We start from the raw sequence: 128,506 nt of genomic DNA on the forward strand, positions 1-128,506 counted from the left end.
ATTATTTCTACACATAGGGGAACTGGGGGTAAGACGGACATGTTAAGGTTATACTCAAATAAAACATAGTAAAAGCATGTTTTTGTCAACATGAAATACTCTATGTTGTAGCTGCATATGCTGGCTTTCGAGTGCCCAGAGGGATTATGTTACAAAAATCAACAAGTATCTTTTTTGAAGGAAATAGAAAACAAAGAAATATCTGCACTTTTTCCAGACTGCGGGTGAAACGGACATATGGTGGGGGTAAGACGGACATGTCGCCGAAAGGATGATCACAATACAAAATAATTAAATTTACTGTTTCTAACGGATGTTTTGGATAGTTTGTGGTTCTTCTTAATATATATATGTTCAATTCGAGGTGAAAAATAACGTTTTGGGGTTCAATTTAAAGTTGAAGCAAATGATGTATTTTCTAATATCGTTTTTTTCGTTGTCATAAAGAGAGCTATACAATCAGTTCCAATGATCAGTCAAATCATTTATACAAAACTGGAAAGTTACATATTAAATACGCAATTGGTAGCATCAGTTCCTCGATTACACATAGCCAGAATATGCGACCTGCACAAAGTCTTCTACCTTTTCCAGGTCCTAGGAATTCCGTATTCAGCCTCGGTCACATTAACGTGCATCTTGCGGTCTACTACATGTGAGACTTCAGCTAACTGGATGGTTCTCCACGTTTGACTGCTAGAATTTCGTTTCTACACGCGAGACATTCATATAAGTATGAATCAATAGAATTAATCAAGACTGGCCGTCTTTCCCCACCAGCACACATATGTTTTAAACGCTTGCACTTATTTACTCGTATAAGAACTTACCTGTTATTTTCCACGAAGAGGAAAAAAATGATTTTTTTTTCGATAAACCTTAAAATCAGAGACGTAAAAATTACATCCGCACGAAGATGCACTACTAATTATCAATGTTTACTTACATTTTTCGCCTTTAACAATATTAAAGGCCCACTGAGTGCTTCATAATTCAAGGATATCCATTAAGAGGGAGTACTCATATAATGCAATTGAACTTTATATGCTATATGCCTAAAATAACCATGTGTCCGTCTTACCCAACCTGTCCGTCTTACCCACAGTTCCCCTACCCAACAACTGAGGCCGGCCGTTTTTGGATTTAATAACCACCAATAACGCAAACTTGTCAAACTGGGAAGATTAAGTAATTTGTATTGTTTCGTTTCATATGGATATTTAGTGGACCTCCGGAGCCGGTAGTCAGATAATAATTTCATGATTACCCAGGATCTACCCTTGCAAATCTAAGATGTGGGATATCCATGACAATGACATGAAAAAATAAGGAAGAGGGAGAAACTTTTACGTTTCTACATACGAAGGTAACGCGAAATTTAATTTTGAGATGTTGAAAAAAATCCGGGAATCACGATTTTTTGCTGAAATTATACCGGTCATTTTGGAATCGAAGATTTCTTAGAGTGGTATGTTTGACAAACCACGCAAATGATACATACCAAACTTCAAAAAATTGCATTTGGAGAATCTCTATTAGAGAATGTTATTGAAGATGCATCCATGTTTTTCTAGAGTCTAACAATAGCACTAAACCTAATACCTGTGAAGAAATAATACCACAGAGAACATACAGAAAAATAAATATTTGTAAAATAATAAACCAGACCAACTCTAGTAACCGTTCTGGAAATAGGCGGCTATGCCAGGGGATATTTTGCACTAATTCTTTATAATTTAAATGTTTCGGGTTTGGTTTTCTTTCACTTACAACTATTATCAAAAATAATATTGTATTTTTAATCTTTTGTTGGGATCTTTCATGTACTAGTGTGACAAGCAAAACATGATAGTCGAGAGATTATAAAAGATACAAGTAACGTCATTGTCCATAGCAATTATCGTAGATTTCTTTAAGCAATCTGTAATGTCACAGTTTCAAATACTATCACTTTCTCGGACTAGTATAGTGCTATTTCGAACTGAAGCTAAATTACGCTTTTATTAGAACTATCCAAGTCCAGTTCGTACATACTACTTATATTGCACATAAACTTGATTCAACAAACATTATTGCTGTCTATTCTTACTAGAACCGAATCTTGTTAAAGCGTCCAGATCAGGCATTGTAATTCTCTCTCACTCACGCGAAAAGAAGCTTATCCGATGTCCAACTTTTCCGAGATAAGATGAGTCGCAAAATTCTCCGGCTCCACAAATAGCATGAGAATGATTTTCCGGATAAAATTTATTTGACTTTTTCCTTCTCACCGGAGAAGGTGATAAACTTTTAATTTCGTGGAAATCAATAGAAACATAAAAAATACACTTAATTACAAAGAAAAGCGGCAAAGAAAAATGATAGACTTGTTTTTTCATGTTTTGGAATAACGACAGGAAAGCAGCGAGCGAAGAAAAGATACCGTGAAAAACTCATTCACTCATTCTCCGGCTGTTTTATTTATCCGGAGAAATAACACGTTGTATTTATCCGGAGAAGTTGTGTGAGTGCCAATAACTTTTCGTGTGAAAATGTGAGTTTTTATTGTCGCAGTAGCAAACTATCCGGGCGCATTTACTCATATGAGCGATAAATGCCATGCCTGGTCCAGATCAGGGTTGCAAAAAGTCATGAGTATCAATAAATTTTCAAACTGTGCGTAAAAGTTCAGTCACGAACCAAAACGATCGTAATTTTAAGTTGATACAACTCAAACAACCAAAACTGAAGTCCGTGAGTGGCAACAACGTATATGTGTGAAGTGAGATAAAATTTGACAGCACTGCCACTGATGCGAATGTAACTCACTTTTCATACTCTCTGCTGTGTGTGCTTCGCGCTATTTTATTTGGCTTGTACACTTCTTACCGTGAAGATTGTTCGATTTCGAGGTTTTAAAATGGAAAAGGCGAAAAAGGCAACAAAGCGTTCGTTTGCATCGATCACTCGGGAATGTGTTAAAATTTCGGAAGGAGTTTTCAAATGCTATATAGACGAGAATGGGAATTGTGGTTATTTTCAGAATAACTACGATGCCGGTAACTTTACTCGACATTTTCGACTAAAGCATCCGGAAGCAGCAAAAGTTCGAGGACTTCTCAACGACTCTGATGGCGTAGCAAAAATGAAGCGTCCAGTTGCAAAACGACCGGTGGCGATTGATGCTCACAATTTTATTGAAGCTTGTTTGAAGCTAGTCATTTGCCATAATCTACCAATGCGATGCTTCGAATGGGAAGGGCTTCGAATGCTACTGGACCCGATTTCAGAAGCGGTCAATGTGAAAGTAAATAGACAAAACATCAAAACCCACGCACATGCAGTATCAGTTAAAATAATCGATAGACTAAAAGAAGAAATGGCAAACCGATTGGTATCTCTTAAAATCGATTCGGCATCGAAACACAATCGGCATATTCTTGGTATCAACGCTCAATACCAAATGGCAGACCAGGTAGTTATTCGAACCTTGTGTAAGTACCAATAAAAATGTACTTGAAACCGAAATTTAATCGCATTTTCTTGTTAGGTATGGTTGAGGTACGCGAGAGCCAAACAGCGAAGTTTCTGAAAAGGAAAGTTCTCGACGTTCTTAGCCGATATGACGTGTCGATTGACCAGATTTTTTCCATTACCTCCGACAACGGTGCAAACATGCTATCTGCTGCAAAACAACTTCAGGAACATTTCACGTATACGATACAATCCAATGGTAACATGCAGTCGGACGGAATGGAAGACGACTCTAGGCGAGATGATCTAGTAGAGGCTTTAACGACGGAACTCAGTACACATTTCAATATCGTTCGATGTGCTGCTCACACGTTACAGCTAGCGTTAAATGATGTTGTCAGAAACACAGACCCTAACGTGAAATGCATCACTGACTTCGTAAAAAGTGTAAAAAAGATCAAATACAAAAGTTCCTTCGACGTCAACAAAGCATCGTATCCTCCGTTGTGGTCACCCACCAGATGGAGTGGTAAATACGTTATGATAAGGAGCATCATTCAGCAGGAATCATTCTTCACTAGTCTAGTCGAGCAATTTCCTGAACTTTGTAAGTGCCACTGTCTTTTGCATATCTAGATTAAAACATTTTTGCAACGTACACTTATATATACTTGTTATGCAAATTTCAGCCCTGAATGAAGAAGATTGGGAGTACATGAAAGAGTATGAAGCTGCCTTTAAACCGTTGTACGTTACTACTAAACTTATGCAGCTCAACCATCAAACATTTTCGGATTTTTACTTGCAATGGCTATTAGCTATCAAGGACATCAAAACACTCGCGAATAACAGATTTTCTGAACCGTTACTGGAATCCCTGAATCGACGTATTGCCGTTTTGAAAGAAAATATGGCCTTCAAATCAGCTCTCTACTTAGACCCCCGGTTTAATTTTCTACACTCAACAGTCTTTACACCAGACGAAAACAATAACGTGCAGGTAAATACTAATCGTTCTAATAGAAACAACGTGTTCAAATATATATAATTTTCATTTTTAGAATTATATAATTGGTATCTGGGACCGGATACAATCTTTAAAACCATCAGAGTCCTCACCAGTCGCTACAAGCAGTGACTCTAAGTGTACGGATTTCGACGATACAACCAATTTTTTAACCGAAATGTTCGGCGGATCGTTGGGTGCGTCTTCCTCAAAAATTTCATCGCCTTTACTACAGCAACTAAAAATGCTAGAAATAGAACCACGCCAGCCGCATGATTACAACGTTTGGAATCATTGGACCGCTCGCAAAACTTCTCATCCTCAACTTTATGCTGTAGCAATAGTGGTACTTGCTACTCCCGCGAGCCAAGTATCGGTAGAACGAGCTTTCAGTGCTTTAGGCTTACTTTTGTCTGATCTACGAACAGGAATCTCTGATGAGGTATTAGAAGACGTATTACTCATCAAACTCAACAAAGATTTGTTTGAAAAGGTACTACCAACACTGTACGACTGGAAAAGTTACAATGCAAAATAAAAATTTTAAGACATATCCATAGTTCAACCAAAGTTATCGCAGACTGACTACGCTATTTTTGAATGTATAATATGTATATAGTTATCCTAGTTATAAGCTTCAAAATCCGTTTTTTTTTTTAATTTTGAATTATCATTGCGCTGTAATTTATATGTACAAAATAAACCAAATGGATTCGAAACCAGCACGCTATTCATTGAACTAAAAAAAGATTCAGCAGTCAAACTATCAGCAGCCAACATACCGGCGGGCTTTTTTCATTATTTCCGTGAGCTATACTACAACTGATGGCACTGATAGACAGAAATAAACAAAAATGTACATTTTCCATTGGTTTCTCTCTTACTTCTTTATTCGTCTGGACAACAGCACGAGTTACTTGGCCGGAATGCTGAATAGCTGATAATTTACTCAGATGAAGAACAGTAATCCACGAACACAGCCTAGAAACGGTAGAGATAGTTATGCGAATTATGTTTAAAATATATTTACTCAGCGAAGCTAATACATCCACACGGGACTGAATGCTGAATCAATTTGTTGTTTTGCTTTTCGTCACTTTTTCTTGCACTGCCTGTGCCTACTGCGATTCAAAATTTTCTAGAACCGTTGACATGCTTGCGCGGAGAACAATGCACTAACGAAACGAATCGTCGGCGAACGCAGCAAAACACCATGCAGACGCTTTGCTTTCCGCGTCAGCATGTCAGCAGGTTAGATGTAGAAACGTGAGCTCTGTTCCAGTATGAGATGAATTGGTCTTTCGTTACAGAACCCGATGAAACAGGAAGTAATCCGACACAAGCTTGGAAAGATTTGATTATACTCTTCTGCTATGTGTTTCATCAATCAGTAAGCAGTAGTATATATTAGGAACAATTTGTTTTGTGCGAAGTATTACATTGGTACAGTTGGTGTTACACTCATTTAACCTTTGGTGTAGCTTTTTGCACTATAACGGTGTAGCACCAGGAAAAACGAAAACGCTTCAACATCGTGGAACGTCTTGCAATTGCACTAACAGTTCTATAGGAGCTGGAACTCACGGTGTTTCAGCATTCACATTTACTTTCATTCTAGCACACTGCATAGTACATTGGCGAAAGAAGGCTTCTTATGATTTAGAAATTCGATGGAGTCGCTTTGGTTCCAAACACAATGCACAAAATAATTTTTTATTTAGAACCGTTGTATATGTTGTACCTTCTATTATGTTTCATTCATACGGAATGATTTACAATATGATATATTTCTACTTAGTGGAGAAAAAGTTAGGTAAAAATTACGTTTATCTGCTGAGGAAAAACTTGTTTTAAACCACATTTGGAAGGGGCACAAAATCTAAAACTAAATAAGTTATGGAGATGCGATTCGAGGTCCTCACATGAGAATCCGACATTAACTTAGTGACGATTCCGGATTCCGTCGCTAGCTTAGTCCTGTCATTAAGTTGGTGTCGGATTCTGATGAGAGGAGCTCGAAATGCATTTCTATAACTAGTTTATGATTTGCTATGCTATGAGCAATGGTATTTCATTATCATTTAATTTGGAAAGAAAAAATCAATAAATGGCAATCACGCTGAGAAAATAAACTGTAAACAGATAATATCAAAAAGGTGATCAGGTAACGTATTTAGAAAACCTAATATTGCTTGATAAAAAAAGCCAACCTTGATTAGCAAACATGCTTCTGAATGAAAAATTGACGATAACGACGATCATTTTTGTAACTGACTGTCTCAGTGAGATTTTCATCGAATTGAACCGAAGAAATATGAGAAAAAGTGCGAAATGAGAGAACAAATTTCGCAGTGGCACTCACATTGTGTCAATAACAGTGTGTGTTGTCATCACAGTGAGGGAACATGCATCGAAAGGAAGTCGATGGTGAGTGCTTGCGTCCGTCTATGAGTGTTTTCTGTTTACAGTTACAGAAAGCAACCCTGGTGAAAGTTAACAAAACTGAAACTCGTCTGAAATAAAGTGTTATTTGGTGAACCTTTTTGTGTAGAGAAGCCGCTGATCTGTTTAGAATCCAGATGAGTATAATATGTTCTGTCGCTTGTTACTATTTTTCTCTCGACCTGTACATATTCGTCAGTTGCAGTAAGGGGGTGTTCAGTTTATTTTTTTTTTGCTTTATCGGTCCTCCAGCTGTGCTTTATATTCGTCTATGATGGATGATATTCCAAAATATAGGAGCACGATGTCAATAGCAGATAAACCGGTCTTGTGTTCGATTTACAGCAATCGATGTATAGATTTCACGTACACAATGGCAAATTAGGGTTTTGCACCACCCCCCCCCCTCGTAGATTTAACTACACCTTTTTTGCAGAGTTGCGCCGGCTCAACGCGTAAACGGATGGACGTTTAACCGTTATGTATCCGACGCGGTACCCAGGTACCTTTTTAGGTTTCAATTAATGAAATTCCTATGTTTTATCCATAGCTGGAAATTGAAACTTTGTGACATCTTAGAACTTCACTAAGTCAAGCTTTTGGGTTAATAATATTGTTGATATAGTAAGGGGAAGTTAGGAGGGGTTCCTAAATTTTTTTACTACGTAACAGGCCGACGTGGGTACCCGGGTACTAACAAAACTGAAATACCAATAACTAAGGTAATTTCCAACCGATTTTGATGATTTTGGGTGTTTTGGATTCAGAAACTCATCTGCTTTTGGACTTGGTAAAAACGAATCGGGTTACTTCATTCGGTTCCCGGGAATACGAATTTCTGGAAGCAGGTTCCAGTACTAGGATACTATTTGTGAACTTCAATGGAATACTAGCAATATGGGTATCAAAATTGTTGGAATTGCATCAGTAGGCTGTATCTCGTGGTTTTGGAACCATTTGGTGATTTGACCCCAGAACGGACATTCCAGAGCAGGTTCCGTGAGTGGCCATTCCATTCCATTTCCATTTTTTAAATTTTCATAGGGTCCCGTAACAATAAACAACAGATTTCCGAGACAATTTGAAGAGTTTTGATACTCGTATTGCTGGGACAATATCAAAAATTACAAATCATACCCTAGTACTGGAACATTACCCCGGAAAATCCGGATTACCAAGCACCAGATACATTCAACCGGTTCAATTAGACAAATCAAAAAGTGTAGTTCCCGAATCCAAAAAATCTAAAAGTGTCCAAATCGGATAAAGGAAGCCATAGTTATGAGCATTTCAATTTGTGGGTACCCGGGTACCCACGTTGGCCTGTTAAAGGTGTATTTTTTGTTGGACACATAACAGTTAAACATTTTGAAATCAGTATAAATGATTGATAAGATAACGGCGCCGGTGGTTAGGTGGTAAGTGTAACCGCAACTCACTCCAGCGAGGTCTGGGTTCAATCACAGCCGAGGCCGTTGAGATCTGTGGTCACGTCTTGCTTCGGAAGGGTAGTAAAGCCGTTGGTTCATATGTTGATAGGACGATATCTAGGATCAAGATGGTGGAGTTTATCTCTCTGGCGTGGGTGAAAGGCACTCAGTGTGGACAAAGACCGATGGATAGTAATAAGAACATGATTATAAGAGGAATTTCAAACTGACTAACTCAAGTAAACACATTGTTGTACAAGTTTAACTTGAGCCACCAAGATTAATAAATAAAACAATTTTTTAAAAAATCCAACCGCTTATACTTACAAATCGGGCCTTTTCGTTACCATGCCGCTTATAAAGCTATAATTTGTCAATCTTTGAACTTTTAATGGTTCATGCATTTTATGGTTCATGCATAATTGCTAAGAATGAACTATTTCTCAATGGTGTCTTTTATGACATTTCGCAACCGCAGAATTTTCAGCGTCAAAATCTTGCGTCGGAAGGAATTTGGGCATATCGTCTTTACAACCGCCATTTTGTATTTTTCCTACCAAATTTTTCACAAGATCAAACATGTATCTAAATATTGGCAAGAAAAAATAACGATATATTGTTTTGGCGAAAAAAATCACCGGGACTCTGGATAGAGTGGGTCCCTCAAGAGTAGGTACCTCAATAGTGTACTAGTTTCAAAATAATCAAAGTCTATGTAGAATTTTGCCTCACCTCTCGTAGACAAATGTAAAGTTTTGCTAGACCCCCAGTCCAATCCATGTGTCTAAGTGATCTATGAACGGCTCCTAACGGATAACACTTGGTATCAAATGCTTTCTAGTGTTCACAAGTTCCTATCTCATGGCATAGGTCCGCACTAGTTTAGTCTAGATCAGGAGCAGTTTCCGGACCTGGTCCATTCCCATTTCCCTTATCAGGTCCTCACCTGAGTAAAGTTTAGATCTAGGAAAGTAACTGGATCCGGGCCCTCGATTCGAACACGTAGATCCAAACCTTAGGTCTTGCTTTCCGTACAGGACGGGAAGGACTGCTTATATTTAGTTCACCTTGTTGTTGATGTCCGAATAGAAAAGTTATGTCAACTCAACACGGCACGAAACACCCCACCACTATTTTGAATCGGTTTTTCATTTGACTGTGTTTTAATGCTGTGCCGTAATGCTGTAATGCCGATCTGCAAATACAAAAACGCGTCGTGTAATGAAAAACAAAAGCCATCGTTCTCCACATTATGTTCGCTTTGCATGATGCCCCGCTATACACTGACAAGCGAAATGCTACACACTTTAAGAAAATCCGAAGCGTTTACATGAATTGTATAAGTGCGACTCAGAAAGGGTTTAAATGTGTTGATATTGCTGTTTAGTGAATTTTATCGAGTACCTTTTGAGAGGGCTTGTTGCTATTAGAGCATTTTTTTTATTACCATAAGGGTATTACGACCTAGTAGATTATCAATTGTTTCCAGATTATCTGAAATATTTACACAGAACGTGTGCGGCTTGTTTTTACCAACACAGATAAAATATCGTTTGACCTGAAGCACATAAACCACTGTGACTAAATGTACAGTAGAACAGAATAATTGGATGGAAACAATTTTACAATGATACGCATTTTGATTCAGTTGATATTTTAAGAACGGCAGAAGAATTTTCTCCAGACACTCCTCCTGGAACACTTGTTGATTGATGGCCAGATCGGTTGGCTTGCACCACGGCTTTGAAATCCCTCTGTCCGATATGGCGATGTACAGCATAACTTTTATTTTTCAAATTTATGCTTAAGCTTATATTTTACTTCGAGGGGTGTGGCCGACTTGTCGATGGAACAGTTGCTTCCATTTCCTGGAATGTGGGTCTTCGAGAGCAGAAAGTCACTTTCGTCGTCCCGCGGTAGTTTTTCGTCATCCACCGGCACTGCAATTTCACGATCGCTATCTGCTCGTCCGTGCACTCGGGGGACCGTGTCTTTTTCCAACAGATGATGTCTTCCATCTTGAGGGTTCGGTGAATCAAGGTATGGAAGCAGTGATATTTTCGGCCAGCGTCACGCAAACTTGTTCCGTTCTTGTTGTCGAACAGCTTTTTCAACGCTTCCTTATTATTTCTTCGCCATTATCTGCGCCGGACGGCCGCTACCGGCCTTCTGCTCAACGCTCAGAGGTGCCAAGATCCGGTAAACTGTACTCACGGGTAGTTTTCGTCTCGAAAGTGGTCTACCGTAATCTTTTTTCCATGATAACCGTGCGTTTCGTAACACCGTACAACACGCTCACGGAGTGCTTGCTGTTTCGACGCCATCTTCGATTGAACTTACAGCACCCGAGTGAAAAGAACATGTCACCCATTTCTAGGGAACCAAGAAAGCAAAAAGAGAAAAAAATTACGCTTTTAATTACAGAAAGGTATTGAAATCATTCTCATTTTTTATTGAACACCCGTTATGTCTTGTGATTCGGGTCGCGTATTCTGTGGAACTCATTGAACCTTGCCGGTACGGTTCATACGCACGGTATGAAAACCGATTCAGACGATGCGTCAGCTTCCATCAACGGAACAGAACGTCAACGTCACGTCACCATTCCGTCAGAATAAGTTGAATACGTTTCTTGTGTCCCCTTTCACCCGTTCCGTAGTCAAAACGTTTCGTGTCGTTGATGTTGTGTGTGAATACCTGCATGTAACTCACTTTGACGTTCCAATGTCGTGCTGTACTGGTAGCGGAAGCCTGACGTATCGTGTAAGTCGTACTTAAACCAGAACCATCTCACTTCTATTGTGCCATCACCGCTTATATAAATCCTTGCAGTACACACAGACGAACGGGCTGACTCGAAGAGTAGTATCGGAGTCAGATAGAAAAGAGAGCATAGCGGCGTTTCAGGAAGCTAGGGTCGCTATAAAAAGGGAGATCAAGCTTAGCAAGGCAGATTGCAACAAGGAGCTATGGCGACAAGTAGATGTCAATCCCTGGGGGCGTACCGTGTCGTGATGGTGAAGATAACGTGCCCATCGATTGCCGAAATGTGCCCAGGAAAGCTAAAGATAGCCATTGAGGGTTTCCAACTATCCAACTACCTGGCCACCGACACCGTACGGCGAAGAAGATGGAACACGGACACGGACGATTAGCAAGTGACACACAACGAGCTCGCAGAAGCGTCGATGCAACTGAAATCAAAGACATCCACCGGTCCAGATGGTATACAAAACGTGGCACTGAAAGCTGCGATCCTGGCATATCTGGATATGTTCAGAATTGTGCTGCAGAAGTGTTTAGATGAAGGTTACTTCCCCGAATAAGGAAGGTACAGTAGCTGGTATTGCTGCCAAAGTCAGGGAGGTCACCGAGCGGTTCGGCCTAATATAGGCCTATATGTCTGCTGGATAAACTCGGAAATATTCCTAGAAAAATTCATCCTTAAAAGGCTGACGAAAAACACGGGGGAGGGTGAGCGCAGACTGGCCAAGATACAGTGCTCGAGAGTGCCGAGAAGCGAAGAGGAAATCGATACTGCACTGTGATTACGATAGATGTGAAGAATGCATTTAACAGCGCCAGCTGGAAAGCCATCACCACAGCGCTGCACAGAATCAGGGTCCCCGACAATTTATGTCAGATCTTGAAGAGCTACGGAGATTATAGACGCGACCTGGACCTAGATTAACGGGGTCAAGCTGCAAATAGCTCACCACAAGACGGAAGTGTTGTTGGTCAGCAACTGTAAAGTGGTCCAGCGGATGCCGATGGACGTCGGAAGGCACGTAATTGCATCGAAGCGTACGCGCACGGTGTGTCTAAAACCATTATTAACTAAAAAATGACCATAAATTTGACATCCGGCATTCGAAAGATACAGTATCCAAGCATCTTCTAAGTGAATTTCAAAATGATCCATCGACAGATTCGTGAGAAATGGCGATTTAAAGTTTTATGACACGTTTCATAAGGCTACCAGCAAACACCCACGGGTTTGGTCCTATCTTTATAAACAAAAAAATGATTGTCTACTTATTTGGTACCTGGCATTCGAAAGATATAGTAATCAAGTATATCCGCTGCAAGTTTGAAAATATTTCATTGATGGAATCGAAAGTTATAACGATTTGAATGCGGTATGCGGTCAAAGATGGGTTTTCTACCAGACTTCAACCATGAAGCCCATTGTCCATTGACTATTTAAATCGTTTATACGTGTCCTTGTTTTAAAGAAAAACCTTACCATTTAATTGCACAAATATAATGCCCAAAAGGTGTTATTTATATGCTGCGGTGAAAAAATATGAAAATAGGGTTGTCTACCTAACGTTAACGTTAACGTTTAAATTAAAAAAGTTGAGTAAAAGTTGGAATGTTTTCTTAAAAAGGCCATATATCAGTGGTTTGCTGACTGACTCTAATTGTTTTTTTCATTACTTAACTGGCAGACGTTTATCAACAATTTTCCGACAGAAGAATATAAAATAGAGTAATAATAGACAATATAATTGAACTATATATATTATCATTATTTATTATCCTGCTGCCACCTCGCCATCGAATCAATCCTCACCATCGCAATAGGTGGACCTACCGGCTCATCCTAAACCTGTCGACGTCGGTCAATAGAAAGCACGGAGAGGTGATCTTCCACCTGATACAGCTCCTGTCCGGCGTCTGCTGCTTCAGGAAATATCTTCATCGGTTCAGGCATGCAACGTCACCGTTGTGCCCGGAGTGTGAGAACGTCGAAGAGACACCTGAGCACGTGGGCTTCGATAATCCGGGATTCGAAACGACATGTAGGGATGTGCTTGAAACCAGAGGGCTGGATATCAACCAAGATAATGTCTTCTATATATTGAAAAGTAAGTAAACACGCGGAAAGCGGTTAACAGAGTGGTAACGCCGATCATGACCGCTTTACCCCTCCGGAAGTCGCGCTTATGGTCCACTGAACGATCAGCCGCTGGTGCTCTAAGACGATTTCGCTAGATTTTCAGAGCAGCGTGCACTCAGTGCACTAGCGCGACTTCCGGAGGGTAATGAAAATGGCGCGATGAAGAGCGAAAAATGCTTTCGAGAAAGTAATAACCGCTGGGAAACTCTCTGCGGAATATACTAGATCCACCGGCGGGGATTAGTTAAGTAGACCGCAAAAGAGCACCTGGTATGGGTCTTCGGGGCACCAGCGAACCGGACGCCATGCTCTACCCGAAATCGTCAAATCGCCAACTGAGTTCTTGTCGGCCAGTCTCACGAACACCAATGCAGTTTACTGGTTGAAAACAATCCCATTTACTTTTGCCGTCTTTGTTTATTATTTTCCACCAGCTAGTGAAGTAGTATTTGTGTCATGTGACGTGTACGTACATGAGCCGTAGAAAAGTCTACGGCACCCTTTCGGTTGATTCGAGAGAAATATTGTAAAAACAAAGAAGAATCGATCTCAGGAGAACTTCTCTCGCCGGACAATCCTCCCTCAGAGTAGGCTAGGTCCATCGTCGGACTTTAGATCAAGTAGATCGGGAACAGGTCGAGAGCCGAATGGCTGAACGGGAAAGTGGTGCTAAATGGCACGAGCAAGGAGCCAAAGGGCTTAAAGAGGTTGTGGTGCTGAATTGCACAGGGGAGCCGGAGGGCTTAGTAAATTAGATAATCTGGAGTTTGCTTCCTAGATTACCCTCGTAGTAGAAGAGCGTTAATTCTCGACCCACAGCTAGCTTTCATAGTGCCATACAGAGAGGGCCACTTTGTGGGGATGGTCGAGGAGTGGTGCTCTAAGCCTATTGAAGAAACAAACTACACACTAAATTTTGATTGCCGAATATTAGCTGAATTTTACTGAATTTTGCCTTGCTGAAATATCAGCAATACTTCCAGCAAAAAAAATTCGCTAAAATTAAAGCAATTCAAAACTGTCAACATTCGCTGAACTGTCAGTTTGATTTGCTGAAACTCAGCAAAATTGCCATTCTTTCACTGATTGTTTCAGCAATCAAATTCTATAGATTTGCTGATTTTCGTCAAAATAATGGGCTTTACTAAAAAATCAACGAAACGAAAATTGCAAAGCTGAAATCTTAGCAAATCTAGTTTTGCTGAAAAGTTTCAGCAAAATATTTTGCTGAAACAAAATACAAAAAATTGGTGTGTACTTAATAGTTAATGGGTGTAATGCACACAAAAACCCCTCCCCGAAGTAATACCGTAAGAGGCGGCTAGAGTAGTTGTTTTAGCGGGTCGGATGGCTGCCCAAACCCGTTCCCCGAGTGAGTTTTATAACATTTGACATTCAGTTGATAAAAAAAAAATTTAGCCGATTTTTTCGTTTGTACGAATAAGTGTCGCGTCCTGTGTCGCGTCGCGTTTTCGTCTATGACTTTCATCAAAAGTCTTATTCGGCAGCAGTTCCAACATCAATGTAATGAATAACATTTCAAAGTCGCCTATGTTTTTTCTGGTCTTCAAAATTAAAATTTAAAAGTTCTAGTTTCAAAATAAAACATAAAGCCTCAAAATTTATTCATTAGATACATTGTAATTTTGTATTCCAAAAACAGCTCGTTTTCGAACATCGAGGGTAGAGGACCTCTTAATCATTAAAATTTTAAAATTGAAAATAATGATAAATATCATCTATTATAATTGAAGATATTCCTTACGGAAACAATCGCTCGAAGTCATCGTTTTAAAAACATATATAACAGGCATCTCGATCCTGGGTCATACTCAGTTTAGCGAAGTGATTGGTTTTGAAGGGTCTGTTATTTGCTAAATTCTTCGCCACTTCAAAAGAGAGTCAAGAGTTTCAAACCGTTATAATTCTTAACCTGAAACTTTGGACGTTAAAACTATTGCATTTTACTAACACCATGATTGTGTTTGACATGCAATCCTTTTTTCCTTTTTATCTGCTCGTCTCTCAAACTGGAGTCAAACATTAACGTCATGAAATAGCAGAGGATACACAGAACTGCCATTAGAATATTATCGCTTTTCAATTAAATTTGAATACAAGTGATCAATAAGACAATTAGATGATTTTCTTAATGGTCACCCGCCTCCTTTGTCATTCTAAGAAGCACCTCAACAGGCTATCGTTTTCATCATCATCATCATTATCATCATAACAATAACCTCCATCATCATCCGTCATTGGCATCACACTATGCCTGAAACTGGCAGCCGACGTTCCCCTGTCGAGGGGGGTTCCAGTGGGTGGATAAAATTCTTTTGCTTTTCCAGTCGGGCGCTTAGTGTGGTTTCGAAAGCGCGCGAGTTCGGTTCGGTTTGGTTGGACGTGGCGAAAGAGATCCCTTTTTGATCCCTTCTCCTGTTTGGAGGCGCAGAAGGACACCCGCACGGTGTTGTCTATCGCAGTCCATTTTAGCGGAACGGGCACCAAAGGATTACATATTGATTCGCAAGCTAATGGGATGTGATTGTTGTGACCAAGATATGAAATAAGTGTATCGCTTAAGGTTGTTTCGTTGGATATGTAAACAACCGTGCCCACTGGCACAGCAGGTTCAAGTTCATATCTAAGATTAGTGTCAATTATCCTCAATTGAAGTACAAACGGGGTTCTTCGGGTTAGAAGAATCTTGATAATTTGTGTGCTTTTCAGTGATATTACTGGTGAAAATGTCCGACCTACCACTGAACAACTCAATGCTGGACTTCTTGGCAGGACCGGAAGATTCGAACGACAGTGTCAGCCTCCTAACGGATTCCGGCTTCGGAAACCTCACCACAGCAGTGCCTCAAGCGAGACCCTGTCACCTCATAATCGGCCTGTCCTACCTTTTTGGTTGCGCAGGAAGTTTGATTGCACTGATATATCTCTGGCAGAGGAAGAACGTGCGGAACACCAAACATTCCCTAATGTTAAAGTGAGTCTAAGAGAGTTGTTGGGGAATACAAAGATTTTTTCCATGTCAAAACAGCAGCTGGTTTCGACTCAATTAGGACTTAGACATGGCTTTACTTTAATTTATGTTTAGATTTATTTTTATTATCATTATTAATTTATGGATTACAGTCGGGTCTCCTACAACGCGAAAAAGAAATACGCGGGGCGTGAAAAGGGAATCCGCGTAGTACGAATCCCATAGCTTATGAGATTTCGACTAATTGGGACTGTGGCCAAATATTTCGTTTGTGTTAACATTTAGCGCCATATTTTCTTTGGCAAAGTTGTTGTGCTTACATAGACCTAAAATTTAGAGTAATTGGATATCTAATTAGGTGAAAAATATGCCGCCAGGGATGCTCTGAAAGATAGTAAATAAATCGAACCTTACGTCGTGAATGTGAATATCATTGAATTAGTTTAGAAGAAAATATATCGAAACACTAATTATTTTGAAAGATGATGTCTCTGGAAGGGTTGTCCAGAAATTCAAGAGCTTGTGGATGGTGGAAATAATAACTCGAAATTTTCCCACCAGGCGGCTAATGTTCACATCATTCTTTATCTCAATAAGGCGATTATATAGAGGGATACTGTCTTCAGCAAAGTTGCTCGAGAAATCAAAGAGTACCAGATGGTGACACAGTAGTTTAAAATACTCTCACTATAAGGCGCTAGTGGGCACTAGGGTGGGACATAAATTAGATTCCAGCTTCGAGCAACTTTTAGGTACAATTTGGGTCCTAGAAAAAGTTCGCAAAATCTTAGCTCGATCCCTGAAACTATATGTTTGCGCCCACTGTTTAAAGTTTACATGGGAAAATTTACTTTCACAAAATAATTCCTCCAGGAGTCACCCATTACTTCCTAAAAATTAATCGTTATGTGGCTTTCATAGGAAATTTAACAAAGAAACAAAGTTTCGAAAACCACGAAACGATCTGACGCTTGAGAAAAAAGTTATTAAACATAAACCGATCGATGCTCTGACGATTGATAAAATATTCATTTTTTCTAGCACAACTGCTATTGGTTGTCAAATTCTACGCAATTTTTTTAATCTTCTCTTAATGTGTCTAAATCATTTATCTATGCTGTTTGGCCACTTCGCAAGAGTTTTGAGGGATAAATTGAGGCTTCTTTTGTACATAATAAGCGAAAGTTAAAAATGTTGTATATAATTCGACCGTCAGAAGCAGTGATGCTATGAAAAGTGAAATTTTCATCAATCTTCAGGGCATCAATCGGTTTTGGCTTAATAACTTTTTCCACAAGCATCAGATCGTTTCGCGGTCTTCTAGACTTTGTTTTCTTGACAAATTTCCTATAAAATGACATGTGTTTATTTTTAGGAGGTAACGGGCGACTCTTGGAAGAATTAATTTGCAAAATACAATTTCCCCATATGAAATCCCATGTAAACTTTAAACCGTGGGCGCAAAAATATAGTTCCACCGATCGAGCTAAAAGTTGTTCTGGGAGCTAAATGGGACCCAAAAGTTACTCGGAGCAAAATTTTATTTTTTTCATATACCCATGTCCCACTCTAGTGAGCACCTTATAGAATATGATACAACTTAAAAGACTAATAACGTATAAAGAGGGTGTTTCGGCAAAGTCTAGAAGTGGTCAAGGGCTAGGCGATTTTGGACAAAAAAACCAAACATATCCGTCAGGCGGCGCTGATGAGCATGTACTATTTTTCAATTTCTATATCTCGAGATCTTGATAATTTAGAAGTATAGAGTCTGCGGCAATGCTCATCAGTGAGTCGAGTGTTGCCCGGCGGCGAATAGATGATTTCAGAATTCAGCCACTAGGTGGCGCTAGGGAAATGTTTACTAGCTCACTAGTATCGGGTAGCTCTATACCTCCTGAAGAATTTTGGGATATAATATAATGTACCATGTATTGAAAGCTTGTGCGATCATTTGTGCCGCATAGTGAGAGTATCCCAAACTAATCTGTCACCATCGTGCGGTCTTTGCCATCTCGAGCAACTTTGCTGAAGACATCACCTTCTAAATTGCGGTAATTTGGAGATACTGAAATAAAAAAGTATGCTCACTGGCGCCGCCTAGCGGGTGATATCCAGCTTAATTATTACATTATCAAACAACCATTGTCGTCCTAACAAACTTTACAGAAAACGTAATTTTCCTCATCACCTAAAATGTACTGCCCTCCCCAAGGTTGAGGGGTTTGACGGTATTGCAAACATCATCAGGCATATTGCGTGCATCAGCGCTAAAGAACAACGGCTTTAAGATGATTGCATTACGCCTCGATAGTGATGCATCGAGGAGACCGAGAGGGCTGCAGGTACAGAGTATGAAGAAACTCATATATACTCATATAGGTACAAACGCTCGGGGCCTTCGCGATAACACAAACCTGGCCACAAACGCGACCATGCAATTGCAATAATCCACACATACTTACGCCCGCAACTTCGCCTACTTGAAAAAACCCGGTAGTTAAGTAAACGTAGCATCTTTAAACTTCCAAACGCGCTCTCAAACATTAACCCACTAGTCGCACGATCATGAAACGGAAGTCTTACCTCGGTGCTACCAGTCTGGACTAATGTCTTCAGTTGAACCAATCAAAAAAGTGACGCTCATATTCACTAAACGACACGTTCCATGATGACATGACCTGGAACTCTAGTGATATGGGGAAACGAACTCTCTTCTACCATCTGTACTATACACTAAAAATTAAGCATCAGACTCAAGGTACGCGCGCGATCAAACAAGAATCCCGAGTAAACGGAAAGTGCATAATACCCCCATGCTCATGGGGCTTGACTGTTTGAAATAGGTTCAACCCATGAAAACAGCATTACCATGGTCCGGTAAAACCCATATAAAATACCATATGTTGGTGTATTTATGGGTTATTGAGACCATTTTATGGTGTATTGATGGTTGGGAATTTTGGCATGGACCATGTTTAAGGTCTTTTCAAGGGGCTGTGTGGTGTTTGACCCATGAGTATTTGCTCTGGATACACACTACATCATTAAAAAATCGAAATTATACACACGAAGTCACATACACGTTAATATACCAATGCTTGAGCCCTTCGCGAACATCCCTGGCACCTACACTCGCGATCTCGTAAATATGATAACATCCCGGTGATAAGCGTGGTCTCAAGCGTGGACCTGACAACTCCCGTTATAAAATAGAATCTATACACGCGAAGTTACATACACGTTAGCACAGGCGAAATACAAACGCACACGCGATCGAACACATTAACGTACAAATGCTCGAGCTCTTCGCGATGATACACGCGATCACGATCCCTACGCCCGCACATACCTGAACCGTACAATGAATATCACATTCAGAATCGCTGCCCGCTACAATTGGCCTAAAGCAGTGTTTTAGTGGGCGACATTGCCTGTCTCGTCTGCAAATTGTAGTATGTGATTCTGACGGGGAGCCCTTCCGAGAACAGCTCCAGTAGGACAACTCCCGCAAAAAAAAAATCCTCCATATCGGAGCACTAGATTTTAAATTACAGCCGGTTGCAGCGCACTGGTTCTTCCACGAATTAAGTTAACACAAAACTTTAAACGCAATTATCTCGGGATGAAGTACCGTTGCGGTGAACGTGATATCTCAAAAACTATTCATCCAATTTTCATAATAATTTTGTTTATAAACATGTTTTTACATTTTCGTGTACTTGAACGGTTCTTTTTTCATCAAAAAATTTTTGGATTCTTTGCAATGAATTTTTGTTTAAAATTTTGAACACCAAAAAACTCAATTTTTTGGTCAACGTGTTTTTATTGTAAGAAAAAAATTTTTTGGGAAACCGATCCGTTCAAATACAGTCGTGATTCGCTGGTTGGGCCATAGCCTTGTCCAACTAACGAATTTGATTCGCTAGTTGGACCGACTGACAAATGTCAAAAACTCTCCAAAGGAGATGTTGGCAGTGTAAATGCATCTGTTCATGTCTCTAAATATTGTCAGATTGATTGTCAAAGTAAATTTGACACGAGATTTTGACGTTCAGATGCTTTTAGTTGGACAATGGTCCAACTAGCGGAGGTCCAACTAAAAAGCGGTCCAGTTAAAAAGTGTCCAACCAGCGAATCACGACTGTACATCACAATTCATTTTTCTTCAATAATCTTTTTAGTTTTTGGATTTCAGTTGAGCGGCTCGCCTTGGAGACGTATATAATATATCTAACATAGACGAAAAAATGGAAGTGGTTAAACGATATATTTATAAACGGATAGAAACCACAAACGATATTTGCAAAGATCAGGAAAATGCCTGAAATTCATTGATTTTGAATAATATACCGTTCAACCAGACTGTAACACTAAAGCCAAAACTAACCTTTTCTATGTCGGTAGAAAATTTCCTATTTGTGTGTTGGGCCCACCCTAATCAAACCAAAATCATTTTTATGAAATCGCATATGCCGAAATAGAATGCAGAGTACTAAAATAACCTAGTTTAGTGATTTCGACAGATTTAGAGATTTTGGCCAACTTTTGTTCTGAGTGGCATCACTGTGCGAGGTAAACGGGTGCTTCGGCACCGGCACGCTTTGCGTAGTGACCCTTTCTCAGCTAACGTCGGAATAGGCCGACAGGAAACTGGAGACCGGCACGAACTGAGCGGGATTTTGACGTTTCCTTCATATTTCTTCCTTAATCGTGTCCAGACATAGCGAGCATAGGTGTGGTGTAGTCAGAACGAGTGTAACACCACACACGAATGGTACCTGTTAGATTTTTCGTAATCTGCTTTCTGGCAAGACTCGAACTGTAATTTATTAATATATTTAATTTCAAGTACATGGTTATATATTCCAATTACTTACAGTTAGTATCTAACCAAGTTTTAGATGATCGAATTCTTTAAACAATTCCTGTGCTTTTCGTACTCCAGTACTATTAAATTATAATTCACGTTGATTAATTTAGGTTAGGTTAAGAATGATTCTAGAATGTAATCCTACCTCGCTAATAATGTTATTTTCCTTGGCCAATAGTTACTGAGGCACTGCGGTTTCAACTGTCCAAGAGGTATGCTTATGAAATTTGCACCAAACTATTTAATTACCAATTTCCACGCTCCACGTTTTACTCTAGTTGCTTGATTGATGTAGATGTCTTCACTCTGAGCCACGTATTTGACGTTCGTCTACCGTGCAACAGTGTGTACACTAAACAGCGGCGATGCTTAAGGCGAACAAGGGGCTAGTTTCATACGTGACATAACACCCCGACCCGTAATGCCTATCATTTGTGGGCTTTGCTAACATCTAGCACGTCTAAAAGAGCTACCTTGATCGCCTGCAGGACGCCCGAATCGGTTTGTACGTCCACCTTTCGTACCTGGCCGTCTATTGCTGTATAGGTCTTAATTATGCGACCTCGTAGCCACCCGTTCCTAACAGATTCATCGACCACGATGACTAAGTCGCCTTCCTGCAATGGTTGTAGCTTGGAAAACCATTTGGTCCTTCGAGCAATGGTCGGTAGATATGCCTGAATCCAACGCTTCCAGAATTGGTTCAGAAGATGTTGCATTAGTTTCCAGTTCGTTCTTAAAGATGTTGCTTCATCGATTGGAATTCTGTTAAAGTTATTAGGTCCACTTGAGCTTATTAATAGGAAACTGTTTGGCGTTATGACCTCTTGTTCCGGTCGTTCCAACGGAACGAATGTTAGAGGATGAGAGTTGACGATCATCTCGGCCTCTGATAATAGCGTTACTAATCCTTCATCGCCTAGTTTTTCGTGGTGCGATAAAACTTTGAACGCCTCCTTCACTGATCGCACCTTCCTTTCCCACACGCCTCCCATGTGAGGTGCAGACGGGGGATTGAAATGCCACTCAGTCTCGGCGTTAGTAAAAGTAGCTGACACTGATTGGTTGATTGCTTTGATTTCTTCGGCCAAGATCCGTGCGGCACCGCGAAAGTTTGTGCCGTTGTCGCTATAGATCTGCTGCGGTGCACCGCGTTTGGCAACGAACCGTCGAATAGCCATTTTACAGGATTCCGTCGAAAGAGAATGGACAACCTCTAAGTGCACGGCGCGAATCGTAAGACATGTAAAGAGTGCCACCCAGCGTTTGATATTACTTCTACCTCTCTTCACAATCAGTGGTCCAAAGTAGTCAATTCCTGTGAACGTGAATGGGCGGACATACGGCTGAACTCGTACTTGTGGCAGGGGTGCCATTCTAGGTTCACCAGGCTTAACTCGATAGACGCGACACCACATGCACTTTTTGATCGTTTTTTTCACCACCGATCTCATCTTTGGGATGTGAAACTTCTGCTGCATTTCGTTTATCACAGTTTCCGTATTGGCATGACTATACCGCTGATGGAATCGAAGAATGAGCAAGTCTGTCACGTGACTTTCCCTGGGAAGAATTACTGGGTTGCGAAAGTCAAAGCAATAGTAAGCGGCCTTGGCATCGATTCTACTCTCCGATCGAATAATACCATCATCGTCTAGGAATGGCGACAACCGTTTCAGAGGACTCGTCTTCCCGAAGCACTGACGTTGGGTTTTAGGTAGTACCGAATTTGCTTTCAGTATCGCGATCTCTTCAGAATACGAATTGGCTTGGACTATCCGCCACAAATACTTTTCTGCAACCATGTATGCCGTTTGACTCAAGAATACCGTTCGTGATTTTGTTAGGACTCTATCGGATGAGCGACATTGGTTTCCGAAATGGTAGAGATAAGCAAGAATCTTCACTAGATCTTCAAAGCGGGAGAACTTTGAGATATCGAGCAACGTTGTGTTTGAAACTTCTCGATGTGCATGTACAAGCCGTAGTTCATCTGTAGGCTCATTTAACGTAGGCTCATTCGCTGGCCATAGATGTGCGAGCAAATTCAAAAATTCTGGTCCCCGGAACCAGCAGTCATTTGGATCAAAATTCGGTCCACCACCCCACTTTGTTGCTTTATCAGCTATATTCAATTTTGTCGGTACCCAGTACCACTCATCAAGACTAGTTTCGGTGAGAATTTCCGCAACTCTGAACGCAACATACGGCCGATACTTACGGGGGTCAGCTCTAATCCACGATAAAACAGTGGTTGAATCCGTCCAAAAAAACCTTTTTTTATAGGCAGGGAATGGCGCTCTACAATACTTTTCATGAGTCGAACGCCAAGCACAGCAGCGTTTAACTCGTTTTTGGGAATAGTCTGTGGTCGGAGAGGAGTAACTTTTGCCTAGGAAGCTACAAGTGCACATCTTGGGATTCCATCTTCGACAATGCGAAAATAAGCCACACTACAATACGCCATCTCACTCGCAACTACAAATACGTGTAACTCAAGTGATTTGTAGCTATGAGGTGAGTAGTTAGGAAAATAACATCTGGGGATCCTGACACGTTCCAGTTCTGGCACCAGCATCACCCAACGTCGCCAATTGTCGAAATCTTTATCAGTCACGGAATCATCCCAATCAATTCCCGATCGCCACACATCCTGTATGAGTATTCTCCCATTAATGGTGTAGTTAGAGATGAACCCGAGTGGGTCGAACAAACTCATGACGACTTGTAGAACTTGTCGTTTTGTAGGAACAATATCTCCGGTCAGCAAAGGTTGCAGGTCTGCGCGGATCTGTGCAGTGAACATGAAGATATCCTTATCCAGGACCCACATCATTCCCAGAACACGCTCCGCGATCGTTGTCTCTTCCGCAAAAAAATTCTTAATGGCATTGGAATACTCACCCCCGACCCGTGTGAGGACCAGTTCAGAGTTTGACTGCCAATTGCGAATTTCGAAGCCCGCCTTGCTGTGAATCATCCGAACTTCTGTAGCAATCTGTACTACTTCGTCGACAGTATCTCTGCTATCCAGGTAATCATCGACATACGTATTTTCTACAATAGCTGCAGCCGCCACGGGGTAGTAGGGCTCAAACTTCTTCGCGTTCAGATTCTTTACGTACTGGGCAGAGCACGGAGAACATGTTGCTCCAAACGTCGCCACATTCATGATGTACACGTCCGGGGTCGATGTTGAATCAGTACGCCACAAAAATCGTTGAGACTGGCGATCTTGTTCTCGTATTAGTATCTGATGAAACATCTGTCGGATGTCCCCGGTTATAGCGTACTGCCGTTGGCGGAAATGACTTAGCACCTTCAGAAAGGGAGCAAGTAAGTATGGCCCTTTCAATAGATTCGAATTCAACGACATTCCTGCGACACACGCTGCAGCATCCCAGACAACACGGATCTTATTCGGCTTTCTTGGGTTGCGAACAACTCCCAGTGGCAAGTACCATACTCGACGAGGATTACAGCCACGCAGGTCTTTCGCTGACGCTTTATGGACATAGCCTCGTTCTTGGTACTCAGCAATCTGTTCATGAACTGCCTTCTTCAATTCCGGATCTACTTCAAGTCGCCGCTCTAAGCATTTTAACCGACGTTCTGCCATCGAATAGTTGCTGGGAAACTCAATTTTATCAGTCTTCCAGAGCAAGCCTGTCTCAAATCTGTCGGTTTCCGTCCGCCTTGTGGTTTCAATTAGTATTCCTCGAGCACGTATATCTTCCTCCGACTCGGGTATAGCACATGCACTGACACCAAGATTATCTAACATGAAAAACTCTCTCACAATTTCGTTTAATTTTTGATCTCCGGTACAGCTGCATGCGTGAATCATAACACGTTTATTCTCTCCGGACTCACGTTGACCTCCAAAGATAGTCCATCCCAACCGTGTCTTTATAGCTACAGGTTCATTGTCTCGTCTTTCACGTTGATTTAGAGGTAGCTTTAAACGGGCATTATCTACTCCAATCAAAATACCAGGAGTTGCTTCGGTATAGCTTTGAACCGGAAGCCCTTGCAGGTGCGGAAATCGTTGCTTTAGTTCCTGGTAATCTAAGGTTTGCTTCGGTAAGCCAAGACTCTGCACCGTGTGCACATCTTGCAGAGCGTATTCACCTTTATCGTCGACTCCAGAGACGCTCAACTGTACCTTCTTCGAACGGGGTTCTTTCCTGGTAACATTGTTAGTCCATTGAAGACAGAGTGGACTTTCAATTCCTTGTAGGCCGAGTTCATCCGCAAGTCCCTTTTCCAAAAGTGTCAAGTCAGAACCATCATCGAAGAATGCAAAGGTTGCCACTGACTTTCCATTGCTATGCAGTACAACGGGTACTATTTTGAACAGCGATGACGTGCGCTGGCAATGTGTAGATACTAGCGCTGGAGAATCAGATCGCGTAATTTCTGTTGACGGTTGCAGTTTGACTGCATGCAACAATTTATGATGCGACTCCTTGCAGCCATCTACACCGTATGGCTGTTTTGTTCTACAAGGCCATCTTCCATGACCGGTATGACATCGCTTACATAATTCGTTCTGCTCCACGAACTTAAGGCGTTCTGGGACAGTGTACTTTAAAAACTTGTCGCAGGAGCGAATTTTATGTTCGAGGCGCTGACATGCATGGCATGGTTTCGTATTTTTATTCGGATGAAACGACACTGCATCTATATCTGACTCCGGTTCTAAATCACGTTCTTCGTTCATGGAATGTGAATTCAAGAAACCATCCTTCTCCCTTTTTGATCCACGTCGCGTACTGGTATCTGGTAAACCAGAGTCCATTGGAAAACTTACTTGGCACGCGGCCATTTTAATAGATGATGCATAATCGCTGAATGCTTTTAACGATGCATCAGGAATCCGCTGAGTGTACAACCCCCAATCCAGACGTAGACTCGGTGGCAACTTGCCTACTAGCTCTGTTAATAGCATTGGATTCGAGAGGTGCGCGTGGAGATTTGCCGCTTCAATGTAAGTTACGAGATTTCTCACCTCTCTGCCGAACGTGACTAAGGTTTCTAACTTGTTAACATTCGGAGGTGTAGCGTTTCTTATCGTTGAAAGTAGACAATAAACCAATTGTTCTAGACGACCGCACTCGTCCCGAAGTGTGCGGAGTATCTCCGGAATCGCTGATGGTAGAGTGAGAATGCTATGAACTTTTTCTCTGGCGTTCCCCACCAGACTTTTTTGCAATCTTGCAAGATTTTCATCCGGTTGAATACCACACATTGCCGTAGTCGACTCGAAGGCACTTATAAACATCGGCCATTCCAATGGATCTCCAGAGAATTTGGGTAATTCTTTGCAGACAACATATCGCTGCAAGCTGTTCTGGACTGATAACTCCGTCTGTAGGACGTGTGAACTGTGGTTGTGGAAAACAAGTCGTTGATTGCTCAGGTGACGGTCCGTAGGCTAAACCGCTCGGCAAAAATGTTGGCTGTTGCATTGCGTATTGTATCCTACGTGCTTGCTGTTCAACCGGCTGTTGTTGCGTCGTCGGTATCGTTTCATCCTCTAACTGATCTTGCGCTGTGCGGCTGATGCCAGTATCGGGAACAGGTGGTATAAGAAAGTGTCGCTCAGCGTTTACATTAGAATTGACTGGAAGTCTTGAACCCAGCAGGTGCGGCGTTAGGTACGCCTGTGCTGACCGCTGGATTCCCGAATAAGACGGCGGAGGATTCGGCATTGGTTGCTGCGCTGTAGAAGGCGCAAATAGAGTTACAGGTTGCAAACAAGTCTTTTCAGGATGTTCTATAATTCTCCCAGTTCTAATATCAGCCACGCGTGAAACAGGATAGTACCGATTACTGTACGCTTCAGAATTCACTGGAAGTTTTGTTGGGGGAATCGTAGGCTTAGGTAAACCATACGGCATATTCAGTGTGTATTGCTGTTGTAATTGCTCTCGAACTGGGACAATAGATTGCTGTGGTCCGGAAACATGATTCATTTGAGAGCCTGGAAACAGGATCTGCTGTGGCATCATTACCTGAGGAGGATGAGCCATGCCGGCGAAAGTGTAAGCAGGTTGCGGCATAGACGACATATTACCTAGCGAATGTTTTGTGTTAGGTAAATTAAGTGGCGGCACCTGCCCAATTAAACCCGCCGACGAAGTGATGGGAGTTGACGTGGTGGCTATAGGGTGGCTAGTTCCACCAAGCGCTATATTTTGCTGTTCCACCCAACTCCGTATATCAGCATTGCTTTGACGACTGCTAAAATTAGTAGTACTACTTCCATCACTGTCAGCCTCTACTTCCAGCTGGTGCTTTTGGGCCAAGTACTCTCGCTCTTTTTGGGCCTGCAGTGTCAACAGTTTGTCTTCCAGTGCCTTCTTCTCAGCTAATTGTTTCAAACGCAGTCGAGCACTCTTAGACGTTTTTCCAGATGCAACAGATCCGCATACTATGGAGCAGTTGCTACATATCCATGATCGGTCAGCAATTGAGTTCGCTACTCCAGCGCAACTGAAATGCCACCAAGTGTTGCATTTATCACAGGCCACCATGTCCTCGTCGTGATCTGGACGGTCGCACCTCTTGTAATTGTAAGCAACTGATGGATGCATCGTAACATGACTGGGATGCGCCGTATTGTCAGCTCCCGGGGCACTCATCTCTCGTAACTTTCGAGTTTGTTAGATTTTTCGTAGTCTGCTTTCTGGCAAGACTCGAACTGTAATTTATTAATATATTTAATTTCAAGTACATGGTTATATATTCCAATTACTTACAGTTAGTATCTAACCAAGTTTTAGATGATCGAATTCTTTAAACAATTCCTGTGCTTTTCGTACTCCAGTACTATTAAATTATAATTCACGTTGATTAATTTAGGTTAGGTTAAGAATGATTCTAGAATGTAATCCTACCTCGCTAACCATGGTAGTTTCTTTGGCCAATAGTTACTGAGGCACTGCGGTTTCAACTGTCTAAGAGGTATGCTTATGAAATTTGCACCAAACTATTTAATTACCAATTTCCACGCTCCACGTTTTACTCTAGTTCCTTGATTGATGTAGATGTCTTCACTCTGAGCCACGTATTTGACGTTCGTCTACCGTGCAACAGTGTGTACACTAAACAGCGGCGATGCTTAAGGCGAACGAGGGGCTAGTTTCATACGTGACATAACAGTACCACTCTTGCATACGACCACACTACCCCTTGCTTTTCTGTGCTCGATTCAGTTTACGCTCAACGCAAAAGGGCCTGTCATCAAAATACAGTTTACTTCCATTGTCAAAGAGTCACCAGCTTCGAACAAAAACTAGTATGGCTCCCTTGGTCCATTGATCGATTTGACGCAGCAAAAAGCTGCTTTAACAAAATCCATTATTTCAGTTATTTTTAGCAATTATACGTTCCAATTTGCTCATTCAGTACAACGGCAAATAGTCATGTTCAAAACGGTGGTTGAAATTCCGGGCGAAAATGTTGAAACGTTAGAAATAATCTACTTCAAAAAATTCACACGCTACTGCCACAGCCGATATTTTGTATTCTACATTAAAAAAAATAAAAGAAAAGTTGTAAAATACAAATCGTTCCAAGATTTTCGTTATGCTTTTTCTAGTTAGAGGAGAATGGAAAAAGTCGATGAGAAGGAAATTGTTTCTTGTATTTCGATACGTTCTTAAAACCAATTCAATGAACATTTTTCTAGCTGATTTGGCAAACATGATTGATTAGTTGATGGTGTCGTGAGAATACGAATACGAGGTAGGATTTCTGAACCGTTTAGGTTACGCGTACATTCGTGTGTGCTCCAAAGAGTGTTCATCGATGTTAACTTGTCAACGAACCGGCGCCAATAGGTGAATTTTATAGTTTCATTAAGTTCTTCATTGTCTTTTCTAACGTCGCTTACTTCCTGAAGCTGTCGGATGTTCCACCCTTCAGGAAGGTTTTATGCGTAGGGGACATTTCGACGTACACGTCTGAACGCTCTTTGATTCGCGGCATCGAGTATCAAACCAGTTAAAAAGCTGTACTCTTCCTCCGGAGGAAGATCTTGAGTTAATTCGATTTTTTCGGATATCCTGGTCGCGTAACTCTTCCAATCAATGTTTCATGTGAAGTCATACATGGCATTGATTGTTTCCGATAGTCTTAACACAAACAACAGACAAACTAGAATAAACTTTCCCGAAAAACCTGTATAAACATTTAAATGAAAATACATTGGAAATCATCATCGCGTACAGGTTTGCATGAATCACCATTGGATCAAAGTTTGCACGCAAGGCCCGTATAAGGTTTGCTGTCCGATCGCAGCGCTGACTAGTGGCAAGTTGCTACTTGTTGGTGGCATTTCAAAACAACAATTTTATTTCTTACACAAATTGAAAACATTACTTGTATATCAGTTCTCAGTGATCTTAAACCGTTTGCAATCACGATTGACAAAAAATTACTACCGTGGGGATCAAGAATCACCTTCCTCATTTAATCAAACACAGCTCTGTCGTACATAGCGATAAATTTTACGCTCTAGTGCGATTTGGTATTATTGGATTTCATGTCAAAAAGAGAACAACTAAAGTAAAATACTAGCATAAACCAAAAAACAATACTATCCAAGACGATTTCAAAATTGCCAAAAAATTTCAACTATTATTCTGTTAATTTCGAATATAGAGGTTTTAACACGCAAGGCCCGTATAAGCTTTGCTGTCCGATAGCAGCGCCGACTAGTGGCAAGTTGCTACTTGTTGGTGGCATTTCAAAACAACAATTTTATTTCTTACACAAATTGAAAACTTTACTTGTATATCAGTTTTCAGTGATCTTAAACCGTTTGCAATTTAAATCACGATTGACAAAAAATTACTACCGTGGGGATCAAGAATCACCTTCCTCATTTAATCAAACAACAGCTCTGTCGTACATAGCGATAAATTTAACGCTCTAGTGCGATTTGGTATTATTGGATTTCATGTCAAAAAGAGAACAACTAAAGTAAAATACTAGCATAAACCAAAAAACAATACTATCCAAGACGATTTCAAAATTGCCAAAAAATTTCAACTATTATTCTGTTAATTTCGAATATAGAGGTTTTAACATTCATTCATTGATCATCCGCCTCTTTTCGAGTTAGAAAAATCTCTAACCCTCTGTGTGGGATTGGGAATCGAACCCAGGTAAGCTGCGTACAAGGCAATCGATTTACCAACTATACTAAGATCGCCCCCCGCAAGTACAATGATGAGAATTATTTTAGATTAAGTTGAGATACGCTATGGAACGAAGAAGGCATAACTGTATCATTAGGTACATTAAGACAAAAGCTTAGATTTTAGCTAGGATATGGGTGGGCCTTCAAACTGTTATTGTTATAATCATAATGAAAAAGAAAAATGTTATCGAAATTGGTTAGGTACCGCCTTGAATTCATAATGCGATTGCTATCGTTTTTGGAAGTCAATCAGATACTCTTTTATACAGTCATTTTCAACATGTTCCAGATCCTAACTTGTGAAGCTAAAAATAATGTACAAAACGTGACTAGATGGCAGAATGGAAACGTGAATACTGTGATATATTATCAGCCATATCATCATGTAAGCAAATAGCATTTTTTTCCTTTGAATGATATAGCATTACTGTAGTGGCAAAAACGCATCTTGCTTATATCTAAGATTAGATGGGTTGAGTTATCTACATGCAGCGTTCAAACCAACTGCTGACCTACTGAGAAATTCCATGAGAAAACGGCCAACCACAAAATATGACCATCGTCGATTCGAACGCAACTTTTCACTTGTGTTTGGTTTATGAATCTCCATGATTTTCTCTGGCAATTGCACTATTTTGATACAAGAGCAATTTTTCAAAAAGGCGTAGACGTTTGTTCCTGCATGTACTTTCATTTTTTTTTGGTTCGATTACTGTATTTTAAACAACAAAACTATCTGTGAACGAGTTGTAGTGAATGAATATTTCTACACGAAAAAATATACACTGAAAAAATGTGTCATTTTTCACAAAAACAAAAATTGATGTTGAAAATTTAAACTACAAAAGCCCATTTCTTCATTTTTTTTTGGAAAAAGCCCAGTAACTTGCATTTTCGCATCGCTACATCAGTTAATCACTGTAAGTGAAAATAAGGAAGATAACTTTTTTGCCTACAACTTTGTCGAATACTACAAATCTCTCCAACGTCCTCAGGAAAAGTTATTAAACTTTTAATGAAGTGTTGTCTGAGTCAGTTTTGCATACTACCTAACAGCACAGGGTGAATCAGTAGTCGATTCCCACGAACTTCATTTTTTTGCGTAATAACCATCGTGTTTAGCTGAATAGTATGTTTGAAAGAATTTTTGTACATGATATTAGTAATCTTTGAACTAGAAAATTTTAATGCTACATTTCACCGCATAGAAGGTGCCTAATAAAACGACAAAAATAAAATTAAGATTCTATTCTTAGTATAATAATATGGTCAAACACTTAAAAAGAGGTTTTGAGAAGTCAATTAGGGATTTCTCGTCTACATTTTTTTGTAGATTCACAATCATCTTAGAAGGCGTTAACATACCTTATTTTTCTATGTGTTAATCGCACATTGTTGACATAAAACATTATTATGGTTTCTATAAAAAAAGGTTCGATTTTATTCACAATTGCTTTTTGGTAAATTTCCGGAACCGAAAATATGTGTATACCTAACTTGTGTTGATCAGCTTTCTATACAATGTATCTAACCAACCTTATCCGCGTATTTCGATTGTGTTGTTATTATAATTATTAATTCAGTACAGACCAAACAGAATCAAACTAGATATTCAATCCGGCCAGATTCTAAATTCCTTGTTGATTGCTGCTCTCGACTCATTTCGCTTGCTAAATTGTAAAATATACTAATCCACTGCCATTCCGATGCCGATCACGTTCACTGGGAAGCTCGTGGATGCGATTTGGGCGGTAAACTGACCGAAGCAAAAATGGATTTGGACGAAGAATCTTGCCATACAGAATAATATGCTTCGAATGGTAGGCAACAGACAGCCAAGCTGTCAGCAAGTGAGGCGAATAATAATGCCCCTTCACATGGCACCAGCGCGCCGCATCTTGTATAGCGGACATAACTGACAGTCCGTTTTGGATACGTCTGGTCAAACGTTTTTAGTAGTTTAACCTATTGTTTGTTGGTCCTTAAACGAATCGTCAACGCGAATGGTGATCGCTGGGTGGAGCCGAAAGCAACTATTGTTGCAGTTTATTTATATGTTTATTTATATTACTCTCACTGAATATAGCGGATATTGCCTAAAATTTGATAAAGTGTAAACAAGTTCCTATAAATAAAACACTAGAGCATGTTCAGAAGTGTTTTCAACATGCATAATTTTAGTAGTTCTATAATATAAAACTGAAAACTTTAATACTAGAAATTGGTGTCCCAAGCAGCAGTTTTAGCGGGTGTTCTAGTTGGTTTAAAATTCCTGTATCAACATGTCTTCAGTGTTACCTAAGACAAGACGTGACAATCGGCTTCTTATATTTCCTTCGACATTCTTCTTTTCGCACATTTTCACCCTGCCGAAATCTTCCGAATAGTGTTGCTATTTTTATTAATGAAAATGAAGTCTTGTTAATTTGTTTTATGCCGGAAATATTTTGTATCTTGAATCCACTATATTGATAAAGGACATCGTGTTTCCATGTCATGGGTGCCAAAAATCAAATAAAAAAGTCATAGCAAAAAACTGTTTTAAGGGAGTATGCCGGTATGTACATCTGTTTCGCTTTGTAACTTTTTTCTCTGAAGAGATAGACTTTTCTCCAAAACTTCCCTCTACAAACTATTCGTAGATACCTTACCATATAAATAATAAATTAAAAAGTTATTTTTTTCATCTTAGTATATACCTCCTTAAATTAAAGCTATTGTGTTTTCAGCAAAGTTTATCTATAAAATATTTCCCATCTTATTAAAGTATTAGTTTGGAGATTAATCCTCCTAAAACTGAGAAGAAATTGTTTAGTCATGTGTGGAAATAATACAAAATTGCATTGTAGGGAGTACAATAAGAAACACCTTTGCTGAAGAGACTATCTTTTGATTTTAATACACATTTGTGGAGTTTTCTATGCTACACCCTTGAAAATCACTTTTTTCAAAATAACTTTTCAGGGTGATTTTGTAGAATTTTAAAATAGGGAATATTTTAATAACAAACTTTGCTGAAGGCACTATAGCTCGGAAATCGTTTTTTCGTGGTCAACACAATTTCAACCACGTTTTTGCCTATTTGGAAACACTGTGCGACGTCAACATTAAGCATATTATTGAGCATTGCATGAAAATGTATAACCTCACTTTTCTGACAGCTCAGAGAGCTTGTTTACATGGACTTAGAAAAATTTTAGTTTCACCCAGTACAAGAAACTCGGTTCGAATTCTAACACCATGTAAACAAGCTTGCTGAACTGTCAATTTTTCGAGCATTTTTTCTCATATGACGTCATCTTGCAATGTCCCATAGCATTAAAGCCTATTGTTATTCTGTTTTGCCTTTTTTGGTTTCAAGAGGCAATATCAAATTGGATAAAAAAGTGTGCAATAATAAAATCAGATTTTTTTATTTATAAATTGTTGACATATTTGTTCAGAATTTAACGCAAACCTATTATTCGTACTGGAGAATTCATTATAAGTTTATTCAAAATTTAATTACTTGTTAAATACTAAGACAGACTCGGTGTTACGAAGAAATTTAATTTGTATCTGCCATAAAATTCGGCTCGAAACAATGCCATATTTGATGTGAAAATAGTCATTGCCAGTTGCTAGCGTTCGCGAGGCAATTTACTGATGAGATGCTGTCATATGTGTAATGTTTTTACAGATAGTCAACTTTGATTTTCCTTGATTATATCTGGGTACTATATACATTGGAATAATCCGAGAGATGTTTTTTGAAGTAAATTGTTTAAGTAATTTTGAAAAAGAATTTTTTAACGGCAGTGCTGCCAAATTTGCAACTTTTTCCAGCTAAAAACTAAAAATGCATTATCATGTTCCTCAAACATCTTTACATAAAAACATTTGTAATCTCAATACATATACTTCAATTGGAAAAATTGCATATTTAGTTGCACTGGCGATTACAAATAGTATTTTTTCTAGATTTCTTTAAACTTTATTAGTTTGTTGGGAACACTCTAGTCCATCCAACACCATTTTTCTTAAATTTATTATATCCGAATTGAAACCAGAGTATTAGTATTACCTTGTCATGTCTTCTCGCATCAGGTCTAGCAATTGTTGTATAAACACACTGAATGTACTTGGGTTTGAGCCCACAAGATTTGTCGAAAACTCGTACACATTGACCGAAGGCCATACAAGCTCTCTTGATTCTAAAATCGATGTGAGCTGACCAATTTAATTTTTAATCAAGAATTACCGCAACGAGTTTTACTTGATCTGCGACAATGATTTCAGAGTCAAAGAACTGCAACGGACGAACTCTGATTGAAATCCTTCCTGAAAAGCACCGTTGATGTTTTATTTGGATTAACTGATAGTACAACATGAATGCACCTTTGCTCAACAACACATAAGGCTTGCTGCATCAAATAAAAAATGTGTTAATGCGAATACCTATGATCATTATATGATAATCATCAGCGAAACTATATGTCGGAAACCCATTATTAAGCTTCCTCAACAAACCATCGGCGACAAAGTTCCATAGAAGTGGTGATAGCACTCTTCTTTGAGGACGTCCGCCGACACTCATCCGTATAAATAAATACTATTCCAGAAACGTTTCGCATAATACTCACCATTTTGCGAATACTACTGATATATTTCATCTTTATAATTCCACTATTAAACTACCAGATCCATTTTAGTTACCATTTCCTATACAATCCGTGTAACCTATATCAAAGATTTGTATACTACATTAAACTTTTGTGTCAGATGTTTATATTGCACTGGTGGTTTTTTGTTATTCGTATGTCTGTGTAATATACTCCAAAACCTGTAGATTGACATGTTGAAAAATCCTCATTTTACATATTACAGCGATATCTCAATTGGATAAGGTGTCAGCCCATTTAGTGTCAACAAAGCCTTATTCAGAAGGTGGCGCGTAACAAAATAAAACTTTATCAATCGATAGAATTGAAATGTGAAAGGGAAGAGATTTTTTCTACTCCTAATATTTTATGCATCGCTAACTCTAAAATATGCATATTACCATAAACTATATGGTTCATGAATGATATGTTGTCAAAAGGTATATGGAAAAAGCATATTTTGGTAAGGTGACCGTTCTTAACAACCTGTTGTTTATGCGGTCCAGTATGGAAATCGATAATGGTTATGTTCGATATTATACCAGGTAATGGGTAATCTATTGTTGAATGAAAATTGAAAATGGTTTTTAAACGTTTGATGCAATGGTTGACATATGGTACACATTTATACGGGTTGCCAGAATTCTGTACCAATCTATTCTTTTCAATAAATTCTGACAGGGTACATACCGTCGCAAGTGGCATCCAGTGGGTTGAAGTATTTCAATCAAGAATTGATCCACCGGGTTTCTGCTGTCATGCTGTAAGAGATGACTGAAAACAGGTGTACTCAAGTCAAGGTGCTTCTTCGTGCCGAGAACTGAACGATTGGCAGCACTAAAATGTGACAGCGCTACTGTCATATTTTAGTGCTGCCAACCGTTCCATTTTCGGCATGGCTCTCGCAGGGTCGTGGGTCTTACCCTTACTGTGTTAAGCGAATCTCATGCTCGATTTGAAACTTTGTACATATGTACACGAACGATTGTACCTTCCGGACGAAATAGTCGTCATGCTGCTCGTTTGGCAATCGTGCGATGAGTTCTTGAAAAGGACACGCGGCAGCTCTATTTATAAACTACCCGTTTTTGTTTTGTTTACTTAGGTGTGTTCGAATGCCAACGTAACCGAAAGTCCATAGCGTCTACCGCTTATTGTACCGTCCGGACATTATAGTTTTTTTTTATTTCGATTATAGAGGTTTTAACTTTAAGGTCATTCACCTCTTCGAGTTAGAAAAATCTATTATGAAAAATTTCAAACCCTATGTGCGGGGTTATGACTCGAACCCAGGTGCGCTGCGTACAAGGCAATCGATTACCAACTACGCTACGCCCAACTCCGGGACATTATAATCTTGATGTTGCTCGTTTGGCCTAAAAGCAACAACTGATTCAAACAGACACGCGGCACCTCAACTTATTACTTTTAGTGTTTGATTGAGCTACTTTGTTGATCCTATATACGGATCTGCCTGAAAATTTTACGTTGCGAATAGAATTTTTTTCTTTTTTCGTAAATATATCAATCATACCGATTTTAAGTGGACTACTTTTATTGTACAGACAGTGGTGTAGCTAGGGGGCAGGGAAAGGGGGTTAAGCCTCCCCTAAACCAAAATTAATCGAATTGAAACAAAATTATAGGATGGGACCAGCTTAATTTGAAAAAAATATATAATATTTAAATAATATTTTTGGAAGTTTTTTATCTGATCATTTAATTGAGAACCTAATGTTTTAAATACCATGGGGACTTTTGGTAAATTGTGGGTATGGGATCTTGTAACTGATCTCTTAGAGAAAATCTTATAGTTGACAAAACATGCCAATATCAAATAAAATACCGGCATGAAAACATCCACATAGAAACTGATGAAAAATGGCGTTTTCCGTTGGCCTCTAGTAGTTCAAGATCAGTTTTTGTGAGCATTTGGTTTTCTTTTGTGCTATCAATTATTTGAATAGCCACTAAGTAAGATTGTAAATGAAGAATTAAAAAATTAATTAAAAAAATTCAAGCTAGTGACTATTTGTGTAGTTGAGTACTGAATTAAATGGCGTAATTCAATTTCGTATACAAGGACTCGTTCTTAAGGGGGAGGGGAGGCGTTTTGTGTAGTGGGCAAAAAAGTCGAGTGCTTAATTGTTAGTATTGAACCGCTAGAATAGTCTCCCGCAATCTCGGTGGCCACGCTGAACTTCTTTTGTTTTAAACAGCCATGCATTCCTCGCGCGTATTTGCTATCACACGCAAATTTCAATTTATCGGCATATCTAAAAACTGACAGCAATTAAAATACAGTGTAAACAATACACTCTTAACTACTTCTACCTAAATTTTCAAGAAAAAATACCCAATGAGTTATTTTCTACAGAGTTTTTCCAGTGATGCAATTTGATATGAGACACCCTGTGTAGGCTGTCGATGAAGCACAGAAAACTGGAAAAATAAAATTTTGCCTATTATTTTGAAGAAAAATGATCGAATTTTGCAGTAAGTAACGAGATTTTTCGGTTTTCATGAAGCCATTTTTCGAAACAAGATTTTTTTTCTATTTTTTTAGATTCATCGAGTAACTACTAGTCTAATCTTTACAAATCTCATTGAATTTCCTGTGTCAGACAATTTTATCAAGAGTTATCGTGTTCGTCGTGGCGCTCCTCGACGTGGAAATACTCTTGAAACGCTCGAATGCGTGGCTCTTCGTGACTGAATTTTTTCGTGAATGTGTAAATAGTTCTTAACATCACACTAAAGATCCATTGTTGCCTTGCCTTCAAAATCGTAAAACTATAACTTTCATTTTGAGCACCAGACGCCCCCCCCCCCGAAGTTATGAATTTTAAAAGCGAAGTAAAGTAAAATATATGCTCGAAAACAGTTACGGTCAATATCCCATAGCTTCGAAATCGTCAGCTTTGGAAGTTTAGTATTTTCGAAGATTGTGCATTGTAAAACATCTACTGATAAAATAATTTTGGTGATCCCAGATTAATTCTTCAAGTCAATTGATCAATCTCTTCTGCTGTTAATAAACAATAAAACAAATATTTTATCCAAGCCATGTATCTATGAAGCTTACAGTAAGTACAGTATTGTAGAAACATGGATTTCAGAATATTTTTTGTAAATATCGTTTTAAATCTCAATATGCTACATACATAGAGCTTTCATATCTTCAATAAAAATGTTGTAAATGAAATTCCCAACAACTTTGCTGAAGACACCAAGTCTCTTACTACTTTTTTGAAGAGTTGAATTTCTATTTTACATTTCTAGGAGGATTTATCACTAAAATGATTATATCAGAAGATGATTTTTATGTTGGAAAACTTCAACTTAAATACTTTACTTACCAATCAGTCTAAAGCCATGTTGTCCTTTGTTGTATCAAGAAGTTGTCACCAGTTCACTCTGTTGATGGCTGATTGTCGCCTCGCAGGGCACGAAAACTCTTCTGGTCTCCTTTACCTTGACCGATCTCTTCTCCTTGTAGCTCGGATTAATTTCTAGAATCATTTTTACCGAGTTGTTCACCATTCATACCAGCCCCCGCAGCAGCCCAAATTTCTCTCAGCGAACAATGTGGGGTTCTCCAAGCTACTGTTGCAATTCGTTGTTCACACGCCGTCTCCGCATTCCGTCTTTCATATATGAAATCATATGTGCATCCCATAGTAAATCGTTCTCAACAAGTTCCATTCGAAAACACTAAGATCGCGTTGGTCTCCCGCCAGTATACTGCAGCTTTCTCGATCCCAGTCTAATGAGCGATTCGTCGAAGGTTAACTATAGTTAACCTTCGACGAATCGCTCATTAGACCGAGATCGAGAAAGCTGTATACATGCAGTGTCGTACATTCTTCGATCGAAGATTTTTTCGAAGTCTACAGCAACAACGTTCACCTGCTAGAACACGTTTCCAAATTTCTCAACGCCTATCTTCCGTGTTTCAGCAGCGCACGTGGCAGTTGATCATTGCTAGCGGCTTCATCAGTCCTCATTCGTTCGATCTCCTCATCAATCTTAAGTACCGTAAAACGGGGTATCATTGATCACCAGGGTAAGTTTGATCAAATGAGACTTTTTTCAGTAACGTACGATCAGATGATTACCTCTAACAAAATCATCGAAACAAAATACAAACTATATTCTAAACATGTTCAGTATTTAGCGGCAACGATTATTGCGTCATTTAATGTAACCTTTATGAACACAAATTCAAATTAAAAATGATATAACTCTTAAGCATCGTTTCAATCTGTTCAATCAATTCCTTGTATATTAATGAAAACAATCAACTTCAATTAAACTGAACACTTTTTCAGAAATCGTAAATATTGTTGTCCAATAATTCATTGAAAAAAATCGGGATTTTTGAATTTCGACTATTCTCCCGAAAAAGTTCGATAAAAGTCGACTGTATCCTTCTAGGCAATTTTGTTTTCTTACGAGACGAAACAATATCGGGCCACAATATTTCATGCGTAATCCCTCATTTCGATGCACATATATTGCTGAATAACAACAAAGTAATTTTATTTTTATAGTAAAACGAAATAAAATACCCAACAATTTGAACATTGTACTTGTTTTAAAAATGCAAACAGTTACATCTACTTGAATTGAAAATAGTTATTCGAAAAACTATTGAAAAAGCGATCAATGTTTCCCCATTTTACGGTAGATCCGACGATAGGCATCTGTCGTTGGCTGCGCATGTCCGCATGTGCGATACTCTCGTCATCTGCTGCTTTTTCGATGTTCGTCGAATACACTCATCGTTTAGCTCACACTCGGTCGTGAGGAGGTCTCCATTAGTATCTCTTCATATATTAGCCTGTGGCACATGGCCTTCGCTCGAGCGATTTACCTACTCGTAGAATTTTCGTAATTCTATACAGATGCTTCATCGCCTGGGTAACCCAATCTTCCTGTAGGCGATTCCGAATCTATATTCGCACTGCAACAGGTGCGTACATTTGTGATGTTGGAGAAGAAATTTTCGTTCATTAGAACGTGGTCGATTTGATTCTCAGTTTGTTAATCAGATGAGCTCAAGGGTAGCCTTCATATCGCTGATGAGGAGCTTCACATTCTGCTGCGGGCTCCGAATGCGTGTAAAATGCATCTTTCTCATTCTCGGGTCTCGCCTCGTTAGGGCAGTGCACGTTGACGATGCTATAGTTGTAGAAATTGCCTTTGATCCACACACATTCTTTCGCTGATCAACTGCTACTTGATTACGCATTGTCGCATCTTGCTCAGCACTACAAAACTGATTCTAAACTGGTCTGTTGTGCTGTTGCTCTAGTAGAATGTAACCACATTCTGTCCCGCCAAGCAATGTTCCTAAATGCTACGGCTTTGAAGTTGCGAGTTTTCTGCTCATCGTGTAGGATTCCTTCGAACCCAGGGAAGCAAAGTGGCTTGCAGTTCGAAGTACCAAATTTCCAATCGTAGTTCTTTTCTCGTTATGTGGGCTTTGACCGATTGTTCCGATCCGCCCTTTCTTCCTGATTCTTCGTAACGTGGTGTTTTCTGGGCGGCTTGTTGGGTTTGACCGAACCTCCTCGAAGGACAGCTGTGAGGGTTTCTTCGCCATCTCACGAGTTCAGTTCTGTCTACGGTAGGGTTATAGCGCCCATGCCCACTCGTACATTCTCATTTCGCTTCTACTGCAGAAGACGGTAGTACCTAGTTGATGCCGGCCTACAGATTAAATGTCATCAACAGCCGCATAAAGATAGGAGCTTGTGAATACTGGGAAGTATTCACCATTTGATGACCAACCTTCGAAATTGAATGTTTCGAAATTATGTATGAAAAGTTGTCGAACATATATATACTTTAAAAGTGTATATTCTTTGATTTCATAATATTTTAGAAAAGAGAGATATCTACTAAGATATGAAAGGTATTGGTTAATTTTTTGTTCTCATTTGTAGAATGGAATGGTAACTGCCGAACTGCTTTTGTTTCCGAACTTTCAATATTTTATCAAATTTACCTTACATTTTCGAAAAATCAACGATTTTCGTAAAATCTCCCCCCAAAGCAAATTTTAGGCTAAGCCACTGTGAATAGATATTAAATTATTACCAATAGTCAAGTTTGGCGTTTCTGAATCGGCTGGTGTACAAATGATTGAAATCTATCTAGTAATAGCGTAGTTATAAACTTGCAAACCTTTCATAGTTTTGTTACATAGGAGATATTTTTGATTTTGGAACGATACGTAGCCCAGATAGAGGAGTAACGTATGCGGAATAAAATGAGCATGAGCATGAGCATGATGACCGCACAATTCGTAGTTGCTACTCCGTGATTGACCAGAACAAGCGAAATTGCACAGAGAATCAACAGATGGGGCCTGGGAGTAGCTATACATCCTCAATGTGCAAAACTCGAGAGTTCTATATTTTAAAATGTCCATAACGGCACCGGCCACGTCCTTGCAGTCATCGGGGAAGGAAAGGAATGTTAGTGTGGCAGACGTTGTTATGGAGACCGTGTATACCTCTGCATCTCCACGTTTGCCATGGGAAGGAGTTTTTGTTAGTGGGATGGGGTAAAGCGTTACACAAATCTGGATTCACCTTGATAAGCGATACGATCTTACCAACTCTCTGGAGTGATATCATTTGCTTGTTGCTCTGGGCAGCCGGCTGCCGAGAATTTGTGATAGATTTATCGTTTGTTGAATTAATTCGGAAATACTTACTTTGCAAAAAAATACAATTTCAACTCCGGGCAACCGATTACCGGGAGTGTTGCCTATGCTTAAATGAATAAATTTTTGCAGGTGACATGTGAACGAATTTATTACTTCCTGCCTCTTCCTTCCGGCGAAACACAAGCGTCCAAGAATAATACAATATAACATAAAGCCTAGACCAGGATTTCATAACATAACATTTATAGTTTCTCATCATTGATACTACTACAGGCAATGAAACGACAGCTATATATTGCTTTTTCTCCACGAATGATAAATAAAATACAGATTTTTAAGAAATGAATGTTCGCGCGGGTTTTTAGACTAACTGGAATGCATTTTGAGCGGCACCACCTAAGTACCTAAAACGACCGGCTTTGTATGTCCGATATACAACCGATGACGCGCGCTTTACGCTAACTACTACAAATAGAAGCAACACTGACGACAAGGAGAACGATAAGAATGCAATCTACTGAATCTAGCTAGAATAAGCAGAAAATCTAAGAAATGAAATCCCATCCCACAAGATCCCAATCGATCCCTCTACTGCTCCCTGAAAACCACCCGAAACCCGCCCATCCTCTTGCGCTCCACAGTAGAGTCACCCCTGAATTTGCAGTATCTGGACATCTCGACATAGATCTTTCATTAGGGCTTAAATCACAAATGTAAACAAACAGCGTTTTCGCTATTATGACATTATGCGACAAAAATACTACAAGATTGAGGTGAAAATTAGTTAAAATGGTTTTTAGTTCGATTTATAATTGAAGAAAACAAAACGGCGAAACATGCATTTTCTTCGAGTTTTCGACTTAGGCCCTTATTCTCGTATGGAATATAAAGGCTAAACTTACATTTTTTGACAGAACCGGGCATACGGTTATTATTCACAAAATTATTCTTTAAACGGCGGTTCTATTATATAAATGATAAGCAATATCTACTATGATCATGTCTACTCGATAGTTGTTGCACATAAACATTCGAATATTTCGATATTTTCATGTAATTCGAAGAAAAGATGCACGCGCCCTTTCATTTACATTCGGTTTCTATGCGCCCATTTGCTGAGCCCTATTAAAAAGTATACTGTCAAGCTCGCCCATTTACCCAGCCCTACCCAGCAAGACAGAGTCAGTTTAGCCCATTTACCGCGCCCTTCTGAAAATTATGTACACAGTTTAGCCCTTCCGCAAATGGTGGTTGCTGAAGGGCGAAATCACGACTGGGATGCAAATTGGGCGTAAGCATTTTTTTAGTTTCTACCCACTAAAAGCACATAGGAATTAAATTCTTTGTTATATTGTCATAAGGTTTAACCAAAGATGCTTCCGGAAAAACATGGTCATAAAGTAATTTATACCTACAATAAAAACTACATTTAGAAAAGCATCGCCGAATATTGAAACTCATTTTTCTCCATTTGAGTACATTGCGACTTAGGCCCTAATGAAAGATCTGTGTCGATCTGTCCAATTAGACGTGCAAACACTTACATAAATGAAGATTTGTTAATACAAGTATTTTTGTGGTTTGTAAGCCCTGGTACTATTATAAGTAACGAGACGACAACTATGTATTGTTTTCCTTCTCTATTGGTGATTGCATATAATCGCAATCAATATTCGAACTTTTTTATGCTAACAGAGGTTCACGCAGCATCACACAAACACCACACCGAAACATGGGTGGAAATAACAAAAACAGCAAAATCACAAGGGGCTGTCCTCGACCTGCCTGCGAAACTAAATTAATGCATATGAAACCGTTCAGTGAGAAGTTATGCAGTGGAGACCCGATTCTATCAGCACCCGATTTTATCTACCTTCGACTTTATCAGCTTCATATGAAAATTGACAGTTGATAGTTTGATGGGCTCTAGCAGACGAACCAAGTTGAACTCGTTTTAATCCTTTCTTGAGCATATAGGGTGATGAGCCTATTTTCACCACACTAAGCAAGGTACCTGACTAAATCGGTAATTTCTTGCCTTACAATCAATGGAATGCGTAAAAATTGACATCAACTGCTTTGCTTCGTTGTTAAGAACCAATATAATAACACAAATGCGTTGAAAACAGTAAAATTCTCGTGTTTGAGCACAATGAAAACTCGAATCGAGTGCCCCTATTGTTGCGCTACCATTTGACTCAATGCGTTGAACAAAGATGGCAGACACTGCTCCAACCAACGGCTCCAAATGGGTAGGGTGATAACAGAAACATGGCGCAAATAGGCTCATCATCCTACCTCATATCCTAGATATCCGAAAGATGCAAACATAAAAATATCAACCTTTTTAAAATTTGCGCTGTCTGACCTCCCTACGGGAAACCCAAAGTAAATAATCAGAAAAGGTGGCGAGGCTATATCCAAGGGCCGAAGAAGAATAGCTCAAGAGCCTCGGTTTATTTAAAAAAAAAAACAGAAAAATACATGTCCCGATCCCATCAATGTCCCCGTTCTACCAGCCTAAAACTCGCCAAGGGGCTCCACTGTTTTATCACATACGAAAACTCCGAATGGAACATTGCATGATGACATCAGAGAAAAAAGCGACAGTTCAGCGAGCCTGTTTGCAAGGTGTCAGAAGCAAGGAAGTGTCCTCCCTGTCATCCACTATGGCGATATACAGACGTTAAATAGCCGCTTCTAGGCCCATGCTCTTGCATTGGGTTGTTTTGATTTGGTTGGCTAGGAAAAAATGGCCGCGTAGCAGGGACCTGGTTAAAAGCGAATCGAGCCTAGTTTCTCGTAGTGTTGTGGAATAAGATTGTCTAGGTCCATGCCAACAGGCTTTCTGATATGTTAACAAAGTAAGATAAGGCATCTTCATGCAATGCCCGATAATTTTTCAATCCATACATGTATACCAGAGTGACATCATGACAGCGAATAAGACAAAGAGGAGTAACGTATGCGGAATAAAATTTGGACAAAATCCAAAAGGCATTTTTTTGTAGAAAACTCTTTATTGAATGTTCTCTCTATATGAAAACATTTGTCAGCTTATTAAATAAATGTAGAAAAAAATGAGCTTATTCGAAAAGCTTTATGACAGTTTGCAGGATCTTTTTGCAAAAGAGTTGAAAAAATTGATGTTGGCATATTCTTAATTTCTTTCTTAATTTTGACTATCATGTTTGTTAGTTTTGGGTCGAAAATTTTTGGCATATCGTCGCTGTTGTGCTATCTTATGACAAGCGCCATTTAGCACATTTCGAGAAAAACGATTTTTAAAGTTTGAGATTGAATATCTTGTAGCTTATAAATGGTATAAACAATTCAAAAAAGACAATTGATGCTTCTATCTATTCTGTATTAATCTCTCAAATATTACGAAGATCGGTTGACTATGTTGCGAGTTTTTCCTATAAATGTAAACAAAAGTTGGAATCACACGTGTCATAGGTGTGTATAGATGACAAAATTTGTATGGCGTGTCATAATCGTGCATGCAAAATTTTCCATAGAAAAAAACATCAATTATTAACTTTTTTTCATATCTTTGCTTTAATTTGGCCTATAAACAATCGGTGAGATGCATTTTGAAGGAAATGAGTCAGAGAATCTAGCAAAAATAGTTATTTTTGGTTACAGTGTTGCCAAATATGCTATATTTCTAGTTTAAAACTTGAACTACATTTTTCTCACAATTCGTGTAATTTTGTTTTGAAAGTAATTATGTCATTGTGTTCTTTAGATAGTTTTACACATAAAAACATCTTATATATCAAGATACCTTGAGTTAATCCCCAGACACAGTCATTTGAAGCAAAAAATTCAAAATTTATCAGCACGTTTTTCGCTATATCTCAGTAACCAAGCAGAATGTCAAAATTCTGTAAACACCACTTTGTAGAGATTTTTTAGACAAATAATATGGCATATCTAACTCAGTTTACACCAAAATGGCGTTTGTCATAAGATAGCACAACAGCGACGATATACTCTCTGCTTCAAATTATCCTACAAATCCTCATTTGGACGTAGTTGTGGTACATTTGGAGGGTTATCAGCCTTTTGTACAAAAGGTATGCCTTAATCCTCCAATGCGCCAAAACTTATTTTTGGCATAATAGCTAGGTGCCAGATTTGGCGTTCGCTGCCATTTTGGTCACATGGTATCTCCTAGCGGGTCGAAATTAACACCGGATGTTTAAAATAAGTGTGCTTAGAGTATGACGTTTAGTATGGTGCCTTGCGCAGGGTTGCATTTTTTTTTAATGCTGGAAGCGTTGTCCAAATCTCATTCCGCATACGTTAGGACATTTATAATGTCAAAAGCACTGTGCATCGTATAACAAATCTTCATGTAGCCATATTCTGAATATGCTGATTGGTTTGAGTGAAGATTTATCAAAAGATGTGAAAAACTGCTTTTTTCGTTTTTGAGTTTCGCTGTATTTTCTATTCAAGGTTAAGAAGATGTTTTAAACCTTTTGGCTAGCCTTTTGACCTGACTACTCCTCTATGCATCGGTCAAATATCACGTTTATTAATTCTATGGGTGCTGTTACATCCCACATATTGCAACGAGACCGACCCAGTGCAGACAAAACAACCTTAGAGGTGAAAAGTTCACGGCTCTCTCTCACGTAGACAAGCGGCACCTATCGGAAAGCAATTGGAGCACTGCGATGCTGCTTTTAATTAGATTACAAACTGCTCTTCACCATCAATTATGCGAAACCGAGATAATCCGTCCAATTAATTATCTCTCTTTCTCTCTTGCAGATGTTTACTCACCAACGACCTCATCGGATTAACTGGCATGTTTGTCCAGATGTACTTGCAGATCTATCTGCCGAATCAGCTCATCAAAGAGAATATGCACAATTTCTGCATCTTCCGTGTAATTTGGCGCGTGTTTGGTATCAGCTCCGGCTGTGTCGCATTCGTCATGGCGCTCGAGCGGTACATTGCCCTCACGAAGCCGTTTTTCTATCACAAGGTGCGTGTCCTCATTCAACAACTAAGCTCGCTCTCAAATTGGTCTCAGTTGTTCTCGGCTCAAAAATGAGCACGTCGCAACGATTTTTTTCCGAACAAAATATCCTACCATATATCCTGCAGGGAAAACTAGATAGATTCGCGGTGGGGTGGGACAGATTTTCATACGCATTTTTCAATTCGTTTCCCGTTTCTGCTTCGTCCACAGCATGTGTCTGACAAAATGATTAAGAGATCGATTTTCCTACTTTGGGCAATTGGGGCGTTCTTCACGTTCCTCCCGCTGTTCGGCTTCGGAATCTACTATGACGAGAGAGAGCAAGTCTGCATCAGATACCGAGAAGCCACGGAATTGACGGACGTCGCCTACGCCTATCTGTTCTTCGCCGTGGGTAAGTGAATAAGCGCCGACACTTTGCTATAAAATAACAGCAGATCAATTTGCCGCTTGACACGTGGAGGCCTGGCGGGAATAGCTCACAGGCACGGGACAGTAATGGCAGTCCTATTATCGTCTGTTATGATTTTTACGATCTTTACGATTGAGACTTATCTATACTTTTGCAGCATGTAGGCTTGATGAAACGGATACAATTTACACAACTGTAGGTTTTTCATGAAATCGACATTATTTATTGGTCTAAAATATTATTTAGGGGTTTAAAAATGCTTTGCCATAAAATAGAAGACGACAAGAATATCAAAATGTTCGGCCTCTTACTTAACTAATACCAGAGCTAAGTTAACCACGTTTTTCTCGAAACCATTTTTGAGCTCGTTGTAAATGTAAATCGAGCCAATCTTTTTTATCGTATTCAAATTTTCATAGTAACTGAACTGGGGCTAAGGCTCACCTTAATCGTAATCATTTTTCTAGAATACAAGGCAAGTAAAATGGTATTTAATTTTATTAAAAATGATTGGTTGTCAAAAACAAAATTCCTGCAAAAGAGCGGCTTTTAGCGTTCCTTAAGGAAGCGTTTAAGTTTCTCATCGCGCAGCTTGTACGCAGACCATAGTCTTACTTCATGAGGACTTTCCCCCAGTTAATACACTTTTCAATATCCTTACCAGAATGTTTTTTTTTTCATTTACCAAAATCAGACGAAAATAACGAGAGAGCGACGCTACTTTCTAAACCACCAGAGCATGGCGAAAACGAAAAATAGCCAACGGTCTACTACAAAGCATGCGTGTAAATTCAATTTCATTATTTTCTCCACACACTCGTTTTCGCTTTGAGATTGAGAACGACATTATCCTTAAATATTGAACAATGTTCTAGGCAAACGAAAATACACTATAGCAATGATATTTACTAGCCGTTGTTCGATTTGGTGGAAGTATGAACTAGCGATGATATTGAGTTCTACAAGATGACGACACGAATGAACTCATGTTGAATGAAGTTCATGTTTGACAATTCTCGGTGGTTTGTTTACTTTATCAGTTGCGTGAGTTCGAGTGCAATGGCTGCTAATCTGTTTCATTCGAACTCACGTAACTCCCAAAGAGAATAGGGAAAGAGACGAATAGTGTGAAGCCAAAAATACCTTATTGAGCAGACCAATCGTGCAATGTAAATAAACATTACTCATGCCTGAGTTGGAGGAGATAAGTATTGTACATCTATTAAAAAAGAAATTTCAATTTTCGTCAGAATTTGATTCAATCGTGATTGTGAGGTGCATTCTAGAGTATATGTATGAGTAAAAACAAGCTTTAGAATTATTTCATCTCTTTGTTTCGACATGCGCATCGTTTGATAAACAAATCCAACGATCGACATACGGTTTGTTTTCAAAATATAATAGGAGTCATTTAAAGTGCTGCCTGTGGAAGCGGTTGCCAAAATTCTAGTGTTGAAATCATCATAAAGGGAGTGTTGCCGTTTTGACTGATTTTCACTCTTCGTCTCTTTCCCTATTCTCTTTGGTAACTCCCATGTAAACAAACCACCGAGAATTGGCAAACGAAGTTCATCCGGCCCATTTTGTGGGGTTATGTTGGTTGGTGTAAAATCTAATTGGGCGACTGAAGCACTATTGGTGTGAATATTTCCAGTGTTCGCGGCGTTCTAGTTGCATTTTATGATGCACATCGCTATAATTTCATTTAATGAATATAAGAGTCAAAATGACTGATTTGAAATTAAAACGAATTTGAATTTTCGTATTGTCGCAAAAAAAACGAAAGTCGTTTGTCGAATCGAAAGAGGAAGGGGTGCTGTCTTCATTGTTTTGCTTTGATCGTATTTAGTAACGAAGGAGGCTGTGAAAAGACGAATGTGAATCCAGAGGATTTCATCGTTCATTGAATGGATATGAGAATTTTAGGCCCTGATCCTTGCAGCAGGAATCATGCTCATGTGCAATACAACAAACAACGGTACAAACAAGAGTACAGCTAGGCGAAGCCTTCGCATGGTGACGTGACTTGGTAAAGTTTATCCAGCGAACGATAAGCAAAAGGAGTTCGATTTCCTTTTTACCGATCTTTATTACGACAGAGTGCAAATTGCGTACAATCCAGCACCTTAACGTGTGGAATTAAGGGGTTTTCAAAACAACCCACCCCATTCCTCAGTTGGTCCTCGTAGATAAAATCTGCATCGAAAACGACACCATCTATCTCCACGTCACGAGGTGGGACACAGACTCTTCTTGAGGGTATATAATGTGCATATAGCCGTTGTGACCAAAACTTTTTTTAAAAGCAAATATTAATTTGAAGAGCAACTATAATTTTGTTACAAATCAATTTGATCGAATTGTTTGATTCGGTGGAGGAATCGCAATAGCGGTTAATCACAGAATCAAACATTGCATATTACCGTCTCTTGACACCAATGTGAACGAGAGTTTGGGTATCAAAGTTGAAATCGACCTTGGTGTCATTTTTATTGCTCTGGCGAGAAAATTAACTTCTTGAAAGGAGACTTACAAATGCTTACCAGAAATCGGTCGAAATTCTTCATAATCAGTAATTTTAACGCTAAACACCAACCCTGGAATACTGCTCAGAGTAACTGCAATGGTAAACTACTTTTTAATGATTGCTCTACTGGTCATTATCAAAAAGGGCCTACGTTCTATTCGTCTGTAAGGAATCCCCCAAATAACAATTGAAGTTTTATAGCATGATACAAGTGCAATCTAAGTTTTATGAGTGACTATAAATCTACCATAAAACCTCAATTGTTACTAGGGCCATCAACAATTGATTTGGGTTTGACAGATCAAAGTCACATTTGTAGCAAATTGATTAAGTTGAGCTAAGCTTTTGAAGACATGCCCAAACGAGTTTGTCGAAGACTCCAAGACAATCCAAACAACCCACAGAGGCGTAACTAACTTCAAATCCTGGCCAAAGAACTAATCACCAAAGGTAAATATATAACACAAAATCGTCCTTTTCATAGCAAACTTCAGCAACTACAATCAATTTGGGTCCATTTTAGCTTTTCTTTTTCATTTTTGGGTAGGTTTTATAAATGTGCTCAATTTTAAACATATTCGTTAGTAAAAATGTACCTTGTCGGGCAATGTCTGGTAAATCCGTTGAAAGGAGAAGATTATTTGGAGTGTCCTGTTACTGTTACACGAAGAAAACATTCCCAATAAATTCCATTCGGTTTTTTACAGCTGTTTCAAAATGTCGTTATTTGAAAAAAACTTTTCGTTGTCCAAACAGATTTTATTTCAGCGTATTTTTATCGAAAACTAAACCAATGAAAGTCACAATCATCTCAGAATCTAATTTCCCAACTGCTAGTTGCCTGATACATGCAAAAAGTATCAGTAACGAATTTGGTATTCGTTTGGCATATTACCCTTGCTACCTGTACCTTACCGGCATCAATACTCATTTTACTAAATAACAGTACTATAAAACTAAGGCCTTAAAGCAGTCTAGTAACAACAGTTATGAAGAGCGGTTCTAGTAAAATTATCATTATGGATCAATTGTATAAATCAAAGTTAAACAGTGTCAAGTGCTGTGCAAAGATAAATAATCCGAAGTGTAATCGTAATAATTTACGTCCGAAAGTCGCCATCTTGGATTCAACATGCCGTCAGACATAAATTTCTAGCACCTACTCGTCAAGATCCGGGATGGGACGTGCAAAGTGAAGAAAAGTAAATGTCACTGTCACTGTCATTGCGAACCGGCCCTTTCTTGGCGATCGTAATATTCTGGCTATATACAAGCCGTTTTTAGAAAATATATTTTTCATGTTGCTTAGATACATGTATATGCACAGAAACAAATATGCAAAATGCAAGTCCGGCACGTGCAATTTTATTATTCTACTCAACAGTTATGGTTAATGTTGTTTTCCACAGCTCATATAAACGATAACATGTCATGTTTGAGCTCTATTATTTTCAACACAGATCTGTATTTTTCCCTGCAAAATAACACCGTCTTCGCATGTCCCGTCCCAGGTCAAGACCATTCCGAAAATACTCAGTCAATCTAGATTATATACTGTGAACTCCAGACTCTTCACGCTGGATTCTGGACACCGGGTTCTAGCCTCGATATTATGGAGTCTGGACTCTGAACTATGGTCTCTGGGTCTTGATTCTGGACTCTGGAATCCGAACTCTAGACTCTGAAGTCTGGACTCTGAACTCTGGAATCTGCACACGGAACTCTGGATTCTGGACACTTGGCTCTTCCCTCGGGAATCTGGATTCTGGGTTCTGGTCTCTGGACTATGACCACTGAACTTTAGATTCTGGACTCTTCACTCTCATCGCTGGCTCTGGACTCTAGGCTCTGAACTCGGGACACTGGGGTCAGTATTTTGGGTTGAGGGCTCTGGTCTCTGGACTCTGAACTCTGGTCTCAGGATTCTCATCTCTGGACTATGAGCTCAAGATTCTGGACTTTATACTCTGAATGCTGCACTCTTCACGCTGGATTCTGGACTCTGGACACTCGCCTCGAGATTCTGTGTTATGGACTCTGGATTCTTTCCTCTGGGTTCTGGGTTCTGTGCTCTGGAGTCTGAACTCTTGCCTCAAGATTTTGGGTTAAGTACTTCGAGCTCTGGACTCTGGCCACAGTAATTTGGGATGTGACCTCTGGACTATGGACCCAGGATTATCGACTCTGTTCTCTGCACTCTAAAATCTGGACTCCGCATTCTCAACTCTGGATTCTGAGCTCTCGCATCAAGATTCTGTGCTATGGACTCTGGACTGTAGACTGCGGTCTCTGAGCTATGGGCTCTGGGTCTTGATTCTGGACTTTAAACTCTGAACTGTGGACTCTGGACTCTAAACTCTGGACTATGCACTCTGCACTCTTGATTCTGGATTCCGGACTTTGGGCTCTCTCCTCGGGACTCTAGGTTCTGGTCGCTGGGCTATGAAATCTAAGCACTGGATTATCGAATCTGAACTCTCAACTCTGAGTTCTGGAATTTGGACTCTAAACTCTGGAGCTGAGGACTCTGGGCTCAGTATTTTGGGATAAGAATTCTAGACTCCGGTTTCTGGTCTCTGTTCTCTGGACTCTAGGTTTTGGATTCTGGGCACTGGCATCTGAACTCTGAACTCTGGACTCTGAACTCTGCGCTCTGGACTCTGCATTCTCGACACTGAACTCAGGATTCTGGACTCTAGATTCGCCTCAGTATTTTGGGTTAACTCTGGATTCTGCTCTCTCTCACTCTCTGGGTTATGGAATCTCGAATCAGGGTTCCCTCCTCGGGATTCTGGGTTCTGGTCCCTGGGCTATGGATCCTGAATAAAAATACACTAAAAAAAATTCAGCTTGGACAAGGAAAAGTTTATTTCAAATAACTTTTTTTCTTGAAAGTGCCCAACTTGAATTTATGACGGTAGGTAGGGAACATAATTACCTATCTTGGAACAAAATTTTATGCAAATCAAAGATGTTTTTTTTTGTAAATCGACTTTATATTTTTAAAATCTTTTTTTTTTCAGTGCAGGAGTCGATGAAGAGTCTTTTCAACATTTTTATTCGAAAATTTGACTAATTTTGTGAAAATCACTCCTACAACATTTTTTGTAGGATTTGTCATTATAGCCATTTGAAATAATTTGATAAAAAAAGTTTGTCCCTTTTCAAAAGTCAGTCTAAATCATTTTTGGAAAAACAAAGGATGCAAAGTGGCTTTTTGTGACAATGTTCTTTTGTACAGAAAGTTTCATTAAAATCTGTGAGGGTGCTGAATACTGAATACGATTTAGTGCGAAATATTTTGACACAAGAGCAATTATTCAAAAGGGCGTAGACGTTTCTACGTGCAAGAATTTCAAAAAAAATGTTCGATTATATACAGCATAACTATCCGAGAACTAGTTCCAGGGAATGAATACTTCTTTACGAAAAAATATGCACTGAAAAAAATGTTGTGCAATTTTTCACAAAACCAAAAATTTATGTAAAAAATTTAAACCGCAAAAAAGTTTTGTTTTTTAATTTTTTTATATTTTGTCCACAAAAACCTAAAGAGAAAAGAAACATTTTGAATGCGATTCCATGATGGAGAACTTACGGTAAAAATGTTTTTCTGACAATATCTTTCTACATGTTTTAAAATTTTATACTAATTGACGTACAAAACTGTAATATTATTTAAAATCAGTGCTGAGCTCCATCACGGTACTGATGGCAAACCTGCTAGACAAAAGAGAATGAAACGGTTAGCAGTTGAGTTACGGTTCTCATTCCAATGAATTGACAACAGTCAGACGGTTCTCTTCTGAATCTCTCACTCATTGGAATCATAATTGAGAGGAAGGGAAACTGACCATCATTTTATTAGCAATATAAATACGGTTATGGCGGTCATCTTATTACAAACAACGAGCTAGAATTAACAAACAGGCGGTTTCACATAAATAGCTATGCATAAAACAAACAGAAAGGTGGAGAAAAAAACAACAAAGCACCGTATGCTGCCTGAATACAATATACTGATAATATTTCGTTTACTATTGCCCGTTTCGTCTGAATATAGACTTTCGTGCACATTTTTAAAGCAGCAAAATAAATATTTTCGGAGGGCGTTCAATGTTGTTTTTGTTAGTCATCGCAACAACCAATCTATGGTAGATGCGGGGTGACCATATTTTCGTGAGACAAAATTATTTAGCTGTGAGTCTATTTGGGGGTAAAATTCGCAACATACCAATACAAGATAAACGTTACTCAATCTGTCTATCAATTCAATGCGTTCACTCTCGCACAGCTTCTGTGAGAGATAGTCAACTGAAACACGATCCGAGAATAATGGAAATGAAATAACGGTCATTTCATAGTTACCGTCACACAAAGAGAATAGGGAAAGAGACGAATAGTGTGAAGCCAAAAATACCTTATTGAGCAGACCAATCGTGCAATGTAAATAAACATTACTCATGCCTGAGTTGGAGGAGATAAGTATTGAACTTCTATCAAAAAAGAAATGCACATCGTTTGATAAACAAATCCATCGATCGACATACGGTTTGTTTTCAAAATATAATAGGAGTCATTTAAAGTGCTGCCTGTAGAAGCGGTTGCCAAAATTCTAGTGTTGAAATCATCATAAAGGGAGTGTTGCCGTTTTGACTGATTTTCACTCTTCGTCTCTTTCACTATTCTCTTTGCCGTCACAATTCAAAGACCATCGTGAGATGTCACAGTTTAAAATCAAAATACAAATTTCCTTTCAAAGAGAATTTTGATAGTTGGCTTTTAAGCCGTAATCATATGTTTGTCGAGAATTAATTGCTTTTGCTGAAGCAAAATTACAAATATCTCGACAAACAACACGGGACCTATTCTCACAGTCACGTCACCTAGTGACTAGAGTAAATTTTGTTCTAGTCACTAGAATAGGGCCCCACATTTTGGAAGATTTTTATTAAATGGATTTTGATTTTAAACAGTACTGTGCAATCTCACGATGGTCTTTGAAATCAAATAATATGAATTATAAAAATATGTCAAAAATTGTTATTAAGAAAACTTTTTCATTGAAAGCTTCTCCATGATCCACATACACTGAAAAAGATTATTGATATTTTATGATGGGGTAATGCGAATAACTTTTAACAGTTATGTGTCCAACAAAAAAACACCTTTAACAGGCCAACGTGGGTATCCACAAATTGAAATGCTTATAACAATGGCTTCCTTTAAAAAAGACCTAATTAAACGAATTAATTGTTTTGTTGGAGCAAAATTCCAAATATCTCGACAAATAACACATTTTGGAAGTTTTTGTTAAATGATTTAATTTCAAATGGTACTTAGAATTATATTCTGTAATAAAATTACATTTTTGTATGTCAATTAGTATGAAGTTTAAAACCATGTATTATGTTCTTGATAGAAAAACATTTTACCGATAAGTTCTCCATCATGCAATCATATTCAAAATATTTCTTTTCTCTTTAAATTTTTGTTGAGAAAATATAAAAAAAAAGTTTTCTTTTGCAATTTAAATTTTTAACATAAATTTTTGTTGTTATGAAAAATTACACAACATTTATTATGTGTATATTTTTTCGCACAACAGAGTATGCATTCCCTGTAACTCGTTCTCGGATATTTTTGTGGTATAAAATACGGTAATAATTTTTTTTTCGAAAATGCTACATGTAGGAACATTTATGCCCTTTTGAAAAATTACTCCTGAGACAAAACATACTTATTGACTCTGGAAAATGTTTAGTCTTCCATACCGGTTAAACGTTTAAAGTTTCATCGGAATCTAAGATGGTCACGATTTTGAAGATTTTCGAACGGCTCTTCGTAGAATTCCTCTCCTATTGAAAACGAAGTCATACAAAAATATGAAAATGTTTCAAATGAAGTATTGTGTCTAGACGAGATTGTTGAAAGAAACTATGAGATCAAACCCATCATGAAAAAGTTAAAAATATGAAAGCTCCAGGTTATGATGGAATTTTCGACATTCTTCTTAAAAACCATCCTGAAATGACCTTGAGATACTTGGTCTAAATAGTCAACAAATGTTTTGAAATAGCATACTTTCCTGAAAGATGGAAAGGTTATTCATATTCTGAAACCTGATAAAAATCCAATAGAAGCATCTAGTTATTGACCAATAAGTTTACTCTCTTCTATTAGTAATGCTTTATTCTAAGAACGGTTATAGATAACACTAGTTTACAAATTTTGGGGTGTTTGCATGACGTTAAGCAAAAAGGTGTTTTCTAAGTTAATTTTGGGTCGCTGAACACGAAAATTATATCCATTTTCTTTTTCAACTAACCGTTTTAGAGATTCTTTGAAAACCATGTTTTTGAGCACTTTTTGCAGTTATTGGTCAATATCTCAGGAACGAATCATCCGATTAATTAATTAAATATCAACAATTTAGGGTAAAGAGCAACCAAAGTCAAAAAAAGTATTTTTTTGTAAAATAACTCATTTTTAGTTGATTTTTCATAAAAAAATATTTCCAAAAAACCTTTACAATCTTATGTGACAGACAAACTTCGCACGTGAAATTTAAGCCTAAGATCACGAAAATCCGATAAAAAATTTTGATGTTATTAAGCACCGATTGAAAATTGTTCTGTTTTTCACATATCTCTTTTGGTCTTAAACAAGATTACACTAGATTACAAGAAAAATTAAGTTGCGAGAAAAAGTATTTTCTAGATTAATTTTGGGTCGCTGAACACGAAAATGATACTCAATTTTTCTTTCAATGAAGTTGGAGTTTTTTTAAAGCGTTTTTTGTTTATGCTCTAATTTTTAATAACAGAAAAATAAACTTTTCATATTTTCAGAATCTAATATGACAGATTTTACAAATTTTAAGGTAATCGCAATAAGCTAAGAAAAAAGGTATTTTCTAAGTCAATTTTGGGTAGCTCAATACGAAAACAAAATCCATTTTTTTCCAAAGAAACATTTTCGAGATAACTTTGAAAAATATATTTTTGGTCACTGCTTTTAGTTATTTGTCAAAACCTCGCTCAAAAAGGATCCGATCGAAACAAACAACTTACAATCCGAAAGGTATTGATGAGCCCTTTCTGAAAATTTATAATATGCAAAGATCAAATGTACATAGTTATTATGATTACAAGCGACCAAAGTAAAAAATCTAATTTTCGATTTTTTTTAAAGAATGCATATTTCTAGTTAATTTTTTAGGAAGGATTTTTTTCATTGTACAACTAAGTGCTCTTTTAGAAATGTGCAAATATTCGGTGGAAAAGTTTTGTTTTGTCTGTGATGAGTACATATTTAACAATCGTTCCAGAAACCAGTTGACCGAAAAGTTCTTACTGCTTATAAACATGATTTCGGATTCGAAGCTAAATTCGTAAATGAGCTTTGGTCTCCTAAGTCGGTATACGTATCGTGTTTGGTGAAATATTGCATTAGGACATTGCAGCAATTGAAAAGCGATATGAGAACTTCTGGGACATGATTGGTGACTATTGCTGAATGCAAACTCAAGAGGACTCTATCCAACACAAACGAATGTATTCAAGGGGAAAAGTTTTTGTTCAACCGGAATTGTGATTGTGTGAACAACACAAAGGTGTATTAATAGATAATAAAACCTGTTTTAATCCGCGGTGCAATTGTGCCTTTCTCATTTCTTCAAACTATGACTTCATGACCGATTATGTTCAATATAATTGTGGAAATGTCTATTACATTCTTAATAAACTTTGCACCTACACACGAACGCTCGGGTTGACGATTTTCAGATTGATTGCATAACCGTTCTACAGTGTGTCCCACATTTATACGTTCACCCTGTTTTTTCAGTATAACTTTTTTTTTCGTTCAAGCAAACTGCACGAATTTTTCATCGTTTATTTTAAAGCTTAATCAGCGATGTTTCTCGAAATTTCGAAACCCTAGTGCGTTTCGTTCGCTTGTTATGGCAGTTTAAGAGAAAAAAGTGGTGTCCCACATTTATACGTTCACCCTACTATTTTTTGGTAAACTTTTTCTCTATTCACACAATCTGCTCCAGATGTTCAGCGTTTATTTTAAAGTTTAATCAACGATTTTTCTCGAAGTTTGGAAACACTGGTGTATCTTGTTTGTTTGTTATGGCAATTTAAGCGAAAAATGTGACCCTTATTTATCCTTTCATCCTATTTTCTCAGATTACCTTTTTTTCAGTCAAAAGTACTGCACCAAATTTTCTAAGATTATTTTAAAGCCCAATTTGCCATGTTTCTCAAAATTTGGAAGTTTTGTTTGTTTGTTATGGCAGTTTAAGTGAAAAAAGTTGTTCCTGCTTACGTTCCTGTATACGTTCACTAAGAAAAAATATAGTTTTTCCCAAAAAATGCATTATTCAAGTAAATCCGGTAATAATCAACACTACATTTATCAGTCAATCGAATTCCCGTCATTTTTGAGTACAAGTTTCATTCGCTTCGTTATTTAATCATTACAATTTTCTATATTTCTTGCTCTAAGCTTGTTTTAGAATGATTTGATTGCTTTCTTGAACTTTACAACTGACGAATACTGCCTCGCGTTGTCATACACATCGGAGGTCATTCAAATATCGCTTTCTCCAGACGTTAACTCGACTGAAAATGTTTCGAGTGTGATGGTTCGTGATGTATATGACAACGCGAAGTAGCATTCGTCAGTTGTAAAGTTCAAGAAAGCAATCAAATCATTCTAAAACAAACTTAGAGCAAGAAATATAGAGAATCGTAATGATTAAATGCCGAAGCGAATGAAACTAAAAAATGATGGGAATTCGATTCACTACTACATGAAGTGTTGATTATTATTGGATAATTACTTAAATAAAGTATTTTTTGGAAAAAAAAACTATTTTTTCTTAGTCAAATGCAGGAACAAATTTTTTCACTTAAACTGCCATAACAAAACGCACCAAAGCTTCCAAATTTGGAAAAACTTCGTAAATTAGGCTTCAAAATAAACTTAGAAAATTTGGTGCATAAACGCTGACAATCTGGAGCTGTTTGTGTGAATAGAAAAAAAGTTACCCAAAAAATAGTAGGATGAACGTATAAATGTGGGACACCACTTTTTTCACTTAAACTCACATAACAAACGAACAAAACGCACTAGGGATTCGAAATTTCGAGAAACATCGTTGATTAAGTTTTAAAACAAACGCTGAAAATTTGGTGCAGTTTGCTCGAACGAAATAAAAGTTATACTGAAAAAACAGGGTGAACGTATAAATGTGGGACACACTGTATATGAGAAAGGCAAAGGCAAAAATTTGCCAAAATACAAAAAAGTCAATCTTTGTCAATTTGTTTTCGAGATTTCATCAAATTTCGACGTTTCATGCATTTTAAAGACATTTGGCATCAAAAATATAAATTCGATTTTTGAATTTTCCTATTCAGTTCCTACTTCTATGAACTCAGGAACCGCCGTAGGTGCACACCAAAAAATATGAATTTTATCGTTGACATATTTGCGAGCATTACAGAATTTAAAAAGCCATAATTCACGAAATGACGAAATATAACCGTGCTCCGTTTAATTTTACCTGAAACATATACATTACATGCACAATGACATAAAATTACACTAACTGCTATTCAGAACAAACGCTATATGTGGAGTAAAATTACATGATTTACGAAATTCAACGTCATTTAAAATTAAAATAAAACTTAAAAGTAAGTCCTTTTTGATGCTCGTATATGTCAGGGTCAGGAACCGTAAATTTACACGATTTTTTCTAGGTGTATGGCCAAAGCGATTTTGGGGTGTCATTAGTGATCTAGACTGTTATAGTGGTATCAGTTTATATGTGTTGTCGCACTCTTAATCCTCAAAAAGGCAAGCTATATTTGTGACTTCAAGAAGCATCACTCCTAAGACCCAACGAAATCGTAAGCCTCTTTTTTGTCGTTTTATCAGTGAGAGAATCGAAGCCCCGAAAACATTCGATCATTTTTATTTCAAATTACAAGTTTATTGAAACTAGAGAACAGTAACTAGCCGAGCCTCTGAGATCCCTTGCCTTTTGAGAGTTAAAGCCGTAACTCCGGAAACGAATTCAGATCGAGATAAAATTCAATAGCAGCCGAACATTTTTTCTACGTAACATAAAATCTAGTCGATTCATGCATTTTGGAGATATTTGGCATCGAAAGTACGAATTCGATCTCATGTGGTCCCCTTAAGAAAAACAAGAAAAAAAAAATCCTCCCGCTTATGTAGGAATTTCATATGTGACCGGACGGTTTCGATCTATATCTCCGGAACCATATAACCGATCCGTACGAAATTTTATAGACATCTATGGCTTTCATTTGGGACTAAGTTTGTGAAGATCGTCCCAAACATCCCTGATAAACTGATGTGTGTTTGGTAATTTTTCTAGGTGCCGATTCTTCCGGGGCACTTCTGGAACCGTCTATGATGGTAAATTCGGTCGTCGAGACTTTGGATGGCCGTCAGTGACCTAGAACTGCTAATACAAGTTGTTTTACACATAACGAAATTTTTACCTTTTTTACCTTCATCGAGGTATCATTTTGAATCGGATTTTTCAATGTGACCGCATGCCATAACCCGGCGATGGTGGTCAATGTGGCCAAAGAGACTTTGAATGACTGTTAGTGACCTAGAACTATAAATCTATGCAGTTGCGGTCGCATTTTTGAAAAAAAAAATCACTTTTATACATTCTTTGCAGTATCCGTGAAATCGGGATCTTCTTCGTAATCGTACTCATCATCCTGTTATTCCGGAACTAGAAGTCAAACCCACACAAAATTCAATAGCAGCCGATGAAAACGTCGTACTTTTCATTTAAGACTAAGTTTGTGATAATCGGTTCAGAAGATGCCGAGAAACTGATGTGGACAAATTATAACAAGATTTTCTATGTAACCATACTCTTCAACTCGTATCTCCGGATCCAAATGTCGGATCAAAATAAAATTCAATAGCAGCCGATGGGAACGTTGTACCGTTGTAACGTTCATTTGCGACTAAGTTTGTGAAAATCGGTTCAGCCATCTCCGAGAAACCGATGTGGACATTTTGTTGACATGTCTGCACATACACACACATACATACATACATTTTGGAGCAATTGCATAACCTTTCTATATGAGAAAGGCAAAAAGAAGATTTATTTTTGATTTCAGTAAGAGAACTGTGCAGATACACATTTCCTTCTGCTTTCCATCCGATGTCGGTGATATTGGGCTTAAAATTAACATAAACATATTATCTGTCATCTTAGATTCTGAAAGATCCGAAAAAAATTTTGTTTTGTCGAAAAAAATCAATTAAAAATGTGTAACTTTTAAAAATAGTCAAAAATTCACTTTTTTTAACTTGGGTCACTGCTAACACTAAAAATTTTACACATGATCGACACATATTATATGTTTTTGGAAAGGGCATCTCAGCACCTTTCAACCTGAATATTAAAAAAATTATTTGGATGATTTTCACGCGAAATATTGACTAAAAACTAAAAAAAGTACTCAAAAACAAGACTTATGAGAAAATCATAAAATTGCTTCTTTGAACAAAAAAATGAATATTGTTTTCGTGTTCAGCGACCCAAAATTAGTCTAGAAAATACTTTTTCTAGCAGCTTCATTTTTCTTGTAAACTAGTGTAATATAGCTTCAAAGTAAAGTTGTTTAAAAATAGCGGGGCCCTCTCCCCAATAGAGCAATTATGGCCCACAATGATCCATTACCCTAGTGATTAACCGAATCATGTTATCAATAGTCAGAGGCGGATCCAGAAAAAAAAAATTCGGGGGGGATCTGAAATTTCGATTTTAAAATTAACATTGTACAATTCGAAATACGTAATAACGTAATAACCTTATGACAAATTTGGTTTGGAAATTTATTAAAATTGAAACTAATTTGAAATTTCTCAACAAGTAAATTCGGAGGGGGTCCGGACCCTCAAGACCCCTGGATCCGTCACTGTCAATTGAGATGAAAAGTCAACGCTTGTGGCTACACCTAATATATTGAATTAGAGAAATGTTATTTATTTGTATTTGTATGTTTATTTGTGACGATAATCTAACAATTTAATCAAATACAAAATGTTGCATCAAAATCTACGAAGAATAATGTGACTGTTAATAACGAGATAGTAGCCACTGCTACTATCGGTTGACTCAAATAGAAATTTAGTGATATCATTTCGCAAAATGGTGCAAGTATTTGATTCAATCGCTACCGCATTACGAGCCTTGCACCTTTACACAACAATTTGGATGATTTTACTTCTAACTCCTCTTCCTCTCCTCGGTCTATTATAACTTTCGTTAACGATCAGAGTTTTCATAACAAGTCTACGCCGTCATCTTATTTCAACACAATTAACAAATCATTTTCACAGGTATTATTCTCTGTATCGGCATCGTCATCTGTAATCTCAGTGTTCGAAAGGTCCTGTATCAGTCGCACCACAAAATGCGGCGCCAGTTCCGCTCAATCCAACCGACCCCCATGCTGGAACGGTCATCAACACGTATATCACAAAAATCGGCCAGCTTCACCGATTCATCCATCTTCCGCATGGTGGGAGAACCTACGACGGAGGAAATTCGATTCGCCAAACTTATGACCTTCCTGAGTATCAGTTTCTTAGCCTGCTGGCTTCCCCAGATGGTGAGTATTGAATAATTTTTAGGCACCCTTCCCAAATAGATACAAAATTGCAATCGCCATCATTGAAAGTAATCTCTTGAGACTAATTGCGGCACGCCTCTTTTCGAGTTGTAATCCGACCAAATTGTGCCATAATATAGAGTAACCGAGTTTCCCCCTGCCTTTTAACTGACTTCTAACGGACGGTTATTCGATGATGGCACACTCGTGGTGACGCAAACCCCGTACAAATTAATTACGCTTCCCTTTCCATCATCAATCCAGGTATCGATTCTGCTGGCCCAGCTGTTGGAAGAGAAATTACAGGCCCGGTTCACTTGGTTCTTCCGCCTCTCGGACATCCTGATTCTGCTACACTTTATGCTGGACCCGTACATCTACGTGCTGTTGAGGCAAAGTGGTCGGAGCGACCTGCGGACCATGATCCGGTACGTGTTCAGTCGGAGTCAGTTCAACATCGTGGAAACGGCCCTCAGTCCCATACAGAAAACGACCAACTCGTCGCCCCTGCCCTAATCCAACCAAATGGCACTAATCAAAAATAAACCCCAAACCGAAACCCAAAGTCAAGAACGCTTGTTTTACCCTTTGTCTCCCCTATCCTAGGTTGGCGTGGCCGACGCGCAAAGCCCCCGCGAAGGAGAAAGGACGGGACACGGTGACTACGACGGACACGAGTGATTGAGTAGAAAGGATGCCTTCCCCGGGGTTGTATTCCTTGTGTAATTATTACTTTCTGGAATGATCCGTGAGAGAGGGACTTTCGTGTGTGGTAGATTTTGATACTCTCGTATACACTCCACAAAATGTTTGCTTTGGTCAAAGTTCAAGCTGTGCGTGGAGCCCAAAACAAAACTGTATTTTTGAATGTGATCGAATCGTTGTTAGACAACGACTATCAAGTTATAGAATAAAAAGGCATTTTATTATTGATGGTTTTGTGTTTTGATTCAACTTTCGCGTATGTGCTGCTCGCAGGTCTGTTTTGTCCGCATTGGTTCCTCTTTTTATCATAATCCTTTGTAGGAATACAGTTAACGAAGTTAAAACAATTATCTTAATACAGTAAAGGCCCGCCGCTTGGTGTACTTTAGGCTGAATAAATAGGGTCATTCACATAATCGGGACATATTTTTTTCTTTCTTTTTATGATAAACCGAAGCTGGTAAAACATTCTTGAATCTCTAGGCATATTCTAATAACCTTTACTGATTATTTAGTATAAATTAATTTTTGCACTGAAAGACCCTCTTAAGAGAACTACAACCGTAATTAAAGCAACAAATAAAAGTGAAAAAATAACAGGTAAGTATTTTGGAAAGCTTGAGGCTCCTATTTTATGGAATGATTTTTGTTTGGGTGAAAACCAGGGGTTGTCACTCCTGTCATCCGCTATGGATATATACAGACTTTGACAGTAGTCAACATATGTGGGCCTAGCCGTTTCTAGGCCCATGTCGCCTGTGCAATAGCATTGGGTTGTTTTGATTTTAACAAAGTCAGATGTTGGCTAGGACAACATGGGTGCCTAACAGGGGGCTGGTGAAAACACAGCTATTTTCAAGACGCTCACCACTTTTGTGCGAAATAAGCACACGGGGCTATTCGGACCCGCTATTCCATCAAACACCGGTCAGCGGCTTGCGTCCACGTAGACAATTGCACACACCATAGCAAAGAAAGTACATGATGCGCCAATCGATAACTGCAGTTCGACACAGATCTTTCATTAGGGCCTAAGTCGCAATGTACTCAAATGGAGAAAAATCAGTTTCAATATTCGGCGAAGGTTTTCTAAATGTAGTTTTTATTGTAGGTATAAATTACTTTATGACCGTGTTTTTCCGGAAGCATTTTTCGTTAAACCTTATGACAATATAACAAAGAATTTAATTCCTATGTGCTTTTAGTGGGTAGAAACTAAAAAATTGCTTACGCCCAATTTGCATCCCAGTCGTGATTTCGCCCTTCAGCAACCACCATTTGCGGAAGGGCTAAACCGTGTACATAATTTTCAGAAGGGCGTGGTAAATGGGCTAAACTGACTCTGTCTTGCTGGGTAGGGCTGGGTAAATGGGCGAGCTTGACAGTATACCTTTCAATAGGGCTCAGCAAATGGGCGCATAGAAACCCAATGTAAAAGAAAGGGCGCGTGAATCTTTTCTTCAAATTTCATGAAAATATCGAAATATTCGAATGTTTATGTGCAACAACTATCGAGTAGACATGATCATAGTAGATATTGCTTATCATTTATATAACAGAATCGCCGTTTATTCTTTTATTTGTGAATAATAACCGTACGCCCGCTTCTGTCTAAAAATGTAAGTTTGGCCTTTATATTCCATATGAGAAGAAGGGCCTAAGTCGAAATCTCGAAGAAAATGCATGTTTCGCCGTTTTGTTTTCTTTAATTATACATCGAACTAAAAACCATTTTAACTAATTTTCACCTCAATCTTGTAGTATTTTTGTTGCATAATGTCGTAATAGCGAAAACGCAGTTTGTTTACATTTGCGATTTAAGCCCTAATGAAAAATCTATGTCGAGTTATGGTACTAACCAGATTAAGTTTTTGTAACGTAACGTAACGTTTACTTGGGTGCTCTCTCATTTCTTAGGCCCCATTTCTGACATACCATGTGAGCAAATATTAAAAAATAATAATATGGTTCACTTCTGTATTTCTTAAAAGACGGCACACTGGCGCCACCATGGCACAAAAGGTTACTAGTACACTGTAAATTTTGCAGTACGTAATGACAATTCTCAGTTCAATACAATACATTATAGTAGAGGTGGCGACATTCTTAGATTAGGGAGGAAACTTTTTTGGATTTATTATCTCTCCAGCAGGAGAAAGCTATATTATTTCGTTCTAATGATCATATTTTAATACCCACATGAGACAACGATCATTGCATAGTCTGACCAGTTCATTAAGTTTTACAGTTTACAGGAAAAAGGAAACAGAAAAATATTTCGCTGACGAAAATGCTCATTCTCTGCTTACATGTACTTGGGATATTTTTTTCTAACGCAGCTGGAAAAGATTCTGGTAGTTTAAAGCAGTATCCCTAAAATGCAGCTGATGTAAAAACAAATTACATCGATAAACCCACGAAATATTCTACACTGAGCTCCAACTATTGATTTTTACGTTGCGCAGGCCTGGCAGCATACTCAAGGTTTCAGATACCAAATACCAACACATTAGGAAATGAACAATTTGCCCACCTTTCTCTTCTATACTTCTTGGGCGCGTTTGACAATCTACGGTGCACGCTAATCGCAGAATGATTATTTATTGCGATTAAAATCCTTTTTCGTCCACAGATGGCATTACATTTATGTCCTTTTTGATTCGTATGGGATTTACAGGAGTGGACTATATTGTTAATATACAATATTTGATGTGAGGCTTACTTGGGTGCTCACTGTTTTCATACGTTATGAGGCTTACTTTTGTGCTCACCTCGCTAATGAACCTTTATATCACCAAAATGTAGCTGAGGTTTCAAACTAATAATTGGGACCTTTGACCGACAATTTTTTCTCATCTATCCACCTAAAGAGACGATTTGCTTAGTTAGGTCCGAATATGACAAAATCGGGGGCCAATAAAATCGGATCTTCACTGTATAACATAAATTGGGACTTTTGTTTCCATTAATATCAAATTTTGCCAAACACCAAGCAAAGCATTGTTTCTATATTCCAATGAAGAACTTATCGTTCCGTTTCGATGGACACACCAACATTTGATCGTCGCTTTCAGCAATATTTTGCCGAATTTTAATCAGCTGAAATTTGAATTTAATCCAATTAACAGATAAGCTTTGCTGATTTTTTTACAAGAGTTGTCCTACTGGAGTTGTAGGTTCTCGGAAGGGCTCCAAATCAGAATCACACACTATAATTGAAGATGAGAGTGGAAATGTCACCCGCTAAAATACTGCTCAAGGCCAATTGCCGTGATTCTGAATGTGATATTCATTTTACGATTCAGATATGCGCGGGCGTAGGGACTTCACGATCACATATCATCGTGAAAGAGTCGAGCGTTTGTACGTTAACGTGTTCGATCGCGTGGGCGTTTGTACGTCGTGTGTGCTTGCGTGTATGTAACTCCGCGTGTATTAATTCGATTTTATAACCGTCTGTCCTTTTGCATATTCGCGTGTGTTCCTGGATGGTCACGCGCGAATCCTGAATCTAATACTTAATTTGCGATATACGGTTCAGATGCTAGAAGAAAGTGTGTTCTTCCATATCACTAGACTTCCTGTTCATGTCTCTATGGAACGTGTTGTCTAGTGGATATGAGCGTCATTTTTTATTGGTCCAACTGAAAGCATGGACGTAGGCTGCTAAGACCGAAGGTAGAGTTTCCGGACGTTACCGACGCATTATCGCGCGAACCTGAGCGTTTGTAGGTTCCCGTTTCAGACCGCGTTTTTAAATTTATTAGTGCTAAAACATTCACTTAATCACCGGGGTGTTTTCATGTTCGCGAAACTGCGAGCTTTGGTGTGCGTGGAAGATCCCTCATATCGCTAGAGTTCCCGGTCATGTTACTATGGAACATTTTGATTAGTGAATATGAGCGTCAATTTTAGATTGGGGCCTTCCATATATCGTCGCTGTTGTGCTATCTTATGACAAACGCCATTTTGGGGTGAACTGAGTTAGATATGCCATGTTACTAAGTTTTAAAATCTCCATAAAGTCGCGTTTTCAGAATTTTGAAATTCTGCTGGGTTACTGAGATATAGCGAAACACGATTATGACAAGCGCCAATTTCTCGAGTGATCGAGTTGTGCTATCTTATGACAAAGAAAAAAGAGACAACATTCCTAGTTTGTTGGCTTGCTATAAGCCGAAAAGCTTATAGCAAGCCAACAGATGTCTCTGATGACATAGGTAATTGCTATGCAGATCAACCATAAGCATTAGCTAGGTTCTTGTCTCTGGAGCAAAACTTTTCCTACCATAGTTTTTTTTTGGAAATGGTTGGCTTATATATTCATGATTATTGAACAAATTTCCTTTTGAGATTTCCACTTGTTTTGGAAAGTATACCGAAATGTAGTGATGGATTATGCAAGAAGAACATTTGTTTCATCTAGTCACCTGTCAACAATAACATTGTTTGATATACATTGTCTCTAAATTGTCAATGAAACCAATTTTTGTTCATTGTTTTTCCTGCATAAAGGAGGAAAATTGGAAAAACTTTGTGTTCTAATACCATCATTTTGTAACCTGATATTGCTGCTATCGCATGGGAAAGTATGATATTGGACATAGTGATCTATAACGCATAATTTTACGAATCAGTTATAATTCATTTTTATATGAAATCTTCTGTACACATTTGTGACACGTCTTACATATTTTATCATCAATACACACTTATGACACGTATGTAAGCGACTTTAGTTTACATTTTAAGCAAAAACTGTAAATATAGTCAACCGATCTTCGCACAAATCGAGAGTTTACTTCAGAAAAGATAGAAGCATTGAATGCCTTCTCCGAAAAGCTTCTAACATTTATAAATTTTAAGATATTCAATCTCAAACTTTAAAAATCGTTTTTCTCGAAAAGTGCTAAATGGCGCTTGTCATAAGATAGCACAACAGCGACGATATCTCGTGGACAATTTAGAGGTGGGTAGGGGTCACGAGAAAGTCCATGCTTGTCCACAGGGAGAGGGAATGGCTAGGGATATGGGAAATGTCCACGTGAACTTTGCATTACATTTTTGTCTTGTTTAAGAAAGTGAAACAAATTTCATCAAATTGAAACGTTGGTTTAACTTCCATACAATACACTTTTTAAAGATTTTGAAATAGCTAAATCGCTTAGGCTTTGTCACATAAGTGAAAAACAATAACAAAATCGAATGAACAACATTTAGAAGAGGTGGTTAAATCATCGCACTGGAAACACACATTTTGAAACAAATTTACATCGCAGTATTGTGAACAGCCTTATAAATAGCATAGTGTGCGAATGTGCAGGTAGTATTATGTAAATTTAAAACATCGATGGCAACTATCATTCCACTATTTTTGGATTTGAAACCTGGTTAAAATTTCGAGCCAACTCAAGAATCTGACAATCTATTTAAATCAATTTTGTGTTATTATGATGAATTTTTAAAACGTAACTTCAATAGATCATAATGTCGTTCAGAAATGAGACATTTCCATGAAAATTTCTCAAAGAGATTCTTTAATATTCTGTGGTTGAAGTTTGAACGATTTTAATTATTTTACCCTAACAGATTGAAAACCAATTTTAGTTATGAAATCACCCAAACCAAATTTTGTAAAGTCCACGTAGGCATCGAATGGAGGGGGTAGGGGCAGTGATGCCACAAGTACAGATTTATCTGGAAAGGAACTGATTTTTGAAGCATTTTTGGTACAGATTACGGATTTTTGTAAAAAAGTACAGATTGGTACAGATTTTTTTTACATGACAGCAAGGTCAAATAATTTAACCCTGCGATGCATCCCAGTAAACAACAGGTAAACATTGAGTTAGACAGCAGTGATGGAAAGAATCTGAAGTGGAGCTGGTACTGATTGAGCTTGAACTGAAGCTGACATTAGAATGCGATATGCGAGAAACCTGCTTCCAGCAAATCAAAGGGATGATGTCAAAGAGAAAGACGAGCGAATCTTCTCGGAGTGCATACGTTTACTCTGAACTGCTCTATTTGAATTTCTGCAAGTAGGTTTCTAGCATCCTATTGATATTACTATCCCAATCTCAGCTTATTGCTGCCACTCTGTTGGCCACCTTTGGTTGCAAACAAAGTGGCAGCGAGTATTTGAGCTGGAGTTGATATTGACATTACCTAGTCAGACTCATCCGGAATTCTAACTGGTTTCTTGTAGAATTCCAGCTCAAATAATGGTTTTGTTTTCCCGAACGAAAAATATGTATAAGAAAAATGATTTTTTTCAAACAACCTTGTTATTGTTTGGGTACAGAATCCGGTTCAGATTTTTCTATAGAAGACTACAGATAGAAAAGATTGGTCAACTCCCGATACAGATTTAATTGTGGTAACACTTGGTAGGGGTGAGCGGTCGGTTAATGCTTGAGACCGCGTTTGTAAATTTATAGGTGCTTAGCTTGTGTTCACTAAATTACAGGAGTGTTTTAATGTCAGGCGAGATCGCAGGCGTAAGTATGCAAATGCATGTTCGCGTTTGTGACCAGATTTGTGTTATCGCGAAGGACACGAGCACTTGTACGTTTTGAATGAGAGATATTTTGAGTGTATATGAGAGAATAAGCAAGTAATTGTTTCAATGAGTATTAGTATGAATCTAATTTAAGATATAGTAATAAAAAGAAAAATAATATTCCGATTAAAGAAAAAAATCAAAGAGATCAAGTAAAAGCGTATAAATTGGCCGATAGTATTTTTGGTATACATGGAAAAGCAAACTACGAGAAGTACAGCAGAATACGACTGAGGAAGTAGAAGAAAAATACACATGTAACATGCAATCCAACTACTTGAACTCGTCTAGATGGCAGCAAATGATATTGATTTAACATCAACGACAATTGTTACTATGTTTCAATTGCAGCAAGGTTCTACTGTATCGATTTTGTTGGCTACTTTCGGCAAATTTAAGACTAAGAGAAACAAAAGCAATGAAATTGAAAGACGGATAGGTATTCTAGAGCGAATCAGTTATAAACTTGAAACGGAAAACTAGGACTAGGCAGGCTCATATGGACATGATCGAAAGGAAATGTGAAGAATCCTTCGCCTTCTGCTAAGTAGGAGTTGGGCGTTGCACCTAAGTCTACCGCATGGTCTTTGATAGAACATAACTCATCATCATGTTTTACCGCCGACGCCGATATGAGCCTGTCTAGTCCTAGTTTTCCGTTCTAAGTTTATAACTGATGCGCTTTAGAATACCTATCCGTCTTTCAATTAAATTGCTTTCGTTTCTCTTAGTCTTAAATTTGGTGAAAATAGCCAACAAAATAGATACAATTAACGACAATTTCATTGGTCATGGGTGCGTATCGTCTTCGTATCTTCAGAAAGCGATACTAACTTTTTGTCAGCATAGATTAGCGCCGGCTTGACGCTAAATCCCTAAAACTAAAACACACTTTGTGTTTCAATCGAACGACTGGTCAAACGTGATGTCCCTTCCGAGCAGACGTTCTGTTTATGCCGATAAGACACAGTGAAGCCGAAACTTTTCTTGGGCTTAGCAGGCCTATGCGAAAGCACTATGCTATATTTCACCCTAAGTAGAAAATTAGGTAAACACCAAAATTTCTCACTAGGGCGAAAATTTTTGGGACATCACGCTTGACCAGTTGTTCGATTAAAACACAGAGTGTGTTTTAGTTTAAGGGGTTTAGCGTCAAACCGGCGCTAATCTATTCCGACAAAAAGTTAGTGTCGGTTTCTGAAGAGACGAAGTCGAAACGCACCCATGATTAACAAGTTAGGATTTGTGTCCTTCATATACAAAGACAGGTTTTACCAAAAAATTTCGCCCTGGTGAGTAATTTTAGTGTTAACCTAATTTTCTACTGAGGGTGAAATATAGCATAGGACAATTTTCATTTTGGTAATATTTATCATGCTGACCGAGAATGATTCATGTGCGTCGGTAAACTTATCGCACCTTAATTTATCCTATCCGATCTTCTCGAATGACTCGATACAAATTACACCGGAAAAAAGTGATCAACGAATCCTAGGAATGATTACCCACTATTCTGTCATATACGTCAGTTCTGCATCCATTCCCTGACTCAGCTGTCGCAAATACTTAGACGAACACATACACAAATAGACAGACGACTTCCAAATAACAATTGTACACTAGTATTAAAAACTACAATTACTACTACACTAACGCTAATAAACTTTCCTTAATTAGTCACTGCACGATGATGCAGCCAACTAGCGTTCGCAATGTTCCAGATGTATTTGGAATCATCCAGATTTTTCTCGTTGAACAGACATTTGTTCAAGCCAGACATTCTGCCAGATTTTTTTTAATTTTGCCAGAATGTTCCAGATATTCTGAATTCTACGTTACATTTCAGAGAGAATGCCATTATGCCAGATTAATCTGGCATAGCAAGTTTTTTTAAGTTTCTAGCGCAAAGACAAACCTCTCATTCTACCAGATTTTTAAACTATAGAGATTGTTACACACAAATTTTGGAAATCTGGGTCATACTTTCCCAAACAAAACTCGATGAATGTTCTATGAAGATCAAACTGTATGCCAAATTTCGATGACTTTAAGGTCACTGTTAAGTGACAGATTTTGCCAGACATTTTTGTTTGAACTGCCAGATTTTCTTTGAAAAATAGTGGTAACCCTGACGCCAATCGCTAAATCGACACACATTCCACGTAGCAGGTTACAATTTGACTTTTTAAATAGATTAAGAAATTATCATTAGGACCACACTGTGTCCGTTGATATTAATTATAAATAAACCGCACGCACTACTGACTTCCTCCAATGTTGGAACCGAAAGAACATTCAGGGTGTCGCTGAGCCTGACTCAGCGCGGATGATACCGAAAAACCAAAGCCCTTCCAATGACTGCGACAGCGATGGATGGTTTGTTGCGCGACGTTATATTCACACCGTTGTGATGAAATACCTTGAGTGAGCGCCTGCAACCCTTCTGCGTAAGTGACCCACTCGTCTCGGATGTCAACCTGGACTAGACGTTTGTACGGCTCATGTACGTACACGTTACATGACACAAACACTGCATATCTAGCTGGTGGGAAATAATAAACAAATACGACACAAACAAATGGGATTGTTTTCAACCAAGAAACTGCATTAGTATTCCTGAGACCGGTCGACAAGAACTCACTTGGAAGGCCATCACTCACACATTTTGATGTAGTGAGCAGAGTAGGAGTTAGGGATTGGGAACGGGAATGAGAAAGTCTAGCGGTAATTATCAATTTGCCAAAGACACACAATGACTAACTGAAAAAACTACTTTTTTCGTTTTCCAAGATGGCCGCTTTTCCAAGCTTTCTCAGCTGAACCTTAAGCTGTTGGACAATACTTGCAAATACGGCCACAGCAAAAGCCAATCCACGTCGAGATGAACCCACAATTGGGCCACGTCGGCACTCACAGACTAGTGCTTGATCGTTAGTTTGGGCAGATGCAGAGTATGAAAAAACAACACATAAAAGAAAGACCACACGCCTTCTCGATCGCCTCGATGCACCACTATCGAGGCGTAATGCATTACGCATCTTAAACCAATTGTTGCTGATTTTACAGCCATCTGTGACTTTTAGCCATGCCGTTTTCAACGTCTTAATAACTTCAACGTCCACAGGTTGTAACATCCTTGTGCAGTTTGCATACAAGCAGATAATAATAATGACAATCTTTTCTGCTGTTTCCCATGGCGTGCGGGAAGAGTGTTTATCGACCGGAAGCGGAACACTTCTCCTTTTACCAGCTAAGGATGCTTAAGATATGTTTGATGTCCCTGATCAACTTTATACAGATGTTACGGTAGCTACGACCGAATCTACAACTACCCTCGGGCGTAGCGTCATCACTGCGAATGACAATGGCAGGCGAGACAGTTCGAGGGCGATCGATCATAAGACCGAGAGCAAGTCATCCTAAACCGGCAGATAATATAAAAGCGCAGACTTTTACACGTGAAATTATCCAATGGCAATCTATTGTTTGCCATTTGTTAGTAGGATTGGTGTTAAACACGTTATTATAGACTACGAAATATCACTATTATTTACTTAAAACAGATATTGCATGAATTGAATCAGATGAGCATATAACTGTTGGATTAATATAACACTCGTTTACCCGGATTACTCAAACATAGGGACTATGGATTAGTTTAAGTCCGACGGAGCGACAGCCATGTCGAACCGCTCGCTTCTTGAAGTGATGTGGCGTAGCCACATTAATATTATGAATAAACTAATTTATTTTGAACCTTCAACAGCTTCAAAATTATGCCGAATGACCTTACTTCTCGCACAGTCTAAACTTATTTACCTGTAGATAAAAAAATGGCGAATGATGATGTGATCACTTCTCAAAATTATTCCAAATGGCTGTTATGCCAAATGACCGTTATCCTGGAGATGAGGTAAATTATGCCAAATGTCCGTTATTCCAAATGACCTTCAGTGTGATTAGTTCATAATTTTAAGATTAAGCCAAATGATCATTACGCCCCAAATAACCGTTATACAACTGTTCGTTATGCTAAACGTCCTTATGCCCAATAACTTGTAACCTCTAGACTAGCTCAGTGGGTGGTTGGAGGGAATTATGCTCACTACACTGGTCTACATTCAGGACTTTATTTGTACTCACCGCGGAACTCATTCACTTCGGGAACTGCTGGAAACCGGACCATCAATCGCTGCTGCAACCATGGTGGACAACTGAAAGATAAAGCAATATTTTAATAAAAGCGGAAACCGCGAATGCTCTTTCAGCGGAAATATCCAAGAAGGATGGTTGACAACTTCTTTCGAATCCGGAAGCCGATTCAATGTGGTGGTGTTATCGTGCGGACAATGTTATAAGTGAGAAAATACAGCTAATTGACTAATCCATGTGCAGTTGTATTAGTGCGAGATTGAGGTTAAATCGGGTGGAATTTTTGCCAAATGAGGTTAAATCAGATGGCGAATTGTAAACATCGCGTTATCTGTATGTTGTCTATACACATTACAACTGTGTTGGTGTCCTAGACGTCAAATAAGTCAATACAGAAATTCTGCTTTACACATATAGTTTATTACCAATTAATTTTGTTGGTGTTGGTGCAGGTTTTACAGTAGCCGACAAACAGTCAACACGAACAGCAAAGGTGAATTCTGGTTGATCTGGGTGCACTGGTGGCAGGAAAACGGCCCAGAATTTTTAAGATGACAAACCTGCCGACCTCGCATTGGCCTGAAGTTTAACCAATGGTGACGATATCCCCATGGCGCTATTACCCAAAATGGCGGCGGCCTTTCCAGCGCGTCAATGTTAGGGTTCTTTTACAAGGACTCTCGGTTCCCGAATCGATTCGCTTTAGGGTTTGTTGTCAGTAGCGCGCTTTCTGTGAATATATTCTTTGGACGTAGTCCGAAGCTGGAAATAAAAAGGCCCGCTGGGGACGCTAAGCACATATTATCAAATATTTCACCCTGGCCCACACCAACTTTTAACCCGTTTCATGTAGCAATTTTACTTTTTTTACTTGATTTTAACTGAATTTCAAGTTCTTCGTTTGTGACACGGTTAAGAATAGACAATTTATTTTAACTACTAGGACAATACGTTAACACTATTATACTAGCCATCTTATTAATTTTCACATTCTGTTTTAGCACAGTAATTTTTACTCTTTGTTCAATCTAACTATTCTTTAATCTACAACAAAGAACATTATTAGCATAATACATAATTTACAAAAAGTACAAAACATGAATTTAATACACAGGAAAAAACCGAGTGAAGCATGACTGCAATGCTTCTGACGCCGTCAGCTATAACTTTAGAAAAACCGACTATAATAGCATTATTGACTTCCTGTCGAATATCCACTGGACTGAAATTCTCGACAATGATTATGCAACATTGCAGTGCAGACCTTCTATCGATCGCTATGTACCCAAAAGAAGTGGCCTTCAATCTAAGCACCCAACGTGGCACACTGCCGAGCTGAGACGGTTAAAAGCGACTAATGGCGATTTCGCTTGAACCTGAAACTGAGTCAGGTTCTAACCCCAACCGCTGTCAGTTCATACATTTTGACAGCAGTTGGGGTTAGGAACTGACTCAGTTTTGCCTCAAACGAAAACCACATAAGAGAGCCGTTCTGAAGAAGTACTCCAAGTTTGGTAGATACGTGCTGCGACAACACTACGTTCATGTTAAACAAGTCTATAAAAAGACATCGAATCGTTGCTATGCCGATTACTTGCGAAACGTGCAACGTAAGTTGAAGTCCGAACCTAAAACATTCTGTAAGCATGTAAACTAGCAAAGAAAGGAATCCGGGTTGCCTTCAACGATGAGCTATGGAGGAAGTATGAGCTCTAGATTACAGGAGATTTGCCAACTATTCTCTGAAAAGTTCGCGAGTGTTTTCTCCAACGAGAAGCTGACACCGACCCAGGCTTCACGCGCGGCTCTCAATGTACCTCAATCATACCAGTCTTTGAACTCTATCAATATCAACAATAATATGGTACAACTGGCGATTGGCAAAATGAAGGCTTCAACATCGGCAGGTCCAGATGGTATACCAATTATTATTAAAAAAAATGCTCTGCCGGTCTAATTGAACCACTTTGTCATCTGTTTCAATTGTCGCTAACAACCGGAGTATTTCCCGAACCCTGGAAATCCTTCTTCATGTTTCCAGTTCACAAAAAGGTGATAAAAAGGTAGTTGACAACTACCGTGGTATTACAACGCTAAGCGTAGTTCCTAAGCTGTTTGAAATGGCTGTGTTGGAACCCATCTCCAGCCACTGCAAACAGTATATCTCCGAGACTCAGCATGGATTTATGCCGAAACGCTCAACATCTACGAATCTTTTGTCGTTCACAACATATGTGACAGATGCCATGTCGGACGGCCTTCAAACTGACGTTATCTACACGGACCTTTCAGCTGCTTTTTACAAGATTAATCACGCTATTGCAATGGCAAAGTTAGATAGACTTGGCTTTGGTACTAATATTCTCCGTTGGATGCAATCGTATCTCAGTGATCGTCGTCTAGAAATCAAGATAGGTGATTGTGTATCCGAAGAGTTCTTCGCTTCATCTGCTATTCCGCAAGGCAGCCATCTCAATTCATTGATTTTTCTTCTATATTTCAATGACGTCAACTTTTGTTTAGAAGGACCACGGTTGTCTTTCGCCGACGACCTCAAGTTATACCACAGCATCCGGAATACTGATGATGCAGCTTTCCTTCAACGCCAACTGGTAACCTTTGCGGAATGGTGCGAGATCAACCGAATGACCCTAAACCCCAAGAAATGTACGGTCATTACGTTCTCGAGGAAAAAAACGCCAATTCGATTCGAATACTGTCCACGATTGACAGAGCGAATTGTGTCAAAGATCTCGGAGTTTTTCTCGATGAACAACTGACGTTTAAACAGCATATCAGCTATATTGTCACAAAGGTATCACGCTGTTTGAGGTTCATAATGAGAATATCTAAGCACTTTTCAGATATTTACTGCCTGGAAATCTCTCTACTGCTCACTCGTTCGATCAACACTAGAATATTGTTCAGTTGTGTGGAACCCTCATTATCTCAACGGTGTCCATCGGATTGAGACAGTACAGCGCAGATTTGTTCGGTTTGCCCTTCGTCGATTGCCTTGAAGCAAACCTTACCAGCTGCCAAGTTACGAAAGCCGGGGTTTGCTTATTGGACTCGATACATTGCAAGTGTGGCGGGATCTATTCCGTGCTATGACGATTTTGGATATTTTGCAAGATCGAATTGACTGCCCCGAGCTTCTCAATGCGACAAATATAAACGTTCGCCCTCGCGCTCTCGGAATAATTTATTCCTCCGATTACCTCTTCGCTGGACTAACTATGGAGTTAACGGTGCCATCATTGGTTTGCAGCGGACCTTCAACAGAGTGTCATCCGAGTTTGATCTTCACATTCCACGTAGCAGATTACAATTTGACATTTTAAATGGATTATGAAATTATCATTATTTTTTTTTTTTCCATACGTTTATTTGACACGGCATTTGCAAAAGCTTTTTACGCCAGTTTCTTTTTTTACATAGCACGTTACAAAAATCCTTAAGACTAATTTTAACTATACTAGTACTTTGTCTAAAACTAACACTGAAATCACTTTATTGTTTGCTTTTTTCCTTACATTGTTGTATTTCATAATGATCTAGTATTTTCGGGTGCATTTATTTACTTTTTTTTCTGTTTTTGTCTAAATTTAAAAACTAAATATTCTAGGATACTTTAATTGGTGAATGATTAGCCTTGGATGAGAGTATGAGGAGATGAATTTAATTAAATTTTGACAGACGCTGTTTTTAGAAAATGATAGATAAGTTCCATGTATAGAGGATCGCGATACGCCAGGATGTCTCTAACAGGAACATGGATTGGTCTTCCTCGGACTTGTAAAGAATCTACTAATTGTGATCTGGCTTCACGATATTCAGTGCAGGACCAAACAACATGCTCAATGTCGTGGTAACCTTCTCCACAAGCACAATGATTACCCTCAGCGAGCCCAATACGACGGAGATGCGCATCTAAAGTATAATGATTGGACATGAGCCTAGACATCACACGGATGAAGTCCCGACTTACATCCAATCTTTTGAACCATGCCCTCGTTGATACTTTAGGGATAATTGAGTGTAGCCATCGTCCCATATCTCCATTGTCCCAAGATTTTTGCCAACTAGCAAGTGTCCTCTGTCGAGAAGCGCTATAAAATTCATTGTAAGCGATGGGTCTTTCATATATTTCACCATCTAGTGCACCAATCTTGGCTAAATTATCAGCTTTCTCATTGCCCGCAATAGAGCAATGGGCAGGGAGCCACACTAGGGTAAATTTATAACATTTTCTTGTCAGGTTACTCAGAGATTCTCGTATCTTCCCCAAAAAGAATGGATCGTGATTATCAATCCTCTTTGAGCGTAGAGCTGCAATTGTGCTGAGACTATCAGTGAGGATAAAGTAATGGTTCGGGGGTAAAGTATTAATTATTTGAAAACTATAGTGAACTGCTGCTAGTTCCGCTATATAAACAGAGGCGGGTTCTGCAAGTTTGAGAGAAATTGAAAAATTATTGTTGAAAATACCGAAACCAGTGGCCTCACTGATTCGTGACCCATCAGTGTAAAACATTTTAAGGCAGTCTATGTGTTGATATTTACTTGTGAATATTTTAGGGATCTCCCGCGAGCGTAGATGATCCGGAATTCCACGAATCTCTGCTTGCATGGACGTGTCGAAGAATAAAGTGGATTCAGGAATATCTAGTATATTGACGTATGTGTGAACATACCTAGCAGGCGTTATTTCTTGTGACATGTGATTGAAATACACTGTCATGAATCTGGTTTGGGGTTGAAGCTCGACAAGTCTTTCAAAATTTTCAATTACCAGTGGGTTCATAACCTCACATCGAATAAGTAAACGAGAAGAGAGATCCCAGAACCGGTCTTTTAAAGGAAGAACTCCCGCTAGTACTTCAAGACTCATTGTATGGGTCGACTGCATGCAACCTAAGGCAATTCGTAAACAGCGATACTGTATCCGTTCCAGTTTAATAATGTGAGTGTTCGCAGCTGAACGGAAACAGATGCACCCATATTCCATTACTGAAAGTATTGTTGTTTGATACAATCTTATCATGTCACTTGGATGAGAACCCCACCATGATCCAGTTATTGTTCGCAGAAAATTTATCCTTTGTTGGCATTTCGTTATTAGATACCTAATGTGGCCTCCCCATGTGCCTTTAGAATCGAACCAAATTCCAAGGTATTTAAAAGTCAGGACTTGGGATATCGTTCTACCAACCAACTGAAGCTGAAGCTGAGCTGGATCACGCTTCCTTGAGAAAACGACCAACTCTGTTTTCTCCGTAGAGAAATCGATGCCCAGCTTTAAAGCCCAAATTGATAACTTATCCAAGCTATCTTGCAATGGTTGTTGTAAATTTATAGCTTTTAGTCCTGTGGCAGAAACCACCCCATCATCTGCAAGTTGTCTTAAAGTGCATGGGCTGACAATACAATTATCAATGTCATTCACGTAAAAATTATAGAGAAGGGGGCTTAGACAAGAGCCTTGTGGGAGGCCCATGTAACTTATTCTGAGTGTCGCCAAATCGCCATATGAAAAATGCATGTGCTTTTCTGACAATAAATTGTATAAATAATTATTTAATATCGGTGAAAGACCACATTGATGTAGCTTCTCCGAGAGAACATCAATGGAGACTGAGTCGAATGCTCCTTTTATGTCTAAGAACACAGACGCCATTTGTTCTTTTTTTGCGTAAGCGAGTTGGATTTCTGACGAAAGTAGCGCCAGACAATCATTCGTTCCCTTTCCCCTCCGAAAACCAAACTGGGTATCTGATAGCAAGCCGTTCGCCTCAACCCAATTGTCGAGACGTCGTAGGATAATTTTTTCCAACAATTTCCTGATACAGGATAGCATTGCAATCGGTCGATACGAGTTATGATCGGAGGCTGGCTTTCCCGGTTTTGGAATAGCGATAACTCTCACTTGTCTCCAGTCGTGCGGCACAATGTTCTGCTCAAGAAGCTTATTGAATAAATTCAACAAGCGTCTTTTTGCTAGGTCAGGCAGATTCTTCACCAAGTTGAATTTAATTCTGTCTAGTCCCGGAGCATTATTGTTGCATGAGAGGAGTGCAATTGAGAATTCCATCATTGTCAAAGGCGAATCTATGAAATCGTTACTTGTGGGAGCATCGCGAGTGATTTTCTGCGCAGGAGCAGAGTCGGGACAAATTTTCTTGGCGAAATTAAATATCCAACGATTCGAAAAATCTTCGCTTTCATTAGTCACGTTTCGATTCCTCATTCTTCTGGCTGTGTTCCAAAGAGTACTCATTGATGTTTCTCTTGACAAGCCACCAACGAAGCGTCTCCAATAACTAGACTTTTTGGCACGACGTATACTGTCAAATTTGTTTTGCAAAATGAAATAATTTTCAAAGTTCTCACGTATACCCCCTTTCTGTTTCATAATTTCTTTGTAGGCAACTTGTTTAGCTTCATATGCATCAGAGCACTCTTTGTCCCACCAAGGATTAGGCGGGCGTCTATTTATTGTCATTCCAGGATTGCATTTCGTTTGGGCTTGTTCTGCTGCTTCAATAATTAAACCCGCTAAGAATTCATATTCTTCGGTAGGGGGTAGCTCTTCTGTAGAAGCAAGAGAAGTGGAAATTAATGTTTCGTATGTTTTCCAATCAATATTTCGTGTTAAGTCATAAGGAACATTGATTGAATTCGTAAGGCCTAATTCACTGTTAATTGAAACAACGATTGGCAAATGATCGCTACCGTGAGGATCAGGTACAACCTTCCACGTGCAATCTAACCGAAGTGATGTCGAGCACAGAGACAGATCTAATGCACTTGGACGTGCAGGAGGTCTGGGGATGCGTGTTGTTTCGCCAGTATTTAAAACTGTCATATTAAATTCGTCACACACATTGTATATCAAAGAGGATCGATTATCATTGTAGAGGGAACCCCACAATACTCCGTGCGAGTTGAAGTCTCCCAGTATCAGACGCGGAGCAGCCATGGATTCCACTACCTCAAAAATTTGATGTTGTCCAATTTGAACTTTGGGAGGTATATATATAGAAGCGATAGACATGTCTTTGCCTTTAATGTTCGTTTGGACAGCTACAGCCTCAATGCCCGCAAACAAGGGGATGTTAATTCTATAGAAAGAATAGCACTTTTTAATTCCTAGAAGCACTCCTCCATACGGGGTGTCTCGGTCTAGTCGAATAATGTTGAAATCATTTAAGTTGAAATTAATGTTTGAGGTAAGCCATGTTTCACATAGAGCAAAAGCATCGCATTTCAAATTATGCAGTAAAATTTTTAAGGAATCAATTTTAGGTATGATACTTCTGCAATTCCACTGTAAAACAGTGATGGAATCTTTCATTGGAGGAGGTGAATTACCCATTGAAAGATACAATCGCTGCAAGGATGGGCCATTGAGCAATCAGCTGCTCTAAAAATGTTCTAATTGTTGGGAGGAAAGCTGAAAGTATACTCTTTAGTGGTTCAGAAATATTGAATGCTTTAAAAATCCAATCAATAATTTCAGAAAATTTCAATAATCCTACCCCCGGCTGAGGCTCAGAGGAAGTCGAAATTTTATTATTTCCAGTAATGGTGTTCTGTTTGGATTGTACGTTCCCAAAACCGGGCGGAATTGATTTCGGTTTTGAATCGGAATTTTTCGGTTTTGGGCGCAGTTTATCTATTGGTGGAGAAATTTTAAGGCCCTTTCTTGGCAGCTTGGGAAAAGAAGACTGTTTTCTTTTTCTGGAATTTCCGGGTAAAACAAATGATGTACCTTCGCACGCTCCGTCAGAGTCAGACTGTTCCGAAAATAGAGATGTGTAAGTGTTTTTTAAGAAAATGGGTTTAGGGGTAGCATTTTTCAACATTTCTGCATAGGAGCGCTTAGACCTCTCCTTCAAGGATCGTTTAATTTTATCCTCACGCAATTTATAAATGGGGCATGCAGGGAGCTCATGTGAGTTTTCTCCGCACATTAAACATTTTTCTGAATTTTCATTGCATGTATCCTCTTGATGAAAACCCCCACATTTGCCACACCGTGCCTTATTGGAACAATAAGTGGCTGTGTGGCCAAGCTGTTTGCAATTAAGGCAATTCATTACACGAGGAATAAAAAGGCGAACAGGGAGACGAATCTTATCGATAATGACATAGTTGGGCAGCGCAGACCCAGCGAAAGTCACTCGAAATGAGTCAGACAGTCGATAAACTTTTTTATCTCCTTCGTGTGATACTGAATGCAATTGCTTGCATTCAAGTATTTTTACGTCTTTAAGTATGGTGTCTTTGAAACGACCAACCCCATGCTTAATTATGTCATCAACAGTCAAACTCGATTCTGTGATGACCCCATCAATTTCAATTTCCTTTGAAGGAATATACGCTCTATACTCACGCGTAAAAAGCTCGCAAGAAGCAATTGCATTGGCTTGTTTGAGACTACCAACGACAATGCGTATTTTATCTTTATTGACTTTGACGATCTCTTTTACATCCGAGAATCGCGAAGTCAAATCTTTAGAAATTTGAATAATATTTAGCGCCTTTACTTTACGCCTAATAAATACAATCCATGGTCCCGTTGACGACTCTGGGTAAATTTTAATTCTAGTCGGATTTACATTTTCAGCATAAGGCTTAGGGGGAGGGTCTGTTACTCGTTCTCCCATCTCTTCATCCATTTTACCTAGCAAGAAAAACTATCACAAAAAGGAATGAAAAATATACCTGTAGAACACACCTCATGTGTTACGTTGTAAACTCGGTGCCCGTTGTTTGACAATGTGACACTTGCTGTCCTTCTTCGTCGCGTTGCTTCTTCAGTAGAGAAATAGGCCTACCTGCAACACTTCAAAACTCTCTCCGGTTAAGCTGCTCGTCGGTATCACCACCACAAGCGCGCTCTCTCCGTTTCCACCACGGCGGTAGACAAATGTGTCTACCTGTGGCTTGCTGCGAAAATCCCACTGTCGATACGGCACTTTTCGGTGCCACTTGTTTTCCTTATTCGTCGCACCACTTCTGCGGTAGACGAATAGAGCAAATGGGTCTACCTGTGACGCTTCCCCTCTCGTCGATTAGAATTGCCCGACGACACCAATACAATATATTTTTTCTGTGTGTACAGGCACGATCACTGTCGATTTCTGCCACCGCGGTAGGCAAATTCGTCTACCCGCGGTTTGCTGTCAAAACACCGAGGATGCCGTTGACCTCGCCTCCGACGTATCAACTGTCGACTCACACTTAACAAACTGGTCTCTCTCTCTCTCTCTCTCTCTCTCTCCCACAAAAACGCATACAGCGTCTCGCACTCCGTCACTCTCTCGAGAACAAAACCTTCCACCTGGAGGCACAACCGTCTCGGCCGGTTGCAAAAACTGTTATGGATGAAATTATCATTAGGACCACACTGTGTTTGTTGATATTAATTATAAATAAACCGCACGCACTACTGACTTCCTCCAAAGTTGGAACCGAAAGAACATTCAGGGTAGTCGCTGAGCCTGACTCAGCGCGGATGATACCGAAAAACCAAAGCCCTTCCAATGACTGCGACAGCGATGGATGGTTTGTTGCGCGACGTTATATTCACACCGTTCTGATGAAATACCTTGGGTGAGCGCCTGCAACCCTTCTGCGTAAGGCCGCTTACAGAGTGGCGGCGAGAAGCTGAGCTGGCGCTGATGCTGACATTAGAATGCGAGATGCGAGAAACCTGCTTGCTGCAAACCAAACGGATGATGTCAGAGTGAAAGCTGAGCGGATCGGCGCCGACTGCCTGTTTTTACTCTGACAGGTTCCATTTGATATGCAGTAAGCAGGTTTCTCGCATTCTGCTGTCAGTACCAGCCCCTGGTCAGCTTCTCGCGGCCACTCTGTAAGTGACCCACTCGTCTCGGATGTCAACCTGGACTAGACGTTTGTACGGCTCATGTACATACACGTTACATGACACAAACACTGCATAACTAGCTGGTGGGAAATAATAAACAAATACGACACAAACAAATGGGATTGTTTTCAACCAAGAAACTGCATTAGTATTCGTGAGACCGGTCGACAAGAACTCACTTGGAAGGCCATCACTCACACATTTTGATGTTGTGAGCAGAGTAGGAGTTAGGGATTGGGAACGGGAATGAGAAAGTCTAGCGGTAATTATCAATTTGCCAAAGGCAACAAAAGATTATTTTAATTGGTGGTTACAGACTAACCCAAATGCCCCAGACCCATAGATACCTATGGCTGGATTGGCAGTATACTGCCCATAATCGCATAGTCGCCCCATGTTGTATCAATGTTTACCAACATGGGGCTGGCATCCAATTATGGGTAGAATATTGCTTGTATAACTGGGGGACTAACGTTCGGAAATAACCAGAAGTCAAACAAGTAAAAGTACCCTGCTCATATATTTGTTCTACACGTGAAAAATACACCAAACCACATCGTGCTACTGAACTACATTTTATCACTTCTAAAAAACTAGGGTGGAAACTTCCGTGAAACCACGATTTGCCTCGAGTATTACTTAGCACTCCCGCTGTTAGAAACATCGGGATTTCCTGATGAGCTCAAAGATATCGCACTGTTACGGTCGCTCACCGATATAATTGAGCTTTTGCTCTTGGAATTACTGGTACGTATGGTGCGAACTTGTAGTAAGTCCTTTACCACACACTTGCATAGATAAACAGACATCATATTTCCTAATGACTTTTTGGCAAAATATTCGACGCATACAAGGCACGTGCGATCACTCAATGCAGGTGTTTCATTCGTTTCCGACTGATGCACGAAGCTAACGTGCAACAACGAATCAAAGTAAAACCTCGCACAATGAAAACGATTATAATATTATTCATATAGTATTTTATCAGCATTGACAACCAGAATATTTATTCCATTCAGCACGAGTCTCATCAGATTCATTTTCAGCAGTCAAAAGAGCTTCATGTATTATTTTTTTTGTATTTGTTCATTACGATATCGTTCTATTAAAGAACAGACTCACCTGTGGCTAAACGTTATGATTGCACTTGTGAACCTTCAAGTGAGAAACGTCTTCGAATCCTTCACCGCACACATCACACTTGTACCGATTGTCATCGCAGTGGAGGCGTGTATGTTTGGTTAGACAATCGATCTGAGCAAAATCTTTGCCACACACGGTACATTTGTACTGCCGCTCACCTGTATGAAGGTGCATGTGTGTAATTAGAACAGAGTTGTAGGCAAAATCTTTGCCACATACGTTGCATTTGTAGGGTCTCTCACCAGTATGTGAATACTGATGAGACTTTAGGGTACCGATTCTAGTGAATGTCTTATCGCAAATATCACATCGGAAGGACCGTTCACCGCGATGATCCCGCATATGTTCGACAAGGCTCCTTTTATGGGAGTAACATTTACCACAAAGCTCACATTCGTGTGTCTGTGTAGTTTCGTTGGTTGACGTGGAAGATACTGCCTGCGAGCGTTTGGTCTGTTTCCTGTTATTTGGTACGTCGTCCCGTGTATTGCCGGCTACACGTTTTTTTCCTCTGAAAAAAGAGAACCTTAGATTATGCGACTATAGTGATAGCTCGACTTTTGTATTCAAGGACAATATTAAAATTGTTTTTTTATTTATCCTAAGAAGCAAGTGTTGGTATTACATTCACCTAGACCTTTCACTAATAACCATTTCGTATATTTTGTATCAACTACTTTTAAGAAAGCGGTCATGTGCACGCCTTTGAAGACAAAAATTTGTTTTTTTGCAAATAAATTTGGCCCGGTTGCTGAACTACACGGCGTCAAAAGTGTCGATGAGCTATTTGTATTAAATTGCAATAATAAGACGTATTGACTTCATTTCTTTTTTACTTTTTATACTGTTTTGGAGTGACTAGTATGGAACAAATGGCATAAGTTTGGAGTTTTCTAAGACTTGAAAAAACGAATTATGGCCATCACAGAACATACTAACCTTGGCCGTGGTCCAAAGGTATGAATGTGCTCGTGTCTTGACAAACCAGAGCCGTCTTTGAATCCTTTGCCACACACATCGCACTTGTACCGATAATCACCCGTATGAAGGTTCATATGATCGGTAAGGGTACATTTTCTTGCAAATGTTTTACCGCACTCGGTGCAACTGAACGGCCGCTCTCCCGTATGAATACGATTGTGACCTATTAGAGAACCGCTTTGAGCAAAAGCTGCGCCGCATATGGTGCATTTGTACCGTTTTTCACCCATGTGTGAACGCCGATGATTAAATAGTATATCACTCCTGGTGAATGCTTTGCCGCAGACTTCACAGCAGTAAGGTCTTTCGTCTCGATGAACCCGCATATGATCTACAAGATGCCTCTTCTCGATGTATCGTTTATCGCAAATCTCGCACTTGTGTGGCCGTGTGTGTTCGATTGTTGAGATAGATGATGCCTGCAGACTGCTGGCCGGATTCCCGGCTTCATCGCTGAAAATATCAAAAGCCGTAAGCTAATAGAATCATAGATAATGAAACTATCACTTAAACATTAACCATACACTCAAATGAAACGAATAGACTCACGTGTTCAACTGCTCAACGCTATGGGTGCGCTTGTGCTTTGCCAAACGAAAACGGTCTTTGATTCCTTTGCCGCACACATCGCAGTTGTAAGGATAGATACCCGTATGAAGGCGCATGTGTTCATTTAGGATAAATTTTTTGGCAAAATCTTTACCGCAGAATTCACAACAGAAGGGCCGTTCTCCCCGATGTAGCCAATTATGTTTAACAAGACTTTTCTTATGGAGATATTGTTTCCCACAAATCTCACATTCATATGGTGGTGTGGAATCAACGGTAGGAAGGGAAGAAATTATTGTCTGCAAACTGTGGGACTTATTCTCGTTGTTCTGCAGGTCATTCCGTGCACCGCTGTAAAATATAATTACAATTTATTAAGTATATTCTTTTGCATGTGAAAACAGACGGAAAAGTAACACCAGAATATCGGTCAGGCACACATACCTTTGTTTAAATTCGTTGCAGCTATGATCTGATTGCTCTAAGCTCTCCGAACCATAAGTCGCATTTGCACCATGCCCTTCAATATCGATTGATTCATTTGTAGCGATACAGTTTGGAACTAATGTTTTGATTGCTCGATCGACATTATCAGCGTTTTGAATATCCGTTATATCATATTCTTCTATCTTCAGATTAATCTGCAAGAATTCTTCCATGGCACTACAAGAATTTCTTCCATGGAGCTAAATCACAATCAATTTCCACCAGAAAATCAGGCTACCACGAGAGATGATAATAATGGTTTGGGATGGTTATGAACCTTTATCAATAGAATTACAAAATAAATACAATCATTTACTGTAATATTTTTGTTTTGAAATTCGTTTTGGTTAAAATCTGACAGTTCAATGGGATCAGAGATGCCAGATACTTTTTTCAAGTGCACCGAATAGTACGGCTGGATGTTGTTGGCTCGAATCAAAACTTGTCGAAAGTAAACAAATTTCATATCGTTAACCTGGCGCTCAGATGGTGAAATCGTTCGGGGTGCTGGAGCGTTGCCAGAAAATTTTAATTTCCAGATTAAATTTTACTAAACTTCCCAGTTAAGGTCAGCTGGAATGCTGGCTGGTTCTAATTCGTATTCCGGCTCCGGTGACACAACCGATTATAGTTAGAATGTTTAAGGGGTACCATTTCGATGCGGCTTAGCCGCATAACCGAAGTCTGGGATCCGCCGTGCGAGGTGGCCACCGACCCGCCGTTGGAAGCAAGCGAACCTGTGATCAACTCGTTTGCCCGGCTTACTCAAACATAGGGGCTATCTCTAGTTAAAGTCCGACTGAGCGGTAGCGAAGTCAGACAGCATGCGCAAAAGCGATGTGGCGTAGCCACATTGGGTGGTGGACACAAAATAAAATTGGCAAAGCTAGAAAAAGGGTCCATATTATTGGCTCGAATCAAAACTCGTCGAAATGTCAATTGACGATGGGTTCATCTGGAGTGTTCATTTGTGTTTACATTTTTCTAGGGGCCCATATTATTGGCTCGAATAAAAACTCGTCGAAATGTCAATTGACGATAGGTTCATCCGGAGTGTTCATTTGTATTTACATTTTGCTAGCGTTGCCAATTTTATTTTGTGTCCACCACCCAATGTGGCTACGCCACATCGCTTTTGCACGTGCTGTCCGACTTCGCTACCGCTCAGTCGGACTTAAACTAGGGATAGCCCCTATGGTTCGCTTGCTTCCGACGGCGGGTCGGTGGCCACCTCGCCCGGCGAATCCTCAGCGGTTTTGCGCCGCTTCGGTTCCTAGGCCTCGGTTATGCGGCTAAGCCTCATCGAAATGGTACCCCTTAAACATTCTAACTGGAATCGGTTGTGTTACCGGAACCGGAATACGAATTAGAACCAGCCAGCATTCCGGCTGAGCTTAACTGGGAAGTTTAGTAAAATTTAATCTGGAAATAAAAAATTTCTGGCAACGCTCCAGCACCCCGTTGAATTCTAACGATTTCACCACCTGGGCGCCAGGTTGACGATATGAAATGAACTTTGTTTACTTTCGACAAGTTTTGATTCGAGACAACAACATCCAGCCCACTCCGGATGAACCAATCGTCAATTGACATTTCGACGAGTTTTGATTCGAGCCAATAATATGGGCCCGCTTAACAGGTCCTTTTCAAATGTTTGGCTAGAATTTATGCTGGTCATGTTAAATGTTTCTACCTTTATATTTCTAAATCTTGATGATCATAAAAATGACATGCAAGTACAGGAAGTGAAACACGTTTCCATTGTTTACACTCCTTTTTAATACTAAAAAATTAGGTTTTTTATTTTGAATGTACCTGCTTAGCTTGTTAGCAAGTCATTCAATCTCATTTAAATAATAATTGTGTTTCTCTTATAAAAGAGTTCAAAAGTTTTCAAAAATTTATATATTGGATAAACTCTGCATGTATAGAGAGTTAAAAAAAACAAACAAATGTATGCAAATGGATATAAATACTGGTTGGCATATAAAAAAGGCACCTCCGGGTAAGTAAAATTATTAGCTTGAACTTGGAGGCTAACAATATTCGTGTGACGCATAGGGTCGATTTCTTCACTCACGCTTGAATTTGATACTAGCTTCACCGGTACGTTAATCATGGTTTGAGAGTTAAGCATGATTGCAGAATCAGTCCTTTAGAACATGCAAATTTCATTCGTTTCGCAATTACAGCTATTACCGATGTTGCCGGTACAAATCCAACTGCCCCGGACGTTGTGTAGTTGACGAAGACGGAGTTATTCGCAACACCACCACTCATAACCACCCTCCAGAAGCGGATCGGGTAATAGTGGATCGATTTCGGAAAGTGCTGACACAACGAGCTGCTCAGGAAAATACCGATTTGCATGTGATATACCTCGAGGAAGCTACCAATCGCCATTCGGACGCTTCGCTACTGTATACTTTCTCGCAGGCCGAATCGTGTATGAGAAAAGCACGCCGAAAGCAGCATCCACAAGAACCGTGCAGTGTTGCTGAACTCAAAGAAACCTTAGAACGCTCCGACCTGTTTCGAATTCATAATGGTAGCCATCGAGATGATTTTTATCAGAAAACAATTGTCCTAGAAGACACCACTTGTTTGATACTTTGGCATTACAGAACAATTGAAACTGTTGGTTCAGTTGAAGAGTTGTATGTTGAATGTAGTCTAGAGATAGCTGCGCATTCCACGTCCAGATACCACTTATTAGTTGGAATAGCGGCACACCAACATAACTGCACACCTGTATTCTATTCGATAATGACGGGTAAAAGCCATGCTGGTTTCGCTGCCATTTTCGCATATGTAAGAGAAAATGTAGGATCACGAATTTCACCAACTACAATCCTAACTGAGCCGGATAATGAGATGCATAATGCCCTAGAAATCACTTATCCCGAGGCCACGATCAAAGTGTATTGGCATCACTATACGACCGCCGTTCTAAATCGAATGCGACAGCTTGGCTTAAGCCGCGAAACTGCTAGAGGGCATGCCAGCAGTGGGCTGCGAATGTTGTTAGTCTTACCACTGCTTCCTGCTAACTACATGACACCCGGACTGGAGGCACTGAAGAAGTGGATGAATGAAAAAAATGTTAGTATTTGATTGTTGTGAATTTCGACTTTTAGTGTTGCAGCAGTAGCGCATGTTGTTTTTTTTTAATATGTAGCCAATTAAAATTATTAATCTGTATGAATCTGAGTACAGTTTTATCATTTCAGATATTTTCGCATAATTTCTGCTGTTTGTGCGACTACGTGGAGCAGTCATGGCTTGGGGCGCTAGGAGCAAAAAAACTTTCGCTGTTCGGACAGCAACACAGTTTATCCTGTCATGTAAAGACCTTTATGAAGGACTTGAACAATCAGGCAGATTTGCAACAAAACATAACAGTCTGGCGAATGCTCGAAACGTTAACTCAAATTGCAACCAAACAGTTTGTGAAACTTAGCAAACGGAACAAACGAACTGTCGTTAGTGAAAAATCTCTCAAATCGAAGAGAAAGTTACAATATGTCCAGGAGACGGTCATAAGCAATGCTACGCAGTTGTGGATCAAAACAGCGGTCCATCTGCGGAATCCATTACAGTTTCTTCAGCTATGTAGTCATTGCATCAATGACGCTATGATCATGGAATCGTTGCCCGTCCCGACAAATAACGGAACAACAAAGAAAGTGCCTTCATCGATCGTGGAACCAACTCCAATTAGCGAATATATTTGTAATTTTGACCCCCCCATGGTGAACCCGGAGCCAATTCGACATATTACTTTAACGGCAAGCGATCCGCCGCCACTGGCATTTTTCCCAAGAGTGGCTGTCAAGCGGACGGAAGTAAACAATGCATCTCAAATCAGCTACAACCAGATGGAACCTCCACCGCTGGTGCCATTCTGTTCAGGGCTCGATAATCGAATACTCGCTAACATAGAGACACAACAACCGCCTGATTGATCAATCTCACTAAGTTAAAATATCCATAGAATTCCTTAACGAGCCAAGTAAAATGGAAAATTTTAAATATATGAGAAAGGCAATAAAAACAGTCGCGATAAATTGGTTTTTGTTACGTTTTGTCCATCCAAACTCAGGATACCGATAAACAGACTCGTTTTGAAACTTATTATTACGGTGATTTTTACCTTTGGGGCCATTCATAAAATACGTAGTGCTAAAATGGACCCATGTGACAAATTGTCACAAATTTCTTTACTCACCATTCTTCCCTAGCACGTAACAAATTCTTTAACATATTTGTTGCTTCTGTAAAAACATTGTTCGGTCTAAAAATCACTATTGGGTTGAACTGCACACGACGAATCCCCAAGTCTCACTTGTTTCGGTTGGTTGTTGCGACTGATGATGTTACACTCGCTTTTCCTCTTCCCTGTTGGAATAGTAGAAACTCTGGGACTAATCGCCGTCGGACAGGAATCGTATCGGAATCACTTCTGTCGGATAACACTTCACTTTTCGGGTATTAATCTTTTGCAAGATTGCATTTCGAAACAAACTGTTTCCATCAACCAGAGTCGATTTCTTATAATGCGCTCGAAAATTTTGCACGACAAAAATTGGAACATTCCTGAATACTCCACAAAACTGGCGACACTGCAACTCACGTGGTCATCATTCAGTGCGTGTGATGATGTTGATGATCGTAATGTCGTCGGGTGCTCACCGGTAGCGACGGTGCGCTTGTTTATTCTCGCTGTCTTGTAATTTTTCGCTCTCTCTCTTTCTCTCTCTCATTCACCCGGTCAACAGCGCTATGGCTAGCGGGGATTGGATATATTTATCATGAACCGACCAAAGAGCCGAACACGCAATGATATCGAATCGAGAAAAATAGCTTTGAAAATTCGCTTCAGAAAATTAAATCGTATGTTAACAGTGTTTGCATACTGCGCTTTCAAATGTATTGAAACACTTCAAAACAATACTAGTTTTCGGAAGCACTACTAAAATATTTTATAAAATAACGTTTTCGTTGATAAAATTGAAAAAAATATATTTCGCCGAGTGTTGTTATGAAAATTTCATAACAACACTCGGCGAAATATATTTTTTAATGTTGATTAGGCCATTTTTGAGTCGCCCTCTTATTTTGACCACTCACAATTGCGCCCTGCAGTGTCGCCAGAAAACAAAAACCAAATGTGGGTTTCGCTGTGCTCGCCGGAGGGGAAAATTTGTTATTCCCCCCGGGCGTATCAAGCAGTTGGTTTTTGTTTAGGGCGACTCTGTTTACGGGCTTTGTAGACAATGATGCTGTCAATTTCGCCCGTACACACTACCTTAGAAATGCAGAGGCGTAATCCGCCTGGCGGCTTGTTTACAGTTGAAAGTCGGATCCGCCGTTTTGTTTTGTATTGATTTTCATGAAGTGTGAAACATTTATAAATGAATTTTTATATTTATTATGAAGTATTTGTACTCCTCTTTAAGATATTACTCAAATCTCCGTTTGTGTACATTTGTTATATAGGCCCATTTGTCGGTTCACGATCGATATTATTTTGTTTCCTTTTGGCGTGGCATGCGTATCCTTCACATGGCAAGTGGGCGGAAGGGTGACTCGAATGGACTTTTGAATGTTGGTTTTGTTCTTGCGGACGCAACAAACATGTGACGTAACGTTCTTGCTTACGCTCCCTACCCCATGTCAACCTTCAACTTCTAAAGCACTCTAAAGACAAGGTACAGTCACTGTCGCCAATGCGATAATCATGAGTTCTTCCTAGGACGTCATCATTGCCCAGGGTTGGCATAACGGTTTGTGCATTGGGCCGGAGTCCCAAGGGTTGCAGGTTCGAATCCTGCCCCTGGGGGAATTTTTTCACGGAATTGCTTTTGTTTAACTGACCATTTTGATCTGTTTTCCCCGTTGGATGCTACCAAAAAGTCTTAAATAAGGTATTGGCAAGTACTTCAAAAACCAAAAAAATTATATTTTGTTAAATTAAGCAGTTTTTACGATACACCCAAACCGAAAACTTACGACGTCCCACAACAACATTATTATTTCGAAATAATCAACAAAACACCATATTTTGGAGTATTTGTATTTAGAGTTTTTACAAACCTTCGCGCCTTGGAGGATTTTGAACATGACCCTCAACGGAACCTATACCGGTATCAGATCATCTTATTCTCTGCTAGCGTTTCAAGTTGTTTCTGCTGGGCACGCTTCATCTTGAAGGTTTTCTTGGTCGATTCCTTCGGCTTACGGGTCGTCTGTTTTTTTATGTGTTCCTCCAGTACCGGTGTAATCTCGATCTGTTCGAATAGGAAGCGATTAGTTGACGGAGAAACAACGATACGTCTTACAGAACAACCATGCAAATAAAGGATTTCTTTGGGTGCAATTGAAAGGCTCACTTTAACAGAAGATGATTAGCTAAAAGCTTTATTGGGATATAGGGTGATGAGCCTATTTGCGCTATGTTTCTATTATCACCCTACCCATTTGAAGCCGTTGGTTAGAGCAGTGTCTGCCATCTTTTTTCAACGCATTGAGTCAAATGGTAGCGCAACAATAGGGGCACTCGATTCGAGTTTTCATTGTGCTCAAACACAAAAATTTTACTGTTTTCAACGCATTTGTGTTATTATATTGGTTCTTAGCAACGAAGCAAAGCGGTTGATGTCAATTTTTACGCATTCCACTGATTGTAAGGCAAGAAATTACCGAATTAGTGAGGCACCTTGCTTAGTATGGTGAAAATAGGCTCATCACCCTATGTACGTTACTAGCATCACAATGCTAATGATCTTTAGCGTGAAGTAATTAAAATATAGGTAACAATTGGAAATTATCTCTCGCTTGATGTGAAAGGAACGTTTAAATCAATTTACATATTCGACACTGAGATTGAGTTATGATTGTAGCTAAGTATAATTCGTTACAGAAAAGTCAAGCCTTGGTATTACAATCTCATTGAGGGATTCTGACCTTCTGCTTTGTTTAGACAGACTACGTAGCCATTTCTTAGCATACAGGATTGTCCTGTGCGGGGCAAATGGGATGATCCTACGAACACTTAAAGTCCTCCCTGGTCGGCGCTCGAACATAAAGTTTAAGATCTATGAGACAAGCCCTGCACCTTATGTACCATTACGATTATTTTAAAAACATTTCAGAAACTGCAAGAATATGTATACCAAGGAGCTTTTATTTTATTTTTTTTAGAACTAAGCACCTTGATGTATACATTACTGTGGACTAGCTGCGTTTACTACGATATACCTACACTGAAATAAATCATATCATATCAAGTTATTCTATAGCTCTTTAAGAGCGATTTTCAGTTGTAGTAATGTGAAATTTCTGTAAACAACACTTATCGGATTATTAATATTTTTATCTAGCGTAAACATTTTATAGTGTGAGTAGTTATTGTCGTATAATGCAATTTTGCACGTTAGGGTGTTCCTTATTCACGTGTTTTGGATCGCGATATTTTTCGGTTGTTTTTTTATTAACTGATCAAACGGGTCAAGTTTATTGTTCGTATGCGTGACAATTTCAGTATTACATGAATTTTTTTTCTAAAACAACTACAATATGTATGTTGTGAAAATGCATTTAGCTCTCCCATTTCTTGTGTTTTCGAAAAAACCGGCAATTAATAATGTCCATGTACACTTCGGTGATGTGATAGAATTTCAAGAGCTCAACAGATTTCTAGCGCACGCTTATCGCTTAAATCCCTAACGTAAAACAATAAATAACGTGTGTCTCGAGGAAACAGGTTACAAAGATAAATAGCATGTTTTGGGACAGAATGAGAGCTTGTTGACCGTTAACACTTGCCTACCGCAGAACACATATACTTATTTATATGAATTAATTTTGCTATATGGAATTTCGCGTAAGATACTTTTTCTATCTAACATATAAAAGAATAGTTATGTATAAGTATATAACTATCGAATGTAATCTAGAATCAATTGTGCCTTTTAATTAGAGTAGTTCATGAGTTGAAGCGACAGTCGTCAATCGGAGGGAGAATATCAGATAGCAAACATGCGATAATTTAAACAAACAACTCATATAAACCCCTCTTTTGATTTGCCAGGGGATTGTTGTATGATGTGACTGTAAACATTGAGTAATTAAATTATTATTGTGTTACCAAGCTGGTCAGCTCGGAAAATGTATCTCGATTGAATTGAAAAAAAATCTTCGGCACATGGTGAACTTATTCTTTTAGCCTGTATGTAACTTTTAACGCTACTACGAATAATTTTAAAAAGTTCCTGTAACATTTAGATAATATAATCTCGGCATACGCTCTATCAATGTAATTAACTTCTTCGTACATTTATTTGAAGAATATACTTGTTAGCACGTTTCTGACGTGCGTGCATTGAAGATCGTTATCCACGTATAACCTCACTGTTTTCAGTTGCTTCACATTCTTGACTTTACATACTGATAAATGAAAAGCTGTTGCAAATAACCAAAATATCGTTTATAGACCACGTTGAATTTACATCCCCACCTTTCTCAGAAGTCTATATACATTTGTCGATTTTTTTTGAGAAACGCAATATACACTTATACACATTCGTTGGTTCATCGTTGCTCGAACCACTTTCAAAAATTAACCAACAGAATTTTAAAGTGGAATTGTGCATTTCGAATCGACTAAATTATGGTATTACCAAATACAAATTTATACATATTTGTATTTGGTATTACCACCGACAAACTGAAATGACAACTAGAACGATTTCAGTGAAAATTTTTGGCAAATAATTTAAACTCGGAACAGTAGCTCCATCTGTATAATGAGTTACACATCATTACTTAACGTGTCTTTCGTAAAAGAACACTAATGTCCTCTAGTAAAAGTCTGGAAACGACATATTCAAACGAGCAGAAGTTTTTCAAATTAAAATGAGCGGAGCATTGTATATTAACGTTTTAAGTAGAAAGTTTTGTACGTTTCATTGGAAACGAATCGTTTAATCATTTTGAGGCGACGAATTGAATTGGTGCATTTGATAATAAATGTCGAAAAATATGTATTATCCATGTTTAATGTGTGCTAATTATTTACTTTAACTGAATTTCTCAATAAAACTGACTAAAACTGTGCTTCTAAAGTTTCAGGTTTTCGTATGTTTTTTACACAAAATTGCACCACCTTTTATTAAAGTGTCCTCCCATAAGAAATACATTGCGACGAATCTTGCGCCGAATAGCGCTGCGAATCTTGCACGGGCAATATTGCGGTATTGACCGGCTTTGTTCTCTGGTTGACTTAATGAAAAGTGAATCGAAAAAATTGAATCAAATTCAAGTCGGTTCCGACAGCATGAAGTAACAAGTTACTTTACGCTCGTCCGGACATGCCGCAGACTCAGGTGATTTGTATTCTAATGCCAAAAGATCCTAACTCCTGCGGTAGCATGCAAAAGGTTAAGTCGCCGGGAAACTCTATGCTTGCTCAAATGACCCTATTCCACGCTTTTCTAAACTTTCTTCCCTCACATCCTTGCTCTCCCTTGAGTACTATGGCTCATAAAATTGAAAAATATACTTCATCTTCCAGTGTCTTGCTAATTAAATGTCGTTACAACAACTTCGGGATTTATTATCACATTGATTAATAAACTATTCCATTTCCGAGAATGAAACGATTTACGATCGAACTGTAGATCTTTCGCCGAAAATGCAGTGTATGCCATTTGCCCTGATTTACCTCATATTTTGTCAAATATTGTTTATATATATATATATATATATATATATATATATATATATATATATATATATATATATATATATATATATATATATATATATATATATATATATATATATATATATATATATATATATATATATATATATATATATATATATATATATATATATATATATATATATATATATATATATATATATATATATATATATATATATATATATATATATATATATATATATATATATATATATATATATATATATATATATATATATATATATATATATATATATATATATATATATATGTTTACAAAATTTATTCAGCTGTTTATCAAATGTTCAACAAAACTAGAACATATATTTCTAAGGTTATAGTTTCCTTTAACTATTTCAAGTATAGCCCAATTTCTTTGAGCCAAGTGCCTTGAAACTATGGTTGTCTATTTTCCCTTGTCCAAACTTCTACTGCAGGAACTCTAGTTACATAGAGTAGCTTCGATGATTATTAGAGAGTTGACTGAAAATTTCGTAACTCGTACTGTCAAACGAACGTACGTTTGACAGCACGAGTTACAAAATTTTGCGTCGACTCTCTAATAATATCTTGCCAAATTTGAAAATACAGTGTCATGTCAGTTTGTCGGTGATATTACACTCAGAGCCGTAGCGTGCGGTTGGTCAGGTTGGCCCCCGCCAAGGGCGTAACCTTAGGGGTGCTAAAATCTTGATCTGCATTATAAAATAAGTGAGGTTAAGCCATAAAATAAGTCAGGATAGTAGTATCATTCCCCGGTACACACAAAATTATTGTTTGAAAGTCGAACTGAAAAAGAAAGCCAAAGCAGACAGTAAAAAGGCGCCAGAAGACTACGCCGAGGTCCTGTTACTTCAGAATAAACAACGAACAAGAGAGACTTCAAATTTCAACAAAAATAGCGAAAATTATTGCAAACTTTTTCCGCTCTTTTTTTCAGTTTCATAGGAACAATTAAAGGGAACGGAAATGTGGCCATGGACAGTAAAACAGGCCGCCGTTATAAAGCTGTAGCAAAGATCGTAGAGTAGAGTAAATTGAAGTCGGTACCGGCAGGAGTTCCGCAATATCACAAAGTTGCCGGTTCCCAATCTAGATCCAACCAATGCTGTACCAAGTTGAATCTCTGGTTGAAATGTCACATGAGATTTTTGGTGTTCCTGGAAGCGTTGGAAACACTTTGATTCTTCTGAATTGTCTAAGACCAGGTGCTTCGGGTTATAGCCTTTTCTTGCTGGTATATTTAGTGACCTTTCAAGAGAGAAAAAAAAATATTCTTACAAAGACCCATTTGCTTGTAATTAGTGTAATACTGCATACAAGACGCGCGGCACAGACAACCGACCATGCAGACGATCCTTGTCGAAAAAGACGCGAAGCAGTCTCGCAATAGGTCATCCGACACTAGTTTGAAAGGACACCCCATTTTGTCGCGTCCAGTGCGATTGTCACTCAAAATCTTCGCTCATTGGAGCAACAAGTCATTGGAACAGGTAATCCCATTCTTCAGTAGATCCACGCATGCTTAGTTCGAGTCGATAACTACACCATCGATCTCAACTTTGTGAGCGGGCATGTAAACGCGTTAGTTCTTCGTGATATGTCGCCAGTAACGCCATTTGTTTGCTTTAGACAAACAATAAGTTCACAATTCTGAACTTATCTAGGCGAACTTAGAGCATCTGACACATCTGAATATTTCTGCGTCTTGCGTAATATTAGAGTACTTCGCGGACTATTTTTGATCCGAAAGAAGTTCGGATACGGACGAACCCTGTTCGTCCTTCTGGCGACGAATCCATTTTAGGATCATTTGGGTCAATTCAGGAGAGTTTATTTGGGCACGGACCTAGAGCTAAACGCAAACTGAAAACAGAAAAATAGGAAGGAAGAGACAGCAATCATGGGGGATATAATTTGAAAGATAAGTCTGAATTTGATAGTAAAGGAATAAAGTGGTCATCCATCTACACATGGCTGGGTGCAACCTATTTTATTAGAAACAGGAACGTATAATATGTGAAAAACTTTATCAGCAATAGATCATAAACGCATCTTTGTTTCATTTGCTTGTGCAAAAAGATGGGTGGGTGTTTGGAATATAACCGGAATGCCGTGACTATCCTTGGACTGGTAATTCAAATCCAATGATATGCACCGTAATCAACAATCTAACGATCAATTCAAAGTTCCTAAAATTGTCTCCTCGATATACTGCCGTTATACGCATATTTGTCCCATATTCTATGGGATTCTCTATATACATGGGACAACTATGCGTATAACGGTAGTATACTTGATATAAGGTAGAGTGCCAATATTTATGGGCTTTCTGAAATTTCAAATCGGACACGTCTCAAAGAGTATTGGTACCTTGAAAAAAGTCCCCATGCGAAAATTGAGCGCAATCGAAAAACAATGTCGAATGAAGCGTCGAGATCTGGTGTAATGTTGAAAAAAATGTCTATGGTGCAAGGAAAATTCTTGAATGGAGATGGGACTTGAGTTTGGAAATGCAATTTTTATTTATTTTTTTGTATGCTAAATGCTTTAAAAATCAATGGATCGAGATCTGGTGTAATTCGAGGAAAAAAACTTTTTATTTTTATATCAAAATCTCAGATAAAAATTAAAAGTTCCAGAGAGGCAACTTTGTTAAAACAATGTTTTATGAGAAGTTGCAAGATCCGTTGTTTCATGCATTTCTAAGAAATGTGGCATAGAAAATAAATTTAAAGCAACCTTTTCAAACCCCAGTATATACTCAAATGCAGAATTTTCCAAGTTCCATAAAGTCTATCTTAAAAAATTCAGGGTGGCGGTCGACGTTTCATTACATCCTAAGCAATTTAGCATAAAAAATCGAATTCGAATTCATGGCGGAAAATTTTTCATGCTATGTTGCGTTTCGGCTTTGCCTCATCAGAAACCGACACTAACACATTGTCGGAATAGATTAGCGCCGGCTTGACGCAAATCCCTTAAAACTAAAACACACTATGTGTTTCAATCAAACGACTGATCAAACGTGATGTCCCGTTCGAGCAGAAGTTCTGTTTATGCCGATGAGACACAAGTGAAGCCGAAACTGCCTGCTAAGCCAAGACAAGTTTCGGCTTCACTTGTGTCTCATCGGCATAAACAGAACTTCTGCTCGAACGGGACATCACGTTTGATCAGTCGTTTGATTGAAACACATAGTGTGTTTTAGTTTTAAGGGATTTGCGTCAAGCCGGCGCTAATCTATTCCGACAATGTGTTAGTGTCGGTTTCTGATGAGGCGAAGCCGAAACGCAACATAGTATGAAATAAGGATTTGTGCCCTCCTGTACAAAGACTGGTTTTTACCAACAAATTTTCACCCTAGTGAGAAATTTTGGTTTTACCAAATTTTCCTCCTTAGGGTGAAATATAGCATAGGAAAATTTTTGCATTTTAGCCGTTTTGCACAACCCTTTAATCGTGTCCGATTCAGTTAAACCTTTGCAAAGAGACTTCTTTCTTCGAGGCTCTATTGCTGTTGAGGTGCATTTGGTTATTAAATTCGATGATCACCTGTTTCATACATGCCATTGGCACCCTAATAAACAGTCTTCTGAATAGATGCTCCTTCCGTCGCCTTCACACATTTATCGTCAACTGATTTCTTAAATATACAGTAAAAAAAATGTAGCTGGAATTTCATAAAATGAACGACAGTCAAACATGAATTAAGTAGGAAGTAGGAGTGCCATTTCCATGTACACAAATTATTATTTGAAGGTCGAACTGAAAAAAGTAAACATCAAAGGAGGCACAACTGAGGCTCCGCCAAGGGCACCAGAATACACCAGGGTACTTGAATACAAGCGTATTTTCAAATCATTTGGTTTTGACTTACTTCCATGACGGAATGTCTTTCAGATATAGTCGCTGATCACAACGGATAATAATTTGGTCAAAACAACAAAGTATTTTTCAATTTACCTTGCAGTGTGATGCAACCTTTCTTATAAAACTAAAAATAGGGGAACCCGGGGCTTTTCGAACCTACCTAAGCAAACCGCCCTTTTAGATGGATAGATCTCAAAAAAATTACCCGGGCAAAGACCCTTATCGTTAGTTTGAAACCTCAGCTACATTTTGGTGCCATAAAAGATCATTTGCTCCACTCCATGGCAGCGCTAGGCGACGATATGCAAAACTCTACGTTTTCGCATCCTTTTACAATGTAGGGGTAATTTGAACCTCCCTACGGGGCAATTCAGCCCATTATTTGTTTTACGATGGAATTATGTTTACCTATGAAATATTTATTAGAGAAACTCCTTGAGAAGCAAAAAAATAAATTGTGTTACAAAAACTTAATCTGGATAGTCACCGCTGTTCGAATAGCTCCGTACGCTCATTTCGCACAAAACTGTTGAGCGTCTTTAAAATATCCGTGTTTTCACCCAAACAAAAATCATTCCATAAAATAGGAGCCTCAAGCTTTCCAAAACACTTGCTTGTTATTTGTTCCACCTTTAATGGTTGCTTTAATGACGGTTTTACCACTATAATGATTTTTGTTTTGAGGATTGCAAAAAATGAAACATCTCTTGTATCTCCTTTCTCAATAAACCAAAGATTTAGATTCAGTTGTCAAAATTATTGTTTTAGAATGATGGTTCCACGAATATGCACAACAGTCAGAAAGTCTTACGATTTTTTGAGAAATCGAGGGGGTCTGAATTACCCCAACTGTCTTAATATCCCCGGGTCCCCCTAATCATTATCCGCCTTTGTGCATCCTTTATTTAATAGAATTCAATATAAAAGTTGTCGACCCAAATTTTCATGATCTGCACATGAGATAACAATCATATTCATATCACCTACTGACTGGCCCGTTGAGTAGGCCAGGTCCACCGCCGGGGACTAGATCGAGTAATTCGCGAATAATATTTTAGTAAAGTCGGGAGCTGAATGGCCCATCGGGAAATTAGGGCGAAATGGAACGAGAGGGAAACAGAAGGGCCTAAAGGAATTGCGGTGCTAAATAGCACCGATCAGGTAGCCAAAAGGCTCAAAATGTTGTGTTTTGGTTTTAACCAAAGAAGAATCAATATCGAGAGACCTTCCTTCGCCGGAAACTCTCCGTCGGTGTAAGCTAGATTCAAGAAGTCTAGTCGGGGACTAGACCGAGTAGCTCGCGAATAATTCGGGAGCTCAACAAGTAAGTGATGGTAAATGATTGGTGGTGTGTCGAGGAGTGGTGCTGTAACCCCACTAAAGGAACTAACTACTAAGTAGTTGAATTAGAGAGGGTGCTATGCACATAAAAAAGCCCTTCCCGAAGTAATGCGGTAAGGTGCCGAGGAGGAATCAGGTTCTGGGCAAGAGCAGTGATTTTTAGCGGGCTGGGTGGTGGCAGCCCAAACCCGTACATTTTTCTTGCATTCTTAGAGCTTTTTTGAAAGATTTTTCTTTCTGCACTCTAAAAAGACACATGCACACACACGAAGTAATACCTTGTAGTTCCGTGGGGAAGAAGGGCGAAAAAAAGAGTAAGGAGTGTTTTTAGTGGTTAAGCACAAACGTGAGTCGTGAGTCCCGCACAGTGCCAATAAACGTTATAAGGACCAGGCGTACTTATAAAGGCGAAATGCTGTTCGAGCTTAAAAAAGATCCATTCATCAGACATAAATCAGTTTGAGGAAGGCGTTCAGTGGCACGCAGACAGCAGTGATACGCTTATCGCCAACAAGCTTATGTCGACCGGTAAGATCGAAAGCGGATAGTCGGTGTGCTCGTTACGATTGGTCCCTAGAGCCACTAAACAAATGGAGAGGTGTATCGGGTGCCTGGATTCCGGCTATCGGGCAAGAAGCTGTAGTTGCGGATAGATCTGATCTGCGCAGAAAATGTGGGGAGAGGGGACACATTGCTGAAGACTGCACAAAGCAACCGAAGTGCACAAATGAGGGCGGAAAAGACCACATGACGGGAGGCTTCTTATTCCCAGAGTCCAAAAAGGCGAAGGCAGGATGGAGATAACCCATCTTAATCTCAATCATTGCACAGCAACTGTTGTGGCAGTAAACAACAGAAACGAAGTGCGACGTCCCGATAACGGTAACTGGCTGGTGGATAGCGCAGGGATGGTGGCAATCCAAGTGATGGGCGGTTTCCCTGTCCAAGAGCTGGTGGATAGCACACACGAAGGTTTCGAGGATGCCCGGCGTATTCGTATGTAGTTGTTATTCTCCCCCACGGTGGACATCACAGCAGTACACTCGGATGCTGGATGCATTAACCGACTCGTTAGTCGGGCAAACGCCGGTTGTTATAGGAGGAGATTTTAACGCTTGGGCCGTGGAGTGGGAAAGCAGGCTGACCAACGCAAGAGATTACAGCCTATCGGAAGCACTAGCGAAGCTGGACGTAAGGTTGTGCAACGAAGGTTCCGCTAGCACATTCCGTAAAGATGGTCGGTAATCCATCATCGGCATAACATTCTGCAATCCTTCGCTGATGGATAACATGAATTGGCAAGTTAGTAAACAATACACACACAGCGACCACCAGGCGATCCACTACTGACTACACCATTGGTCGACGGAATTGTATTGTGGCGCGGAGAATGAGGACTGGTGCCGTCCTCCGTGCTGCCTGCCTGAAAGCCAGAAGACGCGTTCAGAGAGCAAAATCTGAGGCAGTCGGAGAAGAGTGTAAAGTGACATTCCGGGTGGCTAGGGCCGCTTTTAAACGCGAGATAGTGCTTAGTAAGTTCACCTGCTACAAGGAGTTGTGCAGAGAAATAGACGCTAACACCTGGGCCAATGCTTACCGAGTCGTGATGACCTTATGCTGACAGACGTACTGTTCTACTCTCTGAGTTAGGAAGGATGGCACCGACTTGACATGGCGATTGGGCTAACAGCACGGTTGCCTCCGTCCCGACAAAACCTTGGCAGGTCTCTGGGTATGTTCAAAACACGTCACCAGTTGGTAATAATAGGTTCGAATGAAGGATAGTATCAACCCTAGCATGACCTTCCTACTGAATAGATAATAATGGGATCACAAGAGGCGACTACATACAACGAGTGGAGATAGCAGCCCAGAGTTGGAACCCAATAAAATGGAGAAAAATATAGAAACTCACACATACGGAGCAAGTGCGGCGAATCCGTTCGCCAGAGGCCGTTTGGTTAAGTCACCACCACTAGCAGCAACTGAAGTTATTCAATAAGAACAAGAGAAGGGAAAGCAGCAGCAACAACAGCCAGAACAGAGCGGGATGAGTTATACCCCACAAAAGCCAAAAGTAGTGACAGCGAAGTACTTGGTGGAGGAGCTCCACAAGTTTGTGGACGCGATAAACAATGTCCATAAGGACACTGAGAATTCTCAGAATCCGAAAGGCGCTAGTGTCTGCCGTGAAGCAGTATGACACGGCAACGCGCAGGTCTGATGTAGCTGAGCGGGCATTGGTGTCGACTAAAGCTGGTGTCGCAGAGGCTGAAGTGCTCCAGCTGACGGAAACGACCATCAGACAGGTGGCTTTAAATACCCTTACTACAAAAAGGCTGAATCACTGTAGCACCGCACAGCAACTGTTATGGCAGTCTACGACAGAAACTATATGTGATGTCGCTTTGATTGCGGAGTTGTATCAAGTCCCTCCCTGAGAACGGTAACTGGGTGGCGGATAGATCAGGAACGGATGTGATACAAGATGTGGGCAGTTTCGCCATCCAAGAAGTGGTAGAACGCTCGTAATCGCCAAAATCAACGGCGACTTCGTGTGCAGCTGATGCGCTCCTCCAAGTGGAGCGGTTAACCGAGCAGTTGATCGGTCGGAAGCCGGTAATCATTAGTGGTGACTTCAACACCTGGGCTATGGACTTTGGGAGTAGAATAACTAACACAAGAGGGAGTATCCTGCAGGAAGCTGTAACGAAGTTAGACGTACGAATGTGCCAAGAAGGTTCTGTTAGAACATTTCAGAGAGACGAGAGGGAGTCTATCATTGACGTCACATTCTGTAGTTCTTCATTGACAGCAAACATGGATTTGAGAGTATCCGAAACGTATGCGCATAGCGACTACCAAGCGATTCACAACCGTATCGGTCAACGGAACCGTGCTGTAGGATAACCGGCGAGCGAAAGTGGAAGACAAACGCCTTCAACAAAGACATCTTCGTTGAGGCACTTCGACCGAACGGCGGGACCGACAAGGTGTATGCGGCTGACCTATCACAAAAGAATTTTGGCGACTTGTTACGCCACAATGCCTCGAAAACTTGAACCACCAACGTCCAGCTTACTGGTGAATGGCATCCAGCTTACTGGTGGAACGAAACGCTTAGTACGCTATGCGCTGCATGTCTCAGAGTCAGAAGGCGGGCTCAGAGAGCAATATCGGAGCCAGATAGAGAAGAGCGCTAGTCTGCGTTTCGGGAAGCTAGGGCTGCTTAAAAACGGTAGATCAGACTTAGCAAGTCAGATTGTCGCAAGGAGCTGTGCCGAGAAGTAGATGCCAATCCCTGGGGCAATATCGAAAATGAAGGGCTCGATGACACCAGCCGAAATGTATCCGGGTAAGCTGAAGAGTCTTTTCCCGAAGAACGATCCAACTATCTGGCCACCGGCACCGTACGGCGAAAAAGAAGGAGCGAACACAGACGATCGGCAAGTGACTATCGATGAGCTCGCAAATGCATCGAAGCGCCTGAAATCAAAAAAAAAGCCCCCGGTCCGAATGGAATGCCAAACGTCGTGCTGGAAGCTGCGATCCTGACATATACGGACAAAGAATCATCCTAACAGGTTGATGAAATACGTTCGGATTTCGGATTCCACAAAGGAGCATCGACAGTGGATGCAATTCGAACAGTGCTCGAAAGTGCTGAAAAGGCACCTAAACAGAAGTGAAGAGGAGATCGATACTGCGCTGTGGTAACGATGAATGTCAATAATTCATTTGATAGGGCCAGCCATCGCTGCAGCGCTGCACAGAATAACGGTTCCCGATTAGCTATGCCAGATCCTGATGAGCTGCTTCCAGAGCAGAGTGCTGCCATACGTGACGAGTGAAGGGCAAAAGTCAATGCTAGTCACAGCGTGACAGTGAAAATCATGGGTTTTGCGGACGACGTGTCACTAACGGTGATGGGTGTAACCGCTGGTTATACCGTTTATTGTTGACCTTGCCACAATGAAATACTACACGCGATTTGCTCAGTCCACCCATCCTAAATCCTACCCTGGATATGATGTCAAGCTGTGTGTGTGATAGCCCGCCAAGTCTGAAGTTTCGTCTGGGACGGAGAAGTCACTCACGCGGTAACGCTCACAGGTACACGCTAGGGATACCGGTTGCAATGGTTTGAGCGAACAATGTCGTGCAACATTCAGTCCATTGGTGTTGCGGCTAGTAGAAGGGTTGCCAATAAAACAAAACGATCTGTCAAAGTTCGGTCGAAACCGATATCCGACCCGATCGTTTAGTATGTCGAAGCAAATATAGCTTGACCAATAGATTGATCGAGTTCTTTCCATCCACAACCATCAAAGGGACCTAGAAGTGCGCATCGTGTCCGTAAGGTTCTTTGTTATAATCTGTACAAAGCGTATAAGTGTAAATTTGTGTTTCTTCCGCAGACAAAGGTGCCCTCGCCGACCATTTTGGTCTAATACCGACCACCATTTTGTAATCCCGAACGACTTGTGGACTGGAAAGATCGACATAGCGGAGCGCTTTTACTACCAAGATACCCCATTCGCTGATAAGGACCGTTATTAACTGCCATCAGACCCAGCTCCATATGCATAGGCACATCGCATGTCGAAGCCCCTTGCATTTGCCGGTCGTAAGAGCCATTATCAGTCAGATTTCAGGATAAACCACTTCCGTGCAGCCTCCAGAACCAGCCACTTTCGTCCAGGCTCCAGAACCCGCCATTACCGTATAACCAATAAGAACACGCTCCGCGTTCCCGTCGCAGCCTTCATCACCATAGTGGCCATACAAACCGCAAGAATAGACTGACGTCACAATCCACCTAAAGGCATTTTATGTAGAATAAATTTGTATTATTGCATGAAATTAGCAATATGCTGGTTTAGTTGGAACCAAAGTGAGCCCTTTTGAACTCTTATTTACACCTCTCGTTTGTTTTCGTCTATCGTACTCGGAAAGGAGTTTCAAGCTTCGTCCTTGGATGCTTTTGTTGAAATTTGTACATCATTAGTCTTTTGTCTTAGGGTCTGTGGATTGGCATTCCTTCTCCTTGAACGTAAACGTCAGTCGATGGATCCATTTCCACCTGTTCCTGTTGACGAATGAGTTACCTACCATTGATATCCACAGCATAAACTTATTTCCCCTCACAACAGCGGTTCAGCGGATTCGGAGGGCACATGATTGCATCGAAGCGTGCACAGAAGCAATTGGGAGTTAGTCAGCTATCTACTGTTTCGTCATCGATATTCCAATAGTTAAAGCTTGGAGTGGTGCGTTGAAACCCAAGCGGTACCGTGAAAACAGGAACAGGACATTCCAGCTTACAGAACAATATCGTCACAGGCAGTATACGTTATCGTCGGGATGATCCCCATCAGCATCACTCTGGTTAAGGACGTGGAATACTACTAACAAAGAAATGCACGTAATGCAAGGAAATTGGACAGTGCGGGCTCATTGGCTATGTTGCAGCAGGAGTGATACAACTCATCCCGGCTTGGGTGCATAGGAAGCATGCAGAAGCGAACTTCGATTTGAAGCAGTTTCTGTCCGGGCACTGAAGTACATGCATCGGTTTGGACATGCTTCGTCACCCTTTTTCTCGGAGTGTGCGACCGTACAGGAGACACCGGAACACGTGGTCTTCGAATGCCCTACGTTCGAAGAAGCTCGTAGGGGTATGCCTGGTGTGACAATATAGTCGAAGCAATAGCTACGGCGAGCATACCTGGGACGCTGTCATCAAAGTGGTTACGAGAATACTCTTAGAGCTGCAGAGGAAGTGGTGAAGAAACCAGCAACGTAGCGCCTTTGGCTGGAAAGTCGCCGTTAAACCACAAATCGAGTTTCGAGAGAAATTCCGCCGCCGGGGGATTCTTCATCGGTCTAGACTAGATCCACCGCCGGAGACCAGTTGAGTAGTACGCGACGTAGCACTGGGTTCATATCGTCAGGGTGCCAGTGAATCGAACGTCAGGCTTCAACAGGATCGCCTGACCGACCTGGACACCCTACCGGGTGGCTCGTGAGTAGACTAAATCCACCGCCGGAGATTAGACCGAGTAGACCGCGTCGAATAGCTAACAGGGAACCGAAAGCTACGCTCCGCCCGGAATCGCTGGATTAACATCACCCCTACTGACTGGCCCGTTGACTAGACTAGGCCCACCGCCGGGCACTAGTTCGAGTAGATCATGAAGTAGCACCAACAAATGGTCGTCGGGGTGCATGTGAACTGGAAGTAACCTTCCACCCAGATTCGCAGGTCCGACCTGGGCATCTGCCCGGGTAGCATCGGTTTCGGTAGATCTTCCACTGCCAGGGAACTCTTCGTCGAAGGAAGAGAGGTTCACAGTCCGGAACTATTCCGAGTGGTCCGTAGCGAATCGCTGGTTTGAATCGTTGGGACACCAATAAACCGGACGCAACCCTTCACTCGGAGTCAGTGAACCGCTCCACCCGGAATCGCTGGATGGACCTCAGCACCTATCGCGGACTTGGTCGAGTAGATCGGGACGAAGCGAGAAGCTAAATGGCTCACGGAAACGAACATCGGTATCGGGAGAAATCTACCGCCGGGGAATTCATAGTAGAGTAGATTCGCCACCGTGGATTTTTCAACTATATCGTGACAAAAATGGTCTCACGAAACAAACACCGGTACCGAGAGAAATTCCGGTGCCGGGGAACTCATCGCCGGATAATATCCGAGTAGATCTCGATAAACCTGGGAGCTAAATGGCTCAAGGAAGCAGGTATCGGTGTCGGTATAGATTTCTCCGTCGGGGAACTATCGGTCGGAGGGGGGTGAGTTCACCGTTGGGGACTATCAGAGTAGATCGTTATAAAGGAGATGAATGAATCACGGAAACAGAAGCTAAATAGCTCATGGAATCAGCAGCTGAACAGCTCACGAGGATGAGAGCTAAAATGGTGATGTAATAGATGGAGGCGAGAAATAAGAGTTAAATCAAAGCTCAAAGGTCAAACCATTTCATGAACCAAGTGTGGCTTCGAGATAGAGCAGAAGAAAGAGGTGCGACAAAAGCACAACGAGCCTCCCCCCATGAAGTAATACCTTGTTGTAGTTCCGGGGGAAAAAGGAAGTAAAAAAGAGTGGGGAGTGTTTTAGTGGTTATGCACGAACGCGAGTCATGAGTCCCACACAGTGTTACTATGTACACTAAAGGTCAGACTTCTGAAGCTTTTTAAGCCTTACCATAAAACACACACACGCACTCGTCACGTCACGTCGGTTGTGTCGTTGGCGACGGTACGGGAATCCGCCGGTTACGCAGTGAGGGATGGATAACGCGCTGACTCAACGCATGCACTGAAGCCAAAGGGCTTCGCGTATGCAGAGGAGCCTACAAACTCAAGAACAGTTGGGAGTTAATGACAGTAACACTAATTCTATCGGAGCTCCAGCGCAGCGGAGATACTAGCATTAGGTTGGCAACAGCTACAAGTAGTTTCACGTCGGTTAAAAATCCTGCGAGGGTGGCTATGAAGGGATACGAGGCAAGTTTTAAGTATCCCTGGATCGGTTCAGGTATAGATGGATTCATATGTTGGCGACGGTAGTCACCGGTGGACCAGCAGCGCAGCAATCTGCACGTGAGAAGGAAAGAAATTAAAGGAAAAAGAACAAAATAAACACCCATACAGCAAACAGGCGCAGTCGAGGAGCCAAAGGGCTTTGAAAGAAGAATTGCAAGATCAAGGTTCACAAGAGGTGGTTTAGGTTTAGTCAGTAGGCTTGCTGGCGAAAGAGCTGCAGTAAGAGCCCGACGGTACCACGGCCAAGTCGACAGAGATCTCTTTTGAAGATTCCTCCTCGATCAAAAATGTCACAGTAGATAGTATACTTCTATTATGGAAGATAGGTCTAAATACTGGTCGCAGTAGTTCGTCTCATGCAAAAGAGCATAAATTATTTAGTAAAGAACCCCTGTTAGAATTCTGACAATCTGGCTATTTGACGTTACATGAACTATCGAGCAATGTAAGACGAACGACGCAATTGCGTTTCGGACAAAATTTCAGATGCATACATTCCTAACAATAGTTACAAAAAACGAAAAAGCATGTTCCTGAGCATGAATAGTAGAAAATCTGCCAGTGGCGCGTGATCACAGCATCAACGACACGTTACACACCATGAAGAGTGCAGTTGTACTGAACATAGCAAAAACAGTCAAAAAAACGAGAGGCAGCTCAAGGAGTAAGGGAAGATGGGGTAAAACGCAATCCCTCAGGAAATATGATAATAACTTAGCTATAGAACTTGTTGGGTGGATTAAATAAGAGGCTTTTCAGCAACACCCTAAGGAATGTATTCCAAACGGTATCAGCTAAAAGATCGGTCAATTATTGTATCTCGTTAATTCCCAACAATTACGGCTAGATTACAGGGCAATACGCAAGTCACGTATCACCTAACCTCAATCGTGCACAATTCGAACGGTTGAGTGCGTTTCTTGGCCTTCCGGCACGGAAATAAATGTTTGCTTATATCTTCACGAATTCAACGTTCTATTTACTTAAACTTCCAACAATTTCTATCTATTCTTTTTTCTTATACCTTTCTCTCATCTCTACGTGACGTCTATGTTTTTCTATCCTACCATTTCAAACGATCCTTTTTTTCCTTTTTCTATCCTTCCATTTCAAACGGTCCTTTTTTCCCTTTTCCTATCCTTCCATTTCAAATGGTCCTCACTACATCAAAATTGTCCACCGACAGGTGGTAGACCGTGGAGTTGGAAGGGGTCAGCGGGACATACCGTAACACTCCCCGACCCGTAAGGCTGGTTAGCTATCTCCGGTTCAGCTTTACCTTCTGCTGTTCCCGGCTGAAGCCCCACCTTTTCTATGTCGATCCGCGCCAGCTTTGCAACAGGTCGATGCACCATTCCGTCGGGAGTTTGCACCACGGCATCGCGAACTCGCCCATCTCGGCCCACCACGACCTTGGCTACACGTCCTCGAATCCATCCGTTGCGTATCTTCTCCTCTACGATGATCACCGAATCTCCTACCTCGATCGGTTTTGTCTCCTCAAACCACTTGGTACGACGTGCGATGGTAGGAAGATATTCCCGCACCCACCGGCGCCAAAACTGATCTACCATTGTACGGCATAGATTCCAGTCGTTCCTGCAGGCTTGTCTTGGATCCGTAAGCGTCTTCGGAGTCTGCGTTACGCCGCTCGAGCTCATTAGAAGAAAGTGGTTCGGTGTTAGAGCCTCCTGTTGCGCCGTCTCCAGAGGAATATATGTTAGCGGTCTCGAATTGACCACACTCTCAGCTTCCACTAGCAACGTTGCCAGCGTTTCTTCGTTCGGCGTTCGAGAAGACTCCATTGCAGCAAGAGCGATTTTCACCGACCGCACTAGACGCTCCCAGGCGCCACCCATGTGAGGTGATCCAGGTGGGTTAAACACCCATTTCGTGTTCGCGTTGGTGAACGTTTCGGCAAGCTGGCGCTCGATTTTGCCCATCTCCTGCTTAAGTTCGTTGCTCGATCCCACGAAATTTGTGCCCCTGTCGCTGCGGATCTCCACAGGTGCTCCTCTGCGTCCGATGAAACGCCTGATCGCCATCTTGCAAGATTCCGTTGAAAGTGTGTGAGCGACTTCGAGATGGATTGCTCGTGTGGTCATACACGTGAACAGAGCTACCCATCGTTTTGCAATACTTCGGTTCACCCGCACGCCGATCGGCCCGAAATAGTCGACGCCTACGTAGGAAAATGGACGTACGTACGCCTGCAACCTGGCCGCCGGGAGTGGAGCCATTCGGGGTGTCGCCAGACTTGGCTTCTTGACTTTACACAAGGCGCACTCTTTAGCCACCTTACGCACGAACGGGCGCAGCTGCGATATGTGGAAACGCTGTCTCACTTCGTTCACGACAGTCTCGCCATTGGCGTGAAGAAATCGTTGGTGGTACCATTCAACCAGCAGTCTAGTCACTGGATGGGCTTTCGGCAATATTACTGGAAACTTAGCGTCAAACGCGGCGACGGTCGCAGCAGATATCCTTCCATCAGAACGAATAACACCTGCTTCGTCCAAGTACGGAGACAGTTTGTATATTTTGCTGGTTTTCTCTAGCCGCGCCTGTTGTCCTGGCTGCTTGTCCCGCATTACTGACAAAGTCGCCACCTCGTCCGGATACTGCTCACACTGCACCCAACGAAAGATTGTGGTTTCGACTGTTGCTAATTCCTCTTGAGTGAGTGGTCCGTCCAGTCGAGTCTCTCGTTTTACCGTTCGCCGTAGATTTTGTACGTAGCGATGAACATGTGCTACCGATCGATACAAATGCGTCAGTTTCGAGAATCGCTCCCACCTCACAAGTTGTGGCGGTACGATAACCTCCTTGTGCACCAAACACGACCTCAGCTCTTCATCGGTCGTCGCGCCGACTGAATCTGCATCTATGGTCCATTGATCTTCTGGCAAATATAAATCGTTGTCACCACGGAACCAACGGCCGCCTGAGGACAAACACGGCCCTTTTCCCCACTTTGTCGCATCGTCGGCGACGTTCTTTCTCGATGATATCCAACGCCATTGCTTCGCCTCCGACTTGGACAAAATCTCACCTACTCGGCAAGCTACGAACTGGCGATATCTTCGATGATCTGAATTTATCCAAGCCAGCACCGTCTTAGAGTCACACCATAACACTGTCTTCTCGACTACGAGCGAGTGCCCAGTGAGGATGGTCTTCATCAAGCGAACTCCGATTACCGCTGCCATCAACTCCAACCGTGGGATGGAGTGTGCCTTCAGTGGAGCCACCTTGGATTTCCCACCGACTAACGCAACAGAAATCCCATCCGGAAATACCGCCCGAAAGTAAGCGACACACGCATAAGCTTCTTCGCTAGCATCCACGTAGATATGCAGTTGCAGCGACAAGATATCTTTCACCGAACGTTGCGGAAAGTAGCAACGCGGAATGCTAATCTGGTCCAGATGTTTGAACAAACTCGTCCACCGCATCCACTTCCCAAGTAACTCCTCCGGAATTAGTTGATCCCATGTCGTCTTCGCCCTCCACAGCTCCTGGATTAGTACCTTGCCGTGTATGAGGAAAAAACACAACAATCCTGCCGGATCGAATGGGCTCATCACTACTCGCAGTGCCTGGCGCTTAGTTGGATGCTCCGCACCCACCGCTAGCGTCGTTGTAAACGTGAAGACATCGTCGACCGGCTTCCAGTACATCCCGAGCACGCGTTCGGTTGAACTGTTCTTGTCCAGCTGGAGACACTTTTCTGTGACTGGGTCTCTCTCCCCGACCCGTGCGAGAACCTCGGTGGAATTTGAAAGCCAGTTCCGCAGATGGAATCCGCCGAGAGAGTGGACCAGTTTGACTTCATGTGCCAGCTTCACCGCTTCGTCAACGTCGTCAGCGCTGTCCAAGTAGTCATCCACGTAGTGCTTCCGGATAATTGCGTCGGCTGCAACTGGATACTGTCTTGAATGCTCCTTAGCGTTCAAATTCTTCACGAATTGTGCCGAACACGGTGAACACGTTGCACCAAACGTTGCGACGTCCATCAAATACACATCGGGGGCTTGTGTAGGATCATCTCGCCAAAGCAGTTGTTGCGCATGTCGATCTTCTCGTCGAATCCGAATCTGGTGAAACATCTCCTTCAGATCCGCGCACAGAGCGACCCGTTTCTCCCGGAATCCGTATAGAACATTGAGCAACGTATTTAGCAGATCCGGCCCTTTCAACAGCATCGTGTTGAGTGCGACTCCATCCACTTTGGCCGCTGCATCGCAGAAGATACGAACCTTGGACGGCTTCTTGGGATTGATGACCACTCCTAAAGGTAAGTACCACGTACGCCGTGGATCTGAATCATCGAGCTCCTTCCGGGTCGCTTTGTGTATGTACCCTTTCGCTTGATACTCAGAAAGCTGTCTCCTCACACTTTCGCCGATGAGTAAATCCCTCTGCATACGCCTTTCCAAACACTGCAGTCGTCGAACCGCCATCTGGTAGCTGTCCGGGAACTCGAAGCTATCGTACTTCCAGAGAAGCCCAGTTTCGAATCGCTGTCCGACCCGCTTAGTAGTTTCCATCAGGATCTGATTTGCTCGTTGAGTTTCCGCGGACTCAGGATGGGCGACTTCCATTATACCCAGACTCTCGACTGAGAAAAATTTCTCCACGAGCTCATGTAGGGTCTGCTCGGCCTCCTGGCACTCGCATATGTGGAAACTATGAACGATATCCCCTGACTTGTCCTGGTTGGATCCGTAAACCGTCCATCCCAAACGTGATTTTGCTGCTATCGGCTCTCCCGGTCGGCCATCTCGTAGCTTGAGTGTCGATGTAACGTGAGCGTTGTCGTTTCCGATGAGGATGCGCGGTACCGCTTGATCGTAATCATCGATCGGTAGGCCCTTTAGGTACGGAAAGGTTTCTGCGAGTTCCGCGTACCGCAAGGATTGTCGTGGTAAGTCCAGCTTGCTTACGGTGCGCACGTCCGACAAAGAATGTTTGGATGCCCCTGACCGTCCTGCTATTTCCAATGCGACCCGTTGAGAATTAGCTTCTGACCTCTTCACGTTCGCCGTCCACTGCAAGCACAATGGTTGCGGATCTCCTACAACCCCAAGGTCTTTTACCAACTCTTCGTCAATCAGCGTTCTCTCCGAGCCGTCGTCCAAGAAAGCATACACGGACACAGATCGATTGTTCCCATACAAAGTCACTGGAATAATACGAAAAAGCGTAGTCTTCCCAGCGGAATGATGGTTGGTGACAGCTTTGGAACTACTTGGCTTAGCTTCATTCGATACTTGCCTGGACCCATTCTTCGCCGAATTTCCGTCGTTCCCAAACTTCTTACAGCCATTTCCTGGCGTCTTTCCGTTTTCCCTGGCCTGCTGGGCTTCATTTGTGTCCCGTTTGGAGTGCAGCAAAGGGTGGTGACGCCGTTGACACCCGTCGATATCGCATTGCTTGCGATTCTTGCAGGGGCGCCTTCCGTGTGCTCCAAGACAGAGCCGACACAAGCCGAGTTTCTGTATTGTCTCCCAGCGTTCATCGACCGTTTTCTTGTCGAACTCTGAGCAGTCTTTTACCCGATGCCCCGGGTTTTTGCAAATGAAACACGCTGGGCTTGATGGGTGCATCGTAACGCCAGATGCTTCTTTGTTCGTCGCCATCAAAGAAGAATCCTCCATTGAGTGAGTTCCGCAGAAGTTTTTGTCCTTTCCTATTCGCGGCTGCTGTACAGGTTGCGGCCTAGGATCGTAGTTCACGGTCACGTCGGATGCCGCTCGCACGAGCGTCTGCATATACTGCGAGAAAGAACGCAGGTTCACTTCCCCGCAGCGCTGCTTGTATAGCGACCAGTCCAGTTTCATATGTGCTGGAAGCTTCTCTACCAACTCGAACAGTAGCATCGGATTGTTGAGATGCGCTTCATGCCTCCCGGCTTCCATATGATCACAAAAATTCTGCACCGCCATACCGAAACCGATTAGCGTATCTAGTCTTTCCTGTTTTGGCGCAGGTACCCCTCGGATCCTCTGCAACAACGCATGGATCAACAATTCCGGTCTACCATAAAGTGTCTCCAGCGTAGCTAAAACATTTGGGACGCTCGCCGGTAGCAACAGTCGACTCCGCACCGATTCAAGTGCGTGCCCCTTCAAACACCGTTGCAACCTCGCCAAATTTTCCTCGTTCGAAAACCCGCACGTCTGAGTAGAGTTAACGTACGAGCTAATGAATAGCGGCCAGTCCTCCGGATTACCAGAAAAGATTGGCAACTCCTTGTTCATCACGTGTCTTGCCGCCAATTGTCGTGGTGTCGGTCCCCAATACGCCTGCTCGTCATGCAACGGAGGTTGCTGCGCACCAGCCTGGAACTCCGCAAACCGTGGTTGCTCCTGCGGTCCCAATTGGATTCCTGGTGGCACCGTCTGCCTTCTCGAAAACCTTTGCTCAGTGGGGATCACAGACGGTAACGGTTGGCCGGCGTACGACTGGGAATACTCTCCTCCCAGTAATTCTTCCACTGTCACTGGACCTCTAATTGGGCCTGCACTATCTCTATTCACTGCGGTCGATTGCGCGGCGATTGCAAAATTCGGATTACCAACTCGCGGAATGACAAACGAATTGCCTGCTGGAGGAGGCTGGGTGAGAGGAAAGGGATAGTTTTGGAAAGCATGCTGCTTGGGGATTACATTTGCGATGCCTTTGCTAGGCCCGGCGAGCGCGGAGGTAACCGAGAAAATGTTAGCCTGACCTCTACCAACTATTGGCGCTGTTGTGCTTTCGGCTCGACCGATAATACCCCCTAACGTTGGCTCAAACCCTGACTGCCCTAACGAAATACCTGCCAACGCTGCTTCTAGAATACCCTCGTTAATGCTAGTTGGTTGCTGCATGCCGTCCTGCCTAGCTTGTATTCCAGTTGCGGTCGTCGCGTTACTCGTACCAATAGCTGGAGCCTTCTCCGTCGGGACAACCAACGTCGAATGGGCGACCTTCCACTGCTGTACCTTGCTGAAGGAACTCTGCACTGAGGCGACACTCCGGTTGTCTTCATCGCCTTCCCCACCTAGGTCAATCACCTCTCTCAAACGGAATGACTCGTTCATTACCGCCTGCTCTAGCTGCAATTGCCTCCGCTCAAACTCTGCTTCCTTTTTCTGCTTCTCTTGCTCCATCTTCCGCTCGTGCTCCCGGCGCTCCAACTCTATACGCTTCATCGCCAAAGCCTTCTGGGCCTCAAGTCTCTCGAGCTGTAGGCGAGCCCTTATTGCTCCAGCACTACAGGTTGAAGTGCTCGTTCCTGCTTTGCTGTTAGCCTTGCTTCCGGGTGCATCAATCACCGGAATCTGTGCCGACGGTCTCTGACAGTTTGGGCATGTAAACGGTCGGTCTGTCGCATCAATGCTGTCGTTCACACCCACACAGGAAAAATGCCACCACGAATCACAGTGACAACAGCTTACCATCCGATCCGTGTCAGGTTCATTACACTGGTTACAGTGTGTTTCCACGGTGGGGGCACTTCCTGTACAATTCGGCATTGCTTCGTGGTTATCTTGGACGATCTTTTAGATTGTTGGGTGGATTAAATAAGAGGCTTTTCAGCAACACCCTAAGGAATGTATTCCAAACGGTATCAGCTAAAAGATCGGTCAATTATTGTATCTCGTTAATTCCCAACAATTACGGCTAGATTACAGGGCAATACGCAAGTCACGTATCACCTAACCTCAATCGTGCACAATTCGAACGGTTGAGTGCGTTTCTTGGCCTTCCGGCACGGAAATAAATGTTTGCTTATATCTTCACGAATTCAACGTTCTATTTACTTAAACTTCCAACAATTTCTATCTATTCTTTTTTCTTATACCTTTCTCTCATCTCTACGTGACGTCTATGTTTTTCTATCCTACCATTTCAAACGATCCTTTTTTTCCTTTTTCTATCCTTCCATTTCAAACGGTCCTTTTTTCCCTTTTCCTATCCTTCCATTTCAAATGGTCCTCACTACATCAAAATTGTCCACCGACAGGTGGTAGACCGTGGAGTTGGAAGGGGTCAGCGGGACATACCGTAACAGAACTTTAGTAATTAGGAGAATAATCTCGTTTAGCCAACATTTTCCTCCGTTATCACAATTATGCTATTCAAAAACATTAAAAATTACACTTTGAAAAAATAGGCGGTGCAAAACGGTCCTGTGCGGGGCTAAAATGCAGCACAACAACAGGGCATAATACATTTATAACAAAGGGGCAAAATGCAGGGCAACAACGGGGGCAGAAAGCTCGTTGAACAAGCAGATAGTTTTGTTTTCTGTCGGAATAGCACAAAAGCGTGCCATTCAATCGCCTTAGGTTATGCGATTAGTAGGTTTTCAGAACTATTTTTCTGTTTTCGGTCAAAAAATCAACAAGATCAAAGAAGAGGACATTTTATCCCCGATAGCGCAGATAAAAATCAAGCAAAAAGTGATTTAGTAGATTTTTCATATATAGTGAGACAGAATAACGAACAACGGTCTAAATAGAACTGGAATGCACTGATATAATGGTATAACGTATTTATTTGAGCTAAACATCCTAATTGCGTTTTTTTGTTTATATCTCGGGTTGCAATTGATATACGGACGCATTTCACCCCATCTTCACCTATATTCTTGTGAGCTCCGTTTGTTGCCTGTTAACTCATAGCACAGGCGTCATTCGGTAGATGTACTCGTGATCCAACGCAAACGTTCTTTCAATTTGAAACAATGATTTTTTTGTTTTGTTGTAATGTTGCGATTGAATGTTTTGTCTGGATCAACCAAAACTTTTTGTTTTCTACACCCTTTTAAACTTGAGTGAGACGCTATAGGAATTGCAAACCGTTACCACCCCATAAAAAAGTAGCGCAGTCTGCCTGCAAACCATACTACCTAACTATTTTTAGTGTAACTATGCGTACGTACAATCGCACGATTCGGAAGTCGATAGCAAGCCATACGAAGCAACAAAAACAGCGTGTCAGATGAAGGTCGTGGGGAAAACGAACTTTCAACTTATTCCTAATCTACATGATTAATTGATCGGGCGGAATACCGGCCGAACTTGATTTAAAACTTATCAAAATCCCTACCGCTAGTAGGAGCGATGCCCAGGTTAAACTTTCCACGCGGCTGACGTAACTGTAATAGTATGATCCACCGGGTACTGGGCCACTACATCCATGCTGGGTACACAGATTCGAGCGTGCCGCTGGATGAGGTCGGCCCAAAGGGATGGTTCTTCCTGTCGCGGATTCGAATTGGCCACGAAATATGAGCCCCAGAAGCGTGATTGTAGATAACTTGCGTCTGGGTGCGCAGGAGCATGATCGTTAACACCCTCTGCAGCCATTTCTTCCACCACTGCCACCGTATCCGATTTGGTAAATTTGGAAGGGGCGTACACATCCTGTACGAGATTGTCTCCTATGTAGAGATATCGTGGATTTTGTTTGTGCGACAGTCGCTGCAGAAGAATCGTAAGATCACGCCAGTTCCCCTGAGAGTACAGGTGGTTGCGCTCTAGCTGCGAGGGTGTTAACGGATCAGTTTCAGTGGTGCCATCGAGCCCAATGAATGGCTTAGCACCAACAAAGAAACCGGGTTTTTTAGCAAATCCCACTACGACGTCAAAAAGTTCTGGCCAATCCGGACCAAGAGCATACGATGCGGTGAAATTCGCAAAATCTATGTGCGAACCAGTGATGAGATAGGTCGTTTTGGTCTGTTTTAGCTCCCGCAACCAAGACACCAATTGAGGGGACGCTTTATGCAGATATTTTTCAGGGTTTTCTTTTAACGCCTCAAAATAGCCTCCAACATTTCGTCCAAAGTGTTCCCTCGAATACATGTTAACCAAAGCATCCAACATATCAGGCCATACATTATATTGGCCTATCCGCTCGTGAGCATCCTCGTCCAATGTATCAATAATTCTACCAAACAACAAAGTTGCACAGATGTCGAAATAATCTAGCACCGTTCGAATTTTCTCCGATAATGGACCATTCCATGCTACTAACAAATTCTCACAGTAATCCGTCGTTACCGACCAACGCTTTTCTCTCCCGTAATAGGCGATTATTTCCGCCTCAGCCATCTTTTTAGTTCCATGTGTTGCCTGGTGAATCGTCCCATCTGGTCCAAGTTTGAGAATGTTTCCACGCTGAAAGTCTATAACCAATCCTTTCTGCAGAAAATCTACATCCAACGGTTGCAGCAAATACTTTCCCGAATATCCGTGCTCTTCCACCAGAAACTTTGACATAATGTCATACTCTAGCTCTATCATGTTACCGATCTGATAACGAAGCAGTGTGTTGTCGAGATCAAACCCGACGCAGTCGTAATCCGCGAATCGAAAGGTATCCGATCCCGTCATAATTCTGCTGGCCGAATACCGCGAGTAATACCGAATCGAGTACTGTCGCACTGGATGTAACCGGGTCCGACTGATAGTCTTCAACTCACAAAAACACAGCAGCGGCTGCAGCGTGTGGGGCAACTTAACGGAATTTACTGCTGTGGGGAACGCCCCGGACACTAGTTTCAACAAAACTGATGTCGCCGCTGTCGTGTTCACTGCCATCGGCCGCATGTTTAATGGTAGTGACTCTCGAGCACAGCTCACACATCCAATCAAAGGGTTTATTAGATTGTGTTTGGTGTTCAGCCGGACTAGCTGCTCTCGTGCGAAACAGTGGCTGCAAAAATAATGTACGCGGCTGTTAGGCTGTTAGGACTAGGATAACTGAAAGACAAGCACTATAGCATCACACCACACTGATTGGGCCATATTGCTGAGGGAACCACTAGATTTACTACTGATAACTACTATGTTTAGGAATTAATTTTATTGGCTAGATTTTCATTGGGTTCACATATAACAGTTTCGTGTTAATTTATTTTCCATATGGGACAGAATGCAAATCTCATCCCATAATATAACGAATTCTTTATAATAAATAACACCTGGTCGGACCCTACAATAGATATCCATACTCATTAGATAGTGTGATGTGATTATTATATTACTTTACTTTCAACACTAAACAGACAAACGCACTAATATGTTATAAATGTATATTTTTCTAGCTGGCCTCTTTTACTAAATATGGCATATAATTTAAAACATATCTGCATCTGCTTTTTTACTACATACTACCAAAAGTAGAGGGATTTGCTGTAGATGACAACGATGTTCATTTGAACATGAGGCCTTCTTACTACAAATCTGTTTCACTCTAACCTTCGCAATAGGTTCTGTAGTATTAAAGAGGAAAATATTACGAATGCACTTACTATGCCCTTGGTTATGTTTACGTAATGTTTTGTCCCAGATGTGGCCTTGCACTGCTTTAGATTTGTCACATGAGAATAATATTCTCATCACTTCTGCTTATTCACATATTCGTTTGATGGTCATTGCACTCAAGCTTTATTCATTTAGGTCACCGATTGAACGCTAAAAATAATCCAAATCACTTTTCAACTATAAGTAAGGTGTATTGTTGATTATAATCCCGCACGTAGTCATAAAATCCCTCCACGAGTGTTACTTCGCTACTATCAGCAACTGTTATCAGATATTGATTAGCAACTTTCGACAAATTCATTCATGACACAGACTTTTAATTATCTTCCGATATACAACTTTGTCATCGAAACAGGTTACTATATCGTAAGCATTACGTATTTGCAGTTGCGAAAATATCCAAGGACGTTCCTAACTTGTAGCACACATTTTAATTAACTGGCACACAAACGAGCTAGACTAGTGCAGATAGAATAACAACCATGCTCACCAAACCCATTGTTGTTGTGACTGGTACTACATACTGATGAAGCATAAACGAGGAGAAAACGAATACATGTAGCAAAATAAATAATAGCAAGCAGCGTTGACAGCGAGATCTGTCATAGCCGTCATAGCAAAACTTCCAAACGCCCTGTGGCTGTAGATACACTAAGCACAAAATAACAAATTTTGTTCTTATTTGAGTGATGGCAATCGAATATCTGTTTACTAAGACTATCAGCACCGGTGCGTAACCAAAGGCGTGTGTATTTTGATTACGCTAAACGATAATATTTTATTTAGACACCCGTTTTCGCACCGGTCGTTGGTAAATAGGTTGCCAAAATAATAATCTGTTTTTACACCGGTAGTTGTTATTATAGTTACGTTACATTTTTTTGCAATCATGCAATAAAATAATCGTTTTTTAATGATATGGACTTTATTCAGTGAAAAAAATATTGCTAGAAAGAAAATACATTTATTTATTGATTTTAATAAAACCATTTCAGTAACAAACATCGTTCTCTTTTCTAAAAATATTTTATTGCAATGATTGTAAAATTATTCAAACTGGAAATGTTTATTGAGATTAAAAGTTAATTATTGTTTCAATGAAAAAAATGCTCATACCATTAATTTTTCTGTTTGAAGCAATAAACATTGTATTATTGAATTGAATAAGACATTTTTTTGTTCCAATATTCTAAAATTCTCTATGTGATAAAAATTCTAAGAAATGTTATGGGTTCGGAACGGACAACGAATTCTAATAACTAATGTTTACCCAGAAGTTATTGTCTGAAGCACATACTACGGCCGCTCTGAATAAGGAGTGTAATGAAAAGGATCTCATGCTAGATATTACAAACAAACTTGCGGAGAAGGAACCTTTACGACCATTCAACGATTGTTTTGCGGAAACAGTTTATACGATCAGTTTCGAATACGCTTTCGTTTTTATGTATTTCGAAGCCTTTGAAGAGGAGCTAATACTACATTGAAAAACCAGAGAAAGTTGGGTTTTACCAAATTATACGGAAGCCATCTGACGTACGTCCTTCAGACGCAGCAGTCAAATATATCCGGATGGGAGAAAAATTACGCGTTAATGTATGTGAGAATACTGCCATACCCCAGGTAATAGACGTTTACACTGATGTTTACATAAATTTTGTAGCCCAAATGTCCATCAGCTGTGGTCATATTGTAGACAGCATAGCCGGGTAAACATATCTGGATTTTAAGCTAGGGGCAGATCACTCTAAGAATGTGTAACAAATTTGCATCAAATTAGAAAAAATGCATTTAATTTCCATTTTTGCATCAGCTTGGCACTCCCTCGCAGAAAAGTTTGTTTAACAAACGTCCTACGCTGATCCACTTTGTTCGACGTTAAATGTAGGGCTAGTTTTTGTGTAGGGTTTTGACGTCTTACACGCAACGCAAACCACATTGCATGCAACGCAAAAACATTGCACGCAACGCAAAATACATTATGAATTTCTATTTTGATAAAAATAAATGCATTTAATTTCGCTGATTTTTAAAAATGCATCGCAAGTGATCTGCCCCTAGGTTTTAAGTATATTCAAAGGCAATTTTGAATCGCAGAATAGTGGGCTTATTCATGGATACTTGGTACGCTGGACTGTAACCATTCGAAATGAAAACATTACTGTACAACTTGGGCAGAACAGTATACAGTAAAACAAAAATAATTAAGTGATAGTATTTTATGCGTGGCTTCAATAATAATATTAACTTGCGTAAAATGCGTTGTTTTCCTAGGTTGATACACGGAGCACGTCGTTATAGTAATCATATCTCATCTAACTAACCTAGAACTAGAATCAGGAATCAGTAGCGACTGGTTCAAATAGCACGTTCCCCATGTTGATCGGAGATTTGTGCTTAAAAGACAATTATCAAAATTCACATTGAGAGGAAGTTCCAAACCAATATTCACCAAACACATCTAGTGCTCGTGAACAAAAGGAGTATCGTCAACTCTTTCGTGACTGCTGTGAATTGCGCTGAACCAACAATAGTTTCTCCGGAATTTCCCCTCAATGTGGATTTTGACCCATACCAAAAGTAATTTTACTTTTGCTATTAATAAATGACATCCAATTCAGATTGTATGTGTAAAACACATAACTATAATTTTTAAGCAAACAACAATTAGTGTCTGTGGTATTATAGAGTCCCGTACAGAGGAATGCGCAACGCTGCCTAAAATGATGCCATCTTCTTTGTTTCTGGAACCCATAATTTTTGCTGTAACTTTGAGTGACTTCAACCGAGTTACACAATAAATTAATATGGAGTGAATTGAAAACCCACTGTTTCGTGGCTTATAGCACTTTATTCTTGATACTATTCCATGTAATTTATTTTACATTGTTACAAAAAAGCATAATAAACTGAATACAGTGTCTTGTTTCGACGATTGAAATATTTCGCCATGATATTAACTAACTAATACATTTCATGCATGTTCTCCGAAAGAAGAATATCTGTTTACTTTGCACGATAGGTAGCCATCTGACTGTTCGATAGGTAGATTTGGGTTCACTCTGTGCGAGCCTTTATAACATAAACAAGGCCTTAGGCAACAAGTAGCCGCTAGCCGGCGCTACTATCGGCCAATAGGCTTCCAGTAATCGATACATGAACTTTGCGTGCACCTATGGGTAAAGTAAAGTTCAATCGGAAATTCTGGTTGGTTCTAATTCGTATTCGTAATTCGTATTCCGGCTGATTTCCCGAAAAAGCTTAATTGTGTAGTATCCCGATCAGAAGCACATAACAGAAATATTTCAAAACTATATCTCGGATTGTTACTTGTTATAAATTTCTGTTATTTTAACTACTAACGAGACCTAATTTGTAACGCAATATGTTACAAAAATTGTGTTCTGTTATAATCTTGTTATTTCATTCTGATCGGGATTCCGGCGCCAATAACACAACTAATTCTAATTACAATCGGTTGTATCGCTGGAGCTGAATTACTAACTACAACTACATCTACTTCAAGAAATAAACATTGAGTGCGTACCTTGGAGCAAATTGGTACACACGAATTTGTGGCAAGTTAAAACAGATATATATTAACTGAATTCAACATTTTGTCGTCGATACGGTAATTCCAAAGATAGAATCAAATAATGAGTTATTGCTCAAAAATTATAAATTTGATTCCAATTTATCAGTATGGCAAATGACATAACACGGAATCTTGCTTTCAAACAACGGTCCTGCGGGGTAGTGCCAAATTCCTAGCGTCAGCGATAAGAATTTTTTCATAATTCGAAGTAGCGTACTGTGTCTCCAACTTTTAACTCAAACAATTTGAAATTCTATTAGGTCTTCGCCTGTCAAATGCATTAGCATCGATGCGATGAGCTGAAGCGACTATAATGTAATGTAATGTTCAGATGTGCCCTTTTGAATATCATCGATGTATTTCCCAAATCAGTCTTCGAATTGTTATATTTGTTTGTCTGTGGTTAGAACGAGCCAAAGCATCATCAGGTGTTTGCCATGGCCTAAAACGGGTTTTAATCATAGGTAGGTTAAACAGTGGAACGTTCGAAAATTTTTGAACGTGACGTTCGCTGCTTACCAAATTGGTCATCAAATTCACATCCATGTATCCACAGTTTGCATAAAATTGTCGGAGTAAGTCAAAAAGTGGCTATCCTAGAATTATAGGACATTTCCACATTGTTCGACGCGGAATACTTCTAGTAAATTTATAATAAACGTCTTGAAACAAGCAATTTCATTGTCCAACAATAAATTATAAAGTTAATTAACATTTCGTGTTACTGTTTCTAAGATCAATATTAGAAATGTTAAAATGTATTAAAAATATCATTTTTATAAGTTAAGTACAACCACCCAACCCCGTCTACTCCCGCCCTCCCCTTATTTACAGACTAAGTGAATTGAATTCCAAGTGCATTCACGTTCATGCATTTCACTATACTGCCTATGATCGCAAGTCAGTCCCATGAAGATAGGAAATCCCATAGAAAACGGGGCAAATAAGCGATCTTGGGTAGTATACAGTCGTGATTCGCTGGTTGGGCCACAGCCTTGTCCAACTAACGAATTTGATTCGCTAGTTGGACCGACTGACAAATGTCAAAAACTCTCCAAAGGAGATGTTGGCAGTTTAAATGCATCTGTTCTTATCTCTAAGTATTGTCAGATTGATTGTCAAAGTAAATTTGGCACGAGATTTTGACGTTCAGATGCTTTTTAGTTGGACAATGGTCCAACTAGCGGAGGTCCAACTAAAAAGCGGTCCAGTTAAAAAATGTCCAACCAGCGAATCACGACTGTACACCACAACACAATATTATCCCTCGAAAATATGATGAACCACCGGATGAAATGAGATGGTGATGATGTAACAGGTGTGATCTGTGTCATGCCATGCGTACCTATTAGCAATTAAATCCAGCGTTTTTGAACTAAGCGCTGCAGAGTGTGTGATAAACCGTTATCGTTGTGATCTTCTTTTTACTACTGGTCCTGAATTAAAAACTTTGCGCGAGAAAAATACACGCATTTTCTTTCTTCTCGAATCTTAGTTTCCAGAGTGCCCATAATCATCACCATTTGTTCGCAGCGATTTTCGATTTTCGTTGGACACTATCATTAGCTTTCGTATTGGCCTCCACATATAAAAATTTTCGGGCTTTTACAAGCTTCAAAGCCAATGAAATTCCGCTTCTTGCTAGCATCCCATCAATCGGATCCTGGGACACATCATGCCCAGCTTGACATAATGCTACATCTTCCAGTTCAATCCAAGCTGCTTAGATGCACTAATTTTTACTTCCACGCAGAAAACATACAGCATAATAAAAACTGTGGGTAATTGAATACAAACAAATACTGTTCATTGTATCAAACGACAAAATAGTTGGTGTGAATCGAAGTTTGAAAGTATATTTTCATTAAAGTTACAATAAACTTTTAATTTTAATAATTGTTTTAATTTCTGTAAGCTTTAAAAAAATGTTATTGAATTCAATCAAATAATTTATTGTCTCACAACCGATAGTTTTATTTATTGAGCTCAATTCATAATTTTATTTAAAATAAAAATCTTTCACGAGTCGAATCAAAATTCACGCAGAACACTTCTGCATAACATTTATCGCGAGATGCTATTTTTTACATTTTCCTTTGTTTTGCCTCCTTGCTGCGAATAGCAACGTTGGCGTCGGTTGGAAGAAGTTACCAAATATAGACACTCGCTGTAAACCGAAACGATAAGTTTCCATTTCCCAACCTGTTTACCAACCGCCGGTGCGGTGTCGTGTTATGATGACGGTTAGTAAATTGCTTATACCCACGCCCGGTGCTGATAGTCTAACGGATCAGTAAATCAAAGGATTGATTTTACAAAAAAAAAAAAACAATTATGCTATACAATTACTAGGTTCTAGAATTATTTACATTTTTGCTGTAGCAGAGAACTTTCGACTCTTCAATCTGATAATAAGGTCAAAACTATTGAGCACTTACCGAATTTGGAATATGAATATAACGGATGTATCGTGGATAGACCATAAATTCATCCACTATAAATTGCTTCCCAAGTTCGTCAAAATACACAACATTTTCCATTGAAATATTCATAAATCTGTAAGTAAACAACCGGTATGATCATAGTTCTCAAAAAAAAAACTAAAATTCCATATCAACTTTTGAATAGGGCGAATAAGATTTGTAAACAAACTTTTGCTTTGCTGATTTCTTTTAATTTGCAACTCAGAAAACATTTGAAAGTGATTCTACCAAGGGTAAAGCTGTTGATTCATCTGTATTTGTCATGAAATTCAACTCGGCAGCGAAATTAGTTTGTTTACAAAAATCTCATTAGCCCTTTTGAAGAATTCATATTGAATTGATGTGTTGACTAAATTCAACTTACCCATCAACGTTGGTGATTTTGCCGGCAACGGAAGTCTCGTTCCGTAAATCTATCAGGATGTTTCTGTTCACCAAACACTGAGCCAGACCGGTTAGATCGTTCAACGAGTTAAATCGTTCCTTTTTGTCGGTCATTCGGTTCATTTTTATAGAAATATCTGTATCAACAGTTGCTTACATTCCTGTTGCCGGCTTCCGTTACGAAACGAATACAACACTATAGGAACAAAATTTGTTATTTCCTTCAATATGAGCAAGGGTGCCAACCTTCCAGATTTATCTGGATTCTTCCAGATTTTTAATCGTCGTCCAGACATACAGATGTTTGTCTTATCCAGATTTCAGCAAATTTGTCCATATTTATCCAGACAATTTGAAAAATAACAAAATGAGATATAAGAATGCATTGTTGATTTTAAAACCACCTTTTAGAGCTACGATTTTGAAAACAAAGATTTTTAGAATATGGAAACACAAACTAGCAAAAAAATTTCGCTGGAAGCAAATACATTTTGTTGAATGTTCAGTAGCTGAAAATTTCAGCAATCCAAGATGCTGAAAGCTCACAACATCAAATTCAATCCTCAAGCTTCATAAAAAATAGGCAATCCAGACAATTCCAGACATTTTTGAAAATTATTACAGACTTCTTGGAAGAACACTTGGCATCCCTGAATATGAGTTCGGTTCAGTGTTGTCAGATAGATTCTCGTGATATAAATCTCGTGTTTTTTTTTAAAACAACCAATTAGCATGCTGTCAAAATTAGCTTTGAGAGGAAATTCTGGACAAACCGATTAATCGCCGATTATAAATCCCAGCAGCAGACAAAAAGAAAACTTTTCTCTTTCAAGAAATATTAATATCCATTCTCGGCGAGTTGCGGTTTTGTCTGGAATATCCTCTCAAAGTGAATTTTGACAGCATGCTTATTGGCCGTTTACAAAAAACACGCGGGTTTGACGAATTCCTTTTTTGAAATATTTCGCACAATGCTCCAGATGGATTCAGCCAGAAATGTACGATCAAGATCTCTGCACGCGTCCTGCCACATCTTTGTCAGATGTTTTGCTCGATTCGGTTTTGCTCGGTTCCTGTCAAAATTTGCCAGAAAACACGAGCGAAACCGAGTTCGCCCTAGCTCAACTAACCCGACAGTATACGCGCAGAAATCTGACAGGGCTACCAGACCAAGACTTACAGAAATCTAGCAGAGCGGTCTCTGCCAGAAAATTTGCTCACTGGGGGGTCCCTATTCGTCTTCCCTCTAAGAACGGTTGGTTTCAAAATGGTCCAATGAAGGTCAACGTCGAAATAACCGTGCAACAAACGTCCATCGTTGGACCCGTGTTGAACGATTTTGAAACAATTTTGGACGTCTTAGTGGGTGGGTTAGACCGCCCAGGGATGCCAGGTGCACAGATTTATCTGTGTTCCACAGATTTTCAATAAGCTGAACCGAT

The 128,506-nt window shown here is 40.1% G+C and overlaps 5 protein-coding genes across 9 annotated transcripts; 2 read left to right on the top strand and 3 right to left on the bottom strand.

Annotated features, from left to right (window-relative positions):
• Positions 1-15,606: 15,606 nt before the first annotated feature.
• On the top strand, positions 15,607-63,192 carry LOC131683911 (prostaglandin E2 receptor EP4 subtype). Of its 2 annotated transcripts, XM_058966319.1 has the most exons (6): positions 15,607-16,229; positions 46,415-46,631; positions 46,839-47,022; positions 61,988-62,259; positions 62,524-62,687; positions 62,866-63,192. In XM_058966319.1, exons 1-6 carry the CDS (start codon positions 15,982-15,984, stop codon positions 62,942-62,944), a joined length of 1,164 nt encoding a protein of 387 aa, XP_058822302.1. In that variant the 5' UTR covers positions 15,607-15,981; the 3' UTR covers positions 62,945-63,192. The 2 variants fall into 2 exon arrangements, with proteins under 2 accessions (XP_058822302.1, XP_058822301.1); XM_058966318.1 differs by having other exon boundaries at positions 62,524-63,192.
• Positions 63,193-84,092: 20,900 nt separating this feature from the next.
• LOC131683910 (zinc finger protein 391-like) lies at positions 84,093-87,009 on the bottom strand. The gene is made up of 4 exons (XM_058966317.1): positions 86,694-87,009; positions 86,250-86,600; positions 85,659-86,153; positions 84,093-85,230 (listed from the first exon to the last, which is right to left on the bottom strand). The coding sequence occupies exons 1-4, from the start codon at positions 86,906-86,908 to the stop codon at positions 84,705-84,707; spliced, it is 1,587 nt and encodes a 528-aa protein (XP_058822300.1). The 5' UTR covers positions 86,909-87,009; the 3' UTR covers positions 84,093-84,704.
• A 1,474-nt stretch (positions 87,010-88,483) lies between these two features.
• On the top strand, positions 88,484-90,802 carry LOC131683909 (uncharacterized). The gene is made up of 3 exons (XM_058966316.1): positions 88,484-88,740; positions 88,928-89,837; positions 89,966-90,802. The coding sequence occupies exons 1-3, from the start codon at positions 88,688-88,690 to the stop codon at positions 90,698-90,700; spliced, it is 1,698 nt and encodes a 565-aa protein (XP_058822299.1). The 5' UTR covers positions 88,484-88,687; the 3' UTR covers positions 90,701-90,802.
• A 2,082-nt stretch (positions 90,803-92,884) lies between these two features.
• On the bottom strand, positions 92,885-116,801 carry LOC131680590 (uncharacterized). The gene is made up of 2 exons (XM_058961304.1): positions 110,505-116,801; positions 92,885-93,025 (listed from the first exon to the last, which is right to left on the bottom strand). The coding sequence occupies exons 1-2, from the start codon at positions 116,799-116,801 to the stop codon at positions 92,885-92,887; spliced, it is 6,438 nt and encodes a 2,145-aa protein (XP_058817287.1).
• On the bottom strand, positions 92,899-121,145 carry LOC131683916 (5'-nucleotidase domain-containing protein 1). Of its 4 annotated transcripts, none has more exons than XM_058966322.1 (3): positions 120,590-121,077; positions 118,381-119,991; positions 92,899-93,025 (listed from the first exon to the last, which is right to left on the bottom strand). In XM_058966322.1, exon 2 carries the CDS (start codon positions 119,883-119,885, stop codon positions 118,404-118,406), a length of 1,482 nt encoding a protein of 493 aa, XP_058822305.1. In that variant the 5' UTR covers positions 119,886-119,991; positions 120,590-121,077; the 3' UTR covers positions 92,899-93,025; positions 118,381-118,403. The 4 variants fall into 4 exon arrangements, with proteins under 4 accessions (XP_058822305.1, XP_058822307.1, XP_058822308.1 ...); XM_058966324.1 differs by lacking the exon at positions 92,899-93,025 and adding an exon at positions 121,093-121,145 and having other exon boundaries at positions 117,340-119,991; positions 120,590-120,752; XM_058966325.1 differs by lacking the exon at positions 92,899-93,025 and adding an exon at positions 121,084-121,101 and having other exon boundaries at positions 117,340-119,991; positions 120,590-120,752.
• Between the last annotated feature and the right edge of the window lie 7,361 nt (positions 121,146-128,506).

The sequence above is a fragment of the Topomyia yanbarensis genome, chromosome 2 (genome assembly GCF_030247195.1).
Source record: "Topomyia yanbarensis strain Yona2022 chromosome 2, ASM3024719v1, whole genome shotgun sequence".
Lineage (NCBI taxonomy): Eukaryota > Metazoa > Arthropoda > Insecta > Diptera > Culicidae > Topomyia > Topomyia yanbarensis.

Bases quoted from the DNA above. Each gene is read 5' to 3' on its own strand.
- LOC131683911 (XM_058966318.1), top strand. From the start codon at position 15,982: ATGTCCGACCTACCACTGAACAACTCAATGCTGGACTTCTTGGCAGGA. The intron at 46,632-46,838 runs GTGCGTGTCCTC...CTTCGTCCACAG, and splicing joins AGCCGTTTTTCTATCACAAG to CATGTGTCTGACAAAATGAT. The intron at 62,260-62,523 runs GTGAGTATTGAA...TCATCAATCCAG, and splicing joins CCTGCTGGCTTCCCCAGATG to GTATCGATTCTGCTGGCCCA.
- LOC131683916 (XM_058966322.1), bottom strand. From the start codon at position 119,885: ATGCGGCCGATGGCAGTGAACACGACAGCGGCGACATCAGTTTTGTTG.
- LOC131680590 (XM_058961304.1), bottom strand. From the start codon at position 116,801: ATGCCGAATTGTACAGGAAGTGCCCCCACCGTGGAAACACACTGTAAC. The intron at 93,026-110,504 runs GTATGTCCCGCT...CTATTCGAACAG, and splicing joins ACGGGTCGGGGAGTGTTACG to ATCGAGATTACACCGGTACT.
- LOC131683910 (XM_058966317.1), bottom strand. From the start codon at position 86,908: ATGGAAGAATTCTTGCAGATTAATCTGAAGATAGAAGAATATGATATA. The intron at 86,601-86,693 runs GTATGTGTGCCT...TATATTTTACAG, and splicing joins TGCAACGAATTTAAACAAAG to CGGTGCACGGAATGACCTGC. The intron at 86,154-86,249 runs GTGAGTCTATTC...TGATATTTTCAG, and splicing joins AGCGTTGAGCAGTTGAACAC to CGATGAAGCCGGGAATCCGG.
- LOC131683909 (XM_058966316.1), top strand. From the start codon at position 88,688: ATGTATGCAAATGGATATAAATACTGGTTGGCATATAAAAAAGGCACC. The intron at 88,741-88,927 runs GTAAGTAAAATT...TCGCAATTACAG, and splicing joins TATAAAAAAGGCACCTCCGG to CTATTACCGATGTTGCCGGT. The intron at 89,838-89,965 runs GTTAGTATTTGA...TTATCATTTCAG, and splicing joins AGTGGATGAATGAAAAAAAT to ATATTTTCGCATAATTTCTG.